This window comes from Hyperoodon ampullatus, assembly GCF_949752795.1.
Source record: "Hyperoodon ampullatus genome assembly, chromosome: 10".
In the NCBI taxonomy this organism is placed as follows: domain Eukaryota; kingdom Metazoa; phylum Chordata; class Mammalia; order Artiodactyla; family Ziphiidae; genus Hyperoodon; species Hyperoodon ampullatus.
Genome location: NC_136923.1, coordinates 82964829 through 83069232, shown reverse-complemented (window position 1 = coordinate 83069232; position 104404 = coordinate 82964829). Strand labels below are relative to the sequence as shown.

Below are 104404 nucleotides of genomic sequence, written 5' to 3'. Positions count from 1 at the left end.
ATGGTCTGTTTGTGTCAAATTGTCTGCCTTTGGAAAATCCCATTGAAATTTTAGTTTTAATTATTGTGGTTTTTTAAATTAATTAATTAATTAATTAATTTTGGCTGTGTTAGGTCTTCGTTGCTGCGTGCAGGCTTTCTCTAGTTGCAGAGAGGGGTGGCTGCTCTTTGTTGAGGAGCACGGGCTCTAGGCATGCAGCCTTCGGTAGTCATGGCTCGCGGGCTTAGTTGCTCTGTGGCATGGGGGATCTTCCTGGACCAGGGCTCAAAGGGCTCAAACCCATGTCCCCTGCATTAGCAGGCGGATTCTTAACCACTGCGCCACTAGGGAAGTCCCTGTATTTTCATTTATAAAATGTTGTATATAATTCTTTTCAAATTTTCTTGGATATTCTTTACAATTTCTTATTAACTGAAAATATTTAAAATTTTGTCTTTTATTCACAGTAAGAATAAGCTATTTTATAACCTATTTTTATTACTCTAATTTCAAAGTTATAGGATTCTGTTGTTTGTTTTTTCTGTTTCTTCTTTCAAGGTATCTTGTTTCTTGTGAACATATATTTTCTTTTTTAGTGTTAAGTATTCATTTTGCTTATGAAATGATTTTTGGAATTTTCAAAGCATGGACGATAGTAGATTCCTCCAGACCCCTCTTGTGTTTCCTTTCACCAGATTCCTTGGAGTATGGCCTTCTTAATCCTGAATTCATGGCATGCTAATATTCAGAACATCCATGTAATGTGAACTTGGGTTGTAAATCCATAAGAGAGAACACCTGTGGTTAAAACTTAGGCTGTGGTATTATTCTGCTGCCTGCTTGGGAAATCAGTACAGGAAAAATTCAGACTCTTTATGCATCAGGAGAGAGGCCACCTGTGTTCCTTGATGGGGATGTTCCTGTGACCCATTTGTTCCTGCTGGGGGGTGACCATGACTCCCAATTCCATCCCTGTAAAATAGTAAAAAAAAAAAAAAAAAAAAAAAAAAATCAGACATGAGAGCATCTAAAATTTTCCTGTGAACCCCTTTTTGGGAAGTAGCGGGATGTGCTCCAGGAAAAGGAGGGCATATACCAAAAAAGAGGAAGATGTGGGATCTGGGAAACCAGGGCATCAACCTATGAGAAGGGAAAGGGAGTCAGCAGGAAGGCAGAGGGGAGCCTTAACCAGGAAAATTACCTAGGCAGCAACCATCATGGTTTTGAAGGGATTGAGAAGGGATTCACTTAACTGGGGGAGAGTTGGGGGGATACATTTATAAAATTAAAACACCATGGAAAGTAAGAAAATGAAAACATCAGGCAATTATTAAATCCCTGACAAACACCAGTATGTATGGAAAGGACAATTAAGAGAGTTTTACATGTGGCTCAGGCATGAGTAGAATTCCCATAAGTAAGTAATTGTAACTCTCAGTCCAGTCAATTGTAATTCTCAGACTCTCAGTCCAGTCAGCTGGACTACCTACCCTAAGAGGAAGAAATTATATTTATTGGGGGGTGGGGGAGTTGGAAGTGTGGGAGGAAGGGATGTTGGCATGTCAAAGATAACTTCTATCAATAAAACTGAAAAATCAAACGAAGCACGAACGTATGCTATCAAGAGACATGGAGATAACAAACAAAACATAAGCCAAAAGGCTTGAAAATAGTTGTTTTCCAGAAAAGGGGTGGAAGGGAATGGTTGGGAGAAAGTGGAGGAGAGATGGTATTTTGCCACTGGCAAGGCACTGTGTAACTTTTTCTTTTTTGCCAAGCCACTTGTGGGATCTCCCTCACCAGGGATGGAACCGGGCACTCGGCAGTGAAAGCGTGGAGTCCTAACCACTGGACCACCAGGGAATTCCTGAGGCATTGTGTAACTTAATGAAGGGGGAAGTGGACAGTTCAGGCAGCCAGCCTCACTCAGAGAATAGGGTTCCAAGGAGTGGTGATGGGTCTGTGGGTTCCTGAAACCTCTTCTCCTGAGCCCCAGCAGGACTGCCCTTGGGGCTGAGGCCACCAGCACCCAGGGCTAGCAAGGGCACTGAAGCTGCTGTAATATGGAGAGAGGCAAGAGGAGACTCCAACCTTTTGACCTGAGTGGGTCGGCATACTCTAGTCTCCCTGGTGTCTCCATTCCTGGAGTTAATATGACAAATTGCCTCTAAATTCATCCACTTGGATGGAATTCCTCCCCCCACTTCCTATACCCCTCACCACCACCATTTCCTAGAAGGGTTGTTCTGCATGTTGTTCATCGATTTGGGTTTTTTTGGTTTTTTGTTTTTGTTTTTGTTTTGTTTTTGCAGTACGCGGGCCTCTCACTGTTGTGGCCTCTCCCGTTGCAGAGCACAGGCTCTGGACGCGCAGGCTCAGCGGCCATGGCTCACGGGCCTAGCCGCTCCCTGGCATGTGGGATCCTCCCGGACCGGGGCACGAACCCGTGTCCCCTGCATCAGCAGGCGGACTCTCAACCACTGCGCCACCAGGGAAGCCCGGGAAGCCCTCATAGATTTGTTTTTGCCTGCTGGAGAAAGGATAGAAGGGAAGTCCACCCAGCACAACCAGAGGGAGGCAGCTCCGAGGACCCCTGCTTGAGGTGCACAGTGAGATTTTTCATCTCCAGAGGAGAAATCTCTTGTAGGGCCCCGGGAGAGTCAGTGCTGTGACGCGGGGGTTGGGGGGGTGGGGCGGGTGGCCTCTGACCGCGCGTCCCGACCACTCTCTTTCTGGTCTCCCGGCGTTTCAAAATAGTGAACTTGAAAGGACTGGGATTCTACTGCTTCTGTCCAGGCCTCTTTTCCCTTTACCTGAGCGTGAGGGCATCACTTGGGGCGAGGCAGGGCGGGGGGTTCAGGGTGTGGGCGGAAGCTCGGAGCTGGGGATTGTCCCCAGAGACAGAAAATAAGTACCCTCGACCATTGTAGTCAATTTGGACTGCATAAGCTCAATTTAGATTCCTCAAAGCTTGGTTCGGAAAAAAAAAAAAGTGTTTAGTTCACCAGCAAGAGCCCCCTTTCCACCCTTCCTCCACCTCCTGGCTGGCTTTCAAATAGGGGTCTGGCTGGCCAGTGGACCTGGAATGAGTCCTTTGAACGGTAGTCCAAAAAAGTCCTGAGGGCGAGTGAGATTATACGTGAAGAATGGGGAGACGGGGCTGCAGGTTTGGGCTCCTGGAAAGGATGGGAAGCCTCCCCCGACTCCACCAAGGGTGACTAGGCTACGGGCGTCCCGAGCACAGAAACGCCGGCGCCCAGTTGGAGCCTTAGCGGTGGTTTTATTTCGTATCTGACCGTCCGAGCGTCGGCAGTTCTGTCCGCTGCGGATTCTGGCTCCTTCAGGGGAGAACTGAGCCCGAGATAACTTTATTTCTCCGGGAGAACAACGCTCGAGGCAGACCGCTCTGTGTCCAGGCAAGGAAGCCTTTAAAAATAGTTACACGAAGAAAAAAATCAAATTCATTTTTGCTTTGCCTTACTGAGTACAGCTTACCTCTTAACTGGTCCCAAAGGAGACGGTGCCCGGACTAAAATTTATCTTCTGGGTTTCCATCCAGCGCCTCCCCATAAAGCCGGGTCTCCCCTCTTCCTCTGGGAAAAAAAAGTAACCGCACCCCCAAACCCCCGACACGGGAATCCCAGTGGCGTGGCCCGCACGCCCCGCACCGCCCACGAATGGAGAATCACACCCAGCGGGGATTGTAGTTTAAAAATCCCTGAACTGCGTTGCGGGAGGCGGTGAGCGCAGAAGGGTACAGGCAACTGTTTGGCACCCGGGAAGCAGTTGTCTGACGCAGACTGCCCTGCAGCTCCTCATGGGGCCTATTCCAGAGCAGAAAGGACCGCCCTAGGAGGACAGGAGAGGGCAAAGGCGAGTTTGAGGTCGCCTGGACTTTGCTGTATAACAGGGCAGGGAGGTGAGAGGTGAGGAACAGTGACCCTGGCAAGGAAACCTAGACCACGGTGGGGTAAGGGAACGGGTGCGTTTGCAACTCAAGGCTTTGGCAGTCTAGACAAGCAAAGCAAGGGAGTGAAGAAAAAAAAAAAAGCTGGAGAGGGGATTCGAGCCATAGGCACCCCAGTGAGGCCAGCCAGTTGTCAACTGTGGGCTCTTCCGGAGGCGTCCCAGGCCCGGATGCCTCCGAGGCAAGTGACTAAGGGTCCTCCTAGGCATTGTATCTAGGCGCTCTAGAGAATCAGACCTTTATATTCTGGGGAGCACTGATCGCGCCCTCTGCTAGTGGCTGGGACTCCAGACCCTGCTTGCCCTCTCAGAGTCCAGGCTTGGAGCAGTGCCCTGCAAAACCCCTGGACATTCCGCAGAGGGGGACGTCCGACCTCTAGATTTTCCCATAGACGAAAGAGTATTCTGTTCACGCAGAAACATACTCTCCTAATAAATAACTTTGAGGCTGGCGGGAATGACAGTCTGGGAGGGGGGGAATTTGCACAGAGAATTTTTTTTTGAGGTTGTGCTACTCTTTCTTTGCTGCTGATTTTTTTTATTTATACAAATTTATTTATTTCTGGCTGCATTGGGTCTTCATTGCTGCGCGGGCTTTCTCTAGTTGCGCGCGGGCTTTCTCTAGTTGCGGCGAGTGGGGGCTACTCTTCCATGCGGTGCGCGGGCTTCTCGTTGCGGTGGCTTCTCTGGTTGCTGAGCGCGGGCTCTAGGCGTGCGGGCTTCAGTAGTTGTGACTCGCAAGCTCTAGAGCGCAGTCTCAGTAGTTGTGGCGCACGGGCTTAGTTGCTCCATGGCATGTGCGATCTTCCCCGACCAGGAATCGAACCCATGTCCCTTGAATTGTCAGGAGAATTCTTAACCACTGCGCCACCAGGAAGTCCCATGAGTACAGTTTAAAAATCTTATTTCTTCTTTTGAACTTTGAAAGTATTTTACATATTTTAAATGAACTTAATATAAAAAATCAGTCTAAAATTGAAAACTAAAACATATGAACCTATTTATTTGCATATTTTGAGGTAACCATTAAGAGAAAATAATTATTTCAGGTGACTTTTGAATACAGTACTCTGTACATCCTTCGTGGTAAATATTCTAAAGACTAAAAGAACAGCTAGTAAATATTAAATTTCACTCAGTAATTTTATTGTTAGTAGTATTAAATATTGCAATTTTGAAATTATTTTATGTATATTTTAGGATAAAGCGAATAGATAAATACATAAAGTAATTAAGATTTTCAATTATCCTGATAAAGGATATAAAATACAAAATTAAAGAAGTTGAGAGAAAACTACAATGTAAAATTTGAATTGGAAATATCAATATGAATTCATGATTTTTCTAAATACTAAAAGTGTCTTAAAGCAGTGATACCTCTATAGCAATGAGCTCTCCCAGAACCTAAACAGTGGTTTTTATATACCATTCTTCGTTAAAAGAACCAGTGCTCCTTGGAGAAATGGCCGATTCCATGTCTGAAGCTTGGGAAAGTAAAAACTGAGCCTGGGACATCATCATGCCAGAAGCAAGAAAGTGGTCAAGACAACTTTGGGGCATGCCAAAAGGACACAGGAGTCAGCTTAAAAAAGGGCTCCTACTGGACACATTTGATACAGTTTGAGCACAAAAGGAATAATGACTGTAACTGATTATAAAATACTAAACGGATTAAAAACCCTGGATCTATAGTTTAAAAAAAAAAGACTATAACTTTCTACCCTTGTAGATTAATATACCACCACCTTACTCTGAAAATTGGTAATTAAATGGAAATAATTAAGCATTTGTTGTGGCTTTTTAGAAGGAACCCTACTTTTCCAGTTGATGAGGGAAAGCTCCTCTCTAGATTAATATCCCCTTATAAATGGGGGAGTGGGAGAAGTTGAAAAGCACCATTTTGTAATTCCTGATGAAATAACTCATTTAGGCAAGGATCACTATGGATGCCAATTATTGGGTGGAAGCTTTTTTAGAATATTCAGTGTCAGGAATTCCCTGGTGGTCCAGTGGTTAGGACTCCATGCTCTCACTGCCAGGGGCCTGGGTTTGATCCCTGGTTGGGGAACTAAGATCCTGCAACATATGTAGTGCAGCCAAAAACAAAAAAACAAAACAACAACAACAAAAAAAACCCCACAGTGTCAAAGAACCATGCAGATGACTTGCTAATTGCAAAGGGGAACACTTTACCTTCATAGGACAGATCGGACAGTATCCACCTTAACCAAGTGATTACACTTAGCATCACTAGCTGTGGCATGACCTCTTATTACATGCATTCCAATGTGAGACAATGTGAAGAACGCAGCACTTTTGAAGAATTAGTCCCAAAATTGGGTAACTAGAATCTAATTTTTTTAATTAAAAAAATATGAGCTAGAGGAACAAGTTAAATGACAACATAGTAACAATAAGACAAATCCAGAATGTAGGACATTCTATAGAAGAGACTGGCCTAGTCTCTTCAAAGAGTCAATTCTATGAAGAAAAAGAGGGAAAAAGAAAAAGAAAAGAAAAAGAAAAGGGGAGGGACTTCCCTGGTGGTCCAGAGGCTAAGACTCCGTGCTCCCAATAAAGGGGACCCAGGTTCAATCCCTGGTCAGGGAACTAGATCCCACATGCCACAACTAAGATCCTGCATGCCGCAACGAAGATCCCACACGCGGCAACTAAGACCCAGCACAGCCAAATAAATAAATAAATAAATATTTTTTTAAAAAAGGGCAAAGAGGAGGACATAATCACAACAAAAGGCAATGTGTGGAACTTGATTCCTGGTTTGTTTCTTTAATGCTATAAAAGACATTTAAATTGGGAAAGCTTGAATATGATATTAGATTATATTAGGAATTATTAACTCATTAGACATGATAATTCTATTGTGGTTCTGTAAGATATATACTGATGACTTAGGGATGAATGAGCATGATGTCTGCAACTTGCTTCCAACTGGTTCAGGAAAAAAAAAAAGGATAAGTAGACAGACAAATAGATGGATAACAAGATAGAGACTAGTAAAGCAAATGTGGCAAAATGACAGGATTTGTTGAAACCTTGTATGAATGTTTGGGTGTTTACTGTCCTTTTTTTCAGTTTGTGTGTTAGACAATTTTCAAAACAAAACGTTGGAAAGAATTTCCATATTATTCTTTTTTTTTTTTAACATAGTAACAGAAGACATTCCAGGCAGCAGCTCATTAAATTATTTCTTCTTTGTTCTCCCGTGGAACCAAAAGATTCTCATTTATGATATTTCTAAAGGCAATTAAGAAACATGTTCAAACTTTGTTATCTCTTTATTCAAGTTTGGCTTTAATATTTTATTAAAAATCCTTGAATTTGTAAATATTAAAACACTGCAGTTTACTACGGACACAAGAGTGACAATGAACTAGCAATAAAATCAAAGTAGGAGCTAAACTACTTAGAAGCAATAGCAACTCCATAATTCAAAGATAATTTAGACAGGTAATTTTAAAGAATTTATTTAATAAGGCTCAAAGCAGCCGCTCAGCCTGCAGTGATGCTGCTCCACCGGCAGATGGCGCTGCAAAGCGTCTCAGGTGCAGCGGGAAGCCCATTTACCAATGGCTGTCGCAATCTCTTAATTACTTGAACTGATGAGTTCATATTATAATTTGTTTTATTAATTATTTTTACTGCTTATTGCAGTTACTCTTATACTACTTACTAACTGGTACAGAAGTGTTTTAACAACTGGTTGAGCAGTACCAGTGCAAACCGGCTGAATGTCAGCGCTGTTTCCTCCTATTACGACAGAAGCCACCAGGCTCCTGCGGGAGGGTAATCCCTGCACCGGGACTGTCAGTGCCACCCCCGCCTGCTCCCCAGGGCTTGTTCCATCACTAATCCCCACTTTCCTGCATTTTCAACCTTTCCTCCTCCACTTGGCCCTTCTAAACAGCCTGTGAAAATGTTCAAAACTTTTAAAAAACTGTTTTCCTCGATTTTATATACTCTGCTCTCTCCGTTTATCTCTCATTGCAAACACAACCAAACTTCTTGAAAATTATATCCTTTTCTCCACTGCTTCCACTTCCTCCCTCCAAATTATTCCTCAGTCCCCTGACATCTGGGAATTCTGACCTCACCTGTCCAATGGAACTGCTCCCACCAAGATCAGCAAGGCTTTTTACTAAATCCAGTGGACACTCTTCATTCTTGTCATCAATCCTCAGCAGCATTCTGCACTGCGCCCTTCCTTCCTCCTTCCCTTAGCTTTCAAGGCACCACACTTCCCAGGTTTTATCCTGTCTGCTGGTTCCTCTTTCCCTGCCTTCCCTTTTATATTCTCCATGTCCTTCCTCAGCCCTCTTCTCTTCTCACGCTACACACTTTCTGTGGATGATCTCAGTTACCCTCCTCCCACCTATATGTTACTGACGCTCAAATCTCTGCGTGCAGCCGCACTTCTCTTCCCCCAAACCCCTTAATTCCGGTTTCCATTCTTTCTCTGGGATCTCTGCAAAAGCCTCTGATCTCTCTCCCCTTTCCAAACCAGTCTCCACACTCCAATCAAAGTGACCTAAGGCACAAATCTCTCCTTCTTGGTCTCAATGCTCCTCTGGATAAAGCCTTAATCTTTAGCATGGTTGACAAGGCCCAGTGAGGGCTGACCCAAGCCTACTTCTCCAGCTTCACCGTTCGCCACTCCTTCCTTGAACCCTCTGCCCCAGCCATGCTGAACGAGTTAGTCTTCCAAAATTGTTACGTGCTGTTCCTCGTCCTTTGCTGTCCCCTCAGGAATGCTCTTTCCCTCTCAATGCCTGGCTTACTCCTGCTCAGTTTTCAGGCCTCAGCTTGGACCTCTGTTCCTCTAGGAGGCTTCCTCTGACTCACCAAGACTGGCCCCTGCTGGGTGTTCCCATAGCAATTCTTTACCACAGACCACTGTTTTTTTTCTGTCTTATATAACTTGCTATACAATCACAGCTCCCAGCCCTGTCCTCCACTCCTTTCTGACCAGCATCGCAAGACCCTTCTATATGGAGCCACCACTATCCCACAGGACCCTGTTCCACCCTTCTCACAGCACTTATCACACTTTTTTGGTAATTATCTATTTAATTGTTTCCATAGCCCAATAAATTGTGAGCTCCACAAAGGACCATTTCTATGTCACTTACCACTTAGCAGTGACTGGCAAATAGTAATTACTTGACAAATGGACAAATGTTCGATTAGTGAATGAATCCTTGGGGTGATTATAGTTCTACCCACCTTACTTAGTTACAACTCAATAGGCTCATTTACAGCAATTCTTTTATAATTTACATATGCTATGGAATTACTGTATTAGTGTCTGGCTGTTCTATTCTTGGAGGGTAAGGTCTATGCCTTACTCAATTTTTTTGTCCCAGAACTCAGCATGCCTGACACACATTGTTTTCAACCAATTTCGTTGACTGTATCAATGATAATGAGAAATAAAGAAACAGAGGCCCAGATAATTGAACTACTCTGGACCACACACAGCTACCTTGTCCCAGAACCAGGACTGGAACTCAGTCTAGAAAAATGGAAGCTCGGAAGAAGTTGTTCCGCATCTAAATGGAATTCCAGCATGAATGAGAAGCGCTAGTTTCTCACCATCAAGAGACTGGCCAGAAGCTGTGGGAACTCCCACAGCCTGAGACCTCCATGGTCAAATATCTCCATAGTGGATGTGACCCAGGAGGGGCGTGAGGAAAGGGGTCCTGGGTATTTCATCATGGAGGGGAGACTGGACCCCTGGTTTCCTTTGTCCCTTTTAGTCAGTTTCAAGCTCAGCCTCAGGCAGTGGTCTTCGGTTATTATATACCCTTCTCCTCCCAAATCTATTTGTTGCTAAGATAGTTCTCCCAGTGTTACTTTCCTACAGAGTATTGACAGGGGCCTGGGAAGAATCATTTACAGTCTGGCCCCTTGGGGATGTTAGAGTTGCCTCCTTCCAGGTCTTCAGCATGAAAATCCCCCTTCTCAGCTTCCCCTCCAGCACCAGGTCTCAACTTTCACCCCCACCCCCAGATCTCCCAAACGCCCCTGGTGAAACTCATGAGAGCAAAAGATAAAGACAGTGAAAAGCAGCACAGAGGCAGGGGTACAAACAGAATTCTGATTTTTCTTTTCTCCACTTTTTGAGATGATTCCAACGTCCCCAACCCACCTCTAGCAGCAGAGAAGTCCCCTGAGCTTGCCTGATCATCATGAACCTTCAAAGGATGCTGAGTTGGGGTCCTCTTTCTTCCATCAAAAGACCCATCCCTGAGGGTAAAAAGCCCAAGATGGGAGACAGGTGGGTTTTTCTCTCCACTGAAACTTTTTCTCTTTTATGGCACATTTTGGGCAACCTTCACGCATATTCACATGCTGGTAGTATTTAAACTCTGCATTGGAGTGCAAATTCCAGGATTTATGCCCTCACTGGGACCAGTGGAGGGGGGAACTGGAGGAAATGTGTGGCCCAAACACCTCAGCCTCTTTTGCTCCTGGGGTGACAGGGTCTCTGCTGGAATTACAGAAACTGGCCCAAGACCCAGAACCTGAATAGAATGCTTTAGAGTGAAGAGTCTGGTACGCCCTCTTCTCCTCACCCCTACACCTAACGGCTAACTTATCAAACAACACTTTTCGCTACCACCCGACCCAGACAACATTGTGGCAGCCAATAAACCAAAGCCCATTCTTCCTTTTCCCCAAGAATTAAATCTGGGAGTCCAGCTGCTTCCTTGACAAGGGAGAAGTATAGCAAGGCCTAAAGTGCCCTGACTCACAAGAGACCTGACCCCTGCTGAAATGTGCCCGATGCTGTAAGCCAGCTAAGAACCTGCACTGGGTCTCCTTGGCTCCATCTCAAACCCGGGTAAGTGGGATTCAGGAAGCTGGCTCTGTGCCCTCCCCTATGAATCTAGTACCCCCTCGTGTTACAGGCTTTTAACTAGTTAAACTTGACACTGCACTCAAAGGGCTCTTCTGCTTAAATCATAAATGTGCATGCTACTTTTTTGCCAGTAATTAAGACTACTCATACACGTTTAACATTTTCACAAGCATCGAGTCTTAACTAAATACCTCCATCAACAGGAAGTTCTAGAGTTATACTATATGAGCCCTAAGGATTTGGAGGACATTGTACCCCCATCTTAATCCAAAAAGCTAGGTGCCTGATTAATGGGGTCTTGATCATGGCCAGGCAGTATATTTAGGTCAGGCCTGTTTGTGCACCTTTATATGTTCAGTGCTTAGCGTAAGTCCAAACACACAGTCAGACCTCAATAAATATTTGTTGAATTTGAATAAATCCTATAAATATCTCACTTGGAGACATCAGCTGTGACATCTTCTCTTACTGCTTCTTCTCCCAGAAGCTCCTCGAATAACCCAGGTCTGACAGCAGGAGGGGGGGCACAGGGGGCTGCGCCAATCCCAGAGGGACCGACACAAATTCCCAAAGGGGGCTGAATTTAGACCAGGCCTCAAAAGCCTGAAGTGACCTCCCCTCCCCATGTTGATGATGGGGTTCCTAAGGTGCAAGTGGGAGAGTGAGCAGGGGAAGCGGGTTTCAGGCCTTAGAACCCACTGAATTAACTCCTAAGAGAACTCTTCCTTTGCAGAGAGAATGCACGAAAAAAGAAGGGAGAAAAGCAGCGGAGCCTCCCACAGCTGTCACCCTGAGACAGCTGCTCTCACCTCAGTCCATCTGGGGAAGGGGCTACAAAGCAGACAATCTTTATTCACAATTGGGGTGGCAGACGGGAGAGACCCCCAGGTCAGTCCAAAAGCAAAGATATGGGCGGGGCGGCGGGGAGATGGTGCAGGGCAGGGACTCAGCACTCGTCCTCACCCAGCAGGGCGTAAGGGTTTCGGGCGGCCAGGCTGGACCCTGGAGCTGAGGTTGGGGTGTCCTCATCCCCTTCCCCCTCCTCATCCGCATCCCGGTCCTCCTCTCCCTCCTCCTCACAGGAGCTGCTCAGCTCTTCCTCCTCCTCCTCCTCGTCACCTGCTGGCCCCACCCTGCCCTGCAAAACCACCAGCTCCATGGTCTCTGGGTGGGACTCCCAGGTGCCTGGGGAACCAAAACAAGAAAAAGAATGGAGAGTTTTGAGCAAGAAACTAATGCCAGGCAAAGATGGGGAAGAGGCAAAGACTAAGAATAACAATAACTTTTATAGCTGCTGGCATTCATTTGTTCACGCATTCATTCAACCTCTCGTGTACTGGGCACAGAACAGAAGCTCTGCGCACATTAACTCCAATCGTGACCACCACCTTGCCAGGAGGCAACTAACCACCCTGGTTCCGTAGAGCAGGAAGTCATCTCAGAGCTGCTTAGTAACACAGAGCTGGCCTATGGGTACAGAATCTGAATCCTCACACCTACAAAGCCCACACCTTTTTGCCTCCATCACAGCAGGAGCTAGGGAAGAACACTGGCTGACTGACCTTTCTGCTCGCTGTAGCCTGGGGGCTGAAAACACAGGCAGAGGCGGCCATCCAGTGCCAGCCGCAGGAGGCTATTGGCCGCTCTGTACACATCATTTCGGGCCGCCTTGGCTGTCTTGTAACCACGTTTCTCTGCCCAGGCTGGAAGGAGAAAAGAATGGGGAGGGAAGACCATCAAGCAGGCCCAGTCACCATCATCCCACTCCCCTAACACAGTCCTTCCAGTTTCCCCCAGAATATTCCAGGCCCAAGATCTTGCTGGCCCTGAGACAGAAGCCTAGGAGTGACTGGCCAGCTGCCCCATCGATGGCAGGACCTCTGAGGAAGGAGAGGAAAGCCAGGCGTGTGGAGCCCACCTTCACAGATGTCCCAGGCACACCACGGGTGTTCTGCGGATGAGTCCTCGGCCTCTGGGTGGCGCAGGTGGAGCAGGGCCTGCACAGGGATCCGGGAGGCCAGGTAGCCCACGGCGGTGTATGGCTCCTGGATTTGGGCGATGGGGTAGACCCCTGCCAGGACCTGAGGGGAAACAAGAGCACTCAGCACCTTCCTCCATCTCCTGCCTTCTCCCCGCCTCTGGCCCCTCTGCCCTTATACCTGCAACTGCCTGGGCAGAAGCGAGGGGAATATGAGGCCTGGACAGTCACAGAGCTTCACGGAGGGGGTGAGAAAGTAGGTCTGAAAGTATCGGGTGTGGCCCGGGGTTCTGGAGACACTCACGACCTTCCGCCCCACCAGCCCGTTGATCAGCGAGGACTTGCCCACATTGGGGAAACCTGAGGAACACAAGGAAAATTAACACCTGACAGATCCTTACTCTGTGACAGGCAGGACGCCGTGCTATAGCTATAGATGAATGGAGAACTAAGGTGCAGAAAGAAAGAAAGGAAGCGGTATAACGTCGCAAGTTACAAATCAGGCTCTGGGCTGCCAGGGCTGAATCCTGGCCTCCCCATTTACCTAAGCTTTGTGACCTCATGGCAATTTACTTAAGTTTCTGAGTCTCTGTTTCCGCATTTTACAGAGCAGATACCTCCAATCTCAGAGTGGTCAGGATGAAATGAGAAACAAATACAATCGCGTGGCACTGTGTCTGCAGTAGTCTAAGTGAGACATGCATCTCATGATTATCAAACTTCTCCAAGGAGAAGACTGAGAGCCCAGGGGCTCACTGCCACTCTCTCCATGACCACCACCTGCCACCACACATCTCCTCTACAGCACTCTGGCCTCCCAGTGCCAGAATGTCCCTCCCAAAGGTTTCTTCCATCCCACCTCTGTGGTCTTACCCTGGACCTGTCACTTCACGCCTCCCAAATCTCACCTGCAAGCACCCCTCTCTCTGCCCTGACATCTCGTCTTTCCAGCTCACTTATTCTGGTCCCTCCATTCCAGTAAACCTCTGACACTGACTAGCTTGGGAACAGTATTCAATACCCGACTCATGTCCTCACTTCCCTTCTTATGCAACTTAGATTCCGTGGTCCAGCTCTACAGCCAGTCCCCCTCATAGACCTTTCACACCCTGGTCCCGCCTCTCCCCTTCTTCCTAGTCACCTGGCAAAACTCCAACCCTGTAAAATGCAACTCTGGCCATTCAGCAGCTGACTGAGGCTGGGCAAAGATGCACCATGGTGCTGACTGCACTCTGTTTATGCACTCTGTTTACAACACACTCAAGTACAGTTGGCCCTTGGTATCCACAGAGGATAGGTTCCAGGAGCCCCTGTAGATACCAAACTCCCTGGAGGTGCAAGTCCCTTATATAAAATGGCGTAGGGCTTCCCAGGTGGCGGAGTGGTTAAGAATCCACCTGCCAATGCAGGGGACACGGGTTCGAGCCCTGGTCCAGGAAGATCCCACATGACGCAGAGCAACTAAGCCCGTGCACCACAACTACCGAGCCTGCACTCTAGAGCCTGCAAGCCACAACTACTGAGCCTGTGCGCCAAAACTACTGAAGCTTGCGCACCTAGAACCCGTGCCCCGCAACGAGAAGCCACCACAACGAGAAGCCCGCGCACCGCAACGAAGAGTAGCCCCCGCTCACCATGACTAGAGAAAGCCCACGCGCAGCAACGAAGACCCAACTTCAGTAGTTGTGGCACGTGGGCTCAGTAGTTGTGGCTTGTGGGCTCTAAAGCGCAGGCTCAGTAGTTGTGGCACACTGGCTTAGTTGCTCCGCGGCATGTGGGATCTTCCCAGACCAGGGCTTGAACCTGTGTCCCCTGCATTGGCTGCCTGCCAATGGATTCTCAACCACTGCGCCACCAGGGAAGTCCTCATCCATTCTTTTAATTGAGCATCATTGTCCTCATTTTTCAAATCAAAGTCACTAAGGCTGACAGTGGGTAAATAACTTGCTTGAGATCAATACGCTGAGAAGCAGAATTGAACTCAGGTGTGCCATGATCCTTCCATGACAGCAGACAGCCTCCTCTGCCCTCAGAGACCCTGGAGCCTAATGGGACCTCACCACCTTCCCTCTTTTCCAAATATTGAAACCCTGTGCCTCCTAGGAGGCCACCATGCGTGGGCCGCTGCTTCCTTACCCACACAGCCGATGGTCACCACCCCGTCCTTGTAGCGCTCCCGTGTGGGGCCTGTCGGCTCCATCGCTGAGTCAGTCTGCTGCTCCACCAGGACGGCCGGCCCGTCCTCCTCTTCCTCCTCCTCCCCGGAGCCATTACCCCAGGTGGCTCCGGCCACATCCCGGGCAATCTTCTCCCTCCAGCTGCTCAGGTCCACTGCGCAGGGAAGGAAAGAAGAAGAAGGTTCTCCCCAGGGCCACTGTATACGATGGCGCAGACCATGCACTGCACAGCTGATGTAAGTGGCGCCCTCTGGATTGGGTAGGGCCAAGCTGCGCAACAGCGACTCTCCCCAGCCTTCACTTGACTCCACCCTGGAATCGGGTGCATTTCTGAGTTTCTGAAAAGCACTGGAAACACTGAAGGCAGCAAACCACTGGGGCTCCTGCCTCCCTGCTGCCTCTCTCGTCCCATCAAGTCAGGCGGCTCCCTCTCCCACCCCACCCCATGGTCTCTCACCTGAGTCCATAATAGAGGGACTGACTTTGGGAAAGGTGAGCAAAATGACTTGGGGTTTTGGGTCTCCCCCACGGCCTCCCACAGCTCCCCTCTAAGGGGCACATACCTTTCCCTGCAGTGATAGCTTCACAGGCTCTCAGCAGCTGCTCTGGCCCCAGAGCCCGAGTCCATCCTCTCCCCCGCCTCCGACTCTTCTTCAAGACTGAGATCAGAGGGCACAAAAGCGTGAGCACACCCCATGGGGCTTATGTACCCCCTCTCTCCCACCACCCTCAGGCCCTAGATCAGGCCCCCCTTTGTCCCTTGCCACCCCACCTCTCCCAGGCTGCCCTCCTCATTGCCCACTCACCACTGCTAGGGTCCTGTGGGGTGCGGGGATCCCGAGGAAAAGAGGTGAAAAGAACAATGTGGAGCTGGGGATAGTGTTGATGGAAATAATGCTTCCAGGCAACCACGAGAGCCGGCGGGGCCAGATCCACCTTGTTCAGGACCAGCACCAGGGCCAGCCCTAGCTCTCCAGTCACGTACTCATAAAGTGCTGGTGGGAAATGCACAACCTGGAACGGGGATGGTAAGAGGAGGGAGTGATGCGAGGTCAACCCAGAGTTCTCTGCCTCCAGCTCCCCACACAGCAGGCACAGCTTGGAGACAAGACCCTGGTGGAAGCAGATTCTGGGGCAACAAGAATAAATCAGCCAAACTGAACTAGGAAGACAAAGCAGGCGTAAGTAACACCTATGTGTTTGTCTCTGGGGGGCTTCCTGTAAGGCCTGATTAGGAATGGAAGTGAGCTAAAAAGAAGACAAGGAAACAGAGACCCCCAACACACTGGGCTAAAGGCTGGGATCACTCACAGGGCTGGGGGTTGGGATAGAAATTAATATCTATTTTCACATGTACACAACTGTCTACACGTGTACACAAACGTGTGTGTGCACGCACACGTGTGCATGTTTGTGTTGAGCACGTGTAGCTGCATAAGTGAGCTTGTGAATGCACACGTATGTCTGTGAGTATGTAGGAGTGCGTGTGTACATGTTAAGGACCTCCAACCTAAAGGTCCGCACAGACTCCAGACCTCCCTTTCTCCCACTGGAGGATAACAGTGAAGTGGCACAGCCAGGTCACACAAGGGCTGCCTAGCAGCAGAGTCTACAGCCTTAACCACTACCCTAGCATCCCAGGTGAGGACGAGTTCTGTAGTGACCGATGTGACAGGGAAGCCCCCTTCACAGACTCCCCTGGAGCTCCACACTGGGACTTTCTATTTAGCTCTAGTGGGCTAGGAAACAGGATGTGTATGCAGTTTTCCATCAAAGAAGTAAAGGAGAGGAGAGGCAGTTGGCCAGGGGAGGAGTGACAGGCTCTGACGCTGATGAATAAAGACTGAGTGCCTGACTGCAGACATCGGGATGGGGTAGAGGAGGCTGGAAAGGAAGAGGTTACCTCTCTGACTCCCAACTCCTGCCTCTGCCCTTTACCCGGCAAGAATCTTCCCCCCTCCTGCCCCTTACCCACCCCCATCCCCAGGACTCACTGGATGTCGGATATCAGTAATTAGCAGAACAATGTCAGACATCTCTAATACTCGCCACAGCTGCCTCCACGTCTGAAAAGACAAGGTCAGTGGAAGAGAACCTGAGCCCAGAGTCGCTCTCCTGCATGACCCCAGACCAGTTTGACCACGGGTGACTATGCCCCACTCCTGTCCCCACTCTAGTCTCACCTCCAGATTGTGCTCAAAGTAGCTGAGTTTCTCAGAGGTGTAAGCCCCATGAATCTTCCCAAGATACTCCTGGAAGCTCCGTTCCTCCTGGCTCATCAGTTGCTCCTTGGACATCTCATAGTTCCAAGGAGGACGTCGGGGAAAGTCCAGGACTGAGAAATCAAGAAAAAATCCAAATAAGTCTGAGGATAGTTTCAGGACTCAAGGGTGCATCCATCCCAGACCCCTTCTTCCTCCCGGTCAGCTCTTACTCTTCCAAACTCCTTTCCCCAGCCCACTGCCTGTCCCAAGCATCCAGGCGTTGAGCTCTCACTCACCGGAGCCGGGCTGATAGACCTCCCAGATGTCCAGCACCAGCAGCTCAGCACTGACGGGCTGTAGCACTTGCTCCCGGGCTGCTCTCTTTCTCCTCTCCACCTCCTCCCGGCTGTCCCGTTCAAAATGCAGCCGGTATCTACAGGACAGGGACCACGCCACCCATCACAATCCTTGGCCACGAATTCCCCTCTTGGGCAGGCAACTTCGCAAAGCTTTCACTCCAGAGTTCATGTCTCCCCTCTGAGTCGGCCCTCTCCCAAATCTCTTTCACGCAACAGCAGGCCTTCCCCTAAGTTTCGCCCTTCTGAAAGCCAAACTCTCTCCAGCCCCTCCAGAAGGGAAGATTGTGGACCGCTCCGGTGACCCAGCGGCCCGCGGAGAACCGTGGCAACCCAGCCCCACCAGTTTCAAGCCTCCCCCAGCGGCAGCAGGCTTTCCCCCAACGCTCTGACTTCCGGGTAGGCGGGGAAGCCCGGGCCAGAGTCCCCTGTCTACTCTCACCGATTTGGGTCAAAGCCTCGTGGGCCCAGCCCCTGGGAAGGCTGCTGGTTGAGCCTGCGGATGTGATGGGTCACAGACTCCCCGTCCGAGGTGTCGGTCTGCTCCTCCCGCCGCTCCCGGCTCCCGCTGCGGCTGTTGGAACTGGATCGCAGCCCATCTTGAAGCCCTGCGGGGAGGAGCCGGTGACGCCAGGGCTGGCCAGCTCTCCCGGGCCAGAAGACCCCCACCCGGTCGGCCTGGCTCCTCCCCACACCACCCCAGTCTTTTGAGGCCGGGCCCTCCCACCTACTCTGCTCAGGACCCTCCCGGATGTGCGTGGGGGGAGGCACTCCTCCTCCAGGGATCTACTGGGATGACGCCCCGTTGGAGCTGGAGGGATTCCCCTCCCCCAACTCTCCATCCTTCCCCACCCCTTCCAGATGTAGGGGGCTGGGGTGAGGGAATCCCCTCCGCGGTCGCCCACGCGCGTCGGCGAGGGGCCGCCAACCCCTCTCACGCCTCCCAGAGGTGAGGCGGGCACACCCCTCCTCCCAGATGTGCGGGAGTCCGAGCCCCGCCCCCTCCTCTAGCTCCCGCACTGACCTCGCTTCCGCTCCCGCTTGTCCTGCAACTGCTTCTTCTTCTGCTTCACGCTGAAAGGCTTCTTCCTCGGCATGGCCCGGACCAGTCACCTGGCCCGCCCTTCGCCGAGCTCCCGCCGCCTCAACTGACTCCCCCCGGGCCAGCCCCCGCCGCAAGGGCCCGGGACACTGGAGGGGGCGGGACTGGAAGGTGACGTCAGCGGGCGGGCCAGGCCGATGCGCCCAGGCGGCCCGGGTGGAAGGCAACCAGGGGGAAATACAGTCACTTCCCACTGGGAGCGAGGCGAGAGGATGATGCGGGGTGGGCTACCCGCACGTGAGAGCCAGTGGAGCTGAGAGGGCGCAGCAGCGGCGAGGAAGGAGGCGCGCGTGGGAGGGTCGGGCTAACTTCGTCACGGACGCTACCAAATCGCGTTTGGAGGAGGGGGGACGCGTGTCATCACTACCTTGCGAGCCGGGGAGAAGCTACCACTCACCTGGAGGGGGCGGTGGAGCGAAGGGCGGGTCCTACCACCTGCGGGATAAAGGGGAGTGGACGCGCAGAAGCTACTTTACCAATCCTCCAGCTGGACCTTAGAGGAAAGCCGCGACTGCGCGTCCCGGGAAGGAAGCCAAGTTGATGGGCTACACTGGGGACAGGGTGAGAGGTCTTGAGGGGCGAATGGTGGTCTGGAGAGCCCTGGCATCGCCCTGCTGGGACCCAAATTCCTCGTGGGAACGATGGTAAGCAGCAGGTTTATAGATCCTAAGTGCAAGCGCGCGGCCGAGGAGGGAAACCCAGGTGGAACAAGGATTTTTGGAGAGAGGTCATAGGGCACGAAGTTGTGCCTGCAGCTGTTACCATAGAAACCGGGGACCGGATGTGGCGATCTTAGGGTGCGACAGCCGTCTTTTCTCAGGCCTTCTGGCCCGAGAGCCTGTCGACTCTATGGCACACTATGAGGAGCCGGCTGTAGGGTTTTTTCAGCGAGGGGAGGAGCGAGCAACTTTTTCCACAGCGTTTATAGAAACGCAGCAAAGGAAAGGTTTGAGATTGCTGCCATGCCTGGCCGAGACTGAGGGAGGCGGCTGATGTGAGAACAGCCGCACAAAGTTTCCCCGCAGCCTTCCGGAAGTGAAATGGCGGGAGCCTCACCCTCACTGTCCACTGCCCCCCCGGAAGCGGAAACAGAATCTCAGCGTGCCCCTTCCTCACTGCCCTCCAAATCCAGTTGCAGCCATTGCCGCAACCACGATGCCGAAACGAAAGAAGCAGAATCAGCAGCAGCAGCAGCCACAGCAGCAGCCCCCACTGCCAGAGCGGGAAGAGACTGGAGATGAGGAGGATGGGAGTCCCATCGGTGAGGAACCCGGGAGTTGTGTGCACATGCCTGTCAGCCGGCCGAGGCGAGGGGTTGGGGGCTGAAAAGGTGCGGGGGAGGGGGCTCCAACGGAAGGAGGAAGGGCGCACGCGCTGGGGCTGGGGGAGGCCTGGCTGGGATGGAACACTAAATGAGTTCTCTTACTTGAACCCTCAACTTCAAACCAGCCACTAAACCTTTCTAAAGAAGGCAGGGGAGAAGATAAAGAGCTCGTGTGCGCAGCCGCAAACCGACAGGGGAGAGTGGCCCTAGAGAGGTTGTAGGTTGCCATGACTGGGATGACAGTTTGTGACCAGACGTTCACGGGGAATGTGGAAGTGCAGCCTTCTGTAAACTACTCGGAGGTGGGGTGGGGGGGAGAGCTATCTGATTGGCCAGCGGCGAAAGAGAGGAATTGGATTACCTCTGGAATCCCTTGGGATCTTTTGGATAGCAACAATGTAAGAGAAAGAGAAAGTTTGTAGGTATCCTTCCCTCATTATCCCCCTTGACTTGGCTGAGTCCCCACTTTGCAAATCCTGAAAACGCTTTGGAAATAGATGGGGTGAGAACTCATAACACTGCTGAGAACGTACCTGGCTTTGCTGGTTAGATTAAGAAATGAGTAATAGAAGACAAACATAGAAGAACAGGATCATCAGTTTTTTAGTCCATTCTGATGACCATATTTTCATGTCTGCCCTTAGGACCACCCAGCCTTCTGGGCCCTCCCCCCATGGCCAATGGAAAGCCTGGTGACCCCAAGTCAGGTGAGGAGGAAGGGGCCCTCATCCTTTGATTAGTCCTGAGAAGGGAGCAAGGGAGGGACTAAAACCCAGAAAGGACATAAATTAAAAGATCAGTAATTTTGTACTTAAATGAATGGAGAGATGTTGTGTATTGACAGCCTGGAAAAACTCAATGTTGTAAAAATGTCATTTCTTCCCAAACTGACCTATAGATTCAGTGTATTCCCAATTATAATCCCTACAGTGTTTTTGTAGAAATAAACATTCTACGTTATTGTATGGAAATGCAGAGGATCAGGGTGAGAGATTGCAAAGATAATCTTGAAGTGGAAGGGCTTACTCTGAATATCAAGACTTATTGTAAACCCGTAGTCGTTGTAACAGTGTGGTATTGGCCCAACAATAGACATATAGATCAACAGAATGGCATAAAGAGTCCAGTAACAGGCCCACACATATGTGGCCATTTCATTGATGATGAAGATGGAACTGAAATAGTGGTCTTTTCAGTAAATGATGCTGAATTAATTGGATATTCATGGGTAAAGAAATAATTCTAGAAAACAAATGTATTTCATGGGCTTAAAGTAGATGAGAGCTTTTAAACAGACAAGAAACACACACACGAACCATAAAGGAAAGATAAACTGAACTATGTTAGAAAATATGAACTTCTGTTAATCAAATCACACCATTAAGAAGTTAATAGGAAGCCACAGAGTGGAAAATACTTGCAACAAATATAACCAATAAAGAGCTCATATCTTGAATATATAAAAACTCTCTGACAACCTGTTAGAAAAATGGGCAAAAGACCTGAATAGCCACCTGATAAAAACCGATCTCTAAATAGCCAAAAACATGAATAAGAACTCACCATCATTAGTCATCAAATAAATGCAAGATAAAAACACATAAGTTTGAAACTGAGCCCCTTGTGTACTGTTGGTGGGATTGTAAAGTGGTGCAACCACTATGGAAAACATTATGGAGATTCCTCAAAAAATTAAAAATAGAACTACTGTATGATCCAGCAATTCCACTTCTGGGTATTTACCCAAAAGGATGGAAAGCAGGATCTTGAAGAGGGACTTGCACACCCACGTTCACAGCAGCACTATCCACAGTAGACAAGAGATGGAAGCCACCCAAATGTCTGTTGATGGATGAATGGATAAACAAAATGTGGTATAATCATATAATGGAATATGATCCAGCCCCCAAAAGGAAGAAAATCCTGTAACATGCTACAGCACGGATGAACCTTGAGGCCATGCTAAATGAAATGAGCCAGTCATAAAAAAACTGCTCTATGTTTCCACTGATCTGAGGTATCTAAAGTAGTTAAATTCATAGAAACGGAAAGTAGAATGGTTGTTGCCAGGGGCTGGGTGGAGGAGGGGAAAAGAGAGTTGTTTAGTAGCTATAAACTTTCAGTTTTGCAAGATGAAAAAGTTCTGGAGATCTGTTTCCAACAAGATGAATTTACTTAACACTACAGAGATGTACACTTAGAAGTAGTTAAGATGCCAAGATTTATGTTACATGTTTTAACCACAATTTCAAAACAAAACACCGCTTTTCACACACACCAGAATGGCAAAAATGAAAAAGATCAACATTACCAAGTGTTGTCAAGGAACAACAGGTTGTCTATGGAACAACTGCTGGTGGGAGTGTGAGTTGGTACAACCACTTTGGAAAAAAAAAAGTTTGACTTCCTTAAACTTGAGCATACATATACTTGAGGACCCAGTAATATGTCTACTACGTATACACTCAACAGAAATGAATCCATTTGTGTACCGAAGACATGTATAAAAATGTTCATAGCAGCATTTTTCGTTATAGCCCCACACTGGAATCCACCACAGTAGAATGGCTAAATAAGTTGTATGTGCATACAATGGGATACTACACTGCAATGAAAATGAAGGAACTCCTGCTACAGGCAACCTGGATGAATCTCATAAACATGATGTTGAGCAAAAGGATCCAGACACAAAAGAATGCAGACTGTATGATTTCATTTATGCAAAGTTCAAAAACAGGCAAAAACTAACCTATGATGCTAGAAGTCAGGATAGTTGTTACTTTGGGGGAGTAGGGTGGGATAGTGGGGGAGGAGGGGCACAAGGGGGTGGGGCTTCTGAAGTGCTAATAAGGCTGTATCCCTTCTCTAGCCTGTGTCAGTGGAAGCACAGGTGTGTTTACTTTGGTGATGATTGAGTTGTGCACTTAAAATTGTGTATTTTTTGGTATGTATATTGTACTTCAATAAAAAGTTTTTAAAAAATCAGGGCTTCATTATCTGGATTAAGCTGGCCATTGATCACCTTTCCATGTTTCTCTCTCTCTTGCTCTCTCTCTCCCTCTCTCCCTCTCCCTCTCTCCCTCTCTCTCTCTCTCTCTCTTCAGCTCTTCACAGAGGTCCTCCGGGATCAAGGGGACCAATGATCCCACCACTGCTGAGTCTCCCACCTCCTCCCCGGGGCAGAGGCCCAATTCGGGGAGGCCTAGGCCCCAGGTCTGGCCCATATGGTCGTGGTTGGTGGGGGGTCAATGCTGAGCCTCCTTTTCCTGGACCAGGCCATGGGGGTCCCTCCAGGGGAGGCTTTCACAAAGAGCAGAGAAATCCTCGAAGGCTCAAAAGCTGGTCTCTTATCAAGAATACCTGCCCACCCAAGGATGGACCCCAGGTTATGGAAGGTGAGGTCCATTTTTTTATGCCTGCACACATTGAACACCCATCACTCCCAAAGTGACCTCATGTCCAGAATGCCCATGGCTCTTCTTCTTTGGGCTGTCCTTTGTCCTTTTGAAGTAAGAGTAGCCCTGAATGTTTTTTCTCCCAGGAGAAAGACTACCATTCCATCATATCTGGAAATGGTAGTGAGTAGGAAATCTGACTGTCTTCTCTAACTCTGCTTTTTGTTACATTTGTTTTCTTTCTTACTCGCATTTTAAACTGCCCGGTTTTCGCTTGTTCACAGACAAATCTGACCGCCCCGTCTGCCGACACTTTGCCAAAAAGGGCCACTGTCGATATGAGGACCTCTGTGCCTTCTACCACCCTGGCGTAAATGGACCTCCTCTGTGAGACTGTGCCTTCCCATCCAGACTGGAAGGAGCCCTCTGACTTGGCGGCCACATACTTCCCTGTGGCCCTGTGATGGCTACCGTGAGGCCGTTCACCTGCCGCCCTCAGTCAGTGATGCCCAGCTCCATCGCCACCTCCCCAACTCGGGGTCCAGAGCTGTGTTCCGTGACTGGTGCACAGTGTGCACTCTTCCTTCTGATGCAGCCTCCAGAGACTCGTCTCTGGGACCCCGTCTTTGCTCCATTCAACTGCCTCCTGGATCCTCTTCCCCCTCGCCAGCTGACTGCGGAACAGGAAACCTCTTTGGTGCTGTTTCTTGTGCATCTGTCCACCCAGCCCCTGGTAGCGCCCTGGATTCCTGAGAGCCCTGGAGCAGTTTCCTACCATTCCCTTCTCGCTGCTTGTTTTAAGTCCTTTTTATGTGACACCCCCTTCCCCCAGTGTTGTCAGCTGCTCTGTGACACTCACCAGCTTGTCCGACCTGGGGTCAAGTTGGGATGACTGGTGTAGAGTCACTCCTGAGAGGCCACGTTCCCTGCTTTTGGATTTTGTAGTTTCTGCATCAGTAGCATGATCTCCACCACTATGGTCTGTGATCACTGTGCTTTGTGAGACTGTGCGTCCCCTCATAGCCTTTCTCAGTGTCCATGGCATTTTTGTGACTTCCCAACGCTAGAGTGAGTTTTTCCTGCCAAAATGCGTGGGGCCGTTGGTGGCCTCTAGACTTTCCCCACCTCCTGACGTGGGAGAACTGTGAAACTTCCACAAGGCTGCCTGCCTGGTCCTCCCCATTCTCCCGGTATTGGTTTCTCTGGGTTTGACACAGGCCCGAGAGATGTCCTCTACCCTATCTCCTCTCCAGCCCGTTTTAGTTAGACTATGTCATTGTGAGGCCACCAGCCGTTCCGTTTGAATTCTGTGAATCTCCACCTGGTCTACCTGTGGGTGGAACTTGGACAGTACTGTCGCCCTCTTCCAACCTTCTTCCCCTGCATCCCTGGCACTGGTTGTTTTCTGTGAAAACTGCAGTGAACAGGTTCAGTTTTGAACTGGCCCTGGGGAAATGGGTCAGGAGTTGTGTGGGCAAGAGGGAGGGATGAGAGCCGTTGGAGAACTGAGAATGAATTTTTTTTTCTTTCTAACATGTTTTTATATTAGTAATAAATGCAGCGGAAACAAGCACTTTCTTTAATCCCTGTGTTCCAGTCATCTCCGGAGGTGCAGGTGAGGCTGTTCTTCTTGGAGTCAGTTTATTCTTCATTTAGTCATACGCAGTGTTGCTAGAAGTTTCTTCCAGTCTGAGGAAACCAGTGGCGTCCCATTAACCTATGGGAATCAACCCGACCAAGTTGCATTTTGTTCAAGGGTAAAGTTTTGTTGAGAGAAAGGAAAGGCCGGGTATCCATGGAGTAATTTTTAAACATTTTACCTGCATTTATGGTTTGAGGTTTATGGAGTGGTAATGACAAAGCAATCTTTCAACAAATATCTCTAGCGTGCGTGTGGGCCAGGCAATGTACTAGATGCTAGAGAAAATGGAAAGCCGAAATCAATGAATTTAAAATCTACAAGAGGAGACACGTTAGTGAAAAAGTCACCAGTATGCATGAAGTACCTGTCAGAAGTGCTATGAAGAAGCGAGACGGGGACTTCCCTGGTGGCACAGTGGTTAAGAATCCGCCTTGCCAATGCAGGGGACATGGGTTCGAGCTCTGGTCCGTGAAGATCCCATATGCTGCAGAGCAACTAAGCCTGTGCGCCACAAATACTGAGCCTGCACTCTAGAGCCCGCGAGCCACAACTACTGAGCCCGCGTGCCACAACTAGGGAGCCTGCGCGCCTAGAGCCTGTGCTCTGAAACGAGAAGCCACCACAGTGAGAAGCCCCAGCTCGCGGCAACTAGAGAAAGCCCGCGTGCAGCAACAAAGACCCAATGCAGCCAAAGATAAATAAAAAATAAATACATTTATGTTAAAAAAAAAAAAAGCGAGGCGTGGTGGGGGAGCATGTAATAAATGGAGTCTGGGGAGATGGCAGGTGAGACAAGCTCTGAGCACAAGCAGGAGATGAGGTGGGAGAGCAGAGTCCAGGCAAAGGTGTTGCTAAGAGGAGATGGGAAGAGTGAGAGGCGAGGAGAAGGAAAAGGAGCTAGACCGCTCGGCCTTGCAGAGCATGAGGATTTGGGTCTTAAGGCAGAAGCCTTTGAAAAGTTTTAGGCAGGTGGGTATCATAGATTAGATTGGTTTTTCAAAAAGATGACCTCTGTATGGAGCTGGCCAGGCTTGGAAGTGGCATTAGCAAGTGACTTGAGCAGTCCGAGGGAGCTGGTGGTGGTATAGACTTGGCTAGCGGAGTGGAAGAAACGTGAACATTTGGAAATAAAGAGACCAAAGTGAAAGTATTTTAGGTTTCCCAGGGTCGGGTCGTTCTGGCTCGCATAACCAAGTGCTGTTTGAAAAGGTATTAGAAGAAAACAGGCAGAATGCCACGAATTTGCTTTTGGAATGGTTGCATCTGAGCTGCCTTTTAAGACATCCAAGGAGAGATATAAAGTAAGTAGTTGGATATACAGATTTGGTACTCAGGTTAAAACTAGAGACATAAATCTGAGTTACTTGCATATAGGTAGTGGTTGAAGCTATGAGTGTGGACACATTCATTCACTCTAAATATTAAGCACCTATTATGGCCCAGTTATGAGTTTTAAGTTCAGTTGTAACAAACCAAAATTAGTCTTAAAGCAAGATAGAAGTTTATTTCTCTCACAAGTCAAGAAGTGTAGTACAAGGCATGTGTGACAATCATGCCACCACAAGGTCCTCAGGTGTTCAGAATCCCGGCTCCCCCCTAGCTCTCAGCTCCATGATTCTTGGGGCCAGACCCTCCTATTCACAGTCTGCAGTGAAACTCTAGCTCACTTATCCATGCTCCGAGCTTCAGGACGGAGGAAGAGCAGAAGAAATTACCTCCAAGCTAACATACGCTCTTTAACTTACACATCACTGGCCATAACTTAGTCCTGTGGCCAATCCTTGGCCCCAGCGAGGCTTGAAAATTACTCTTTATTCAGGCAGCCATGTACTAAGCAAACTCTTGGCCCTTCAGCAGGTAAAAACATTAGAGGAGGCTGAACATCCTCTACCAGTGCCTCCCTGCTAGAATTTGGACATGAAACAGAGAATAAGACAGTAAAAGTGTCAGTGCCCTCCAGCCAAAGACCACACAGGAACCACCTCTAGTTAAACAGAGTTGGGTTTGTCACCTGCAGAGATCTCATTAAGAGAGGGTTAGGAGTGACAGGATTAGGGTTTGTGTTAGGTGATTTGGGGGAAGATTCAAGGAAGTGGGGAATCTAGATTGAGTGCTCCCAGGAAGTGGGAGCAATTCTATCATTTCACATTTTAATACAGTCATCCCTCGGTATCTATGGGGAAGTGGTTCCAGGACCTCCTCATGTGCCAAAATCCAAGGATGCTCAAGTCCCTCGTATAAGATGGCATAATATCTGCGTATAACCTGAACACATCCTCTCCTATACTTTGTCATCTCTAGGTGACTTATAATACTGAATACAATGTAAATGCCATGTAAATAGTTATAAATACAAAGTAAATGCTATGTAAGTAGTAGCTGGTATGCAGCAAATTTAGATTTGCTTTTTGGAATTTCCTGGAATTTCTTTCTTCCCCTAATATTTTGATCCTAGGTTGGTTGAATCCGAATATGTGGAACCCACAGATAATGGAGTCTCCTCTGGGGGGAGAAATGAAACAGGGCTGAAGCTGTAACTGGCAAAAAAGCAGCCACTACTCATTTTAGCTGAGAGGGACCTGTTTAGAATTTATGGTTTGCATAGAACCTTGTTTTTGTCTGCACTTACACAAGATTATAGACTCTGTCTTACTTCATCACAGTCACAGATTGGCCTTGTCTGGCATGGGTGTTCTCAGGTTATGCTCAATGTGAGAGCACTATGGCCTAGATGTGAGGGCCAGCCCAGCTCTTAAAAACATCAAGGCCGGACGTCCCTGGTGGCGCAGTGGTTGAGAATCTGCCTGCTAATGCAGGGGACACGGGTTCGATCCCTGGGCGGGGAAGATCCCACATGCCGCGGAGCAACTAAGCCCGTGCGCCACAACTACTGAGCCCGTGTGCCTAGAGCCCACATGCTCTGCAACAAGAGAAGCCACTGCAATGAGAAACCCGCACACCGAAACAACGACCCAACACAGCCAAAAGTAAAAACAAATACATTTATTAAAAAGTCAGGAAGTTCCAATGAATCCAAGAGTCACACACAAAACAGTGACCCAAATATTGATTGTGGTGATTTAACAGGTGTGTACATGTCAAAACTTATCAAAGTGTACACTTTGCAGTTCATTGGCTGTCTATTGTATACGCAGTTTATGGTAACTCAATTACACCTCAGAAAAGCTGTTACCAAAAAAGAAAAAAGAAAAAAGGTGAACTGAAGCTCCACCGCACCGTGATTTCTGTTTGTTAGGCTAGAGTTCCTCCTCGTTTACACCTCTACACCTCGGGATTTTGTGACACATCTCAACACTTGACCGACAAGGCCTCTTCCTGAGTCGGTGGACTGCGCCTTTCTGCTCCTAACCAGACGTAAGAGGCTGGTACAAGGTAGCATTCAGTTTCTTAAAAAAAGAAAAGAGAAAAGATGACTTCGCTCTTTCATACTAGTCGGAAATTATATGTTCAGTCTTTAGTCACGCGGCGTCGCGGAGTCACTGGGTTCGGGGTTCCCCAACCGTCATAAACTTGCTGCCGCGACCCGAGTGGGCGGACCCCGCCGCAACCACTCCCCGGAGATGATGGCGCGGCGCGCTCGTGGGCCGTCCGGGGGCGGGGTCAACAGCGCAGGCGTAGAGAGCCCGCCTGGTTCCGGGCACCGAGCTGCCGGAACCGGAAATAGCGCCCGGCGTCGCCAAGAGTGCCGTAACTGCCACCGCGATGCCGAAGGGGCCCAAGCAGCAGCCACCGGAGCCCGAGTGGATAGGGGACGGAGAGACCACGAGCGCCACAGGTGAGGCTGGTAGGCAGGGAGGGAAGGAGATAGGAAAGAGAAGAAGAGAGAGAAGTGTGTGCGTGTCTTAGGAGAGGGTCACGGGGCGCGAGACTGACCGGGCCGTGCGAGGGCTACTGCGCATGCGTTCAGTGGAGCTGGGACGAGTTTGCCCTGGCAGGAGGGTTTTTGGGGTGCCGGCGAAAGAAGAGGTGCCAGGGTGTCACGCAGGAGCTTCAGTAAGACTGATAAAGAGACGAGGAAGAGCGTATGGTACCGAGGGAGAGATGGGGAGAACTGAGAAAGTCCTATTTTCTTCTCTTTTGGACATCTTCCCCACCACACGGTATTCCACATCCGGCACTTACATATTGATATAAGCTGTGCCTCGACCTCCTCTCTCTCTCTCTCTCTCTCTTTCTTTCTCTCTCTCTCTCTCTCTCGCGCACACACACACACACACACACATTCTCACACTCACCCGTGGAACCCATCATCCCACCTGCTTCTTAAGAAAGGATGACTCCCTGCGCTCTTTCTTAAGACACCTTTCTGACTCAACTGGAGCAAGAGCATAGATACTGGGTGTTGGAATGGAGGATTAAGGTTTACTTAAAAGCAGCGGATGTTTATTGAGCACCTGTTTTTAATTATGCAGTGTAAATGCTGTGCTTTGGGGAGGGGAGAAAAAAATACGAAGACATCCTACCAGGCTTGAAGGTACTTCAAGAGGGAGATAAAATGGACACAAGTAATTATAGTAGGTATACAGTGACTAATTTTACAGGCATTTATGGAATGCCTACTTTGTACCCGGTGCTGTGCAGAAGAACTGGAGGTGTAGGGATGAAAGATAAGCCTTACCTATCGAGAAGGGGCGAGTCTAGTGGAGGGGACAGAGCATTAATCAGACAGAGGCTGACAGAGTGTGATGAATGTGTTGAGAATGCTATGGGACTAGAAAAGAGAGGGGCAACATCTATCAGATAGGGCGGGAGTGTCAGCAAAGCCTCCCAGGAATATGTGATAGCCGAGTTCGTTCTTGAAGGATCAGTGTGAGTTAGCAAGGGGAAGAACATCCTAAGCAAGCAGAGGGTGCAGTTAGTGCAGAGGTAGAGATGTAGTTGAGCCTGGCTGGTTCCCAGTATGGTGTGACTAGTGTGATGGGGTTGGAAAGACGTGCGGGAGACAGATAATGAAAGGCTTTATACGCTACTCCAAGGAACTTAGCCCTAAAAACATTAAGAAGGAGGACCCATTGAAGTGCATAAGGAATGGTTGGAGGGAGGGAGACCATTTAGGAGGCTCTGGTAATGATCCAGGTGAGAAGTGGTAAGAGAGTAAGCCAGGGCATTGACTGGAACTGGGAACCAGCTAAATCAAGGGAGGAGAATTAAGGCTGACACTCACTTGAATAATGCAGCAGTTAGTAGGCTATTCATTGAAAGCAGTAGTGGGCTGTTGAGTGGGGAGCGGGAAGAGGTAAGGGCAGCTTTTGAATGCTGAGTTGGAGATTTCTGGGGAATTTTAAGAGGAGATGGCAAGGAGAGTTTGTTCGGTGGCTGTGGAGAGGGCGCTAGACTAGGAGTAAAGACACAGGTGAGTGTAGTTGTACGGGGCATCCCTTAGAGAGTGTATGCAGATTGAAGCGAAAAGACGTAGAAGGTGAGAACCCAAAAGAACCTCAACAATTAAGGGAAGTAAGGTAGAGAAGGAGGCTGAGGAGGTGAGACCGAGAAATGCGAGCAGCCAGAGAAACTAGAGGCAGACCAGCAGCAGCAGGATCCCTGACGCTAAGTAACAACAGGAAAGGAGAATTAAAAGGATGAAGAGGTAGGTAGCATGGAATGTTGCCGAGTAATCAAGCAAAATAAGGACTACAAAGAAACTTTTTTGGGTTGAACAACTAAGGGGACAGTGACAACTTTGAGAAAAGTAGTATTCATTAGAAGATGACAGCTGAATCAGGTTGCAGTATATTCTAAAAGGAATGGGAGATGAGGAGGTGGAGCTAGTGTGGACTGCACTTTTGAGACCCAGTGAAGACAAGGATAGAAACAGTAATTGGGAGAGGAGATTGTAAGGTTACGGAAAGTGCTTTACTTGGCTTTGAAATTAGGAGTCACTTCAGTGATGTACTTACTAAAGGGAGGAGCAATTAGAGGGGGAGTTGTGGAGGATACAGCATAGCTTTAGCCACGCTTAGCCTTTTCCTGTTCCTTGCTGATAGTACTTTCTCACACTTGAACCTGTGCGCAGGCTTCTTTCCCTGCGGTCAGGAGGTGTGGTTGTGTTAGTCCTTGGAGATACATTAGTGTCTGAGTCACTTCTCAGTGTTGTCAGGGTGAGCTGATCATGTCATTCCTTCTCGTGTACTGCAGTGGGTCCTCCTTCTTAATGGCTTTAGGGTTAGATTCCTTGGAATAGCTTATAAAACCTTTCATTATTTTCTCCTGCACATCTTTTCAGTTCCATCACACTAGTCACCCAATATGGGGATCAGATTTTGAAATGTGTTCAGGATGGAGGTCACAGATTAAGCAAAGACAGGCATAAGCGTGCCTGGGAGTTAACCAAGGAGCGGGGAGAAGCCAATGTCCAGAACACGGGTATGGATAGGGAAACAGAGATAGCAGACAAGATAGGGTGCGCCCTTTTAGTCTGTGAGGCCCCAAGTTATAAGGATTGTCCTTTATTATCTCCAGTTTTTGACACTGTACATGCTCAGTATCTGAATAAATGATTACTCTGGACTAGGTGGAAATCTGGTCTGAGAATACTCAATGTAGTAGATAGCAGAAAGCCTTTGTTTTGGGGTTTTGGGGGGGAAAAAAAAACCCAAGTGATCACCGGAGTGCTTTTGGATAGAATTGGGTAGCAGTGGGTGGATGGGATGGTTGGGAGATGAATGTGATAGTGGACAGGCCTGGGCGTGGAGAGAAGTCACGAGGCTGCTGGCTGCCTCCCAGTCTGATGTGGGAGGGAGTTAGACCTAGTCCCCTGCCTTCGGGGAAATGGGGATGGACAGAAAGGAGAAGCTGGAATTTGTTCAGTCAGTAAACTTTTATCGACTTCCCACTTTGCTCTCTGGGAACACGAGCTAAGTAGTCTCTCAGGTCGCTCTCTAGGATGAAGGACCGATGCCCAATTAAGTACAACACAGCGTGATTTGTGCTAGAAGTGCTAGTGGAGCAGGTGCGGCATAGACCCAGGTGCTTGTTGACTTACCAGATGGCTGTTTCCATGGCCTGCAGGTTCCAAAAATGACATATCCCCAACAGAATTCATATTTTTGTCCTACCTTTCTCCCCCATGGGTGGTAGGGGTGGGGAGAGGGGTCCTTCTCTTCCAGTATATCCTGCGTTAATCAATGGTACCACTAGCCCAGCTAATTTTGCCAACTAAAAACATTGGAGTCATCTCTGAATACTCTTACTTCTCACCTCTGCCATCACCCTGTGGATTCTCCTTCTCTGCCTCCCACTGCTACCCTAGACCAGCCACCATTGTCTGTCTTGTGGGACAGTGCCAATGTCTAGGGAGCAGTAGTTGAGCTAGAAAAACAGTAAATAGGGTGGGGAGCACTGAGAGCTTGGCAGGAGAGATCAGGGTGCTTTGGAATTTGCAAATCATCATTCATAATGTCTGCTTAACCTTCTAGACAAAGTGGTGAAGAAAGGGAAGAAGGACAGGAAGACCAAAAAGACGGTGAGGAGAGAGGACTGTGGGTGTTTCCGAGCAGAAGGTGGCCCTTTGAAGGCGGTGGGGGCCCAAGGGAGGGGAAGAGGTCTTGTCGGGAGAGGGAGCAAGGTGGGATGGAGTGGAAGGTCCCTGGGCTCGTGTGTGGTGGTGAAGGGCTTGGTTGGTTTCTGAGGCATGTTTACCTAGATCTTAACTCCCGTTTTAGTTCTTCGAAGAGCTGGCAGTAGAAGACAGACAGGCTGGGGAAGAAAAGAAAGTGCTCAAGGAGAAGGAGCAGCAGCAACAGCAGCAGCAGCAGCAGCAGGTACAGGTGTCACGGGACCCACCACTACATGGAGGCATCCATGGATCCGCCAGCCCCTCTGCAGCCCACACTGGTTCACTCAACTGACGGGGCGCTCTCTCCGGAGCAGAGATACAGCAGCGGCCTGGGCTTCATTCTCTCACTGTTTGGCTTTCAGCAGCAAAAAAAGAAGCGAGACACTCGAAAAAGCCGTCGGAAAAAGGATGTGGATGATGACGGAGAGGAGAAGGAGCTCATGGAGCGTCTTAAGAAGCTCTCAGTGCCGGCCAGTGATGAGGAGGATGAAGGTAAATGTCCCGAGGGGACATAGGTACCTGGAACCCTTTAGTCATGAAGAGTCAGGAGCCACCTTCCTTGCTTTTGGTGTTGGATTAGATTAAGGAGCAGGACATTGTAATTCTCCTTTCCTGTCTCACCTTCTCCCCTTGTCATTTCAGTACCTGCCCCAGTACCCCGAGGAGGGAAGAAAACCAAGGTAAGCCATCTGTGTGGTAGACAGAGACCCCAGGGGTGCAGCCTTGACCATCCTCCTGACTTCTCTGGCCCTTTCATTCTCCAGGGTGGTAATGTTTTTGCAGCCCTGATTCAGGATCAGAGTGAGGAAGAAGAGGAGGAGGAAGAAAAACATCCTCCTAAGCCAGCCAAGCCAGAAAAAAATCGGATCAATAAGGTGACAGTGGTGGCTCTGCCAGTCACTCCCACCCCGTGTAGCACCTTTGGCCACAGTGTGGTAATTTCCCGGCTTCTTTTCTTGCTTTTCAGCTAGCTCTTCTAGGCCAGTCTTGCTTACACTGTCAAAGTCAGCTGTTTAAAATACTCTTCATCACTCGGAAATTTACAGTGATCCTGTTGCTTTCAAACTCAAAATATAAAACAAAGGCCTTTGGGTCTTTGCCCTTCCACTTGGACCCCTTTGCAGGGTTACTTGGGACTTCTCCATGTATACCTTCCAGATTAGCCTGATCACATCTTGGCATCCAGCTTGACTGTGTGTTGAAACCTTTGTTCTTTATGCCCTCTCTTCCCTCTTCCTAGAACACCTTCACTAAGCCCACATCCGTTACCTCATCTCGAGATTGGTCCTCTTGAGGAAGCCCTCCAGTGCTAGGGCCATCTCACCCACGTGGCTCACTTGCCTGTGTAACGGTCCCTTAGCTTTGCTGATATTCTCTAGTCGTCTCTTCACTATCTTTATCCAGCTGGAGACTAGGGTTTTTCTGGGTCTCATTTTCTCCCTGGCAGACTCAGTATAGTTAACTGCTACTCCTAGACTCCCTAGAAACGCTCGTTAAGCTACAATATAGCAAATTAATTTGTGTGTGTCTGTGTGTGTCTTCTCCAGGCTGTATCTCAGGAACAACAGCCAGAGCTCAAGGGCAAAAAGGGAAAGGAGGAGAAGTCAAAGGGGAAGGCCAAGGTGAGGGAGTATAGGCAGGAGGGGGGCTGGGTCTCAGGAGTTAGAGCAGTTCATCAGACTTGCTGTCTTTTCCCTGGTAGCCTCAAAATAAATTTGCTGCTCTGGACAATGAAGAGGAGGAGAATGAAGAGGAAATAACAAAAGAGGAGGAACCACCCAAGCAAGGGAAGGAGAAGACCAAGAAGGCAGAGCAGGTTTGTATTTTGGTGTTGGGGGAAGGTGGGCTGAGGGACTAGGACTCTGGCCCTTGGGCAGGGGGCAGGATCTGGGGGTCCTCTTACTGTCCAGAGCAGGAGTTGGCAAACTTTTTTTTTTGTCCCTGCCACGCGGCTTGCGGGATCTTAGTTCCCCAACCAAGGATTGAACCCGGGCCCATGGCACTGAAACCGTGGTGTCCTAACCACTGGACCACCAGGGAAGTCCCAGGCAAACTTCTGTAAAGGGACACATAGTAAATATTTTTGGCTTTGCAGGCCATATTCAATCTCTGATGCATATTCTTCTTCTTTTCTATTTTTGGAAAAATTCCTTGAAAGTGTACAACCCGTTCTTAGCTCAAGGGCCATCATTGGCAACTCCTGATCCAGAGAGGAAATGATGCGGGCGTTAGCCTCAGTCAGTCTGAGTTCTGGCTCTTGCCACTCACTGTGTGACCTTGAGTACATTTTTCCATCTCCTTGGGTCTCAGTTTTCTCATCTGTGTGATCTAGTGATCTCTGAGCTCCCTCGTACCATTAGCACTTGCTAGTTCTGATTTTGCTGGATTTCTCAGTGACTATATGCTAGGGCTTCTAGACCTTTTCCCTGCATGTTAATGTGTAGGCCACTGATACGTGAGAAAAAGAACCTCATATAACCCTTAATTACACTGTATCGGCAGTTACATAGTTACAGGTACACATACATTATTACATTTCATACATAAATACTCACACCATTCCTGGTGGCAAAAATGGATCCAGGGCTGCAAGGAGAGTAGGGCGGGTATGAGAATGAGAGCAGATCCACCAGTGTATTTCAGGACCCTGGTGGAGAGAGACAGGGCTGACTGTGGAACGGGGGGTACGTGATGTGAAGTCTGAGTTCTAGAAGGGGTCCCTCATTTTTACCATCCCCTGGTTCTCACAGGGCTCAGAGGAAGAAGGAGAGGAGGAGGAGGAAGAAGGGGAGTCCAAGGCTGATGATCCCTATGCTCACCTTAGCAAGAAGGAAAAGAAGAAACTGAAGAAACAGGTAAAACCTTGCTTGGGTTCTTGGTGGTCAAAGGCGGCAGAATCTGATTTTTTTTTTTTTCCCTTAACGCTTAAAGTAGGGGACATGTGGATTAGGGGACAAGAAGGAGCTTTGGGTGCTCTGTCGAGTAGAGCAGTTGGAGTAAGGAAATACTTGCTCTCTGTGAGCCTTGTCTCGGTGTCTGGTGACGTGGGGCTGTATTGTGATGATGGGAAGGTGGCAGGCAATAGCCTCAAATGTGATTTTTCCTTCCTTCTCAGATGGAGTATGAGCGCCAGGTGGCTTCACTAAAAGCAGCCAATGCTGCTGAAAATGACTTCTCCGTGTCGCAAGCAGAGGTGTCTTCCCGCCAGGCCATGTTAGAAAATGCCTCTGACATCAAGGTAAGGTCTGAGGGGGCCCCTCTACCAGCTCAGCCAGGGACATGCCACTTCTCACCTTCCCCTGAGTGGCCACGGCAACCGAGGAAGTGGGTATGAATGGGAAGTCCATTGGGAAGAAAGCTTGGAGCCATTCTCTACACCTTGAGTTCTGCCAACTTGAGTGAGAAGATAGAAGAGCCAGCATAAGGGTCCACTCTTGGAGGGAAGCAAGGCGGGACAGGCTGGCCGCGCTTAGGATTTGGAGACTCCGATTAGAGGCAGTGGTTGGGGAAGGGGCTTGTGTGGTGAGAAGAGGGGGCTTCCCTGCAGAGAGAAAGCTGCAGCTGCTGTCTGGAAGGGAGAGTTCTCATGTGCTCGCTCCTTCCCTGACACCTGCAGCTGGAGAAGTTCAGCATCTCCGCCCACGGCAAGGAGCTGTTTGTCAACGCAGACCTGTACATTGTCGCCAGCCGCCGCTATGGGCTGGTGGGACCCAATGGGTGAGGAGAGGAGGGGCTGGAGCTGTGAGAGGGGCGGGGCTGGAAGGAGAAGAGACTTCTCTGAGGTGGCCTGGTCCTAAAAGCTCTCATCCCCCAGCAAGGGCAAGACCACTCTCCTCAAGCACATCGCCAACCGAGCCCTGAGCATCCCTCCCAACATCGACGTGCTGCTCTGTGAACAGGGTGAGGCTGCTGGTGGTAGAGGGGCTTCGTGGAGAGGTGAAACCGAGGGGCCTGAGGGGGGCCACCACTGGGGTACAGGAGCCGACCAAGAATAGAAGAAACCGTGGTTGTAGAGCTGGAAGAACCCTTGTGGGGGGACTGGGGACTGGGAAATGGTGCTAAAGAAGGGGGAGAAGTGATGAGAGACTGGAGAGTATTTTATTTGGAACAAGTACAAAGAGCTGGGCAGGGTCAGGCAAACCAGAAACAGAGCTGCAGGGAAGAGGGAATAGGAGGCTTGGCCCTTGGGGCACCCTGACTTCTCCCCTGCCCCCAGAGGTGGTAGCCGATGAGACGCCGGCCGTGCAGGCTGTTCTCCGAGCCGACACCAAGCGCTTGAAGCTGTTGGAAGAGGAGCGGCAGCTTCAGGGACGGCTGGAGCGGGGCGATGACGCGGCTGCCGAGAGGCTCGAGAAGGTAGAGGAGATGGCGCAGGGGACACGGGCTAAGACTGGGGGCTCCTGGGACCTCGCAGCATGTGTCCTCTTCTCCCTCCTCCCAGGTGTATGAGGAATTGCGGGCTACCGGGGCGGCAGCTGCAGAGGCCAAAGCCCGCCGGATCCTGGCCGGTCTGGGCTTTGACCCTGAGATGCAGAATCGACCCACACAGAAGTTCTCGGGGGGCTGGCGCATGCGCGTCTCCCTGGCCAGGTGGGCCCCCCCTCACCACCCTCGCTTCCAGCCTCCGTCCACCAGGGCTCTTTCCCTTCTTCCCGTTCTTCCAAGGCCGTCTTCTCCCTCCCTTACTGTCTGCCTTGTCAGACTCAGGGTCTTTTCTCCCTACCTGGGGGTGTATTTTATCTGTCTCCTGCCTGGGAACTGTCTAAGGAGAGGTTGGGAAGGAGTGTTCATGGTCTCAGGCTCCACTTACCAGAGGCTTCTCTGGGTTCTCTGAGCAAGGGTCTTCTTCCCCCTGACTCTGCATTCTGCTGCCCTGCCCTCTAGGGCGCTATTCATGGAGCCCACGCTGCTGATGTTGGATGAGCCCACCAACCACCTGGACCTCAACGCTGTCATCTGGCTCAATAAGTGAGTAGCCCTTGATTACAGCCTTTGCATCGTTGGTTCGCATTCTGCCCTCGTTTCCTCTAGCTGGTCTCCACTCGGCCCTTGACACCTCTCACTCCAGCCCCCCCTCTTTCACTCCCTGCCCCCACGTTCTGTCTGCTTCCCCTGACTCCACCCTAACCTGGCCATTGTGACATTTCCACTCTCTTCTCTAAAATCCAGCTACCTCCAAGGCTGGCGGAAGACGCTGCTCATCGTCTCCCATGACCAGGGCTTCCTGGATGACGTCTGTACCGATATCATCCATCTTGATGCCCAGCGGCTCCATTACTACAGGGGCAATTACAGTAAGGAGGACCGTTTAGGGGCAAGGAAAGGGGTGGTTCCTCGAGAAAGGCCTGGGAGGGAGGGCCTGTAGGGTTGTGATAATTCTGAGTCTTTCAGAATTCTAGACAACGATGCCTGCCCCCATCCTCCCCTGTCGTGCTGGGGAGAGGGACAACCATCGATGCCCATTCCCTTCTCTTGCCCCAGTGACCTTCAAGAAGATGTACCAGCAGAAGCAGAAGGAACTGCTGAAGCAGTATGAGAAGCAGGAGAAAAAGCTGAAGGAGTTAAAGGCGGGCGGCAAGTCCACCAAGCAGGCGGTGAGCACCTGGGTCTTCCTGGGAGGGGGTCTTCTCCAGAGAAGGAGCAGGACTCGGGCCCTGCCTGCCTTTTGAGGCCTTCTGTGAAGGGTGCGGATGTCTCCCTTTCCCCTTCTTCCCCAGGAAAAGCAAACAAAGGAAGCCCTGACTCGAAAGCAGCAGAAGTGCCGGAGGAAAAACCAGGATGAGGAGTCACAGGAGGCCCCCGAGCTCCTGAAGCGCCCCAGGGAGTACACCGTGCGCTTCACGTTCCCTGACCCGCCGCCGCTCAGCCCTCCGGTGCTGGGCCTGCATGGTGAGCGGCCGCGGCCGTGCCTTCCCTCCACACCAGGACATCTGGGGCACCCTCTGGGGACTCTGAAGAGAAAATAAAGTGCTTCTTTTCCTGGTCTCTCAGGTGTGACGTTTGGCTATGAGGGGCAGAAACCACTCTTTAAGAATCTGGATTTTGGCATTGACATGGACTCAAGGAGTGAGTTGGCAGGGGAGGCTCAGGAGCCCGGGGGAGAGTCTCTGGGGACCTCGCCTCTTTGACCTCTGTCTTCCTTCTGGCAGTCTGCATCGTGGGCCCTAACGGTGTGGGGAAGAGCACCCTGCTGCTGCTGCTGACAGGCAAGCTGACGCCGGTGAGTCCGGGAGCCAGGAAGGGGGGACGGCGACGAGCGAGCGGAAGCGTGAGCACACGGCTGTTCCCCAGAGGCTGCAGCCGGGGGCCCCTCTGTGCCGCGGAGAGTTAAATACAGAACTTGTCATGGATGCTGCGCTTTCTTGAGAGATGCTGTAGAGGAGGACGGTTTGGATCAGGCGGGGAGAAGAGCCAGGAGAAGTGGGGCCGGGCTAGAGGCACGCCTCCCCCCCGCACCGCCATGTGTTTCAGTTATGCAAGAAATACATGCCCATTGTAGAGTGGTTAGAAATTGCACAAGCCAGGGAATTCCCTGGCGGTCCAGTGGTTAGCACTCACAGCTGTCATTGCCATGGACCCGGGTTCAGTCTCTGGTCGGTGAACTAAGATCCCTCAAGCTGCGCGGTGCAGCTGAAAAAAAAAAAAGAAAGAAAAGTTGCGTAAGCCAGAGAAAAATCTAGAGGTAACCTGTATTAATTTTGATGGATTGCTTTCTCCTTTTTTTTTCCTTTACAAGCGTGCATCTAATTTTTTTAACCAAAGTGGCCTATCGTGTGAATTGTTCTGTAGCCAGCTTTTTCCAGATAATGTACATCAAGCGTTTTTCCATGCCAGTAATCCTATGTGTGCATTCATTTCATATGGATCTACCATAGTTTATTTGATGTCAGTCGTTTAGATTATTTCTGATTTTTCACTAAAGGACAAAACTATAGTAAATAGTCTTATTATACCTGTTCATGAATTTAGTTTTCCTTAGGATAAATCCCCTAGAATTGCTTTGGGGACTTTGTGGCGTTATGTAGTGCTTAGGTGGGTTGTAGCCATCTGTCCGCCCTCCAAGAAAGTGTTGAGAGGGCCCGTTGCCTCACACCCACAGAGAGTAGTCTTCAGAAAGGTGTTCTAGATCCTCCCACAAACTGTCTCTTAATCCCCATCTGAGGTGGAACCCTGAAAACATATTGCTGGAAGGCGGGGGTGGGGACGGGGGTCCTTTACTTGTGGTCAGTCTGCTCCTGGTTCTGAATCTCTGCTTTCTGTCTCCCCCTCGATTCTCCTCTTGCTTCTGATTTCCTGGGCCTGCCTTGGTCACGTTCAGCAGACGCCCGTGTTCCCTTTCTCACACTGGCTTGTTCCCAGCCCGGTTCTGGTGTTTAGCTCCCCTTCAGAAAAGTTGGGGTGTGGAGCTGCAGCTCCTTTCCCCTTCCCCTTAGCTCCCCCCTTGCTTTTTCCTTGCAGACTCGTGGGGAAATGAGGAAGAACCACCGGCTGGTAAGTGGCTTTGGGAATCAGGGAGTAAGAGGCCGACAGAGGAAGTATGATTTTGACTGACCACCTCCCTCTCCTCTCGGGCAGAAAATTGGCTTCTTCAACCAGCAGTACGCAGAGCAGCTGCGCATGGAGGAGACGCCCACCGAGTACTTGCAGCGGGGCTTCAACCTGCCCTACCAGGATGCCCGCAAATGCCTGGGCCGCTTTGGCCTGGAGAGTCACGCCCACACCATCCAGATCTGCAAACTCTCTGGTACCAGGGGCCAGGGCAGGTGTCCCCGTCCTTAGCCTTCATACCTGCAGACTGTCCCTAGGGGCAGGAGGAAAGAGGAACCGGGACTTGGGGGACCTCACCGCGTGCGCGCGCGCGCACACACATTCAGGGTTTACCTGCAGAAATGTCAGGTGGTGAAAGGTGCGGTGGATCTCCTTTCCCTTTGCTACAGGTGGGCAGAAAGCCCGAGTTGTGTTTGCAGAGCTGGCCTGTTGGGAGCCCGATGTCCTCATCTTGGTGAGTGAGCTGGACTGCAGGGCTGGGGTAAGGGTGACAGAAAGGAAAGGTAGGAGTCATAACTCTCAGTCACGGGATGCCTCCTCCCCCATAGGACGAGCCCACCAATAACCTGGACATTGAGTCTATCGACGCTCTTGGGGAGGCCATCAACGAATACAAGGGTGGTGAGTCAGCTCAGTGCGCGCCCTCCTCCTCCCCGCCCTGGGGACCGGGCTGTGGTGTCTTTCGGCTGGGCGCCCTCCTCTCAGGTTCTGACTCCCCTCTTCCTCCCTCCCTGCCCTCCATTCTCGCCATCTTTCTTCAAAGCTGTGATCGTCGTCAGCCATGATGCCCGACTTATCACAGAAACCAACTGCCAGCTGTGGGTGGTGGAGGAGCAGAGTGTTAGCCAGATCGACGGTGACTTTGAAGACTACAAGCGAGAGGTGTTGGAGGCCCTGGGTGAAGTCATGGTCCACCGGCCCCGAGAGTGAGCTTTCCTTCCTGGACATCCCCTCGTCTCCTCTCCACTCGGAAGTCTGCTCTGGTCTGCAGCTGGCGCAGTAGCTACTTGGGTACATGAAGGCGGAGTGTGGTCTTGATGTGACCAGGATACCGCTTTGATTGCTTCCTCTTCTCTGAAAGACTTGTCTGATTGCTCTCTTCAGATAACTGAGCTGGCCTTGTCCTTGAAATCCCTCTGTACAAGCAGAGGTGACCTTTGTTACGGGGTTCCATCCAGCCAAGCTCATGTGGCCAGTTGTCTGAGACTCTGTCCTCACTCAGAAGCCTGCGTCTGGTCCGCCTCAAAGCTTCAGGCCCAGCTGCTGCCCTGTTCTGTGAGTGGTGCTGCTTTTTTTCTGGTGGATTTAATGCTGACCTAACTGATACAAACAGCTGGTGCAGCTCAGAGCTGGAGGAGAGTTCTGAGGCCTGTGCTGTCACGCAGGATTTGGTGCCTGCAGTCTCTAGTCTGGCTGGGGACTTGGGGCCAGGAAAGGAATGCTGCTGAACTCGAATCACCCTTTACAAGGGGAATAAAGGAAAGGAGTTGTGCCGCCCTGTCACTGTTTGGAGATTTCGTGGGAGCTGGAACTGTTCTTACTCTTGATTTGCTTTGTTCAGTTTACTAGCAACGGTTAGTATCCTCTCTTCCCCACCAGTACAGGTGGGTCTAACTTGCAGTCTTACTGCACTTTAGATGGTGCTCACTGTTTGAGGAGCCTCCCTCCCTTCCCACAGCCCTTCCGACAAGGACAAGGGAAAGTGAGTCATCCCTTCCAACTAGGACGCTCGGGTTTCTCACTATCCAAGCTCCGCCCTGGTATCAGGGACCAGAGAGCTGATCCTCCCAAAAGTTACTAAATCAGCCAACATGTACAGCACCGTGCGGTACGCAAGAAGGGAAGAGCCAAGGTCTGTCTTCATGAATAGTCTAGATAGAGAAGACTTAGGAAGTAAGACATGAGTGTATAGCGTGTTACAATTAATTGCCAAATGCGTGGTGCTCTAGATTCTAAGTTGCCTTGAGCTCATAGAAGGGAAAGATTATCCAGAACTTGGGTATTTGGCGGGATCACTTGAGGGTGGACCGTGAAAAACAGTAAGGATTTTTTTTTAAATTTATTTCTTTATTGTTGGCTGCGTTGGGTCTTTGTTGCTGCGTGCAGGCTTTCACTAGTTGCAGCGAGTGGGGGCTACTCTTCGTTGTGGTGCGTGGGCTTCTCATTGCAGTGGCTTCTCGTTGCGGAGTACGGGCTCTAGGTGCACAGGCTTCAGTAGTTGCGGCACGTGGGCTCAGTAGTTGTGGCTCGTGGGCTCTAGAGCGCAGGCTCGGTAGTTGTAGCGCACGGGCTTAGGTGCTCTGCAGCATGTGGGATCTTCCCGGACCAGGGCTTGAACCGGCATCCCCTGCATTGGCAGGTAGATTCTTAACAACTGCACCACTAGGGAAGTCCCAGGATTTTAGTAATGAGGAACAGGGAGCCATTTTTGGAACGTAGGAAAAGAGCAGGCCTAAGGCAGATCTAAAGAAGAAAGAACTATTTGAGAGTTAATGAGAGAACATGGCTGGTGTGCCCACTTTTCTTATTAGAGTTAGATTGGAGAGATGGGTTTGGAAAGTAAAACCCAAGTGGCAAGTGGTTGGTTGGTGGTAATTTCAGGTAGTGATGGGTGAGGTGGACTTTAGTGACTTAGGGACGGGCCCCAGAACTTTTGCTGTGGGGATGAGGTAATAAATCCTGAATTTGGATATGAGAGAGAGGTATAGAAGGCAAGGACAGATGGAAAGAGCCAGGTGTGGGAGTTGGAGAGAGGATGGTCAGATGTGTGCAGTTCTGGGGGAAATAGGAAGAACCATTTAAGATTTACTAAGTTGGGATGTCTAATTTGGGGAAGTTATTTTCTGGCCAAATAATACTGGACCTCAATTATGAGTTTTACGCTAAAAGTGAAGGTTTGGTGTGAAGATGATTGAAGAGGTGCCATTGGGTACATCTCCAAGTTAGATATAAAGGAACATCCCTCATGGAATTTGAGGGAAAAGCATCAGGGTCTTGTGCCAAGTAAAATGTTACATGTGAAAGTATTCTCCACAATTCCACGAAGTAGGTCTGTCATAGAATAGTGAGAGCAGGCTTCAAGTCCACTACTAACGGGGTGACCTTGGACTTAGCCTCTTGGTACCTGTTTCCTCATTTGTAACATGAAGGTGATAAAAAGCACCTACCTCACAAGGTTATTAAGGGATTAAGTAATTATTTGTGAAGTGCTTTAATTTTTTTTTAACTTTTGTTACATGTATTTCATGTACACTCTCCACTTTGCACTTAAGTTTTTCAGTTCAGTAGTCTAGATGAGATGTTATACAAAATAGCTGGGAATGTTGTTTATAAAATGAACACCAACATTTTGCATTTTAAGTGTTTGATCGCTGATTTCACTACAAATACTTCAGATGCTCCAAAATAACTTCCATCCATGGGCACAAGTTTTATTTCTTTCCTCAATATATATACTATAATAATGCACTTTAAATATGGGCAAAAGAATGCCACTTCTTCAAAAAGAGCAGCATAGAAATGGAACTCGAAAGGAAAAAATTACACATTTACACAGTAGTACAGTATGTGGGTAACCCAAAGCCTGAAAAATGGAATTTAGTTAACAATTAAATATTTTTATTCATGACAGTCTTTGTCACCTACAAATCATGCACTAATGTGGTTCATAATGAGCACCGTAGAAGTGTTTTAAAGATTACGTACTCTTTTCCACACCTTCCTAATGAGGAAACAGACTCAGAGACGCTGACGTGCCCATGGTCACCCAGCCTGGAAAGGAGAGTTTCCTGGGATGGGGGCCCTAGTTTTCTGATGCCAGTGCCCTGGGCGTCCTCCCTCATCTGTAGAATATGGACAGGATGACGAAAGGATGAGTCCTTGAGGGGCACGAGAGCCATGGCAGGACTGTGTTTTAGGAACATGTGAGACGTTTTAGGGAAGACTGTCAGCACTACAGCGGGAAAGATGAAAGTCAGGAAGGAGCCCTGTGGCCGTACACAACTCAGAGGAGGCCTGGGAATGTGAGAAGTTGCCCTTGTGCTGCCGGTGCTGGTGCAGCAGCTGAGACGCTTGAACTGGTGGCTGCTCTAGGGCAGTGGTTCTCAGCGTGTCCTAGACCAGTGGCAGCAGCATCACCTGGAGTTTGTTAGAAGTGCAAAGGTAGGAACTCAGTGGTGCCTTTGGAGTATGTCACAGGAAACATGGTGTTAGGAGAGAAAGGGTAGGGGTCACCTTTAGCTTGAGTGATTAGGGAAGACTTCTCAGAGGAAGTGACATTAATTAAAACCAAGGCCTGTAGGTGGAGAAGGAACCAACTAGATGGGTGAGAAAGAGCCTTCAGGAAGGCACCAGAATGTGCAGAGGCTCAGAAGCTGGAAAGAGCTTGACTTGGTCAGGAACATGGCTTGAGCTTAGAGCTTGAGCAGTGGCCAGGACACATGGGGTCTTATAAACGTTGATAGGGAGTTGGGATATGGTTCTAGGAGTAATAGAAGGCAGTGTGTACGCAGGAGTGTGAATTGACCTGGTTTTCATTTTCACAAAATTGCTCTGGCTGCTAGGTGAAGAGTGGTGGGTGGGAGGGAAACAGGGAGAGGAGATGCCAGGAGAGGCGAGCAGGAGGAGATATCCTCCTTCCTCTAAGAAAGGAAAGGAGATAATGTAGACTCATATTTTCAGGTGAAGAGAAGGGGAAATGGTGCTCACATAGGATGGGGCTCACTTTCTCAGGAGATTTGGTGCCAGAGAAGGGAGAGGAGTTAGGACTTGCCAGGCAGCAGTGAATGTTGAGTCAGTGCTAGTAATTTGTACTGGGCCAAGATGGTAGGATTTCGTGGTTTTTCAATGTTATGTTTACTGCCTGGGAGCAGGAATGGGAGAAATAGAATAATGGTGATTCAGAATTGGAGATTGCACTGGTGTGCTTGGGGAAGGGTTGGCAGAGAAGTCAAAAGTTAATAGGTTATTTAGGGGTGGGGGTGGAAATGGAATAAGGAAGAAGAGACCAACAGAAGCGGTCCGGAGAGGTGTGCTTGCAAGGCTTGGTGAAGAAACAGAAATGGGTCAGTGGGTACAGTGAAATGGATGAGATGCTCAAATTGTCTCCCTGCCTCAAAAAAAAAAAAAAAAGAAGAAAAAATCGTTGTAACAGGTAATTCGGATTTTCATGGAGAATTTGAAAGAAAATGGCTGAACTCATTTTTAAATTAAAATTAAGCTCTCTGTAAAGGTTCTTGTGGCCTGTTGCAGGAGGTGGAGGGAAGAAGGTGAGAAGCAGGCAGTAGATGGAACCAGAAAGAAAGAAACACAAGAATTTTTTTAAAAATTATTTTTGGCTGCGTTGCGTCCTCATTGCTGCGCACAGGCTTTCTCTAGTTGTGGCGAGCGGGGGCTACTCTTCATTGCAGTGCGCAGGCTTCTCATCGTGGTGGCTTGTCATTGCAGAGCCTGGGCTCTAGGCGCACAGGCTCAGTAGTTGTGGCTCGCGGGCTCTAGAGCACAGGCTCCATAGTTGTGGCGCATGGGCTTAGTTGCTCCGCGGCATGTGGGATCTTCCCAGACCAGGGCTTGAACCTGTGTCCCCTGCATTGGCAGGTGGATTCTTAACCACTGCGCCACCAGGGAAGCCCAAGTTAAAGAATTTTTAACTTTTTTTCACTTGAGTTGTGGACTTCGTTGGCATTTCACCTCTTAGCTTGGCCCTTAGATTACATCTTTTCAGGACCTCTCCGAGTGTGAAGAGCAACAGTAGGCTGACTGAACACCCTCTTTCCAGAGAAGGGGCAAAAGGGAAGATAAAATTAGCACCACTGACCTAAGTGTAGGTGGGGCCTGTGAGGTTTAGGAAGTTGCTCCCCTCTTGTGGCCAATCCTGGAAACAACAGCCAAGAAACGTGTTTTAGGGCCCTGTCTTTTCAGTGTTTTCCAGATCAGCAGTCAGCAACACCTGGGAACTTGTTAGATATGCAAAATCTCGGAATTCATCCCAGACCTGCTGAATCAGAAAATTTGCTGAACCCCACCCCCAATCTCTTTTAAAGGCCCTTCAGATGATTCTGATGAACGCTGCAAGTTTGGAAACCACCATTCTCAACCTATACCCCAATATCCCTACCCTCCCTTTCCCTCTCCCCCCAAAATGTAATCTCCTAATTTCTGATGACGAGAATAGCAGAGCTTCCTATTTAAAGTTAATCCTCTCCCTCCATGTTCTGGACTCCAAAACCTGTCTCCCCAGGAATCTTTTTTTTTAAATACACTTTTTTTGGCCATGCCGCACAGCTTGCAGGATCTTAGTTCCCCAACTAAGGATCAAACCCAGGCCCCAGCAGTGAAAGTGCTGAGTCCTAACCACTGGATCACCAGGGAATTCCCACCCCTGGGAATCTTGTTCCACCAACTAGGCCTCCAATACCTGTCCTTAAGGTCTAAAAATTATCTTGATCCTACATCTTCTAGCAGCAAGCCTATTTCTCTCTACCCTGCAGAGCCCCTTTTTGGGGGGACAAGCAGGATCCACCTATTTTTCCTTCCTTCCCCGGAAACTGCTTTTGGATTTTTCCTTTTTCAGCCACTCTTCCCTATTCCTCCCTTCTGCCCACCCTCACGTAAATCCCTTCCCTAAGCTACTCCACAGGGCTGTTAGGATCAGCTAGAATGGATGTGCCTGCACCTTCTGCAGCTCAGGTGATCTGTGAGCTCTGCCTTCCCCAGCTATGGCGTTTTATATTCAAAGTACTCCATTAGTATTTCACTTAACACCAACAAAGGATTGAAAACCACATTCCACAAAGGTTTGTATTAATGAACTTTCAACAGCTGATAATGGCTTTTTTCTTTTTAAACAAACAGTCCAGGCACACCAGGGATTAAATACTTCTCTTTCCACTGTTTATTATTAATGTACAAAATATACAAAACCAAAAGAAAAAAGAAAATACTCATCCTCAAATCCATTGTGGCTCTAACCCAAGACCCTGCACAAAACCCAACCAATCCACTGTTTTCATAGAAAACAACTGATGCTGAGACAGGTGAAGGAGAGGGCTGGGAGAGGGCAGGTCATCTTATCGAATCCACCCAGGAAGGCACCTGGTGGGGATTCAGAGGTGGCTGACAGGACAAGGGAGCTGGAGGCCTCACACCCACAAGGTTCCAGATGGGGGCCAGGAGCACGCTAACTCCCAGAGGCAGTGCATGTAGTGTGACTGGCATGCCCAGCACACCGGGCTTCAGTTGAAAAGCTGGTCTCACTGAAGTATTTTTATTTCCAGAATGAGCTGCAGGCAAGGGTGGACCACCACCAGTGGCCTCACCTATGCCAGCTAAAACTTTTCACCGGATGCCGATGTGAATTTGCCATCATTGAACCTAGCATACCCATGATGCAAACTTGGGTGTTCACGGAAGATTGCAACGTCTTACTTGAGTAAGGACTCAATGTAAAGCCTGTGTCAGGGGAGGGGTGGGGATGATGTGTTCCAGAACTCAAATCCAGCCTGATTGAGTCCTCTCAGTGCAGTGGGATACACAATACCCCTTTCACCATCTCCCCACCCCACGAGGAAGCATGAATCTGGCGGGGATGATTTCGTAAGTGCAGCTGATCCCGTGTCAGAGTTCTGTGTGCATGTGGAGGACCCACAAGAGGAGAGTAGAGGTGTTCTCCAGGATAACCAGCTCTAGGTTCTCAGGCATAAAGGGTAATACCGGAGAGGTGCTTGGCATAAAGGGCAAATCTCAAAAAGTGAAGCCAACCGGGTCTCCTCTTCAGCAGTCCAGGGTACAGAATGTGTCCAGTCTCTCTCCTCCCCATACTGGAGGAAAATATGTACATCAATGCGCACCAGTGATCAGAAAACCCCCAGGAACCCAGGCAGGTGGGCACTGAGGGGGCCGGCTCCTCATCAGCTGGGGAAAGGGGAAAATGGGCCTCACAGAAGCCATAAAAGGGTGGAAGGAGCAAGGCTGCAGTCCACAGGAGTGTGGGCGGGGCGGGCAGGTGGTCCCTAGGGCAGGGGGGGGCCATTGACACCCGGGTGGTAGAAGGCACAGTTGTTCTCATAGCGGCAGTTACCCTTCATCATGAAATGTCGACAAACAGGGCGATTTGACATGTCTGTGGGAATGATGGTGGAATAGTTAGGAAATGGCCAAGAGGTCAATGCCACCCTCATCCCACCCATCCAAGGCATCCTGAGAACTGTCTTTCAGAGACCTAATCTTGGGGACCTGGGGGAAGGGCTAAAGGAAGGAACTGCCATGCATGCTGGAAACTGGGAACGGGGTGACCTCATGTTCTGCCTGGCAGACCCGGGGTAGTGACGTTCCCCAGAAAGTTGTAATGGGACAGCAAGAGCCATATGGGGGACAGGGAGCATCCTCACCTCCTCCATGGCTGTGGCCTCCATCATGCCCTCGGTGGCCCCCTCCGCCATGGCCAGGGCCGTCATGGCCACGGTGCTCATGAGGGGGTGGCCCTCGATGGTCGTGGCCTCGGTGACCAGGGCCATCATGAGGCCGGTGGCCATGGGGCCCCCCATGTCCAGGGCCTTCATGGGGCCGATGTCCACCACCAGCACCCATTCCTCCACCAGGGCCTTCATGAGGACGATGGCCACTGCCACCACCCATGCCACCGCCAGGGCCTTCGTGGGGGCGATGCCCACCGCCCATGCCTCCACCAGGGCCTTCATGAGGACGATGTCCGCTGCCACTGCTCATGCCTCCACCAGGGCCTTCATGGGGACGATGCCCACCACCTCCGACCATGCCCCCACCAGGGCCCCCTCGTCCATTTGGAGGTCCTCCTCCAGAGCGACCTCCTCTGGCCCCTCGGAATGGAGGAGGAGGAGGAGGTGGTTCACTCCCGCCTCGGCCACCACGGCCTCTATGGTATGGCCCCGGACCTGGTCCCCCACGCATCGGGCCACCCCGCATGGGGTCACCTGGGCCATCCCAGAAGGGATCACCCCCCCGGGGAGGGGGTGGGGGACCCAGGAGACGTGGACCCACTGGCCCACCAGGGCCCCCAGGGCCCCCATGGGGACCTGTTGGGGAAAAAAAAAGGGAGAGAGACAGTATCAGCTACCTGTTGCACCCAGGGACTGCCATCTCCCAACCCAAACCAACCCCCGGCTTTGGTCAACCCTGTACTGTTACCAGGCCAAAATCAAGCAGACAAGCCCATTCCGACCTCTCATTCACCACCTACCTGGCATAGGTCCGCCAGGCCCAGGGGGGAAGTGCTGCATGCCCTTGGGGCCCCCAGGGCCTCCCGGTGGGAAACCATTGGCTATGGGACCAGGGCCTAAGAGTCCATGAGGCACTGTTAATGAAAAAGGCGTGAAGCAGTCAGCAAGATGATTCTAGAAGAGCGGCATGACGTCTTCCTGCTTAGGTGTGCCCAGCTGACCCCCTCAAACCAACCTGGCAGAGCACTGCTCTCTCTGTCCAGTCTTCCCCTCCCGTGTCTTACCGCCTAGTGGCAATACCCCTGCTCCCCCAATTCCACTGCAGGCCTCCTCGTCCAGGCCCCGGGGCTGGCCCTGAGGATTACCCAGCATCTGCTTGATCTTGTCTGAATAGTCCGGTTGCTTCAGCAGTTCCTCTGAGGGATGACTGTTAGGGCTACCCTGTGAGGCAAGGTCATTAAGGGACAGGGTCAACAGAGAATAAGGGTAACACCCGACAGAGAAGGGAGAGCCCGAGGAGAAAGCAAGCGGGCAGCTGAGCAGAACGGGAGTAAGGAGAAATGGAGACAGTGGGGAAGAAAAGGGAGGCTCGTACCATGATGGAGGTGAGGATCTCCTGCACATTGATGCCTCCTCCTCCAGGACCCTGGGGGCTCTTCCCGGCACCCATGCTTCCCATAAGATTGGCCAGAACAGGAGGCAACTTGGAACCGCCCGCCCCATCGGGTGAGCCACCGGTTCCCCCAGGCTCCAGGGTCTCAACATACGGGGTCTCATCCATGGAACATTCCTGAACGGACAGAACAGTCAGGACCAACAAAGAATAAAGAAACAGTCTCACATGAAAGATGCATTAATGTCAATCACAACCTCCATCACCACAAAACTCACCTCATCTAGGGGGATGAGTTTTGGGGGGATAGGCTCATAGGGCTCAGGATCAGGCTCGTGAGGACTGTCAGGAATGCAGCAAGCGATAGAAAAAAAAAAAAAAGTGACAGTCAAAAATTATTTATTCAAGCTCTTGATTTTCTTCTTAACCCCCACCCCCCTTCTAATTACCCCAGGGCACGTTCCCCTCAAGGGCTCAATACCTCAGGAAGTGAACCCCATTCTGCTCACCTTTCCTTGTTCAGGAAGAGCTCCTGAAGGATCCCCTTCTCCCGCTCAGCCTGGATGTACCGCTCCTGGCTGTTGCTTCCAGGGGTGACAAGAGGCGAGGGCAGCACCAGGGGCCGAGGGCACACCCAGGGCACCTTCTCCTCCATGTTGTCGTGGCTCAGACGCCGGGCCGTCTCAAACGCGTGTCGGTCTGACAGTATCTCTCGCTTAGCTGCCTCGCCAAAGTCCTTGATCTTATTCACATTCACTATTGCCAAGGAGAAAAAAAGCAAGAGGGAAAGTAAGCCCAACCAAGTCCTTTTTAAACTCTCTATACCCCACCTACTATAGAGGAAACTGGATCTCTAACCTCGTTCAGTTTCATCCAGTTCAAAATAGAAATACTCTCTCAGTTTGCCCTCCTCAGGCCAGGTCACAGCTTTCCTCTTCCTGCCTTTCCGGGTCAGCTGGCTAGGATCTCCGGGACTCTCCACTGGCTTTGCATCCAGAGCTCCTGGCTCCAAAGAGGCTGTAAACAGAAGTAGTTTCAAAGCAGATCCTTCCTTCCAGAAAACCCTGAAACCTGAACCAGTTTCTAGACTTACCAGTATCCATGAGCTCTGGGACTTCAACAGGGGGAACTGGGGTCCCTGGACGTTCTGTGTCCATAGCCTCAGAAGGAGGTGCTGGCTCTGGGGAAGAAGGTTTGGCTGTGCTCGGTTCTGTGCTCGTTTTCCCTTCAAATGGGCTTGGCTATTGTGAAAGAAAAAAGAAGTTAATGAGCTGATAGGAAAGGCAAGGTCAAGGCAAGGCAATTAGTCCAGGGGCCTTAGCAGGATCCCCTAACAGTTCCTATAAAGGAAGACTCTGTTTCTAACAGTGCTCTGCCACCAGTCTTCGTCTGAGATACAACTCCTCTTGTCCTCCCCAAGCATCCTAGCTGCTGGGCCCTTCCTTCACCTGTACCTTTTCTACCTGGTCACTGGCGCCCACTGCGCAGCACCCATACCTTGGCAGCTGTGGGTGACAGCACCTTCTTCTTCTTCTTAATTTTGATGCCTGGAACAGGGGCTGAATTGAGCGCATCCAGAAAGCCCAGGCCCTCCATAGCTACAAAAGAAAAGAGCATAAAATGGAATCATCAGACCTCCTTAATAATCCTATTCCTATAGACAAAATCTGGGCAGAAAATTGGCCAATAGAGACCCTGCCTCAACTTTGGACACAATAAGCTCAAGGTGACCAGGAAGCATATGTAGGAGGATTTACACAAGAAATTCTTGTCATTATTCTATCTTTCTTTTAAAGGCAGGCAAGCGTGGCTTTGGATAGGAATCAGAGCTCAGGTAATTGACAAAGCCAGCCCCCATGACTGTGACAGCTGGGAGCGCACCCACCAGTCACTGAACAGCACGCCTCCCTACTTCATCTCTAAAATCACTCCTAAGCAATCCTATGAAGGACTCCTATGAAGGGAGTTCCAGGGGTGTAAACATTAAAGGACACCAAGAAACCAGATGAAAATGGAGGAAAACCCTTCATTTCCATGAAAAGAGTTTGCTCTCAATCCAAAGCACATCCCCCCCCTTTAGACTCACGCTGTGGCGGGATGATCTTCACTTTGATCTCTTTGGTGGCATTGGGTGTCGTGTTGAGTGGCTTGTATTTCTTCTCTGCAGGGGGCACAGCATCTCCTGCGGCAGCTATGGAACTGTTAGAAAGGGACTGGTCAACAACACCTGACTCGCGCCCTCTTTTCCCCTCACGTCCACAGACTCAGCCCATTCAAAAACCAAGAAGGTGGTCCATACCTCTGACGCTTGAGGGGGATGGGTTTAAGGTTGTACTTGTCAGAAACCACCACTGCACTGGCATTCTTCTTCACAGGCACCAAAGACGGGGTCTCCAGCTCTAGTCCTGGCGGAGAAGACATGGTGTTGGAGCTGGACTCACTCCACACTCTCCTGACCCTTCCTCCCTTAACCTTCATCAAGCCCTATAAACTCCCACAATGCTCCACCCACTAATCTTCCCTCTCTCCAGATTTACCGTACCATTAAGTCCAACTCTTCCACCATTAAGGCCCGGGCTGTGCACCTACCCACAGACCCTCCAGAGGCCAGACGGCAGCCTTACCGGTAGAGCGGAACTTGGCGTGACTGGGCGCCGTGGTTCGGAGGGACTTGGGCTTCTCCCTCTTCTTCTCCGGGGCCTCCTCGGCCCGAGTCTCAGCCTTCACCTCAGTCAACGGTCGCTCAGGAGGGGTGGTTCGACTCTTTCCCTCTTCTTTCCGTTTCTTCTTATCTTTCTCTGTTGTGGAAAAATAGAGCAGAAAAGGATTTTATTTAGATAAAGAGAAAGACTGTCAGTCAGAGGTAAAAAGCAGGTTAGAGGCACGGAAGGCCACATCCCAGTGGGAAAGAAAGAAATACAAGGGATAAAGGGCCAAGGAGCTTACCAGCAGGCTGGGTACTGCTCTGGGAGCGGATCACTGCCATCCAGTCGCTGACAAGGACTGAGGCCAATTTCCGGAGCTCTGCAGGTGAGAGAAAGGGGAAATGCCTAAATAATGTAAGGTACACTGAATCATGGAATTTTCCTCTATTCAGATAACTTTCAACCCTGATGCCATTATAACACCAGTGGCGGGGGAGGGGGGAGCAAAAAGAAGAAACATTTATTAAAGTATGTTGTAAAAACTACACTAGTTGCTTTGCATACATCTCATGTAATTGTTATTACAACCTGAACATTTTTAATCTCCCTTTATAGACACAGAAGCATGGAGATTAAAGTCACAAAACTAGAAGATGGCAGAATGAACCTAGTGCCTATGCTCTTCCCCTAACCACTTATTACAATAAAATAAGGAGAAAGGCAGAGGGGCTCAAGTATCCAAAGGGCTACCAGATTTTAAAAATTTCAAGGAGGCAGATTTAGATCCTCGTAAAAAAAAAGATTTTCTAGGGAAACTTTTTTTCCTAGAGTGTCACTAGTGATGACAGCTCTTAAAAGAATCAATTAAGTGTTACAAGAGTGAAAAAAGAACTTAAAAACAAACCGATTTAGGATGAAGGAAGCAGAGTTTATCTAGAGAAAAAAGATGGTCAGAGAATTTAAAGATAAAAAACAGAATTTATTTCTAAATATATGGAAAAATGCATTTGTAGCTCTTTCCTTCTGTACTTGGCAAATAATATCTCCTATCTACGGGACCTCTCTTCTTGCCAACATTTCCACTATGGGCTGATTTAATAATGAAATTGTTGTAGAATATTAAAACTTAACTTTTTAAAACAGTCACACAACTGCCAACTCCTATACCTAATGCAATATGAACGCCAATGCCCAGTGGGGGAATATCCTGAAACCTCTTTGAAGCAATCGATACTATGGTCCAGTAACACTTAACTACAGTCAATAAGGAATGTACAAATTTCAGTATCTAAAGGAAGCACAGAATAATAATTAAACCTATACTCAAAGACGGCAACACAATTAAGCCAGATGGAACAAGGACCAATATACCTCAGTGAAGAAACAAAAGATAGGCAATGATTTAATGGTATCTTCTGTGTTAGTTTATCCTACAAAGCTACTCTGAGATGTCAGAAAAACAGTGAAGTGCTCATTATATAAAAGGACCTAAAAACAGAATACATACAACTAAAATAACGGAAAGCTAGGGAATGTTTTTCACTTAAACAATACTGTGAGTTAAAACAAAATCGTGATCCTTTATCCTGGAAAATGTTCCCAGTGTTTTCTCCTCTAGCTAAACTTTCCAAAGGGACCTAGCATACCATTCCCCATAGACAAAGAGCGGGGATCAGCTCTGCTACAATGCTGCTCACTTGCGGGAAACCAGTGTCTTGTGCTCACTGGTTTATGCTTTGGGTGTAAAACTTTTGGGTTAACTCTTGGATATAAACCCTTTTCTCCTCTAAAGAAAAGCCTGTGACTTTCTGGCGCCAGGCTCTGTCTTCAAGCCAGAGCTGTATGGCCCTCGCCAGGAGCTGCAAAACCCTTTGTCTTAGCAAAGGAAAGAATCTGTTGCTGTCAAAGCTCTGATATACTCCAGCAGTCAGGATTCTGCCCATGCCCCACAGCAGGGTGTTTATTGGTAGAATGAGCATACCTGTTGTTAGGAAAATAGACATTGAGGGTCCCAGAATATGCTCTATTTACTGATATTTAGAGAAACAGAAGTAAATGATGACGAGACATTCTAGGATGACACTATTTCCCCCAAAGAATTTTAAGTGTATGGCTTTTACACCAAGAGATCTTAAGAAATGAAGGTAACTGAGTGGAAGTAACGGAAGAAGGCCCAGAACACAGAGGAAAGGACTGGCCCCTACCTTCATCCTCACTTGACTTGCTCAGCTGCTTCACCAGTTTGGCTGTGTTGTTCTACGAAAGGAAAGGAGCAGCAGGATGGTAAGTGCCAGAAGGAAAAGCAGCCCACTCAGAGCTAACCACTCCCACAAATGCACAATCTCTTAACAGCCACTAACACTGAGATAGACCTTCTCTCTTACACAGCCCTTGGAGACGTATTCTTACTCCTTAAAACAACCCAGTTAGGTAGGTTCAACCATTTCCATTTTACAAATGAAAAAACTGAGGCTCAGATATATAGAGTGCCCCATGTCACACACCTATTAAAGGACATAAATTTGAACCAAATCTTGATTCCAAACTCCTATTTTTTTCTACCATTCTACCTCACAGGCCCAAGACTGTAGCCACATCAGAGTTGATATGAGTTTTTCATCTGTTAGCCTAAACCAAAAAGGAAGAACCAGGATTGTAAAGACTGAAGGTACCTGCTTGAGATGGTCAACAGTGAGTGGTAGGTGCTGCAGGGTCAGTAGAATTTGCTGCAAGAGGGGAATGTTGTTGGTTGTCTTTGAATATGTCAGCCAATTGTTAAGAAGCTTGTAACCACCAACATCAATAAACCTGCAGGCAGGGAGGAGGCTCTGTGATGCCCTTCCTGGGTCTTGGGAGTATACCCCACCCTCCTAGTCCCCCATCAATAACCCAGGAACCCCGTGCCTCACCTCCCCCCGCCTTCTAAGTACCCAGCCACCCAGGTCCCCACTTACTTGACCAATATTTCTGGTGAACGGGTCTGCAGGAGAATGTTCAAGTAAGTGCATCGACTCACCATCTTTCGTGCTTCCTTCATCAGACTGTAAGAGATAAGTCAAGGTTAGAAATGAAGCAGCCCGAAAGCACCTCTTCTTTGAGCAGAAGCCTCTAATCTGCAGGAGTACCTCGAGATGCCTGATGACTTGGGACTTCGCTACAGGATGGGGGGATCACACAGGCCCCTAGGAGGATGAGGTGGATCAGGATTGATGTGGAAACACCCAGAGGGATGGAACACACGGAGGAGATGCACTGAAGTCTCCAACCTGAGGAGGTAAGTGTCACTGCTTCTCTAACCCACAGGACACATTTGATTCTGCTTCCAGGTGAAGAGCCCTAGCCTTCAACTACCATCTCTTCCGACTGGCTTAGTCACTCTCTTTCTCCTGGAAAACTTGAGGATCCCTGAAGGAAAATGACATTTGGAGGATGCAGAATGCAACCCAAAACAGAACTAAGAATCGTGTCACCTGACTCCCCTGCTTGCTTCCTTCCTTCCCTTGGGACTGTGGATCTCCAAATATCCAGATGCCATAATGACCGGGGACCAAGGGGTCATCTTTTCCTATCACTAGTTCTAACATAATTGGATTTGAATCCTATTCCACTGACTCCCATTCCTCTTAGGGAACACTTTCTGCTATCTGCCTTATTATAGTCGTATTACAACACAAAATATTCTCCACTCACAACGAATTCAAAGGGTACAGACTTACCTGAAGATCTTCGAAATCCCATCCACACTCTTGACTTCCCCATCTCGGTTAAGGAAGCTATCCAGGCCCTTGAGAAGCTCTTTGGGGTCTATGGGACCCGAACCCATGATCGAGGTTTTCTAAGATAAGAGGATAAAACAAACCCACAGAATAAATGGGTGGCAAGGACAGCCCCAGTTGCCCTCTAATAAATTCCATCTCTGTGTTTGACAAATTATTAGTGATTATTTAATCTACATTCAACTGCACTCACCATTATCTAGATAAGAAAAACCAACAGACCATTGTCCCTACTGAGAAAACAGCCCTGGCAAGTGAAGCACTGTGTTAATACATGACTGAAGGGGATGACAATCAGACCGGAGGACTGAGGCAGCATCTCTCCTCTCGCTCCCAGTTACATCCTTCCTAGGACAGCTGAACTTCACCAGATTGTATCAGAGCTAAGATTCACATTCCCAAAACAAACACTCAACTCTCCAAGTCATTTTTGCTTATTAGGTCCCGTTTCCCCTTAGTTGCTAATGAATGTAGCTTAAAAAAAAAAAAAAACACCAAACCTATAGCTTGATAAGAACTGGGCCAATCATGGATGTTGGGCTGTCTTCCAAGAGTCAACTCCTTTCTATCTTAGCCCATGAAGAGTCAACCGCTTGGGAGACTGGGATTGACATATATACACCAATATGTATAAAATGGATAACTAATAAGAACCTGCTTATAAAAAAAAAAAAAAAAAGGTCAACCGCCACAGGTAGCAGGATATGTTCTGCTTGCACCAGGAGACAATCGTCTAAAGTTGTAGGTGAAAAGAGAAGGAAACAAAACTTGAAAACAGAACCTCTCCCCTATGGGAGTTGGGGTGGCTCCCAGAAATAGAGACAAATGAGCAAAGAAAATCAAGCAGGTCCTCCTAAGCCTTGAAAAAATCTCACTCATTAACCAAACACTGCACGAGTTTTTATTGTTTCAAAGTTAAGGGCAAGATTGGTTTGTGGTTTCAAAAGCAAAGATGCAAATCTGACTCCTACTCCCCACCTAAATCATAATACCACCCAAGATCCCCAAGGAGGGCCTGAAATTAGAAACCATGGAGCCAAAAAGAATGGAACAAATAAAACTAGAAGCTGGCAAAATGCCATTAAATTTTAAGTAGCTGCTTTAGACTAGGTTAGAAAAGGAGTTAATTAAAAGCTGAACACAGCTGTTACGGGACAGAGACATGTGAAACAATTTCTAGGCCAGAACCGAAGTTTGAGAGAGTTAATTTAGAATCAATATGGTTCTGATTAGGATTTTTATCCACAATGCCTCTAAACATTGGCTTCTGAGAAGCAGAAAAGAAAGCCACCTTAGTAATATCGACATTTGGGAAATAAGACGAACACTGGGTAGGAAGGAGGCAAGAAGAAAGCCTCCTGAATCCCGCATCTAGTACAGAGATGAAACACATGAGCCAGGCAGAAGGGTGGGAAAAATCAGTGTTTTACAAAGATTATATTTTCTGCAGAAAACAGGTTCCTTATAAGATCATGTTAATTAGTTCTATTTGTTCTATTTGTTCTCAAGCCAAAAGAGAAAAACGAGCATAATACTTTCAACCTTTTAATTCTCACAATAAAAAAGTCAATAAATCTCTACATTTACAGGTTCTAACAACCTAGGCCAAGAAGAGGCAGAGGCATGGGGGGAACTTGGTTCCTGAGATCAGAACCTGTGGGCTGAATACAGGGAGAGGAGGTGAGGTAAGAGATACTGAGAGGTGAGCAAGTCGGGGTTAACTGTGCTTTGCTGCTGCCCTGGATTCTCCACGAGGACAGGTAGAACCTAAGGTCAGAGGAAAAAACATCCAAGTCCAATACCAGATAAATTAGAAGTCCATAGGCCAAATCCACTTAAGTGTGGTGATTCTTATACACAGAGAGACAGACATGGGGATAAAGGAATTTTCCCCATGTAGTAAGACACTATAAAGTGAAATATAGACACTATAAGGACAGGAATACAATAAAGGGATACATAAAATAGATTTCCCATTTGCTGGAGACTGGAAAAGCAATGAGCGAATCCAAAGTAATAAAATATATCATCAGTAAAAAAAAATATGCAATTTGACAAAAAGCTTTCAATTAAACTAACTTCACTTCCAACCAATGTCCCCTAAATACAGCTGGCCCCTCAGATTCAAACCCAGTTGAATACACAGCACCTTGGAAAAGCCCCTTTTGCACACCCACCCACCAGTTAAGTAAACAGGCCTGCTCCCCCTACTTCCTTCAGAAACAAAAACTGTCACCTGAGCTCAAATGTTCCTTTGCTTAAGAGGGTAGCAGACAAGAGAGAATAACCATCTTTAGAGAGAAAAGAAACCAGTGAGTACACAGCTAAATTCTGTCCAGTGCCTTCTGCTGGAATGGGACCCAGGGACAACTTTTTAATTCCCATTCACAACAAGCAAGAATAAAAGACATTAACAGTCAAGGAAAATTAGAAGACAAAGCAGAAGAAATGTTAAATATTCATTTCCCACTGCACTTTTCCTATTATTTACATTCTGGAAACATAATTAACAAAACTATAAATTTTGTCTCATAAGCACCAATCACTTGGTTTTAAAATGTAAGGGGGTTTTCTCATGACGGCTTCCTCCAGGCAGATTAGTTTTCACTCATTTAAAATTAAGGACCCCAAGTGTTTTACAACCTATTTCCTTATTTTGAAGTCATTACGTTTAGAAAGAAGTTCCAAGGCACTCAAGTGGAAAGGAATGAAGAGCCTAAATTCTCGGCACAGCCCTACAGGAGAAAAGGCAAATGACTTTACCAGGGAAAGAGGGCCAGTGACCAATTGTCATTAATATATCTGGATCCTGGAACGAAAGCTTAAGCAAGCTTTCTGAAACCAAAAATAATCCAGGGCATGGTATGTTTTAATTTCCTTGAAGGCAGAACATACGGGGTGGCGGTGCGGAAGCAACCCCTGGCATCATCTCCACCTTGTCCTAAAGCTGGGCTCTCCTTATGGAGGATGTTGCCGGCAGACACGTGCAGACTCAAGGCACTGGGGAATTTTCTTTCTTACCAGAGAGAAAATTAATTCCAGAAGTGACACCAACTCCTGCCTCCAAAATAAATAAGGTGAAAAATATCTAGCTTGGCTAAAATTATTCCATACCCATCACCAATGAAACGAACTGAATTAGTTCAGGACAAAAATTCTAGGCGAGTTTAAAAACAATCACAACAATCTTCTAACAAAGGAGGAAGGTGTCCAAGTTAACCTTCACTTAGAGGTCTTAGCACTTCTGGAAATGAAGTGCTTTGTAGCTTACATTCCCCCCCTTCCTTTCCACGGTAATTGAGGCATTTCCTAGTCTGACTCCAGAGTGGACTGAATTATGTCTCTCGGGTGATTCACAAGGTCGCACCTCTTCAAATAGTAAGCTGCTCCCCCTCAAAATCATTCCAAAACCTGGTAGCACATGCCCTTCCCAAACGCTTATTTGCCTTTCAATAAGGGTGTAAAGTAACCCCCCACCCCTGCCCTCATAGGACAGGATCCCAGGATAGAACTGTGGCCACAAACTATAAGGATCAGGTTCTCCGACGTTCTCTGGATGGATGTGGTTTCCCTAGAAGACCTTTTTTTCCCATCTCCCATGTTAATGCAGATCTTCTTTATTATAATCCCCTGCTCACTAGAGCTCAGGAACCCCAGTGGGTAGAATGTTCAGCTCCCAAGGAAGGTATGCTGCAGAGGCACATGGCAAACTGCTTAAAAGATAAAAAACTTGTGGTCAGTAGGACATGTGGAAGAGGCCCTCCCATCCAATCCAGAAGTAATAGTTTGAGAATCCATACCCAGTAGAAAATTAGCCCTAAAGTCTCACCAAGTCACCACAGAACAGTTGTACAAAATGGCTTTCCAATTCTGCCTAGAACCTTCACGCTTCAGGGCAGGACTTTAAAAAATGAAAAGTATATGGAGAGTCTGATAAAGATTTGACTTTGAAAAAGTTGGAAGAAGAAAGGTATGATAGGGACAGGACACCCAATACCACCCTCAGGTAGGGCATGGCTTTCGAACATGCACCAATTGCTACAGCACTGCACAAGTTGAAAAACGAAGAGGACATTATTTCCCCATTGTTTTTAAGGAATTTCTTTCAGAAGGGAAGGAAAAAGAAATTCAAAAGGGGTGGCTCTTTGGAAAAAAGAAATGAAGGTTGTGAAATGTAATACCAGAAAGGTTTTGCTTACCAGAAACCGTAGCTTGAATCCCCCTGCCTTGAGTTTACAACTGCCGCCTCCTTTCCTAAAGATTCACTTCTCATCCTAGTTACCAATGTACAGGAGCTAAGCAACTGGAGAACGTGATACAGCACTGAACACAAAGAGCTTACCCCCAAACCCAGAGGCGGGAATAAGGGCGATTTAGAAGAAAGTCCTAAAGTACCCACTCTCCCCCAGATTCTCATCATACAAAGCGACCAAATGCAAGAGGCCCAAGGACTGACTCCTGAGCAGAAACGGCACATTTCAGTGTCATTAGGCCCCAGCTGTCTATTCCAGTTACTCATTCACAAGCCCTTGTGTCTTCCTCCAGTATCCCCCAACACACAGATAAGACACACACACGCTCACACTCCCCTCAAAAGCTTCCAGTCCTAAAGTATAGCTGTTTGACTGGTTTCCACCCCTGGCAACTGAAGCGGGGAAAAATTCCAAGCAGTAGTGATGAAAGAGGGTGAAAATAAAAGCAACAGACTCGGGATCGTTAAATACAAAAACCAGAGCTGCCCAAGGAGACGGACAGCTTCAAGACCTAATTCCTATAAGCTTTTTTCCTTTTAAGATAATGGCTATAAAAGGTTATAAAGAAAATAAGGAAAATGGCTTTTCCCGTCTAGCAGCAGCGTGCACAAGAGTCCAGAAGGCATCTGCGCGGGGTGGAGTTTGAAGAGGGTGGAGAAAGGAGGAAGAAAGCTGATTACATCACCTTTCAATGCTGCTCCTCCCCCTTGACCAAATTTCTAGGGCGGCCCTAAGCTCTGGATGGCAAAAGGGGGAGAAAAACAACAAAGCAGGGACGCCATCTTGTTACGGAGGACTCAAACTTAAAAAGCTTTCCCGGCTCTGCCGGCAGCTTTTTACATTAAAAAGTCTTTTAGTAAAAAAACCCCAAAAAACCCAAAAAGCAGCCCCGATCCTGAATAGTCTCTGACCTACTTTGAATAAGATCAGTGTGAAAATAAAAGCAATTAAAATATTAAAAAGAACAATTTTCTGCGGGGAAGAACTGAATTTGCAATTGAGGTTCAACCTGCTACTGTCGAACACCCCCCATCCTCCCTATAAAGGGCAAGGGGGGAGGACTTGGACCCCTCTCAACAAATAGGGTTGAGGTGGGAGGACAGGAGAAAAATGGGTCAAGACACAACCTGCAACGCCGCTTGGAAGACAAAAGGACAAAGAAAGTCGCCATATTGAAGCAGGGAAGAAAAAAATTCCTTTTAACGACACAAATCTTTTAGAAAGCTAGCATTCAATTGCACTAAATGGCTTTTAAAATTATACTCCTGAATTCCACATTTCCCCAACCTTTCCACCCTCTACTTAGCTGTATTCCCCCCACCAAAAATCAAATTAAAATGTTACTTTTTTTTTGCTTTTAAATAACCTACGCAATCTGCAACAATTACAAGACATTCTTTACCTCCCCAACTATTATCTTGTTATGTATTGGCACTAAGATTATATTTTGCCCTGAATTAAGTGTCTTGCAATCTTTATTCCTAGATTGCCACCTATATTAACCACACAAATATACCCCAAACAAATTACATTAAAATTGAGAGTTAACAATCATTTAAAAAGTCATAGCCACCTATTTCTCTCTGCCCATCTCCTTACCCTGCAATCTTTATGTACAGATTGCTTATTAATCTGGCAAATTGAAAGGCGCCCTGCTTGTCTCACACACAAAGAAGTGGGACTTCTGGGCCACAAAATCCACCATCTTTTGTATGTGAGCTCATTAACCCTTTTGAAGACTGCTGCTAACGAGAGGAAGGTAACCATACCTCCTTATAAAAAGCAAACACTTATGGCTTTGGCAGTCTGGAAACTGGCTGGATTACCAAGGGTTAACCATCAAAATCTTAACTTGCGGGCCCTCCCTCCACCCTCTCCTAGCCTGCAGCAGAGCAGGGAAGAGGCAGGTGGTAGGGGAGAGAGAACACTGTTTAGACCCAAAGGCCCTTTTTAATGGAGATTAAGTGACCGCATCGGTCCTTCTCCAGTTCTCTATTTTGTTCTACGGTCTCATTTCTTCCTCTCATTATTTTTGGTTTCACAAAGGGAAACGTTGATTTCTTGTTGCAAGGCTGGTTTTTGAAAATTCGACACTTACTATCCAATTTTTTTGCGACGTCAGCACCTCGGGCTCAGGGGGGGAGGGGGTTAAAATTTTGGAGAAAAAAAATAAAACAACCAACCAGGACCCAAAACTCAATTATTTGGGGGGCCTCATTGGATCAAAAAGTCTCCTTAAAAAAAATAAAGGCCAACTCAGTATTCATTTCCCCCCCCACCCAACTCCATGTAGGGAGGGGGGTCTTAGAAAAAAAGTTCTGAGTGGATTAAAAAAAGTAAACGCTGGATGAGTGAATTTGGGTGGGTTTGGGAAGGGAGGGTGGTTGATTATTTTTGAAGTTATGTGGTGACGGTCCTTCGGCCACAGATTTCAAGTCCCAGGCAGCGTGGGCTGGTGGGGTGGGCAAGATAGGTGGGAAGGGGCAGAAGACACAAGTGGTTGGGCTGGTGGCTGCTGTTTTCCCTTTCCCCCCTCTCTCAGGATCCTTTCAAGGGCTTAGATGTTGCTGCGGCTTGTTTCTTTTCTCCTCGTGGCCGGCCCGTCTTTCTCCGAGAAAATTCAAACCTGGGATAAAAGGAACACAAGGGAGAAAGATATAATCAGTATGGGTTGCTCTTAAACACCCAAAAGTACAATCTTTGTTGTCCCCAAACACCTCCATGTCCCATCCCGAACACAGCCGCTTAAAAAGAGTCACGGCTCTCAACCGAGCCCTCGCCTAACCCATTTCCTAGGCCAACTGTCCCAGCAAAATTTTACCCTCCAACCGACAAAATGCCGAGACTTACCTCTAAACGAACCCCAGAATGGCGGCTACCCGTTCGGGCTGAGTCTTTTATATCCGGACACCGCCCAACGCGCCCAAACGTGCTAGTGAAACGCCCTTGCGGCGAGAGACTGTGAGCGGGGCGTGAATTCATTGGGCAATCAATAAGACAACTCACCAGCTGATTGGCTATCCTGCCTTACCCTTCGCTCAGCCTCTTCCCCCGGGCACCCTCTTCCGCCTCCTTCCTGGCCTCCGAACGCGTGCGCTTGACCTAGCGGCCTAGCACCTCCCTTTCCTCTGCTTCCACCACTTCCGCCGTCGAGATCATTTCTCACCAAGGGTTGGTAGAATCGGACCGGCGCATGCGCAGTGAGAGGATCGCGGTCAAAATCGACTTCAAAATTGCTTAAAGTACAAACTGGAAGAGTGGGATCTAAGAGTCGTAGTGGCTGGTTCAGCAAAAACGCAATTGTGTGGCCGAATTCGATTGTGACGCAGTTGAAATTGGCCCCTCCCTACGGCTCCCCTTTCATGCTTCCGTCCTGACGCAGATGCGCTGCCGCCTTCTGCACTGCGGGGTCGTCCTTGGCCCTACCCTCATCTATTTCCTGGAGCATGCGCAGTCGCTTTTCCTGCTTTGTGCGTATGTCAAGATGGCTGCCTCCATGTTGAACGTGTTGCTGAGGCGGCTTCCTAGCATTTCGCCCTACAGAGGTGTCTACGGAGTTCAGGTAACTCCTTGGGGCACATTTTGTACAACCCCAAATTTGGTTGTACCTTTTCGAGGTCGTCGCTCCACTTCTGGGAATCCAGGAGCGGAGGCCTTTCCGAGTGCTTCTACCTTGGCTGTCAAGGCAACGCTTTGCTTCCACCACCTTCCTCCTTCCCTTCTCATTCCTCAATACAGCGCACGTTTTCTAATCTCGAGTCGAGGGTAAAGAGCAAGGGTTGGATGTCCTCCTCTTCCCAAGTTTCCATGTCGGCTGAATAATTAGGCGGTGGAATGGATTTCTTGGCCACACACAAACCAACTGTTAACTGTACAGGTGGTGTCTAAATCTTCGATGCCAGGGAGTGTTCTTGGGTTGAGGGACACTAACTTCTACCAGCCCTACTATCTTCCAATAAAGCCAGGATACATTCTCATGACCTGGGACCAGTTACTCTGCTCTTTATCTCACTAAATCAGTTTCTTATCAAAGCATACATGAGAACTTAACTTTGGATTGAGTTTTCCCTCCAGCCTCACGTACTCACCACCCTGGAGGTTATGGGCAGGGCAAATTCTGGGTGGGGCAGGGTGAGATGGGAAGGCTTGCCCAACTGCCACTCCCTAAAGTGGGACTGAAAAGTGGTGACAGGGGTCACCACAGAGTTAACTACAGGCCTGGTAGCTTTAGAGGTAGCGTTAGGACTCAAGTTTGTTCTGCCATATGGAACGTTGACCTTCAACTTCTTAGAAGGCTGGGCAACTGAGTGATTGGATTGGATCGAGTTGGAGACTCGCATGTCCTTTGCATCCCCTTCCAGCCACGCATCTTAATTCCAAGAAGATGGACATTCTCCCTTTTCCTCCAGTAGACTGAGTTCATCCCAGAAAGCATGAATACCTTATACGTGCCAGGTTTTTGAGGTGTCTTTTCAAATAAATTTGCTTCCCAGTCACCTGTGCTAGTTTATCTTCTAATGTTACCTTTTCTTTCAAGATCCAGTTGGAGGTAGGGATAGTCGTTGTTGATGTAAACAATCTCTCACAAAATGCTACCTCCCATATACAGCATATTCCTGCTGTATTTCATTTACACAGTGGGCGTGCCTTCCCCTTTCTCCCTGAAGCGTGGGCAGCAAACCAATCAGGTTTTGTCCTTGAACTCATTGTCTCATTTTGCCTCTGCCCCTCCTTTTATAGGTTCCCCTCCAGACTCTTTGCACCAAAGCCCCCCTTGAGGAAGATTCTTTGCCCCCACTTCCCGTTTCCCCTTATAAGGATGAACCCTGGAAATATCTGGACTCAGAAGGTACTTCTAAATGGGGAAGGGGAGGGTCAAGTGAGGTCTGAAATAACTGGACAGAGACCCGCCCATCACCACCACCCAGGAATAACTTGTATGGTCTTTCATTTCAGAATACCAGAACCGCTATGGTTCTCGCCCTGTCTGGGCTGACTACCGTCGCAACCACAAAGGTGGAATACCCCCACAGCGGACTCGAAAGACATGTATTGTGAGTTTCTGAGTGTGGCACGTGGATGTGGAGTGGGGCTGGAGGCCATAGTGACAGCGGCAGCAGCACTTTTTTTTTTTAAATTTATTATTTATTTAATTTATTTTTATTTTTGGCTGCGTTGGGTCTTCGTTGCTGCATGTGGGCTTTCCCTAGTTGCAGGGAGCAGGGGCTACTCTTTGTTGCAGTGCACGGACTTCTCATTGCAGTGGCTTCTCTTGTTGTGGAGCACGGGCTCTAGAGCGCAGGCTTAGTAGTTGTGGTGCACGAGCTTAGTTCCTCGGCATCATGTGGGACCTTCCCAGACCAGGGCTCAAACCCGTGTACCCCTGCATTGGCAGGCGGATTCTTAACCACTGCGCCACCAGGGAAGTCCCCAGCAGCAATCTTTCTGACAGGTCTTTGAACAGCTTCACCTGCCAGTTTCTTCTCTCTACAGCGTGGAAATAAAATTGCTGGGAATCCCTGCCCCATCTGCCGGGATCAGAAGTTGCACGTTGACTTTAGGGTAAGGAGAATCTTTTCTCCAGGATAAAGACTTGGAGCCTTTTTTGCAATGCTAAAGAGATTACCTTAGGTGCCCCGCTCTTCATATCCTGGTGCCCCTGAAGTCCATTTTGTATTGACTTTCTGGTAATATAAAAACATTCCTCCTTCCAGCCTTTTGCGCTCTACTATGGGTTTTACTAAAAAGTTTCATTCCTTGTCTATGAAATTTACGGTCTAAATTGGCAAGAGAAATGCTTGTTTCTAATGTGAGGGCAATGCCCAAAGGTTTATTTATATCAATCACAGTTGTTAGCAAGTAGATTGGACTAGTTTTTTCCTGAGATTTTCTTTATTTCATTGTCATGTTGATGTTTGGTGGCATGCTGAGACTTGGGGCTGGAGGGCAGATACATGAAGCAAGGTATAATCTAGTTATTTTTTCAAAAAAACCTTCATTGTGAGAAGGACAGAACTTGTTCCTTAAAGGATTCAAAAACCTTATAAAGATGATAATGGAAAAGTGCCCTTCCAAGCTTGCAGTATTACGAGGTATTAGGGCAGAAGCTGAATGGCTGGTCATCAGGGAAGTCAGAGGGCATTCAAGTGTCAGTCAGTCAGCAGATGGGGGTGTCTGACTGCTCTCAGGCTCCTTCTGATACAGGTTGTAGAGGAGTCCAGAAGATACTTCTCAATTTCAGCTGTGTATAATTGGTTACCAAAAAAAGGCTATAATCATTTGTATACAGTTTATAACAAATTGCATGACTAAGGGAGAGAGAAAGATTACAGATTGAAGAGTGCAGATGATTCTGCCTGCCATTCCACTCCACAGATATACCTGCTTTTTCTTTGAGAGTCTCACCACTTGTGATTAATTACTGGCTGGGAGTCATTCTAATAATTAAATCTCTAAAATTGATTTTAGTAAACATATACATTACATATACCATGCTTTTATATAAGTTAATAATTTGTAAATGTACATTATAACACGTACTACATTTTCTGGGTGATATCAGGGATTTTCCAACAGACTGTCCCTAATTTGTTGCATGAAGGGCTGACTTTAGAACCTAACCCCTGCAGAAGAGAATTCTATGTGAGTCTCAGTGACAAAACGTAGGATGTGTATGTGAAATGGTTGGAAGGCCAGGAAAGGGAAAAAGTTTGCAAGAATGTGTTCAGTAAAGGGATGGGGCTAAAACCAGGACCTGAAGGGAAGTAGCACCTGGAGAGATGTAGAAGGGTCAAGGTCATTTGTGTGAGTATGCAGGGACTGTGCACTTTTAGTCTCTAATCGTCTTGCTACCTTCCCTTCCCTCTCTCTTGTTTCTCCACCACTTTTTCCTACAGAATGTGAAGCTCTTGGAACAGTTTGTCTGCTCCCACACGGGTATCATCTTCCATGCTCCATATACAGGTCAGCCCATCAACCCTGTCACCACCAGAATAGCTTTTCCTTACGGCACTTCTTATATTTATTAAGACAGACAACAGGTATTTATTTGGTGGTTCCTACATTTTTTAATGGCCTAAAAAATGTGATGGAACCTTTTGGAAATCTTGGCCTAATGGGGATACTCACACGCTAAAACAGTTATATGTGGAAAAAAGATACCGGCGAGTACCAGTATAAGCAAACTATCTAAATGGAACTGTTAAAAGGTAAATGGTGCTGATTGTTTCCTTTCTATAGGGTCTCTTCACTTTTACGGAAGGCTTTCTCATAAATTGACCTTACTTTTATTCCATTGACAATTCAGTTAGATTTCCCAAATTTGGTGTAAGCTCACCAATTCAAGATTACATCTATTCCCTAACCACAGTCACAGGCCAAATCTGGCTCACTGTCACGTTCATTTATTTTCATATTGTCTACAACTCCTTCCAGGCTACAGTGGCAGAGTTGAGGAGCTGAGACAGACTATAATATATGCCTAAAACATATGCCACATTGCCTCCAGTATATGGCCCTGTACAGAGAACATTTTGCCAACACCTGCTCCAAAGCAAGATAAATTTGCAAAGAATAATCGGAATCCACCCTTTTGTGGCGTGGTAGCATGATCCGTGGAGTTTGGTTTGTCAAGGAGTTTGTTTTTGTTTTGGCTTAGTTTGTTTTTTTGTGGGGTTTTTTTGGCCACACCGCACGCCTTGTGGGATTTTAGTTTCCCAACCAGGGATTGAACCCGGGCTTGCGGCAGTGAGAGCACAGAGCCCCTAACCACTGGACCACCAGGGAATTCCCAAGGAGTTTTAAGAAGAGTTCTATAGTCAGGCTGTAAAAGGCTGAAGGGACTATTTTGCTACTTTCTCAGATTGTCTTGCCCAGATCTGAAATCCATTCTTCCTTTATTGAATCTTTCTCTGTGGATTGTCCAACTCAGCCCTTTTTTTTTTTTTTTTTTTTTTTTTTTTTTGCGGTACGCGGGCCTCTCACTGTTGTGGCCTCTCCCGTGTGGAGCACAGGCTCCGGATGCGCAGGCTCAGCAGCCATGGCTCACGGGCCCAGCCGCTCTGCGGCATGTGGGATCTTCCCGGACCGGGGCACGAACCCACGTCCCCTGCATTGGCAGACGGACTCCCAACCACTGTGCCACCAGGGAAGCCCCAACTCAGCCCTTTAACTAACCACACTTGCCCTTTGAATTGTGTTCTGCTCCCTGTCTTGAAACCTTTACTGTTAAGTGGCTTCTCTATAGTGGCTAGACCCTCCTAAGTCTTCATCCTGGTTCTCAGAGAGAGAGGGAAGGTTCTTCCCACTGGGCAGAAGGGGAAACCGAGCCTTGCCGAGGGGTCAGGGGAATGGGGTCATTAGGTAGAGCTAGGTCTTCCAAATCTAAGCCTCTATCACCATGTAGAAGCAGTTGTGTTCTTTATTTACTGTGACTTATAAAATGATCTCTTAGTTACCTTTTTTCACAGGGGTCTGTATGAAGCAACACAAGAAGTTGACCCAGGCCATCCAGAAAGCTAGGGATCATGGTAAGCATGAGAAGGGGCACAGCGCAGTTTTGTTAGGCAGAAGGAAGGTGACTTAGGGCTGGAGGGTGGACATAAATGCTCCCACCTATCTGAGAAGGTAGCACCCATGTTCTTCCAAAGAATCTCTTCTTTCATCACTCCACTGTCCCTTGTTTCCTCTCCTGAGTCTCTTATCTTGTCATTGCCCTGTCCCCTTTTTCTTCCTCTTTCTCTGCCTTCTTATTTTATAAATGTTGCCCCAATGCCATGTCTAAATCATAGGAGGAGCTTTGTATAAATTTCTGACCCTGGGCTCCATGACACTTTTGCACAAATTAGGAAAAGGTACCCCTCTGTTAGGGCAGATGCAGCTTCATAGCCCTGGCACAGGCCTGCACAGCTTGTCAGGCAAGAGCCTGGGCAGCATGTCAGCCCACACTTGCCCCCTTGGCCAGTTGCTTCTGTGCAGCATACCACATGCATAAGTGTACCCAGTGGCTCTGACTGGTCCCTCCCTCCCTTTATAGGTCATTTTTCTTATTATCTGTCTTAATCTGAAGTACCTATCCTCCCTTCCCTGGCATTCTCTCTTTTTTAATCCCCCAGGTCTCCTCAGTTACCACATTCCCCAGGTTGAACCCCGGGACCCTGACTTCAGTACCTCTCATGGAGCTGTGAGTGCCACTCCGCCAGCCCCCACTCTGGTTTCAGGTGACCCCTGGTACCCATGGTACAGCTGGAAACAGCCACCAGAGAGAGAGCTGTCCCGCCTTCGTCGGCTGTACCAGGGCCATCTCCGAGAAGAAAGTGGCCCTCCGCCTGAGTCAATGCCCAAGGTGCCCCTCACAGCCCCAGTTGAAGCCTCCTCCACTGAGCAGGCAGGCCCCCAGACTGCTCTGTAGGAGCTGTAGACTAGGAAGGGAGCCGGAGGGTCCCTTACACAGTATTTCACCCTCAAGAGCTGTCTACATTGTGGCCAGTGGCAGGCCCAGGGCCAGAGAAAGGAAATGATTGTTGGTGAAAGGGATAAATACATCTGAGGCTGAGGGAGGGCAGTACAGACGTGTATCCGAAGCCCCAGCCCCTATATGTTGTCAATAGATGGGGCTATACATTCTGCTACTGTTTCAGACCTGTGCCAACTGGGTTTTTCCACAATAAAGCTGTATCCTGTCTCTGGGCTGCATTTCTTTTTTTTTTGCGGTACGCGGGCCTCTCACCGCTGTGGCCTCTCCCGTTGCGGAGCACAGGCTCCGGACGCGCAGGCTCAGCGGCCATGGCTCACGGGCCCAGCCGCTCCGCGGCATGTGGGATCTTCCCGGACCGGGGCACGAACCTGTATCCCCTGCATCGGCAAGCGGACTCCCAACCACCGCGCCACCAGGGAAGCCCCTGGGCTGCATTTCAGATGATTGCTATGGAGGATTGGGGGGTAGTGGGTGCTGCTGTGGGGAGAGGAGTGGTCAGACTTGAGCCAGTCCGATCAGTGCACTCTTGGGACCAGAAGCCACCTGGGGTGAGCAGTTGTGCTATTATGTGATGATCACTTGTGCCCCCCTGTTCCCATCGCACAGTGTTCCCACCATACCCAGCTGTTCACTTGAGGGGCTAAAGGGTTGGAGAATGGGACACTAGGCCTAAGAAAAATGCGTTGCTACGGCACCCGCTGCCATGCGAGGCGCGGATGAAATGAGTGGCGTTGCTAAGTGACAGCTGGTCTGGCAAAAAGAACGGGGTCTCTGGGCCGGGTGCCGGGATGCTGGCAGGTGGTGGGTAGGGGGCGGTGGTGGTGGAGGGGGGCGGGGCGACCCCCTAGGGACCCGGGGGCGCGGCAGGGGAAGTAACGATTGCGGTGGGCGGGGCGGTGGCGGAGGGGCGGAAGTGACGTCGCGTGGGGCGGGTCCGGTCGCGCACAATGGGCCATGGAGTTCCCGTTCGATGTGGACGCGCTGCTCCCGGAGCGGATCACGGTGCTAGACCAGCACCTACGGCCACCGGCCCGCCGACCCGGAACCACAACGCCGGCCCGGTGACATCTCAAACCTGCCCCACGGCCCTTCTCTCTCGGTTCCCCTCGAAACCTGGTCCAGGCACCACGCCCCCTTCTCACTGACTAACGTCTGCTCCTTTTGATGTCCTGGCTCGCCTTTTTGGTGACCTTTGATCCTAGAACTAGTGGGGTTGATTGGGGCTTGAATCTGTCACCTTTCATTCCTTGGCCCCATGGTGGTCCCAACCAAAGGATGCGGTTGACCTGCCCTTCCTGCTTCCCCACAATAACTTCAAGGGAGGAGGGAGTGTACCACACTGAAAGGAGGTGTGGTAAAAGTTTGGGTTCCAGAAGAGTGGGGTGGGAAATCAGGTTGGAAGATTCCAAGGTAAAGGCAGAGGGCCTGAAGTACTGAACTGGGGTTGCTGTTATCGCCCAGATTCCCAGGGAGTGAGTGCCCAGGACCCTCTAATTCAGTGAGTATCTGACTCTTGATCTCCTCTCTTTCTGTAGTGTTGATCTGCAGCAGCAAATTATGACCATTGTAGATGAACTGGGCAAGGCTTCTGCTAAGGTAATGGGGAGTCTACATGGAGTAAAGGGAGGCCTCTCTGGGGACAGTTGGTAAGGGAGGCCTGGGTCCTGTGGAAGGGACTTGTAGAAAGTCTGTCTTCAAATTCCTGGCAGGCCCAGCATCTTCCTGCTCCCATCACCAGTGCATCAAGGATGCAGAGTAACCGCCACGTTATGTATATACTCAAAGATACTTCAGCTCGACTGTGAGTGCCAAATACCGTTCTACCCTATACTTCATTCCTGCCTCTCCCTTTTTTGACTCTACCTCTTCCAGATAGCTGCTCATTATTGTTATTTTCCCCAACCTACAGGGCTGGGAAAGGAGCCATTGTTGGCTTCCTTAAAGTTGGATATAAGAAACTCTTTGTACTGGTGAGTGTCATTGGAAACTGAAAGTTCATATGCCTTGGCTCCTGAGAACAGAAGTGCTGGAGATTGGAAGGTGGCCATGATGTCTGGGTCCTAGACGATCTTTGTTGTTCTTTTACCTCTTAGGATGACCGTGAGGCTCACAATGAGGTAGAACCACTTTGCATCTTGGACTTTTACATCCATGAGTCACTTCAACGCCATGGCCATGGACGAGAACTCTTCCAGTGTATGTTGCAGGTATTACTTAACTCTTCACGAGTTCATCCAAAATGGAGATCAAAGGCCCCTTGTCCTGAGTCCTTCCAGAGGCCCTGCCTCCCACCCTCCCACCCCCCATGTTCCCATATCCTTCCCAGGTGACTGGGTTCCTGTTGGCCTGCTTTCCTCATGCCTGCTCCTACCCTGAGTCTCCTGTTCCCTGCAGAAGGAGCGAGTTGAACCACACCAACTGGCTATTGACCGACCCTCACAGAAGCTGCTGAAATTCCTGAATAAACACTACAACCTGGAGACCACAGTCCCACAGGTTAGAGGTTTCAGAGAGTAGACCCCACTGAGCATTCCCACTGAATTTATTTATTTTTTTTTGTGGGCAAACAAGTGGCACCTTCCAAGCACTCCTTATTCCCCATTATATAGGACTTATTTTATACAGCTAAGTTCTGGGGGGGCAGGGTGCTATCTCTCATCCTGCAGCTATTTCACTCTCATCTATTTTTTTAAAATTATTTATTTATTTTTGGGTGTGTTGAGTCTTTGTTGCTGCACGTGGGCTTTCTCTAGTTGCAGTGAGTGGGGGCTTCTGTTCATTGTGGTGCTCGGGCTTCTCATTGCGGTGGCTTCTCTTGTTTCAGAGCATGGGCTCTAGGTACCAGGGCTTCATGAATTGTGGCTCACAGGCTCTGGAGTGCAGGCTCAGTAGTTGTGGTGCACGGGCTTAGTTGCTCCGTGGCATGTAGGATCTTCCTGGACCAGGGCTCGAACCCGTATCCCCTGCATTGGCAGGCGGATTCTTAACCACTGCACCACCAGGGAAGCCCTCTCATCTATTTTTATTCTTCATCATGGGCTGTTGTGTACACCCAAAAATCTGTTTATGCCCCAAACATAGTCAGCTCATTTTCATCTCCTTGTTTTCACATAGACCATTACCCAGTCTATCAAGGTTTAGTAAGTGCTCAGAATAATATACATTCCCTGTCCTCAGGGAGATTTGGTCTATTTTGAGGAAGGTGGTTTGTTTATAAGTAGATGCAATATAATGGTGCTAATGCTGTCCATTCATTCAACATATATTTATTAGAGTACCTGGCCCTGTTCTGGGCTCTAGAAACACTTTATTCAATGAAACAGATAAACGTCTCTGTTCTCACGGAGCTTATATTCTACTTGGGAAGACAGACAAACATAAACAAGTATATACTATGATTGATGATAAATGCTCTAGGAAAATGAGAGCAAGTAAGAAGGCTTGGGAGTGCCATGTGAGGATGGGAGTGTGTGGGACTGCAGGTTTAAATGGGATAAGCAGGAAAGGCCTCACTGAGAAAGTGTCACTTGAGCAATAACTTAAAGAAGTGAGACTATGAGCTAAGTAATATCTGGAGGGGGAGCATCCCAGGCAAAGGGAATGGCTAGTGCAAAGGCCATGAGGTGGGAGTGCGCCTGGAAAATTGGCTGGTGTGCCTAGAGCAGCATGAGTGAGGGGGGAGTGTGGTAGATGAGATCAGATCAGAGCAGTAATGGGGGAGGAAAGACATTTAGGACTCTATAGGCTATTGCAAAGACTTTGGCCTTTAAGTGAGAAAAGGAGAGCCATCAGAGGGGTTTGAGCAGAGGGAGAATATGATGTGACTTACTTTAAACCAGAGCACTTTGCCTATTAAGCATAGGTAGTAGAGGGGTGAGGGTACAAGCAAGTTAGGAAGCAACAGTCCTGCTGGAAAATGGTGGTGGCTCAGTCTAAAATGGTAGCAGTAGAGATGGTAAGGAGTGGTCAGATTTTAGGTATTTTGAAGTTAAAGCAAATAATTTTTCTTGATAGATTGTTTGTGAGGAAAAAAGAGGGAGTTAAGGGTGATCCCCAAGTTGTTGGCCTGAGCACTTGGAAGGATGGCATTGCATTAACTGATGGAAGGTGGAGCAGCTTTGAGGGAAAATAGTAGGAGTCCATCTTGAATATGTTAATTGGAGATGTCCGTGATGAGTCCAGGTTGGTTACTTCCCTGGAGTTCAGAGAAGAGGTTCGGGGTGGAGAGTTTTCACCACACGTAGGGTACTGAAAGCAGTGAGACAGGATGAAACCGCCATGGAGTGAGTATCTGTAAAGAAGTGGTCCAAGGACTTGAGCCCTTGGGCATTTTTGGAAAGTCAGGAAGGAGAAGAAGCAGCAAATGCAGCTGAGGAGTGACTAGTGAAGTAGATGCAAACTTAGAAGTAAAGTGACCTGCAAGGCCAGTGAAGAAAGTGTTTGCAAAAGGAAGGAATGGCTTATTGAGTCAAATGCTACTGATCAGTAAGGTAAGAAGAGGTCTGAGAAGTGACCATTGGATTTAGCTGCCTGAAGCCACTGGTGTTCCTGACAAGCGGTTTCAGCACACTGGTGGGTGGAAGCCTGGATGGAGTGGCTTTAGGAGACTGAGAAGCTCAGAACTGGAGGCAGCAAGAATAGGCCACTCTTTTTTTTTTTTTTTTTTTTTGTGCGGTACGCGGGCCTCTCACTGTTGTGGCCTCTCCCGTTGCGGAGCACAGGCTCTGGACGCGCAGGCTCAGCGGCCATGGCTCACGGGCCCAGCCGCTCCGCGGCATGTGGGATCCTCCCGGACCGGGGCACGAACGCATGTCCCCTGCATCGGCAGGCAGACTCTCAACCACCGCGCCACCAGGGAAGCCCTAGGCCACTCTTTTAAATGCTGCTTTAATGTGAACAGAAATAGAGCAAGAGCTAGAGGGGGATATGGATCAAGAGAGGGTTGATTCTTTTCAGTTGCATAAAAATGAACAGCATAAGAATGACTCAGTAGAGAGAAAATCTGATGATGTCAGAGTAAGTGGGAAGAATTGCTGAAGCAGTGTTGTTTTGTTTTTTTTTTTAACTTTTATTTATTTATTTATGGCTGTGTTGGGTCCCTGTTTCTGCGCTAGGGCTTTCTCTAGTTGCGGCAAGTGGGGGCCACTCCTCATCGCGGTGCGCAGGCCTCTCACTATCGCGGTCTCTCTTGTTGCGGAGCACAGGCTCCAGACGCGCAGGCTCAGTAATTGTGGCTCACGGGGCCAGTTGCTCCGCGGCATGTGGGATCTTCCCAGACCAGGGCTCGAACCCGTGTCCCCTGCATTGGCAGGCAGACTCTCAACCACTGCACCACCAAGGAAGCCCCAGCAGTGTTGTTGAGTGGGCTTGGGATTGGGTTGACAAGCGAGCCTTGGGTAGGAGCACGGATAGTTAATCCCTTGTAACATGATTAATTGGTGTGCTTACAGAGGGGGCATAAAGTGAGTTAGGCTTGACTTAATCTTGAAAGGTGTTCTTCAGGTGGACAGAAGTGGGCAGGCTAAGGTGCTTTTCATGTAGGAACCAGCACGAGCAGAGTCAGAGAGATATTAATCTACCTCTCAGGGCACTGCAAGCAGTTTTGTTTGGCTGGAGTGCTGGGCATGTGCTTGTTGGGGGAGGATGAGGGTGGGTGGGTTGGTAGCTATTACAGCAGGGTGAAGGCAGGAGATAGACAGGGTCTCCTTAGAATGTGCTCCCAGAGTAGGACATCATTTTTCCATTAAGAGGCAGCAGAGAGCAATGGAAGAAACACAGTATCCAGCATCAAATGCATTACCCAGGTAACATGTAAGAGCAGGGCAGTAAAGAGTGTAAATAATATTGGGTTGGCCAAAAAGTTCGTTCCAGTTTTTCTGTAACATCCGTCTGGAAAACCCAAACGAACTTTTTGGCCAACCCAATAACAACTGATGTTTCATGAGCTCTATGTGGTATCTACATGCATTATCTCTGTTGATCCTTGCACATTTCTTTGAGGTAGTTGCCATTATTGACCCCATTTTGGGTTTATACAGATTAGCGACTTGACCAAGTTTGCACAGCTACTAAATGGTAGAGCTTGAATTTGAACCCATAGCCCCCTCTAATGACTACACTGTATTCCTGGCTGAAATGTCTCAACTAGAATCAGGAGTCTGGGATTTGAGACCCAGTTCTGCCACTTGTAGCTACTAGACTTTGGGCAAGCCATGTCTCCAAGCACATATATTTCCAGTTTTCCTGGGTATATACCTAAGAGTAGAATTGCTGGGTCATATGGTAATCCTGTGTTTAACTCTTTGAGGAACTGAGAAACGGTTTTTCCACAGCGACTGCAACATTTTGCATCTCCATCAGCAGTGTGTGGTAGCTCTGGTATCTTGACATCCTCACCAAAATTTCTTTTTCTTTCTTCTTTTTATAATAGCCATAATAATGGTTGTGAAGTTGTATCTCTTTGTGTTTTGATTTGCACTTCCCTAATGACTAATGATGTTGAGCATCTTTTCAAGTGCTTATTGGCCATTTGTATATCTTCTTTGGAGAAATGTTTATTCAAGTCTGTGCCCTTTTTTTAAAATTAATTATTATTTTATTTTTGGTTGCACTAGGTCTTTGTTGCTGCATGCGGCTTTCTCTAGTTGCAGTGAGCGGGGACTACCCTTCGTTGCGGTGCACAGGCTTCTCATTGCGGTGGCTTCTCTTGTTGTGGAGCATGGGCTCTAGGCACGCGAGCTTCAGTAGTTGTGGCACACGGGCTCAGTAGTTGTGGCTTGTGGGCTCTAGAGCGCAGGCCCCGTAGTTGTGGCGCATGGGCTTAGTTGCTCCGTGGCATGTGGGATCTTCCTGGACCAGGACTCGAACCCACGTCTGCTGCATTGGCAGGTGGATTCTTAACCACTGTGCCACCAGGGAAGCCCTATGCCCATTTTTTAAATTATGTTTTTTGTCTGTTTGTTCTGGAAGAGTTCTTTATGTTCTGGATACAGTACCCTTATTAGATATATGATTTGCAAATATTTCCTCCTATTCTGTGGGTTTTCTTTTTTTTTTTTTTTGCGGTACACGGGGCTCTCACTGTTGTGGCCTCTCCTATTGCGGAGCACAGTCTCCGGACGCGCGGGCTCAGCGGCCATGGCTCACAGGCCCAGCCGCTCCGCGGCATGTGGGATCCTCCCAGACCAGGGCACGAACCCCTGTCCCCTGCATCCACAGGCAGACTCTCAACCACTGCGCCACCAGGGAAGCCCCGCTTTTCATTTTCTTGATAGTGTCTTTTGACACAAAAGTTTTTACTTTTGATGAAGTGTAATTTATTTTTTCCTTTTGTTGCTTATGCTTTTGGTGTCATATTTAAGAAACCATGTCCAAAGTCATAAAGATTTTCCTCAATGTTTCCTTCTAAGAGTTTCATAGTGTTAGCTCTTACATTTAGCTGTTTGATCCATTTTTAGCTATTTTTTGGTCCAGATTAATTATCTTGCATGTAGATACTCAGTTATCCAAACACCAGTTGTTGAAGAAGTTATACTTTCCCTACTGAATGGTCTTGGCACCTTTATTGAAAATCAATTGACCATAGACACATGGGTTTATTTCTGAACTCTATTCATTCCATTGGTCTGTATGTTTATCCTGTGCCTCTACCACACTATTTTGATTACTGGAGCTTTGTAGTAAGTTTTGAAATCAGGAAGTGTGAATCCTCTCCAAATTTGTTATTCCTTTGTTAACCTTGAAGATTATTTTGGCTATTCGAGGTCCTCTGCAATTCAACTTTAGAATCAGCTTGTCAGGGTCTGAGATTTTGACTGAGTCTGTCAACAAGGACAGGAAGGCTGGCTTTCGTTCCTCTCACTGTGGTTTTTCTAGCACAGGGTTCTATACGCAAGTATGTGCTGAGTGGCTGAATGGACAAATATATTTTGCTTGTTTCATCTTACAGGTGAACAACTTTGTGATCTTCGAAGGATTCTTTGCCCATCAGCATCGTAAGTTTTCTCACCTTGTGTGTGTTGGTCAAGCAGTTGGGGTGAGGGGAAGGAAGGAGGTGGATTCTTGGTCCCACCGGACCCCTCACTGAGGGGCACCACCGCTTCCTTCCTCACAGGGCCCCCTGCTACCTCTCTGAGGGCAACTCGACACTCTTGTGCTGCTGCGGTCGATCCTATGCCCGCTGGTAAAGCTGCATTGAATGGGTGGATCTGTAGTGCTGTGATGGCTAGTCACTCTGGAGGCCACTGGGAGCTCAGGGCAATCTGTGGGCAGTTTGGGAGAATTCTAAAGCAACCCAAGTCCCCAGCAGACATTACCCATGTCCTCTGCTCTCATGGGAGCTCAGTGTATTTATACTTGGCAAGACTTTCAACTAAGCAAGCTCATTGGGAGCCTGTTTGACAGTTGACATTGATGGAGCCTCTTGCTGCTTCAGGCCCATCAAAATAGGCCAGAGTCATGTTCCTTCATAAACTCCTCAGGCTTCTGTCAGCCAGTGAGGGACAGGCAAGTGCAGTGAGCCCTTCCATTTCCAGTCATAGAATAGTGACATGAATGGTCCAAAGCTTAAATACTAGTTTTAGAAGATGACACTCAGAATTTATAACATTTCCAACCAAATAATGAAATTGATCTGGAGAAACCATACCTAGGAGGTACTGAAATGCTGCCCAGGTTCCGCATTCCATCCTCATCCACACACGTGCTCCCTGCCGGGCTGAGCCCCACCCCTTCCTCCTCCTCAAGGCCGAGGGGCACAGCCTTCTGCTGGCCGTGCTGTGCTCACTTGCACAGAAGGGCCCTTTCCTGAAGGAGCTGGCTCTGTGGCTAGCTCTCTCACCTCCTCCGTGGCCAGGAAACAGAGTGACCACCACCCAGACAGCAATCTGTCACCAGTGATTAGCATCTACCAATGTCAGGCACGGAGAGGCAGTTCATATCCGTGACCGGCTCTGCTTTCCAAGGCTTCCGCCATCTAGCTCCTGCTGACCAAAGCTGTGAGAGGGAGAGAGAGCCAACAGGGACGGTGAGGACCAGGTCCACACGGGAGGGACCCTAAAGTTTAAGTGGATCCGCTGGGCAGTCTCATTTGCCATGCGTGATGGAGAAAGAACCTCTTGAGAGGGAAAGGGAGGGGCAAGTGGAGAAGTGAGGAGGCTGGAGGCAGGGCTGGGACAGTCCGTTAGCCTCCCATTTACTCTGTCTGGTAACTCCTTTCCAGGTGTCTGTGTTTTTACCTCATCCTTTTTTTCACCTTATAAAACGTAAATCTCTTTCTATCTTTGCTCCGGAAGGGGAGGTTCTGCCCCACCCCAGCCTCCCCTGACCTCTCCAAAGCAATTCCTGATTAACCAAGGGCTTTGTCCGTCTCGTCTAGAGGGACCTGGGGTCCTCGGTGGCCCAGCTGGGACCATTCCACTGCCCCAGAATCCCAGGGGGGCCTGACAGCGCCCACTGACAGTAAGAGCTTGCCTCCCTTGGCTGCCCTTCTCTTGCGTCTCCCAGGCCCCACAGTCTCCCCCAGATCTTTCCCCCCAACTCTGCATTCAGCCTACTCCTTCTGGCTCTCCTCAAAATGCTCCAGCCTTCCCCCCGAATTCCCTTTTGGTGTGATGGCAGTGCCACAGAGCTGCTTCTGCGGTGGAGTTGAAGTCTCCTTTCCCTGGAGAAACTGTGGTGTCAGGGATCAGAGGTTTGGGGTCGTGGGGGTAGTGAAGGGGTGCACAGTATGCCTCCTAATGCTTACCTTGCCTGTGTCCTCTCCACTGCCAGCTCCAGCAAGGAAGCTGCCACCCAAGAGAGCAGAGGGAGACATAAAGCCATACTCCTCTAGTGACCGAGAATGTAAGACTGGGGTAGGGGGTCTGGGCCTGGGGGGGCCTTAACCCAGGGGAAAGATTTGTTCTCTCTAAAGGCTCTGATTTCTCTTTTTTCTACTCTAATCTTTGCTGTCGTGACTCTCTTCCCTTTCCTTTTTCTTCTCTGTCTTGCTCTTTTTTCTCCTTCTCCCCAGTTCTGAAGGTAGCCGTGGAGCCTCCCTGGCCCTTGAACAGGGCCCCTCGCCGTGCTACAGCTCCAGCCCACCCACCCCCACGCTCCAGCAGCCTGGGAAACTCGCCAGAACGGGGTCCCCTCCGCCCCTTCGTGCCAGAGCAGGAGCTGCTGCGTTCCCTGCGCCTCTGCCCCCCGCACCCCACCGCCCGCCTTCTGCTTGCTACTGACCCAGGCGGCAGCCCAGCCCAGCGTCGCCGCACCAGGTAATAGGAGCTGGAGGGTTAGGGAATGTCACAACTGTCAGACAGGGTGTTAGAAATGGCAGAGGGCAGTGCAAATCCATCAGAGACATGAAGCAATAGGACAGGAAGACTGGAGAGTCCTGAAACCTTTCAAGAAGAATATATTGGAAAATATTTATGGGAGTGGTCTGGAAATAAATTACAGTGAAGGAGCAGAATAGGACTTTATGTAGAGTCTAGGGACTCTAGTTTAAGTGAGAGCTGGGAGGAAGCGCAGGAAGAACACAGATCCGTTGGGTGGGTGACTGAGCCTCTAAGATTGGGGAAATCATGGTTTAACATTTCCTGGGAAGGCGCAGGATCTCTGACACAGTTTGGGGAGCCACCAGCCCTGGGTCAGTGCCTTGTGTGGCAGGAGCCCATCCCGGCAGGCAGAGAGTGGGCCTCTCCTTTTTTTCTCTCCCCAGCTTTCTCTTCAACTCTGACTTCTCTTTCTGTTTTTCTCTCCCCCCCTCCCCATTTCCCCTCTCCCCTCCTCCTGTCCATAACATCCTTCCACAGCTCCCTTCCTCGCTCTGATGAGAGTCGATACTGACAGACAGCTAAGCCCTTCCCCTCCCTGGGAGACCTGGCAAGGGCAGAGACCCCCTCCCTGAGAACCCCAGACCGGATCTTCCATTGTATCCCCCAGCATCCAGGGGAACCTGACAGAGCCCATAGGATTCCCTCTTCCCCTTTCTTGGACAACTGGGTTGTCAGGGTCCCAGACGGCCTAATGCTTTGTAGCTTTTCTTACCATAGAAAGCACCCCCTCTCTCCTAACTCGGGCTCTGAACACTCTCCCACAGACAGCCTATTTGCTGCCAGACTTCTTGGTTGGGCGGCTCCTACTAATTATCCAGAGAAGCATAGTCTTGCTTGCAGTCAGATTCTAGAACACCATGGAAGGTCCAAGGGCCTCCTCTACCAGGGAAACCTTTTAAAGAGTCTTGTCCATGGAATGAATCCTATAGTCCCACTACACCGTCTCCTGGTAGCTCTAATACTGCTTCGTGCTACCGACCACAGCTACCCTATCAGCCTGCTGACGCCAGCCAGTGAGTGAGCTCTGCTTCAGAGCAGTCCAGTCAGGTAGGACAGGGACTTAACAGCTCCCCAAGGGATCCACTCAACATTGCCAAACTCTTAATTTCCACATGTTGTGTGTATGTGTATCTGTCAGGGGACCCCCGAGCTGATGTCTGCTTTGAGGCTCTAGACTCACCACACTTCTACAGACACCACCACTTCCCCTGGGTCCAGGTTCTGTGAGGGAGTTTGTTTCTTGGCAGTAGATCCCAGCAAGCACCCTAGGATCACTCTTAGCCAAGTTTCAGAAGCTAATCCTGAGTCTCAAGGCTCTATTAGCTCCTGGAATACTCTCTCGCAGCCATCCCTCCTCGGTCGCTAGATGCTGATAGATTCCTGTCTTGTGAGATTGTCTTGAGATGATGGGGGAACTCCTCCTCTGGCCTTCCTTTCTTCTTTCCTCCATAGCAAGAACCTTCTTCCCTGCTCCATACCCAGGGTATAGAACATCCTTCCCCCTCCCTACCCTCTGGATGTGTGCTAGTTCAGATACCCCTACTGTATTCCCCGAAATCCTTGGGAGCAGGATCTCCCTCTCTTCTGACTCATTCCTTTTTCTTCTCCCTCTCAGTGTTGTCTGAATAAAGTGTGAATTCTTTTGTGTTTTTTAAATGGACATTTTCAATGATAAAAACTACAAAAGAAAAAAAAAAAACACCAAACAAACCTTAAGGTCTCAGCCTCGTTTGTGCGTCACCCCTTATTTTCCTGGGATCTCAGCACCTCTGTCCCTCTCTCTCCCTCACCTCTGAGATCTGCAGATCTTCCAGCAAGGAGTCTTAGAGCTCCTCTTGCAGGATCTGGTGTCTGCCTGCCCCCATCTTCATTGTGGGATCTTCTGCGGATTGTCTCCTCTTATGTAGTCACTGGATCCCTCTGTGTAGCCTTCTATATCTACTCCTCCATTCTCTCCAGAAACCTCTAGCTCTCCCTAGTCACTTCTACCCTTTACCCAGGCCAGCCCTTGCTGAGATGTTAAGATTTACTAACATCTCTGGGATCCACTAATTGCCTCCTGATAACAGTCCCCTAATTGTTTCCTGAATTCGTCTTCCCGCTGATTTCCTGGCCTCTCCCTCACTAAACCCTTGGATCTCTTTCTCAAGACAGTCCTTTTCCTAAATTCAGCCTTACCACTCCCTATTTCCCTCTGGCTGAGGTATCCTAAAATTAAGGTAATCATGTTTTCCAAACCAAACATCAGGGCACCTGGTCCAACAAAAAAATATTTTTTTGCATATATGTGAATCTGGTTATGTGTGTGTGTGTTTGTTTTTGGCCGAACCACGCGGCTTGTGGGATCTTAGTTCCCCGACCAGGCCCCAACCAGAGATTGAACCTGTGCCCCCTGCAGTGGAAGCATGGAGTCCTAACCACTGGACCGCCAGGGAATTCCCCTGAATTTGTTTTTATGACATGATTTGGAGCACATTTGGCCTTACTTTTAACACATTACCTCAACTAGGCGTAATAAAGCAGCAAGTCAGGACTGCTTCAGAAAATCTTGGGGTATAAAATGAGCTCCCTTCCCTTTTCTGGGGCACAACTTAGATTAAAATCCCATAGGAATGATAATTACCCCTCTCTCTGTTCCTGTGCTGTTCCTTTTATTATTCTCCTCTGATTCCTCCATACCCACTCATCTTTCATCCTGTAGCCTTTTCCCCATCATCTCACATTTCTTCTACAGCAGGACTCCCCCAGGGCTGGTAGCCCAAAGCTGCAGCTATAGCCGCCATGGGCGGTTGAATTCCTCATCCCCCAATACAGGTAAGTTATTCATCTCCTTATCCTCAAATCAAGTAGGCCATGTTCACTACCTACTCCAGCTTTCCCACGCACATGCCTGGTATTTCCACAGGCAACCAAGAACTGAAGCAGGGGGAGCAGGAAACAGAGAATAGGTGAGGTCTGACCCCTCCCCTACCAGCCTCGCACCACCTCTGACTCCTTTCCTAGCATCACTCTCAGCTACTTCCTCCTCCTAAATCTCACTCTCTGAACTGGACACCAGCTCCTCCCACAAAGCCTTCCACCTAACACCCTACAAGCCTCTTTCCCCATAGGTTCGACTCGAGTGCTTCCCTTTGGCAGTCTCTGAGGGGTTTCAGGTTTGGACATAGCACTAATGGTTCCAGCCTCATACCCCATCATACGTCCTCTACATAAGAGCCAGTCAGCCCTTCAAGAAGCTGTGATTTTAATTCTCCCTTTAGTACCCCTGTAACCCACTCTCCATCTCCCACCTACTAGGTCTGCCAGTGAGGAGCAGGTCTTGTCACAGCATGGGTCTGGGGAGGAACCCATGCACACAGTTCCTCCACAGGCCCAGGCTCCACCAGCCCAGTCCTGGACAATGGGTGGGGATATGTTCAACGCCAGGTTCATTCGAAACTTGCAGGAACGTCGCAGCACCAGGCCTTGGTGACCACAGCCCCCTCTCACACCTTCAAAGCCAGTATTATTTCTCTCTCACACACGGGCCAAAGCCCGCCCTCACAATGGATGTATTCATTCATTCATTCATTCGACAGGCTTTCTTATCAGTGCCAAGTCATTTGTATCTTATTTTTAACCACAGCAATAAAGTATTTATTTTTATCACAAGAGTAACTGAAAACCGCGATTGTCATTATTTCAATCCCACCCGTCACTCTTCGCGCGCCCCGTTCAGCCCCATCCTCGCCCACTTTCGCGCAAGCGCCACAGGTGAGAGCAGTGCTCGAGGCCGCTAATTTACTGCGCAAGCGCTCTAAGGCAGCCTCCGATCCGGCGAGCGCAGGCGCACTTACTGCAGACCGAGCGCCTCACCGCCTCCCTGGAACCCGCCGCAGTGCGCAAGCGCGCAACATCTCCGTTTCCCTCCCCTCAGCCCTTCACCCCCCCCTTCTTTTCCCCTTCAAGAAGCCGGCTCCGGGGCACGCTCACCCCTGTGAGGAGGCCGGACACGGGAGGTGCTCTCTCCATTCCCGGAAGATCATGTACCAGCCCAGCCGGGGGGCGGCCCGGCGCCTCGGCCCCTGCCTCCGTGCCTACCAGGCTCGTCCCCAGGTGAGAGCAGAGGGGAAGCGGGAGGGGAGGAGAGGGGGCGGGGAGAGACCCTCCCCAGAGTCGGCGTGTGGGGCGGAGCGCGCGCCCCGTTTCGCGCAGGCGCAGTGACGTCCCACCGCTCCTTCCTACCTGTGCGGGGCGGCGCGTTTACGGGTTAGGGGTCGTGGGGAGCCGAGGGCGGCGCCGCCAGCCCTGTAGAGCACGGGACGTCGGTCTCCCGGGCCTGCGGGGGCAGGCGGGCTGGAAGCGGGGGCGGTGGGGCGCGTCCGCATTTCGCCCGCGTTTCCGCGGTTACCTGTGCCTGGAGGTGATTTGAAGGGCAGGGGGCGGAGAAGTTCGCGGCGCCTCCCGGGAGCCGACCAGACAGACCTGCGGGCCGCGCTCTGCAGCCCGCGCATCTTGCACCCGGATAGCGGTCCCGGCGGGAAGGCCGGCCCGGGTGGACCCTGTTCGGGCCCCTGTGCCCGGGCGGGCAAGATGGCCACGCCCCCGGCGGAGACGGCGCCTCCGGGACACCGTCGGGGACAGAGGTACCCGCGCGGTCCGCCTGCTCTCCCGATAATGAGACCCCTCGGGGGGGTTCGTTGGAAACTCAGGGACTCGGGTCAGGCCTGACTTTGGGTGACCTCTCCCTCATCGCAGTTTCGACATCAGTAAACCAGGGGCACGAGGTCCAGCCTTTAACAGTCTCCTGGGCCTTTTCGTGTCATTAGAGGAGCCCGAGTGATGAGCTTACTGCTTAACAGGTCGCAAAGTTTTATTTACAATTATTATCTCATATAGTCCTCATAGTAACTCAGTGTGGTTTCATCGTCCTCGTTTATAGGAGGACATTCCCTCAGGCTGAAGGAATGAGATAGTGCCTAAGGTTACATGATAGAATTGGAACTCAAAAGTCTCCTAGTTCCAGTTGGATGTTCTTTTCTCTATATAACCTCTGCTTCACACACTCGTGGAATTGTGTTAGAGGCCACAGTACAAGAAGACCTGTAACTTATTCATTCATTTGTTCATTCTTCAAATATGCACTCTTATGATTCTTGCTCTAAGAGAGGCAGACCTGCCCCCAAACGGGTTTGGAATCTTAAACAAATCTAAAAGTATTTGCTAATGTTTGGGGGAGGTATTTGTACTTTTGTCACAGGAAAGTGTTTCCTCGTGTTTGAAGTAGAGATGGAGATGAATTTTCCCTCTAGTAGTTCCATCTCTCCTGTCAGAAGGAGCAGGTGGGACTGGATGCGTGTTAATGGGCAGTTTGGATGGCAGGGCATTAGGCAGCTGGATTCTTATCTTTTTCCCTTTTGTTCTTCCTCCTTAGGACCAGCTTCCTCCACGGGCCCTACCATTCCCACCTCTTTGGCCTCACTCCATGACAACCACTTCTCCATCTCTGCCTCTCTTCTGGTCTCCCCCACCCCCAAGCCCTCCCACCCGGCTGCTTCCCCGAGCTCCCCCACTACCTCTCCCTCAGGTCCAAGCCCTCACCTCACCATGGGTGGTTCTCCCCCCAGGAAAGGGGGAGGAGGGACCAGGACCCGAGTTACACAGCGGCTGCCTGGATGGGCTTAGGAGCCTATTTGAGGGACCTCCCTGCCCCTGTCCTGGGGCTTTGATGCCTTTCCAAGCCTCTGGGACTGCCCACTCTTCCCCGGCCACTCCATCAGGAGATCCGAGTATGGAGGAGCACCTGGCTGTCATGTATGAGAGACTGAGACAAGAGGTAAGTCAGTTCAGAAGTGGCCTTTGTCCGAAATGGGAAGGGATGTAGGTAATTCTTAAAAATAGGGAGTCAGTCGACTGGATTCTTTCTGGGAACCATGAGACGGGCATAGAAATATATTATAAACATTTCCCAAGGAAAAGATGCTTCTCAGTTTGGTTTAGGGAAGTTAAACATGGGATGAGATGACCTTTCACTCATGAATAAGGAGACACTAAATATAGAAAACTGAGAAATAGGATCATTTTTTCTTTCCTCCTGGTCTGATGCCTTCTTCCACCTAGCTTCCCAGTCTCTTCCTTCACTCCCACGACTACACTCTCTACTCATCGGATGTGGAATTCATCAATGAGATCCTGAACATGCGTACCAAGTGAGAATCCACGAATGGGTAGGGCCTTGGGGAGGAAAAGGACCCAATGCTGTTTTCACACATTAGAGAATGTCCCAGGCTGCTTCTCACTGCTGCTCCCCATCCCACTGTCAGATACCAGTTTGGTTTTCTGATTCTGCCGTCATGAGGTTTCTTTCCCATTCCTTCCTCCCAGAGGCCGGACATGGTACATCCTGTCACTGACCCTCTGCCGCTTCCTGGCCTGGAACTATTTTGCACAGCTTCGGCTGGAGGTTCTGCAGCTGACCCGCCACCCTGAGAATTGGACCCTGCAAGCCCGCTGGCGGCTTGTGGGGCTGCCCATCCACCTGCTCTTTCTGCGTTTCTATAAGCGTGACAAGGAAGAGCTTTACCGGTAAGAGAAGCGAGAAAAGAAACACACTACAATTTCCTAATCTTACCCTTTTGGGAATCTATGGTCTAGGCTTCTAGACAATCCTGGATCTACCCTGACTTGACTGCAGGCTCCTTGAGGGCAGGATCTTGTTTTTGTCTACTTTAATCTAACAAAAAATAGGGACTGAATATATTAGGAAGCTTCTGAACTCCTGAACTCAGTTTCTTCATGTACATTACCTGGCACATAGTAGGTAGTCAAATACTTATTGAACAGATGAAAATTCCCGTCTCATAAGTGGTGCCTCACAACCTTAGGTAAAGTACCTGGTAAATTTCTGGCACAGAGTAGAATCCCAAGAAATTCTTAGGCTCAGCCCAAACCAGTGGTTCCCAAACTTTGTTGCACAGTGGAGTCATCCAGGAATCTTTTAAAAATATCGGTGCCAGACATTCTGATTTAATTGGGCTAGGGAACAACCTCAGGATTTTTAAAAGATCCCCAGGTGATATAATATGTAGTAAAGTTTGGGAACTACTAGTTTAAACAAATGCTTGAATTAAACTTTGGGACCAGTCCCCTTCTCCCTCAGTGAGCCTTTCTCCCTTCACCAGGACCTATGATGCCTATTCCACCTTCTACCTGAATTCCAACGGCCTCATTTGTCGCCATCGCCTAGACAAAGTGAGTCCTAGGGCTGGGTAGGGGTGGGGTGACGGGGTAGAACATCCCACCAGCTGGCATTAACCTTTCTCCCTGCAGCTGATGCCTTCACACTCACCCCCAACGCCCGTGAAGAAGCTGCTAGTGGGAGCCCTGGTGGCTCTGGGGCTGTCGGAGCCAGAACCCAACTTACACCTGTGTTCCAAGGGCTGATCAGGAACTGGGGCAGAGGCAGCACGGAAGACTTGCTACGCACAAGAGGAGGAGGTGGAGGTGGCCAAAGACCTCAGGAGCCAGCTTCCTCCCCTCTTCTCTCTCCTCCTTTACTTTCCATCTCATGCTGTGTAAAGCTGCTGTGTAATTTAACTTGTAAATAATAAAATCTAAGTGAATGTATGAGATCGAATTTCCATGTCACTTTCTCTGAATCTCTAAGGTTCCCCATAGCTTTACTCTAAAAATATTTTTATTAATAGATATTATATAATGTACAGAAGGAAAAGGAGCTGGTGTTAACGTTCTATTAGTTCTGTTATGTTCTCTGCTCTTTACCCTAGCTCTTCTCGTGTCTTGCCTACTTTTCTGGGCATTTTCTTAGCATGGGGATCTTCTAGCTCCTTGGCCTTGTAATAGTGGGGCGCCACCTCCAGAAGCCAACTGCTCTCAATCTCCAATACCTGGAAGGGAAGAGAAAAAAATAAGCAGGGTTCCCTTCTGTCCAACCTAGTTTCTGATGTGTGTGTGTGATTTAAAAGAAGGTTCTCTTCTTTCCCCTTTGACTGCAGGGCTAGGGGAAAGGGTACCTGGCTCTAATGCTCTGGATCCCAGGGGCAGACATACATCTCTACATGCTATTCAAGAGCACAAGTAAGCTAACCCTAAACAAAAGCCTGAACGTAAAGACTGAAATACACTCAGGATGGAGCTCATATCTGCTTTGTTCATTATCACCCCGGCACCTGAAACACTGAGACAATGGGCATTCAAATACTTAATGAGTGAATAAACAGTTCTCAGATCTTACTAGATGCCGAGACAGCTGTTAAAAAGGATGCATTTCTACCTTATCCTACCTTAAACCAAGGTGCTTTCCTGTTTCTCTGCCAGTCCCAGCAACTTGAACCTGGGTTTTTAGCTTGCCAGGATACCATCTCCCACACAATCCACCTGCCTGGGCAGGGCAAGGTCCCCTCACCTGTCTCATGAACTCTTTGGTGGTCAAGACAAGTTCGTGGTAGAGCAACCAGCGTGGCTGTTCCTCAAAGAGGGAAGAGTTGGGATGAATGAACACTGTCTGCTGCTGTTTCACTGTGCGGTAGCCGCTGCGAGTCAACCGTGCTGTGTGGTAAAAGTAACCAGCAGTGATGGCCTATGGAGCAGGCGGGAAAGGAAGTCAGTGGGAAAGGCAGGCATCCAGGGGCCCTCAGCACTCACTGCCTTTTTAGTTCAGGCTTTGGGAGAACTAGAAAGGTAAGGGCCTTTCAGTGGTCTGGGAAGAAAGCACAGGGAGAGCACGCCTTGCACAGGGGAAGGGGCACGTTCTCAGGCCACTGGCCCCAGAGGAGAAGCTTGCTCCTCAGGAGATACTGGGTGGACAGCAGAAGACTAAAGAAACATTGACCTTTCGGACACGGATATAGTCCCCCTGGCAGGAACTGAGACCGACTTCCACGCGTTCCAGGAGCCCCTCCAGCTGTTCCCGCACATCCCGGGCTCGGCGCATCGATCTGAACTGTACAAAGTTCTCATAGCACCACTGGGAAGAGTAACCACTCTCAGCCCACTGTGAAAAGGGTTGAAAAGGGGGGGCAGAAGAGGGGGTGTTAAGCATACAGCAGGACCAGAGTCCCCCACGTGCCCCTCACTCCCACTCACCCAAGCCCAGTGACCTGTGTATAAACGTTCAGCAGAACCAGGTGGTCCCCACCAGGGAGGAAGAAGTTGACACGAGCATTGTCGGCATGGACGACCTTGTCCTTGGGTCGGTAGAAGATGGAGTTGTTGACAGAGAGCATGGCAGCCACTGTCAGGATCTCCTCCGAACAGCTGTACCTGGGGCAGGAAGGGAAAGGCACGGGAGTTCAAAGCGAGACACAGCAACAGGAACAGGCGCAGTGAGGAGGAAAGTGACCGCTGTGTGGTGGATGTCCTCACGTGGGGACAGCAAGTTGGGCTAACGGCTACAAATCAGAGAGTAGATTGATTCTGGTGGCAGGGGCAGCGGTATGGGGGTCAAGGAGGTGAGGGTCAGGTTATAGATAAAACGGTAACAGGAGAGAGATCCAGGGAGGCAGGGGCAGGAAGGCACCGGGCCCCTCTGAGGGTTCTGCAGTAAGAAGGTGCACATTATAGCAATCCCTTTAAGTCCATGTAATGACCTTTAACCTCAACCATAGCAGAGGAATGGCATTTAAAGGTGGTCCCTCCACAGCTGTCTCTAAATGCTCTAGTCTGAAACCTTGGGAATGAGTAAGTCCCCAAACCAGCCCTCACTCAGCACTCCTCACGACGGAAAATCTTCCACTTTCATTCATGCCCCCAAATTTTCTACACGCTTGTTAATCTCACCCATCCAATAATCATAACCAAAGACAGGACAGTGTCTTACTGATCCCTGTGGGCCTCAAAAGGGGCAATAAAAGTTATCTAATAACTTGTTATTTGTTAAAGAATAATGTGGTGGAGAGAACAAGCAAGATCACAAAGATGGCCCCAGAGACAGAAAGAGGCAGGGCCAGTGTGTGTGCTGGGGGCCCGGCCGAGTCAGGGGCTTACTTCTCAGAGGCCAGGATCATTTTCGACAGCATGGGGTCCACCGGCAGCTCTGCCATCTTTCGACCAGACTAAGGAGAGGAAAGAGAGAGTTGAGGCCACTCCTCCCTCAGATGTCCCTCCAACTCTCGAGGGGTCACCCCAGCCTTCCTCCTGCCCCAGCCTGCCGCCCTCCCACCTCACCGTGGTGAGCTCCCCAAGGTGGTTGAGGGCCCCCAGCGCGTACAGCTGCTCCAAAGCCAGCAGCAGGGTCTCATATGGCGGAGGGTCCAGGAAATCAAAGTGCATTAGGTCGTGGATCCCTGGAGAAAGATGTGAGGGGGTAGAACAGAGTCCCTTCACAAGGACCAGCTAGCCCACCCCTTCTGTCTCAGGAGGACTGGGGGACCCCAGGCACCTAAACTCTTGAGCAGCAACACGACATTGCCCAGGCTGGTCCTCTGAATCTCGGGCACTGTGGTTTCTTCCAGCTCGTGCTGATAGGCCCAGGCGGTATACAGGCGGAAGCACTTCCCTGCAGCCACCCGACCCGCCCGACCAGCTCGCTGACTGGCTGAGGCCTGGAAAGAAAGACAATTTGTCGGGCCCACGGACAATCTGGTGATGGAAAAGAGAAAGGGCAGTATTTCTGCAAGAAATCTGGGAGGGTGTGGACCGCTAATGCCCCTTGCTCTAAGCAGCCTCCACCGCTTCTGAGCTGGCCTGTTCTCCCCGTCGCCCCGTGGAAACCCTGCTCAAGCCCAGGCCAACCTTGCTGCAGGGTGTGACGGTGAGCGATTCCATGCCCGTGCGCGGGTTGTAGCTCTTCTGCTTACAGAACCCCGGGTCCAGCACGTAAATGATGCCCTCGATGGTGAGCGAGGTCTCGGCGATGTTCGTTGCCACAACTACCTGAATGAGAGGATGTGGGATCGCAGGTAAATCCCACCCACCTAGTTACCCAGAGGAAGTAATTCTGGAAGACGTGAAGTAGACAAACAGGTGCAAAGGAGCAGGAGCTGAGGGGATTTGCGGCCAAGGCCGGGAGAGGGGGACAGGCCAGTAGAAGCGGGCGGAGATGTGGGGATTAGCAGGGCACAAGGCGGAAAGGACAGCAAAGGATATGAAGGGGGTTCAGGGGTTTTTTCAGAGGCGGGAGCTGGGGGTGTCAGGTTCCGGCCCCATCTTCCCCACTGTCACTTTTTTTTTTTTTTTTAATTTGTTTTTTAGTTTTTGGCCGCGCCGCACAGCATGTGGGATCTTAGTTCCCCCAGCCAGGGATCAAACCCGCGCCCCCTGCAGTGGAAGCGTGGAGTCCTAACCACTGGACCTCGAGGGAAGCCCCGCTGTCACTTTCATGTTCACCTGTACACATTACTCCCTAAAGTAGCCGCCGATGAGTCTCCCTGCTCTACTCCTAGCCCTGGTTACACGGCATCCAGAATGGTCCTTCTAGAGTGTAAGCCCGTCACCTCACTCCCCGCCATCCATCAGCGGCCTCCCACCCTACCTGAGAATCACATCCAAGCCCCTTCAGGCCCCGAGTCCTCCAGGCCCGGGCTACTTTCCTGAGCTCATCTCCTAGCGCCAGTGCTCCTCGCTCCACCGCTGCCCACTGCTGGGCACGCCTCACGCCCATCCTGACGCCCGCCCTCCGTGTGCGCTATTCCCTCGATTTGGCGCGCTCTTCTCCCAGACGTCAGCCTGGCTCCTCCCCTCGCCTGATTGAGGCCCCAGCTTCACTCTCACCTTATCAGAGAGGGAGAGGCCTTTCCTACACCGTAAGGAAAATCCCTTCCTGACATTCCTCTCCTGACACCCCCGGAGTCAGCCTCCGTCTTCGCATGCCACACTGTACCTCTTCAGAGCATTTGCCACAAATTGATATTAGGTATTTATGTATTCATTGTCTCCTAACTTACATCAGACTAAACTCCATGAGGCTAGGGACTTGTTTGTTTTGTTCATTGCTGTATCCTCATCCCCTAGAACAGTACCTGGAACGTGGGAGGAACTCTTTAAATATTTGCTGAATGAAAAGTTACATCTTTGCTCAAAACCCTTTGATGGCCACTCACTGGTCTAAAGTCCACACTCTTCCACCTGCCATCAAAGGCCCTCTCTAATCTCCATTCAAAGTTGTTTTTAGCCTGTCTCCCACTACTTCACCATGTGAGCCTTCCCCTAAGCCTGCTGGAGTACTCTGACCTCAGACACCCCTTAAGCCTTCCTCTGACATTCCCCCATCATCCTCCCTAAAGGTCCTCCAGACCAAATCCCACCTCCTGGCACACCAAGGGCCTCCCTTCTCCTCTGCACCTCTACCATGCTCACTTTCTGGATCACGCATTTGGCTATCTCGCCATTCCCGCTGTCATCACCCTCTCTCTCCAGCTCCAGAGGTGAGGGATTGTCACCCAGCCTCGCAGCTGCAGCAGTGCCAAGGACACACCTTGCACAGGGCAGGCACACACTTTCCTTTTCACTACTAGTTGCGTGAACCACAGGGGTGAAGAATGTGGGTTTCTCCAACTGACCTTCCGTGCCCCAGGGGGCGTGGGCTGGAAGATCCGCGCCTGCATATCGGAAGGCAGGTTGGCATAAATGGGCAGCACCAGGAGCTCCCGGATTTTGGAGCCCAGGCGGCGGCAGCGATCCTGGAGCATCTCACAGGCAGCCTCAATCTCCTCCTGGATTTGGGTGGGGAGAGCTGCGTGGGACCCAGAGTCACGAGAGGCTGACCTGCCAGCCCTGTCTTCCCCTGGGATACACACAACACACCCCCTCCCCCACGTCACACACCTGTCCCGTCAGGAACACCAGGATATCCCCAGGGGGCTGGGTCACATGAATCTGCAGCACAGACACCACACAGGCCTCCAGGTAGTCCGCCTCTGGAGCCTGCGGGGGGAGGAGGCAGGGTCACAGGAAGATCACCTGCTCAGGCAAATCTCTTCCTCTCCTCCCAGCTCGACATACACTTTATCCCTTTGGACTCTCCATCCCGTCCTCCCCTCCTTGGGACAATCTCCTTCAAAGGCTCCACTGCCTTTACACTTAAGCCCATCCTCCCTGAGGGGGCACCTTGGTATAGAAGATGTCAACTGGAAACCTGCGTCCAGGGATCCGGAAGACGGGGGCGTCATCAAAGAAGGTGGAAAACCGGGCAGTGTCCAGTGTGGCTGAAGCCACCAGGACTTTGAGCTCAGGTCGGAATCGAGCAACATCCTTGATCAACCCAAAGAGAATGTCTGTGTGCAGGGTCCGTTCGTGGGCCTCATCCACCATCACCACGCTGAGGAAGGAACGGGGGCACCAGTGAGCGAGGGGAGGTGGGTAATGCAGGAGGGGACACTGGGGTTGCCGGATGAGAGGACAGGCCCCCAGCCTGGCTAGGGAGGAACAGACAGACCTGAAGCACCATGATGTGAACAGCCCCGAAGCTCCCGGGGTCCTCTGGGGCAGCTGCCGTGCATCCCTGATTGACCCTGATGCCTCTTTCTGGAGAGAGGGGCCGGGTGAGCCCTCCCACCCCAACCTGAGAGGACTCTGCAGGCTTCCTGGTTTCCTTGTAACTTAGCTATATGTGTGTCACCTTCTTTCTCCTTGCTCTAGTCTTTGGATTTCCTGCCAAGCCCGCAGGAGCTCATCGCCCACTTCAACCCTTTGTATCTAACTGTGACCATGATGGTGAAGTCCTCAGCCATTTCACAAAGCAGGCTGGCGTGATGGGAAAACCCCACACCCTGAGCACTCTCGCATTAGCTGGCCTTCCATGGGTTCTCAGAGGTTTTTCCAAGGGATGTGAAGGACCAAATCATATCTGTCCCATTGCTCCACTGTAACCTTCTAGGACCGGAAATCCACAGTCTCCTAAGAGCTGAAAAGGCAAGTACTGCTCAGCTGGCCTGGCTCCACCCTCATCCCATCCATGAATCACTTCTCCCCCACAAGACATGCTCATCCAACCCCTGCTTGGCCAATGCCGGCACTGAGAACTCATTATTCACAGATCAAGCCACTCCAAGACGTGGGCCAGAGGCTTAAGAGTCAGGGCGCAAGCACTCTGACAGCCCCTGCAATCTCTGCCACTCTATGGCTTGTCGGTATTGATCTGAAATCCGCCTCCCTGTAACCTCCCCCATGGCTCCTAGCTGTGCTCTCTGGGGTCACATAAAACAAGCCTGGTCCCTTTCTCATGTAATAATAGCCCTTCACATATTTAGAGGGAACCAGGATGTCTGAGTTTTCCCCTCTAAGCTGAACATTCTAAGTTTTTGCAAGTGGTCTTCACGTGTCTTCTCAAGTCCCCACAGCACCATTCTACCATCCTGGTTGTTTTCTGAACTCTGGGAACAATTGGGGAGACACAGAAAGGTTTTCTCTGTAGCCTCTTTTACCCTCCGGGCCCATCTCATTTCTAAGACTGTTCGAACCATAAAGATTCAAAAACTGGTGGACAGGACTTCCCTGGTAGCGCAGTGGTTAAGAATCTGCCTGCCAAGGCAGGCAGGGGACACAGGTTCAGGCCCTGGTCCAGGGAGATCCCACATGCCGCGGAGCAACTAAGCCCATGCGCCACAACTACTGAGCCTGTGCTCTATAGAGTGCAGGAGCCACAACTACTGAGCCCACGTGCTACAACTACTAAAGCCCGTGCACCTAGAGCCCGTGCTCCACAACTAGAGAAGCCACCGCAATGAGAAGCCCGCGCACCGCAACGAAGAGTAGCCCCCACTCGCCACAGCTAGAGAAAGCCTGCGCGCAGCAACGAAGACCCAACGCAGCCAAAAATAGATAAATAAATAATTTAAGAAAAAAGAACTGGTGGATAAATCAGAAGAGAAGACAATGGCCAAAATGGCCAGGTGGGAAGATAGGAGGGAAAAGCCAGAGATTAAAGGAGATGAAGGAAGGTACTGAAGAACAGGAGGGCAGCAGACCGGAGGGAGGCGAAGGTGGGCAGCGCCCCCTCTCGTGGGAGCTGGGGGGCCTGTGCATACCTGTAACTCGCAAGGTCAGGCTCAGAGAGGAACTCTCGGAGAAGCATCCCGTCCGTCATGTAGCGCAGGACAGTTCGCTCTGATGTGCAGTCCTCAAAGCGGATGCTGTAGCCGACCTGTCATGTGGGCCATTAGTGATCGACAGTTGGGCTGGTGCCCCCAGAAGGGAGGGCAAAGGGACAAGGGTGAGCACCTGGACCGGTGGGGGTTGAGGGGACCTGCAGGCAGCGGAGGCCGAGTCCCAGACCCTAGGGGCTCCCCTCGTCCCTCAGTCCCCACAGATCTCACCTCATTCCCAAGCTTCACACCCATCTCCCGGGCCACTCGGGCAGCCACACTCATGGCTGCCACTCTCCGGGGCTGGGTGCAGGCAATCTTCACACCTTTCTTTGTGTAACCCTGAATGACAAGAAGAAAGAGGAGGTTTCCCCTTTGATAAATTTGCAGCTGGGGCCCAGCAATTCAGAGAAGTTGGAAATGCAGGGAAGGGGGGACAGAGAAACAGACAGAGCAGAAAACCAGACAAGAAGGGCAAACGGATAGGATGGCAGACCCAGGGCCCACAAAGGGTCCTCACCCAGCCCTAGGCAGTCCCAGCCCTCTGGGTCATCAAGTTCGGGGCTCTGCGAGATTCAAGCTGGAAAAGGACTGACTGGCTGGGCAGACCCAAAAGCAAGGGGAACAAGGGAAGGTAAAAAAGCAGGAAAAGTCTTTTCACTCCTCATTCCTTGGCCCTGCAGAGGAGCAGAGGCCAGGCTGGTGGAGTGCGGTCCACGTTCACACCCACACGCCACCACCTAACCGTCTATACCTCCTTCCAACGCTAGCCTACGGAACACCTATCAGGCATGGACACCGTGGCAGGAAGTGAGAACAGAAGCATGAAAAGGGCGTGGTCCTTATTCTCGAGAACCTCACCACTTAGCAGAAAAGACTAAAGGACTGAAATGGAGAAGGAAAGTGACTACTCAAAATCCCACGTAAAGGAGCTGACAGGACTGTGCTGGTCAGTGCCAGCTGAGGCTGAGGCTGCCATACCTCCTCAAAGAGGTACTGTGGGATTTGGGTGGTCTTGCCCGAGCCTGTCTCGCCTTCGATAATGAGGACCTGATGACTAGCAATGGCGGCCAGGAGCTCCTCGCGGAACGGGAACACCGGGAGGCTGCGGCGGACGACCTGGATGGACTCCTTCTGCTGGGCCTGGGTTGGAGCGGGTGGGGCTGACGGCTCCTGAGAAGGAGGAGAAGGGCAGTGAGCTTCAGGGCCGGCTCCCACGCTCCTCGGGACATCCCAGCGCCCCCCGCTCACCTCGTCACCCTGGAGCTGAGTGGCCCGGACGAACTCGATGGTCTCCTCTTCCTCCAGCACCAGCTGATACTTGGGCTCCTGGGAGGCAGCATCTCGGGCCCCAAACTTCAGGGATGCCGCCCCGAGCCGGGCCTCCTCCCAGCGCCGCTGCTCCGCCCCAGGGGCACCGGACTCCTCCTCCACTAGATCCACCGCTCGTGCCGGCTAAAGAGAGAGGGGCACGTGGAGACAGAGCTGCCTTCTCTGCCCAGCACCCCCTCCCCAGCCGCCACCCCCACCCCCGGAGAAAGGCAAGACAAGGACGGGGCCAGCCAAGCCACCGCCCAAGCCCCGGAAGCCTTCCCTCCCCTCTGCTTGGGGACCGGGGCTGAAGCGGTGACCCCTTCGCCTCACCTGTCCTCGCGTCTCCTCGGGCATGTGGTAGCGATTGGTGGCCTCCAGCTTCTCCTGCTCCCCAGCCGCCCGGTACTCCCGGGCCAGATCCCGCACTCGCTGCTTGTATCTGAGCTCACGCCGCTCGTGTTGGCTCAGCTCCACATCCCCAAAGAGGAACTCCTCGTCCACCAGCTCGGCCTCCAGGTCCTCAAGCTTCTCGCGCTCCCGCTTGGCCAGGTATTCTCGGCGGGATTTCTTCCGCAGCTCAGGGACCTGGGTCAGCCCAGGGCAGTCAGAACCTCTTCTCGCTGGAAGAGTGACCCTTTTCCTCACCTACCCCTAAGAGTGACAACCTCCGACAGGCCGGCAAGAGAACCTAAAGATGTGTCCTCTACCTTCCTTCCCTCTGCAATGGACAACGCGACTGACGACATGCCCAACGCTGGGCCCACACGCTGCCTTCCAGCAGGAGGACCCAGCTGGATGTCCTTCCAGGCAGCCTGACCATCTTCGCCAATATAAATTCACTAGGGCGAAGGTGATTATGTGCATATTTTATATTGTACTCTTGCTATTTTTTTTTCTTTTTTGCGGTATGCAGGCCTCTCACTGCTGTGGCCTCTCCCGTTGTGGAGCACAGGCTCCGGACACACAGGCTCAGTGGCCATGGCTCACGGGCCCAGCCGCTCCGCAGCATGTGGGATCTTCCCGGACCGGGGCACGAACCCGTGTCCCCTGCATCAGCAGGCGGACTCTCAACCACTGCGCCACCAGGGAAGCCCTGTACTCTTGCTATTTTATTCGACTTAGTGGAAAGGGGAGAAACATAACAGCTTATACCAGCATTTGGAAGCATAGGTCTCAAACTGAAAACAACTGAGACAGTTGGAAACCACTGGGTGAGCCAAAAATAGGTATTCTTCCTCCCCAGTGATATGCTCCCCGGTCTTGAACCAAATGACTGCAGTTTGAGGAAAAGGAAAAAATAAATTACACACAAAAAGGTTGGAAGCATCAGAGAGTGGTTCTGTGAGGTAAAATGTAATGAGGGATGTTTAGCTCGGGGACTAACTTCTCCCCCTCACACAATGGGTCATTTGGCTTCTACGTGTTTCCTTTCAATACAGGCTTTTCAGGACACATTGTGGATGACAGAAGACTGGCCACATGCTGAAGGCCTTTCTGGACCCTAACCCTAAGCCCTCCCACTGTGGCAACACGATCTTCCCTGTGTTCACAACAAGCTCCTCTACTGCAGTGACAAAACCCCACTGCTGCCCTCCCCTTGGGGGCCCTGATTTGATTTAATTGCTTGGTTTTTCTTGTTTGTCCTGTCACGTCTTAAAATGGAGTTTATGCTCATGACCTGATCTGAGTACCACAATCAAATACTCCTTCGGCCTGATGGGTGAGGCAGATGGATGTCTTTTTAAAATATGGGCAAGAAATCAGGGCAATTTGAGCATCGAAAAGAATAATGATATGCAATTATAAAATACTGAGAAATAAAAGTTCACGAGTCCAACATGACACACGTACAAACAACGGGAAAAAAACTTCCGTCACCGGTGAGGTGACTATTACAGCAGACTCTTTACTCTGAAACTTAGTAATTAAAAGGAAACAATTAAGCATTTGCCCTCACTTTGAGGAAGGCACTGTAGCCCGTTCCTTGTTGTTGAGGAAAAGTTCTTCTCTATATAAAAAGGCTAGCTGATAAATGTAGAAGGAATGTCAGAATCCAAAAATCACCACTTTGCAATCCCCCATGACATAAGTGATTCAGAAAAGGATTAGCAGTGGTTGCTAAACCATTAGCTGAGAGGCTGTTGGTAGGAAGGATACCAGCACTAACATGCACACAGCTGGACAGTGTGTCCCCCTGATATGACGTGCACATCACCACCCAAGAGGTGTTGCTGCCACAGCTGTTTAATCTGAGTCTAAGCAAGCTGTGGACCCAATTTCCACTTTAAAGAAAGCACTGGGACAGAACTTAATACCACAAGATAAGGATCAGATAAATCCAGAATGTAGGACATGGTACAAGATGAGACAGAAAGAAAGAGAGAGAAGGGGGAAATGAAACAAACTGAAGAAACATAACAACCAAATGCAATGCGTGAACCCTGACTGGATTCCAGTTTGCAAAAAGCAGCTATTAAAGACATTTTGGGGTAACTGGGGAAATCTTACTGTAGGCAGGTTCTTAGTTGATATATGAGAAACATCTGCCTGGGTGTGACAATGGCACTGTGGTTTTACAGAAATATCTTACCCGGTACATGCTGATGGGACAAAATGCCATGATGTCTAAAACTTTTAAATGGTTCAAAAAGAGAGGAAAAGAAAAAAGCCGCCATTACATAGGCATTGCAGGGACTTCCCTGGTGGTGCAAGGGTAAGAATCTGCCTGCCAATGCAGGGAACACAGGTTCGAGCCCTGGTCTGGGAAGATCCCACATACCACGGAGCAACTAAGCCCGTGCGCCACAACTACTGAGCCTGCGCTCTAGAGCCCACATGCCACAACTACTGAAGCCCATGTGCCTACAGCCCGTGATCCGCAACAAGAGAAGCCACCGCAATGAGAAGGCCGCGCACCACAACGAAGAATAGCCCCCCATTGCTGCAACTAGAGAAAGCCCACGCGTAGCAACAAAGACCCAACTCAGCCAAAACATAAATAAATAAATTTTTTTACATTGCCTTATACTATTCTTTCAATTTTCCTATTTGTTTGAAAATTTTCATAATTGAAAAAGAAAAGAAAAATTCAGGAAAGTAAAAACACTACACCAGCATCGAGAGATGTCTCAGAAGTCTGGCCACAGTCACTTTGTGGGGTGTGAGCTGAGATGGATATGTCAGGAGAGACCTGTTGGCCACTAGGCCATTTTCAGGACACCAAGAGTCTCAAAATTCTTTGGGGAAATCTAAGTGTGACTTAATGGGAAGACCAGGCCTTTGGAAAACTGCAACCCTACCTAGGCTAACCCTGTAACAAGTCCAGTTCATGAATTACAAGGGCTCTGTCCCTGTGCAGTGAGAAGACCAAATCAGGAAACCAGTGGGAGATCACAAGGCCCCGTGGGGCACGGAGGGATCGGGTGGTAAGAAGGTATGTGGAGATGCTGTACCCAAGCTCAGGGGTCAGCACGTCCGTGGGCAGCAGGACTCTGCTCTGCCCCTGTCCTCCAGCCGCCCCTTGACCACCCAGCTGCCTTTGGAATACATCTCTTTAAGTCTCAGGAACAGGGAAAGCTCACACTCCCCTCACTAACACACAGTGTGATCTGATCCTAGGATTCAAAGAGGGTTTCTGGGCCGTTTTCTTCCCTCTACAACTTAAGTCCACCCTCAGCAGGCTCCTGTCAACCAAGCCCCCTCCTCCAGAGACCCAACACCCCACCAGCAGCCCCACTGCGCTTCCTGTGCATCCTTTCTCCCTATCCTTAACCACACTCCTTCAGTAAGTCTTTCCTTTTGTCTTCCTGGGCACTGGGACTCACCATGGCTTTCCGGTCTTCCTCAGCCATCTTGAGGCGCTTCTGAGCCTCTTCATAAGCCTAGAAGAAGAAGGCAAGAGTGGCCCAAAGTCCCCACACCCACAGCCATTGCCCTTCTAGAATCACAGGTATCATTCTGATGTTCCCTAGCAAAAAAATGTTCCCCAGCACAAAGAAGTGTTCCCCCTTCACTGAGGAATCTCTGGGGCTGCAGGTTCAGCAAAGAGCCACCTCAGCCCGAAGACCCAAAGACATTACCAGATCACTGGACGCAGCCCCCTGTCTTCCCAGAGATCACTATCTGCAATCACACCCCACCTCACACTGGACCCAGGGATCTTCTGGGCACTGACGGAACGTGCTGCCCCTACGCACCTTCTTGTCTGACCGCTCCAGGACGTTGCGAGTCCGGTCCTTGTCCCGCTGCCGAACCCGCTCGGCGAACGCATCGCGCTCCTCCAGGTCCTGAAGGCGCTCTCGCTCTGTCCGCTCCCACTCATCCTCTGACTCTGGCTTCTCCGTCTGCTGTTTACTGCCCCTGCAGCCCAGCCCGGAGCATTAACTAAGGGCATCCAGAGGCTGACTGTCCCATCATCCACCTGCCCCATCCTCTCTCACCCTACTTCTGACTTACTGTGTCTTCCTCTTTCCTGTCTCCGAAAACTCTTCCTCCTCGTCTTCTTCCTCTTCCTCCTGACGTTTCTTCCTGAGGTGTTTCCGTTTTTTCCGCTTCTTCCGGAGACTGCTCCCGGCCCTGCCTACAGTCTCCTCGCTGCTCTCCTCACTGTCCTCCAGCAACCTGTAGGATCGGTTCTTTTCCAGCAGGGCTCTGGCCTCTCGCTCAGCTGCCCGAGCTGGCTTTTCCTCCACAGCCTTCCGTGGGACCTGTCAGAAGAGGAGAGGATAAGGGGGTGTGAGCAACTCCTGATCCCTGCCCACCTACTCTGCCCTGCTCCTAATTTAAGAAGTAACTTGACCTTAAACCGGCCTTCATTCTCTCTCTTCCCCAAGGCTTCACACCACGTCCATCAGCCTGAATGGGGCCTCTCAGCTTCCAAACTTCTTTTCAGTCGTTCATTTAACAAACATTTATCGAAGCCTGTCCCATGCTCCCACTGCTAGGTACCAGGGATACAGGGATAAATAAAGAGACAAAAACTCCTGCCCTCACGGAGTTTACATTCTCATATCCAATTCTCAACTGCTCAGCCTCTGTTCTTCCCAATGACTAAGTCATTCCTACCCAAGGACTGGCCAGGATTGTTGTGCAGAGGCCAGACTCCAGGGGTACACTGGTGAACAGATTAACATAAAGTTCCTACCGTCCCATCCCTTACGTTCTAACCTCATTTCTCACCAAGCACCTTATGGGATATCCACACCAGGTTATCCACCATTCTCTGAACAAGCTCAACACTTTTAGTATTACTGGATACTTTCTAAGCTCTAATTCTGCAAGGTGCAGTTAGGTGGTAGGAATACAAAGACAAGAAATACAGTCTTGTCGGGCTTCCCTGGTGGTGCAGTGGTTAAGAATCCGCCTGCCAACGTAGGGGACATGGGTTTGAGCCCTGGTCTGGGAAGACCCCACATGCCGCGGAGCAACTAAGCCCCTGCACCACAACTACTGAGCCGGCACTCCAGAGCCCACAAGCCACAACTACTGAGCCCACGTGCCACAACTACTGAAGCCTGCGCACCTAGAGCCCATGCTCTGTAACGAGAAGCCACTGCAATGAGAATCTCGCACACCACAACGCAGAGTAGCCCCTGCTTTCCGCAACTAGAGAAAGCCCACGTGCAGCAACGAAGACCCAACACAGCCAAAAATAAAATAAATAAATTTATTTTTAAAATTTTTGATTAAAAAAAGAAATACAGTCTTGTCTTCCAGGAGCTAACCTTTACACCTTTACTTTTCTCCCTTCTCTACCTGACAAATTCCAGGGAATCTTTGGGTCTGCTTTTCCCGATCCCAACTCCCACCCCTTCTGCCCTCCCACAGCAAGGGCCTACACACATCCATTCTATAGCCTCGCTATTCAAAGGGTGGTCTGTGGACCACCAGCCATCACCTGTAAACTTGTTAGATTTGTTAGAAATGAAGAAACGAAGAATCCATCCCAGACCTACCGAATCGGAACCCGCATTTTAACAAAAGCCCTGGATGAATCCTGTACCTGTTAAAGTTTGAGAAACACTGCTCTACAGCGCTTAATCCAACACACTTAAACCATCCTCAATCTTCTCCACGGAAGTAGACGTCCAACCCGTAGGCGATAACGGACAAAGAATAAATGCTGGTGAACTGAGCTTACTTAATTCTCGGTTGGACAGTTAGCCCGACCTCACCAGGACAAATAACCTGGGGGCGCCGCCCCCGCTCCACCCCCTCTCCTGCCGCTCCCATGCCCGCCCCCCCCCCCCCCCCACCACCAACCAACCCCGCACCTTGTTCCAGAGTCTCAAGGCGAAGTCCCGGGCCGGCCCACTGAGGTCCAGGGTATCGGTGTCTCGCAAGCGCTGCACGAACTCCTCTGCCGAGGCGCAGCGCTGCGCGGTACCGATGAGGAACTGGGCCACATGCCGCTCGCTCAGTCCCAGCACCGAGTGCAGCTCGTCTTGCACCCAGCGCTCCAGCCCCGCCGGCGTCGCCATGGCGACTCACGCTCCCTATTCCCGGCCCTGAAAGTGTCTCGAGCAGCCCCGCTGGCGGCCGGGCGGGTCACCCGGAGGCCTGAAGCCCCGGGCCGGAACCTCTGTTCCACAAAAAAGCTGCCTTAGAACCTGGGGGTTCGGTTTCCGACAGCCCAAAGCAATCTTCCCGGACTTCAGAGGCCGGAAGTGGCTGCACTTTTCCGGCCTAAGCACTACGGTGGCCGAGCGAAGTCAAATCTTGCGGAATTGTACTCGAAGCTTGGGATAAAACATTTTCATTTCCTCCCCCACCGAATCTCTCTTTCGCCCTCTGTTGGTCATTCCTGGGTGTTACACTCACTCATTTCATTCCACAAATGCTGAGAGCCTAATGTGTGCTAGGCAGTTTTAGTTCCCGGGGGTACACCAAAGAACAAATCAGAAACAAATCCCTCACAGAATTTACAGTGGCTTGAGGGGGGCGGAGACAAGATACATAAAAAATAAAACATGTGGGCTTCCCTGGTGGCGCAGTGGTTGCGAGTCCGCCTGCCGATGCAGGGGACACGGGTTCGTGCCCGGTCCGGGAGGATCCCACATGCCGCGGAGCGGCTGGGCCCGTGGGCCATGGCCGCTGAGCCTGCGCGTCCGGAGCCTGTGCTCCGCAACGGGAGAAGCCACAACAGTGAGAGGCCCGCGTACCGCAAAAATAAATAAACAAACGAATGAATGAATGAATAAGTGAATAAATAAATAAATAATAAATAAAACATGTAAGTTCTATGGAGCCAAAAATAATGCAAGGTGTATGTGTGTGCGCGCGCGCGCGGCTGGTGGGACAGTCTTTCAAATTAGAGGATCAGGTCCATGCTTATTACAGATTAGGCCGTGCTGATTAGAAGTGATCTTTGCTAGGACTGGTACTTTATGTTTATTTTTGGCTGCGCTGGGTCTTCGTTGCTGCGCGCGGGCTTACTGTGGTTGCGGCGAGCGGCGGCGCGGGCTTGTCATTGCAGTGGCTTCTCTTATTGCGGAGCACCGGCTCTAGGCACGTGGGCTCTAGACCGCAGGCTCAGTAGTGTGGTTCATGCCCTTAGTTGCTCGACAGCATGTGGGAATCTTCCTGGGCCAGGCCTCGAACCCGTGTCCCGTACATTGGCAGGCGAATTCTTAACCACTGCACCACCAGGGAAGCCTTCCTTGACTT

The 104404-nt window shown here is 49.7% G+C and overlaps 8 protein-coding genes across 16 annotated transcripts; 5 read left to right on the top strand and 3 right to left on the bottom strand.

Annotated features, from left to right (window-relative positions):
• Positions 1 to 11660: 11660 nt before the first annotated feature.
• GNL1 (G protein nucleolar 1 (putative)) lies at positions 11661 to 18640 on the bottom strand (the record flags this gene model as incomplete). The annotated part of the gene is made up of 12 exons (XM_079713218.1): positions 11661 to 12013; positions 12391 to 12531; positions 12747 to 12909; positions 12988 to 13166; positions 14943 to 15137; positions 15547 to 15642; positions 15790 to 15997; positions 16978 to 17049; positions 17167 to 17318; positions 17484 to 17620; positions 17986 to 18151; positions 18568 to 18640. 12 exons carry the CDS (start codon positions 18638 to 18640, stop codon positions 11775 to 11777), a joined length of 1821 nt encoding a protein of 606 aa, XP_079569344.1. The 3' UTR covers positions 11661 to 11774.
• A 618-nt stretch (positions 18641 to 19258) lies between these two features.
• On the top strand, positions 19259 to 23755 carry PRR3 (proline rich 3; the record flags this gene model as incomplete). Of its 4 annotated transcripts, XM_079713255.1 has the most annotated exons (5): positions 19259 to 19289; positions 19778 to 19906; positions 20614 to 20676; positions 23074 to 23364; positions 23649 to 23755. In XM_079713255.1, the coding sequence occupies exons 2-5, from the start codon at positions 19801 to 19803 to the stop codon at positions 23753 to 23755; spliced, it is 567 nt and encodes a 188-aa protein (XP_079569381.1). In that variant the 5' UTR covers positions 19259 to 19289; positions 19778 to 19800. The 4 variants fall into 4 exon arrangements, 3 of the variants coding, with proteins under 3 accessions (XP_079569381.1, XP_079569382.1, XP_079569383.1); XM_079713256.1 differs by lacking the exons at positions 19259 to 19289; positions 20614 to 20676 and having other exon boundaries at positions 19686 to 19906; XM_079713257.1 differs by lacking the exons at positions 19259 to 19289; positions 23074 to 23364 and having other exon boundaries at positions 19686 to 19906.
• Positions 23756 to 28688: 4933 nt separating this feature from the next.
• Positions 28689 to 41633, top strand: ABCF1 (ATP binding cassette subfamily F member 1). Its single transcript, XM_079713268.1, has 25 exons — positions 28689 to 28802; positions 32443 to 32489; positions 32689 to 32787; positions 32948 to 33074; positions 33225 to 33262; positions 33347 to 33457; positions 34130 to 34204; positions 34285 to 34398; positions 35333 to 35437; positions 35698 to 35820; positions 36199 to 36299; positions 36397 to 36482; positions 36799 to 36938; positions 37024 to 37172; positions 37467 to 37550; positions 37752 to 37876; positions 38064 to 38176; positions 38300 to 38471; positions 38574 to 38648; positions 38732 to 38802; positions 40041 to 40073; positions 40158 to 40326; positions 40520 to 40584; positions 40679 to 40751; positions 40894 to 41633. Exons 1-25 carry the CDS (start codon positions 28730 to 28732, stop codon positions 41058 to 41060), a joined length of 2535 nt encoding a protein of 844 aa, XP_079569394.1. The 5' UTR covers positions 28689 to 28729; the 3' UTR covers positions 41061 to 41633.
• A 6467-nt stretch (positions 41634 to 48100) lies between these two features.
• Positions 48101 to 56405, bottom strand: PPP1R10 (protein phosphatase 1 regulatory subunit 10; the record flags this gene model as incomplete). The annotated part of the gene is made up of 18 exons (XM_079713211.1): positions 48101 to 48249; positions 48518 to 49180; positions 49345 to 49458; positions 49690 to 49765; positions 49920 to 50114; positions 50216 to 50279; positions 50447 to 50693; positions 50796 to 50954; positions 51031 to 51178; positions 51435 to 51535; positions 52024 to 52136; positions 52237 to 52342; positions 52562 to 52735; positions 52884 to 52961; positions 54787 to 54838; positions 55255 to 55390; positions 55537 to 55623; positions 56299 to 56405. 18 exons carry the CDS (start codon positions 56403 to 56405, stop codon positions 48140 to 48142), a joined length of 2730 nt encoding a protein of 909 aa, XP_079569337.1. The 3' UTR covers positions 48101 to 48139.
• Positions 56406 to 64080: 7675 nt separating this feature from the next.
• On the top strand, positions 64081 to 70287 carry MRPS18B (mitochondrial ribosomal protein S18B). Its single transcript, XM_079713248.1, has 7 exons — positions 64081 to 64173; positions 65352 to 65460; positions 65568 to 65665; positions 66105 to 66173; positions 67508 to 67574; positions 69080 to 69139; positions 69725 to 70287. The coding sequence occupies exons 1-7, from the start codon at positions 64096 to 64098 to the stop codon at positions 70018 to 70020; spliced, it is 777 nt and encodes a 258-aa protein (XP_079569374.1). The 5' UTR covers positions 64081 to 64095; the 3' UTR covers positions 70021 to 70287.
• A 714-nt stretch (positions 70288 to 71001) lies between these two features.
• On the top strand, positions 71002 to 83877 carry ATAT1 (alpha tubulin acetyltransferase 1; the record flags this gene model as incomplete). 6 transcript variants are annotated; one of them, XM_079713245.1, is made up of 13 exons in its annotated part: positions 71002 to 71147; positions 71622 to 71682; positions 71796 to 71887; positions 71996 to 72056; positions 72180 to 72293; positions 72481 to 72582; positions 78035 to 78080; positions 78200 to 78268; positions 79858 to 79929; positions 80099 to 80342; positions 83140 to 83219; positions 83311 to 83353; positions 83703 to 83877. In XM_079713245.1, the coding sequence occupies 13 exons, from the start codon at positions 71041 to 71043 to the stop codon at positions 83875 to 83877; spliced, it is 1266 nt and encodes a 421-aa protein (XP_079569371.1). The 6 variants fall into 6 exon arrangements, with proteins under 6 accessions (XP_079569371.1, XP_079569367.1, XP_079569368.1 ...); XM_079713240.1 differs by lacking the exon at positions 71002 to 71147 and adding an exon at positions 71362 to 71435; XM_079713241.1 differs by lacking the exon at positions 78200 to 78268 and having other exon boundaries at positions 71041 to 71147.
• Positions 83878 to 84428: 551 nt separating this feature from the next.
• Positions 84429 to 88005, top strand: LOC307059332 (uncharacterized protein C6orf136 homolog; the record flags this gene model as incomplete). The annotated part of the gene is given in 10 exon segments (XM_079713221.1): positions 84429 to 84605; positions 84607 to 84739; positions 84742 to 84834; positions 84837 to 84910; positions 84914 to 85030; positions 85819 to 86220; positions 86505 to 86593; positions 86769 to 86969; positions 87566 to 87635; positions 87714 to 88005. Coding segments are annotated over 10 exon segments (1470 nt in total). The 3' UTR covers positions 87828 to 88005.
• A 109-nt stretch (positions 88006 to 88114) lies between these two features.
• Positions 88115 to 103218, bottom strand: DHX16 (DEAH-box helicase 16; the record flags this gene model as incomplete). The annotated part of the gene is made up of 20 exons (XM_079713207.1): positions 88115 to 88291; positions 88810 to 88983; positions 89236 to 89397; positions 89504 to 89666; positions 90390 to 90457; positions 90570 to 90688; positions 90784 to 90946; positions 91137 to 91277; positions 92903 to 93055; positions 93168 to 93266; positions 93450 to 93660; positions 95369 to 95484; positions 95657 to 95767; positions 96407 to 96598; positions 96677 to 96880; positions 97070 to 97324; positions 100564 to 100620; positions 100936 to 101098; positions 101195 to 101445; positions 103012 to 103218. The coding sequence occupies 20 exons, from the start codon at positions 103216 to 103218 to the stop codon at positions 88163 to 88165; spliced, it is 3138 nt and encodes a 1045-aa protein (XP_079569333.1). The 3' UTR covers positions 88115 to 88162.
• Between the last annotated feature and the right edge of the window lie 1186 nt (positions 103219 to 104404).

Bases quoted from the DNA above. Each gene is read 5' to 3' on its own strand.
- ABCF1 (XM_079713268.1), top strand. From the start codon at position 28,730: ATGCCGAAGGGGCCCAAGCAGCAGCCACCGGAGCCCGAGTGGATAGGG. The intron at 35,438-35,697 runs GTAAAACCTTGC...CTTCCTTCTCAG, and splicing joins AGAAGAAACTGAAGAAACAG to ATGGAGTATGAGCGCCAGGT. The intron at 38,803-40,040 runs GTGAGTCCGGGA...TTTTCCTTGCAG, and splicing joins TGACAGGCAAGCTGACGCCG to ACTCGTGGGGAAATGAGGAA.
- MRPS18B (XM_079713248.1), top strand. From the start codon at position 64,096: ATGGCTGCCTCCATGTTGAACGTGTTGCTGAGGCGGCTTCCTAGCATT. The intron at 65,666-66,104 runs GTGAGTTTCTGA...TTCTCTCTACAG, and splicing joins GGACTCGAAAGACATGTATT to CGTGGAAATAAAATTGCTGG. The intron at 66,174-67,507 runs GTAAGGAGAATC...TTTTTCCTACAG, and splicing joins AGTTGCACGTTGACTTTAGG to AATGTGAAGCTCTTGGAACA.